A 121,896-nucleotide genomic window follows, 5' to 3' on the forward strand; every position below is an offset into this window, starting at 1 on the left:
CCCAGCCCCATTTACTCAATACACATTTATTAAATGCTTGCTTTATGCCAGGCACCATTTTGAGTACTGGTCATATGCCATGAAGAAAACAAAATCCCCACCTAGCAGAGTTTACTTCTAGTAGGGTGAGACAGATGATAAATAACAACCCACAGCACATATGGCATGTCAGAAGCAACATGTACTAAAGAAGAAAAATGGAACAAAGGAGTTGGGCAGTGAAAAAGTAGAAGTGGAGAGGAACAGTTTACCACTTTACTTGGTGGGAGGTGGTTAGAGACACCAAGAAGTGACCTATAAGCAAGGTGATCCATAAACTAATGGAGTTTACCAGCGGTTGTGTGCAGGAAGGAAGATATGATGGTATGAGTGTGTACTAGAGTGTGAGGTCATGAGAAGCAGTCATATTTTCTCTTTCTCATAGAGCTTCTATCTAAAATTTTCATAGATTTTTACTTATTGTTATGTCCTCTTCCTTTGCCAAATCCAATCATAAAAGAAAATCCTATAATGACAAATACCCTGCCCATCATTTTAATCACTACAACTAAAGCACACAGTGGGTACTAAATGAGTGTCTATGGAATGAGTGAATGGAAGAAGAATAAGTGAGTAAATGAAATGAATTGATATGGGGTGCCTGAGTGGCTCAGTCGGTTAAGCTGCCTTCAGCTCAGGTCATGATACCAGAGTCCTGGGATCGAACCTCCTGGGCTTCCTGCTCAGTGGGGAGTCTGCTTCTCCCTCTTCCTCTGCCACTCTTCCTGCTCATTCTCTCTCTCACTCTCTCTCTTTCAAATAATAAAATCTTAAAAAATAAAGAAATGAATTCATGAGTTAAATCCACTTTCTATTCTGGACAACTACATTATTTCACTTACATGTGGAATCTGAAAAAAAAAAATGAACAAGCAAACCAAAAAGACAGAAACAGACTCATAAATACAGAGAATAAACTGGTGGTTGCCACAGACAGGGTTGGGCAAAATGGGTGAAGGGGAGTGGGAGATACAGGCTTTCAGTTATGGAATGAGTAAGTCATAGGGATAAAAGGCACAGCATAGGGAAATAGTCAATGATACTGTAATAATGTTGTATGATGACTGATGGTAGCTACACATAGCATAACATGCAGACTACTTTAATCACTATGCTGTACACCTGAAACTATGTAGCATTACATGGCAACTATATCTTAATTTTTAAAATCCGCTTTCTATCATTTATGTACTATACATCTGATTTTCATACATAAGTAAGACATTTCAGGTTACTGGAAAGGACTTTGAAAGCTGTTGCTGAGATAGCTAACAATTTAGAATAAAAATTAACTAGATTCTTAGCTTATACTATACACTAAAATAGATGGCAGATGGTTCAAAGAGTTTAATATAAAAAAGAAATCCTCTAAGAACAAAAAGAAAATATAACTTAATTATTTCAAGGTAGAAAAGGACTCTCCAAAAGCAGAAACTACTAAAAAAAAGATTGATAGCTTTGATAACACAAAAAAACCTTAACTTCTGTACAGCAAAATCATTGTAAACAAAATATAAAACCCAGTAACAAACTAAGACAAGCATACAAAAAGTTACTACATATAGGATCATGGGATAGTATCCTTCACACAGAAATGACACACACACACACACACACACACACATATATATGAAAGAATATATATATTCTATATAGAGTTCTCTCTCTCTGTGTCTCTCATGAATAAATGAATAAAATCTTTAAAAAAAAAAGAAAGCAAGAATTCCCCTATGGCTGAATTATAGGAATAAAGAATTTATAAGAAAGATATAGAAATGTTTAATAAGCATGAAAAATATTCAACTTTACTAGGATCACATATATCCAAATTGGTATACAATAAAATAACACTTTCACCTATCAAATAAGTATTTCTTTTCAAAAAAAAATATTTATTTTTCGAGAGAGTGGGCATGCACACAAGCAAGGAGAGGAACAGAGTGAGAGGGATAAGCAGACTCTGCTGGAGCATGGAATGCAACTTGGGGCTCGATTCCATGACCCTGAGATCATGACTTGAGCCAAAATCCAAGTCGGATGCTCAACTGACTGAGCCACTCAGGCACCCCAAGTATTGATTTCTTTTAATGCTAAAACCTATGTTGGCCAAGTCACTGGTTAATGGCCTCATCATTCATTTTGGCTCACATGAGTTTAAACCGATATATTTCAAGAGGTAATTCAGTAGTATGCAGCGAATACTTTTAAAATGTTCATAGCCATTAACTACGCAGTTCTATTTACTATAAAAAATTATCCAAAATGCACACAAATGTGTGTCTATACAATGGAAAACCAGACAGACAAAAATGTTGTCATTATAGGAGAGATATTAATTGTTATGAAAAATATTCTCAGTGTAGTGTGTTGTTAAATGGAGAAAAGAGTTATAAAGTAGATAATACACAATGACCTCAATTTTTAAATATGCATATACAATTTTTATTGTGGTGGTGATTACATGAAAATATACATGTGATAAAATGATAGAACCATACATACACATTTACCAACATCAAATCCCTGGATTTTGATATTGTTTGTTTTCAAGCCCCCCAGTGGAGCAGGACTTGACCTCACAACCCTGAGATCAATACCTGAGCTGAAACCAAGAGACTGATGTTTAACTGAGTGAGCACCCAGGCAACCCCCTATCTAGGTTTTGATATTGTACTATAATTATGTAAGATGTAACCATTGAGTGTAACTGCGTAAGTGTCCATAGGACAGCTCTGCACTATTTTTCTAACTTCTTATAAACCTATTCTCTTAAAACAGAAGGTTTTTTCTGTACATATATATTTTAGAACACAAGGAAATATGAAAAACTGCTAATAGTGGTTTCCACTGTTTATAAGATTTAGGTGATCTTTATTTTCATCATGCTTTTAAACTTGTCTTCAATTAGCAAAGATTATTTTTACAATCAGAAAATGTTATTACTGTATGTTGTTTTAAATAATGTAAAATTTTAAAGATGTCCCAAGACTTAAAAGCTGTTTTTGAATACCAACAGTATTTCTCACAGAATTAGAACAATCCTAAAATTTGTATGGAACCACAAAAGACCTCAAATAGCCAAAGCAACCTTGAAAAAGAAAAAAACAAAGCTGGAAGCATCACACTTCTGGGCTTCAAATTATATTACAAAGCTGTAGTAATCAAAACAGTATGGTACTGGCAAAGAAATAGACACATGGGTCAATAGAACAGAATAGAAAAGCCAGAAATGAACCCATAACTATAAGGTCAATTCATCTTTGGCAGGCAGGAAGGAATATGCAATGGGAAAAAGATAATCTCTTCAGCAAATGATATTGGGAAAACTGGACAATAACATGCAAAAGAATGGAATTGGACCACTTTCTTACACCATACACAGGAATAAATTCAAAATGGATTAAAGACCTAAATGTGAGAGATGAAATCATCAAAATCCTAGAGGAGAACATAGTAACCTCTGTAACATTGGCCATAGCAACTTCTTAATAGATACGTCTCCCGAGGCAAGGAAAACAAAAACAAAAATAAACTACTGGGAAATTCATCAAAATAAAGAGCTTCTACAGAGTAAAGCAATCAACAAAATTAAAAGGCACCCTATGGAGTGGGAGAAGATATTTGCAAATGACACATATGATATAGAGTTAGTATCCAAAATATATAAAGAACTTGTAACAATCAATACCCATATAAATGAATAATCCATTTTATATATGGGCAAAAGATATGAATACACACTTTTCCAAAGAAGACATACAGGTGGCCAACAGACACGTGAAAAGAAGCTCAACATCACTCATCATCAGGGAAGTACAAATCAAAACTACAATGAGATATCACCTCACATCCATCAAAATGACTAAAATCAACACTAGAAACAACAGGTTTTGGTGAGGATGTGGAGAAAGGGGCACGGCACACTCCTGCATTGTTGGTGGGAAGGCAAACTGGTGAGGTCACTCTAAAAAACAGTATGGAGGTTCCTCAAACTGTTAAAAATAGAACTACCCTACTAGTTAGCAATTGCACTACTAGATATTTACCCAAAGAACACAAAAACACCAATTCAAAGGGATACATGACCCCAATGGTTATAGCATCATTATCTATAATAGCCTAACTAGTCCAAATGTCCATCAACTGAAGAATGGATGAAGAAATTATATATATATATATATATATATGATATATGTTATGTATAACATATATATTCAGCCATAAATAAGAATGAAATCTTGCCATTTGCAACAACGTGGATAGAGCTAGAGAGTATTATGCTAAGCAAAATAGAGAAAGACAAATACCATAAGATTTCACTCCTATGTGGAATTTAAGAAACAAAACAGATGAGCAAAGGAAAAAAGAGAGTGGCAAACCAAAAAATAGACTAACTATAGAGAACAAACTGATAGTTGGTGGGGTTGTTGGGTGCAGTAGGTGATGGAGATTAAGGAGTTCATTTGTTGGGGATCCCTGGGTGGCGCAGTGGTTTGGCGCCTGCCTTTGGCCCAGGGGGAGATCCTGGAGACTCGGGATCGAATCCCACGTCGGGCTCTCGGTGCATGGAGCCTGCTTCTCCCTCTGCCTATGTTTCTGCCTCTCTCCCTCTCTCTCTCTCTGTGACTATCATAAATAAATAAAAATTAAAAAAAATACAAATAAAAAAAAAGGAGTTCATTTGTTGTGATGAGCACGTGGTGACTTATGGAAATGTTGAATCACTAGATTGTACACCTGAAACTAATGTTACAACATGTTTACTCACTGGAATTTAAATAAAAACATAAAAAAAGGAAAAAAAACTTTTTTGAGTGTGCACATATGTGGATATATATATATATATATATATATGCTATACAAATGAGGAAAGCTGGATGAATGGATGATTGTTGGATGGATGGATGGATGGCTAGATGGATGGATAGATATGGCCGTTATAAAAATCATCAGATATTAGAACAAATTATCATAAAAAATGTTTCTGATAATGTAAAGAGCACAGACACAGCTTTCCTATTATTAGTTGTTAGTAACCATGCTGTTAAATAAATTCAATTAATAATCAGTTCTTTACATTTGTGTAACTTTACATTAGAGGTTATATTGTGATTAAATACAAATGCAGGTGTGAACTGACCAAATGTCAATTACAAATGTCATAAAACAGTCTTGCATCTTCTCCTCTATCCCCACCAAATGCAATGTCCTTTACCTGTTTCCTTTCGTTGCCCTCAACTGCTATGGTGAAAACAGTTTAAAGGGGAAGAAACCACAATTTGCATTCATGAGCAAATCTTATCCTTGCTGAGTTTCAGTTAACTCTTCTGTAACATAAAAATACTAATACTCACTTATAGAGTGTTTGGGAGAATAAACTGAGAAGTGATGTGCAAAATAAGCGAACTAGTAAGTTCTCAATAGGCATAAGTACCTTATTTTCTCTTTCTCCATTTACTGCTCATTTCTTGCTCCGTATTGCCAACTCTTGGAAGTCCTCAAATGCTGAAAAAAACAGGTAAATTAAAATAAAAAAACTTAAAAAAAAAAGAAAAAGAAATAGAAAAAGAAAACTTCAGAGACTAGGGCACTAATTTTCTCGGCAAGCTTCCATTTTAAGAATTAAACATCACTGGGGACACCTGGCGTGGGACTCTTGGTTTTGCCTCAGGTCATGATCTCAGGCTGCTGAGATGGAGTCTTGTGTTGGGCTCTGCACTAAATGGAGCTTCCGCTTGGGGTTCTCCCTCCCTCTCCTTCTGCCCTCCCACTCATGCTCTCTTGCACTCTCTCTCTCTCAAAATAAGCACTTTTAAAAGAAGAAAGAAAGAAAGAAACATCACTAAAACACTCCTTCTTTTGGGGGGATGGGGTGGAGGAAGGGAATGGAGAAGGACAGCGACTAACATATTTTGTCACCACTAAAAGTCAGTCCAGTGCTATATGGAGGACAACTTCTCCCAGTTAGAACAGTTGTTGGAGATCCAGTTTTACTTAGTCGACCAAGAAAGTATTCTCTGGAAGAACTCCTCAGTACTCTAAAGAAAGCTAAGAGAAATTCTATTCTCGAAACACTATTTCTTCTCCATGTCGTTTCTAATGCTGCCGAATGCCATTATGCAATGATTTCAGTAGAAGACAGCTTTCAAAATGGCATATTTTCTCACCTATCCTCAAGAATTCATCTATATTTCAAATGGCCTAGTTTCAAGCTGTTCTATCAGTCAGACTAACACATGGTCTCAGACTTAGCAATTTAGAGAAGGGGAATGGGGGGAATGAAAGGACTTCATTTGCTACTCTGATATAGCACTGCCTTAAATCTTAAGATTCTTCACATCCTGGCTTCCTCTGCTTTTCCACATGGCCACAACTCCGACTTCCAAGTCATGCAGGCCTGCTTCCAGCTGACTTCCACAAGCATCCCTCAGGGACAGCCCACTGTGGCTATTCCTGTCACCCAAAGAGATAACAATAAGGTGTTCACTTCATAAATAGCAGTAAGTAAGAAATGAAGACCTGCCTGTCTTATGCCTGACTCACAAGGCAGCAGCTGAGGGATCTTTAGTCACCTGGTCTCGTTATATAATAACCCCTCTGGTTCAGAGCTGCAGGAATTATTTCCATTTATGTCAGTGTCTGACTTGTTCCTCTTTTACCATTTTGACAACCAGCTCATATCCATTCTCTTTTGATTCTAACCTAAGAAAATGAATAGATTCTGTAGATTAAGCAGATAGGTACACATATTGAGATAGAAATTTCTAGTGTTTCACCATAGTCATTGGTTTTTCACATTCTGAGCCTGGTTGGCCTATCTTTCCCTCTACCCTGGGAGCTGCCAATGTTTCCAGTAAATTCCTTCTCTGTGAAATTTAGCCAGAATCAGTTTCTGTTGTTTGCAAACAAGAACTCTGAGTGATAGAATCTTCAAGACAGCATGATACATTCTCATAATTATAAGATAATAGTAATAAAAATATCTGGAAAACTTTAGAGAACGTGAATACTAACAAAATGAATACTTGAAAACGTTAATGAAATAATGTTGGGGAAAAAGCTATTTTTAAAACAGTAGGTACAATATGGTTCCATTTGCAAAAGAAAAACATGTATGTACATGTCAGATTTGACTAGAAGGAGATGTACCCAAATGTTAGTAGAGTGATCTTCAAGAGAAGGACGTGCCTGCATTATTTGATTCTTTAAGCATTTCCATATTTACTATAATTTCTACAATGAATACGTATTCCTTTTGTAATGTGAAAAAAATGATAAATGTTATTTTAAGCAAAGCATGCTCAAGGATGAACTTACAGAATAATTAGGGGTTAGTTGCTGATTGAAAACTACGTGGGTAATTAATGAAATGTTATTCCAAAGACTCGCCTTTGTAAGAGCTCTTGAATCTTAATGATACCACTGGAGTATATCACCTATTGTTACCCAATCCTCAAAAACTCAACATGTACAAATAGGTCATGTTGTTAATCATGACTCACAAAGATGAATCATGGCATATAACTCATGCTACCAAAAGATTGTAGTCAAACATACTATCAATCTACATATAAAATTATCTCCTCTATTTTGAGAATCCAATTATCTTTTGTAAATGATTACTACATTGGCTTGGTATCTGAGCAGCTACCTCTTTCTCATAGCAGTTAAAACAACACATTATAACTGTTGGCACATATAATAAAGAAAAATATTAATAAAGAAAATAACAATGTATTAGTTAATGTAGCTAGATTGCAATTTCTAAAATAAAAATAGAACTTTTTTTAGAAGCTTTTAAAGTTCCCTAAACTTAAACTTTTTCCACATTCTTAAAGACTATGCCATTACACAGGCACGAAAATTTATTCACATCACATCAACTCCTCTCCTGCTAGAATTCTTTAGAAACATTTGTCTAGGTTTTTTTTTTTTCCTGTTTGTTCATTATTTCGTATTGTGTCTGGTTTCGCTTAAAAGGTTTGAGGCAAAACTTCTAAGTGCTCTAAAAATTTATTTATTCTCCTTCAAAAGCATTGGAAGCAAGCATCCATAAAGATCCGATATGTTAAATGCTAGTTGACAATTAGAAAGAAATTCAACAAATCTTGGCTGTACCATTTCCTAAGGATTTAGTCCAGTCTTTCTTCTTGTACATTATTGGTTCTCAAACTTTTTGATCTTAGGATCTCTTTACACTTTAAAAATTATCAAGTACTTCTAAAAGCTTTTTGTTCACATGGGTGGTATTTTTCAATGTTTACCATATTTGAACATAAAAGAGAAAAATTTTAAATACTGATTTACTCAGGGGTGCCTGGATGGCTCAATCGGTTAAGTGTCTGACTTCAGCTCAGCTCATGTTCTCAGGTTCTGGGATCATCCCCAGAGTTGGGCTCCCTCTGCCTTTCTCCCAATCGTGCTTTCTCTCTTAAATAAATAGATAAAAATATTTTTTTTTTAAATTACCAATTTGTTCATTTAGAAAAAAGCAATAACAAAAACAGAAAAAGAAGAAATAATAATGAACTTTTATGTACTATATACTCTAAATAGCATATTTTATTTAAAAAACTATATTTTCCCCAAATCAAAACTAAATAGTGAGAGAATAACATTGTTTTACATTTTTGCAAATCTCTTCAATGTTTGGCTTAATAGATGACAACTGTTTTATCCCAACTGCTTCTGCATTTACTCTGTTGCAATATCATATATCATTTAGTCTTTAGAAAAACTCCACTGCATACCTACAAAAAAATAAGAATGAAAAAGGCAAATAACATCTTAATATTATTATGAAAATAGTTTTGAAAAAAAAAAGAAAATAGTTTTGATTTCCTAGACCCTCCGAAAGGATCTCAGAGAGCCCACTCCCCTAGACTCCCCCAGCCACCAGACACATCAATGATTTGATGTCATTTCATGGTTATGCAGGAGCTAAATCAGAATCTAACTCATGGCACTAAATGTTTTCTGGGTCCAGGAATACTTTCCTGATGGCAGCTGTTTGCCTTCTAAGCCATAACAATGGATAAAAGTCCCCTTGGGTCTTTCACTGAGATGCAAAGAAGATTGTCTCATCTCTCCAGTTTCCGGGTAGGACAAGAATCAGGGCTACAAGCAACTTATTCTAGTTTATTCCATTTTTACGAAGGTATTCCCTGCCCTGAATCTACATCCCAGATGTCTGTTAATGTTCTTTTATCAAGCAAAAAGTTCTTTTATCATCGTCTTCTCCTGTTTTTCCCCTGATGCTCAAAGGACTGGCTCTTTCCCTTCCTTTAAACACCAGATTAAATACTGCCTTCTGAGAGAGGCAACCCTCCAGCCTATCTAAGTAACCCCCACCTCTACCCTAGTATTCTGTGCCACACCATTCTGATATGCGTGCTTCCTTCTGAGCACTTATCAATAATGTCTAATTAATTTTATTCATTTATTTGCTAAGTGTTTGTTTTTCCTCTAGAATGAAAGCTGCCATGAAAGCTGGAAGCATTTTTGTTGTTGTTGTTCACAAACATATATCCAGAGCTCTGCACAGTGCCTGACATATACCAGGTGTTTAATGAACATTTATTGAATGATATAATAAATGAACAAATTAATGATTTTGCTGTTAAGAAATAGTCACTTGTAATTCTTCAGTTAATACACTGTCAGAGTTTTTCCTATGTGAGCACATTTATATTTTCCTTTACAAAAAGTAGGATCATACCATGCATACTGGTTTTTTATCTATTTTTTCACCTAAAATGTCTCATAAACATCTTTCTTTGGCATACTCTACTGATCTTCATCTTCATTCAAATGCAACAGAGATTTCCAATATGTGGAAGCTAACAACTTCCTTATATTTGAACATTTGGAATGATTTTTTTTTTTCTGAATGTAAAAGAAGCATTGTCTTTCTCCTTTAAGACTACTCATTCATTAACTAAAGTAATTTTCTCTTTTTATATGTCATCTAAGAACTCTGGTTTTCTGTTCCTTTGTACTTTCAAAAATTATACATTCTATTTTAGCATAGCTCTTCCCTGTCTTATGTTATATCTCATATTATTTCAACACAGAAGAAAACAATGGTCACTTTTCCTCTCAAACTGCAAGAGTTTTCCACTCAAACTGTAACATTTTCTATTCAAATAGCGTCATTTTTGTTGACATTTATTCTACATGCCTCTTTTCATTCTGTATTAATCATTTCATTTTCTTTTGTTGCATTTCAACATTGTTTTATTCTCATAGAGTGTTCTCTCTTGCCTGGCTCATCACAAGTATACTATAAATATTTATAACAATTGTTCTTCTCATTGTTTTAGTCATATTATTATTTTTCCCAGTGTACCCAACTTTTTTTATTTCATGCTCTATCAATTGATCAATTGTCATTTAAGTGAATATCTCCAGGTCCCAGGTAAGTGTTTCACGAATTTTCTTAGATACTCAATTAAACTGCAATGCCTCTTTGCTCTCAACTCTTGTTTGTGACCATGTTCTCTACTTCATAGATACTTTTAGTTTTTCTTATGTTACTTCTATAATTAGAAAGAGTACAAGGGCTACAAACTGTGACCTTAAAACATTCAAAGGGCAAAAGCAGACATTCCACGAGAGCCAAAAAGAAACTGCAGCAGCACCAAAAAAAAAAAAAAAAAAAAAAAAAAAAAAAAAAAAAAGGAGCCATGACTTACCCACATTAGATCCCTCAGGAAATTACCTAAACTACTGTGACTGTGTTTTACAGGAAAATAGGATATCAGTAGAAAGCAAGAAAGAAATAAAGACAGATATTCTGCTATAGTTTTCCTTGTGATTAAATAGGTGGAGAAATATAAACAACCAGATGATATTTATCAATATCAAGAGATGTCATTATCCCCCAAAGGATGAACTGACAAATATTGAAATGTAAAATGCATTTTACATAATGCATGTAAATGCATTTTGACCATAAGGCAATATGAATACTGTCTTATTGGAAAAGAACTTTTTTGAGCTAGGAAAAGGTGAGTGATACCACATACCCAAGGTTGATTGAAAAGTTACCAGCTATGGAACCATGAAAATAGTAAATCCAGCACCATCCAAATGGTGAAGCAAGGACTGCTCACTTCACCGAAACTCTCTATTCAGGGAATAAAGGGGAAAGGAGAGAAAGTGAGTGAAAATATCAGTGAGGGTGACAGAACATGAGAGACATCTAACTCTGGGAAATGAACAAGGGGTAGTGGAAAGGGAGGTGGGTGCGGGATTGGGGTGACTGAGTGATGGGCACTGAGGGGGGCACTTGATGAGATAAGCAATGGGTGTTATGCTATATGTTAGCAAACTGAACTCCAATAAAAAAAAAATTAAAAAAAAGAAAGCCTCATTTTATTTTTTTTTTTAATTTTTATTTATTTATGATAGTCAGAGAGAGAGAGAGAGGCGCAGAGACACAGGCAGAGGGAGAAGCAGGCTCCATGCACCGGGAGCCCGACATGGGATTCGATCCCGGGTCTCCAGGATCAGCCCTGGGCCAAAGGCAGGCGCCAAACCGCTGCGCCACCCAGGGATCCCAAGAAAGCCTCATTTTAAATTACTCAGAGGAAACTCAATCTTTTCTGTAATTTCTCCATTTTGTTTTTTTTTAATTTTTCCATTTTGACCAAACCAAGACATACACCTATTCTCTTGCTCTTTTTTTCCAGCCTATCCTGACTTATTGATTTTCCTTCCAAATATCTAATTTATTGATTTTTAAATTTGTAGTATTATATGTGGGAGGATTTTAGCTATCAAAATAGCTACCATTTTTTCAGCTCTTAGTTTGTACCAGGCAATTGTAAGCATCTATCTACTGTATTTTTCTTGTCCACAGAACAAATATATGAAGCAGGCATTACACTGATTTTACAGAGGAGGAGATTGAGGCATAGGTGAAATAACTGTGCCAAGATCTCCCAGCTAGTAAGAAAAGAGGAAGACTCGGAACTCAGTTCTGACTTCCAGCATATCCATGCTTGCCACATTCTCAGCCTTATCTCAGAGAATAATATGACATCACACAGCAAGGCATTTATTCATCCGTTGACATGGAAAAGTAGGTTTAATTCATTTTGTAATCATTGAACCAGTTCAGAACAATTACACACAGCCTAACTAAATTGCAAGGGAAATATAAAATGTCTTTAAAAAGTGGTTCTACCTTTGAAATGCACAGGATACTGACAACAGTCCACTGTTACTTGCCTTTTAAACTTTACCATTTTTCTGTCTAAAATATTTAAGGACAAACCAATTTGAACTACATTTTATTGAAAAAAAAAAGGCAATAACTTCATGTATGTCCACTAACCCCTAAGGCAGCCAGAATTTTTCTTTCCAATTGATCCACTGCAGATTTTTAAAATCATGTTCTCTACTACCATATGAAACTAAATTGGGCCATGTCCAGTGGTGAAGTGCTCTCTAGCATGTTTGCACATATGCGCCCACGTGGAAGTAAATGGAATTCCCGTTTGTGGTACTTGCAGAGGTACTCCCTCATCTGGAGCTAGTTTAATGTCAAGAGTGCTAGGCCAAATCCTACCCCTAGAATTGTCTCTTTTTCACAATAGGAAAAATCTTTATTAACCAGTCAGATTATTATACCACCCACTGGAAATTCTTCAGTAAAATTGCCCCTCTTGGTGATAACAAGAACTGGAGCTATTTCCGATCTTCCAAAATGGTAGCCACAATAATTCAATTCAAAAATTACTACACAAAATTTGCTTTTATTAAATAATGCAAAAGAAAAAATAATTAAAATTAAGCCATTGGTAATTTCCTATTATAACCATTCACAGAAATATTCACAATGAATATCTTCACACTACTTAAATTTGCAAGATCCTCTTTTCTACTTAGGACAGCTAAAATGTTCTTAAATAAACATTGAACTTATATTAGAAGAGTAAACTATTTAAAAATCAAGTAACAGCCATACTCAGACATACTAAATATGACACTTATGAAAAAAATCAATTGCCTAGTATTTTCTATCCTACTCAAATGAAAACTGGGATTATTATCCTTTTATATTTTACTTTTTTTTTTCAAAGAACACTTAATATGGTTCAGTAAAGGATCATGGGAAGGGGAAATACATTAATGTATATGAAATAGTTGTAAAAAATTCCATTTTGCCCTTCTCTGACATAAAATTAATAGCAGAAACTACAACTTTATTTGTGCATACTTGATTATATCATACTCCAACTATGGCTAATGTCAACATGTACTATGAGTCTTGGCATTAGAAACTACTACTCAGTTTTACAAACTGCTATGTGTGAGAAGTGAACTATGCTAGGCACAGCAAGGCATACAAAGATAAAACATTTTACCTGCCACCAAGGTGTGTATTAAAGAGAACAATTCTTGAAGCATGTGCACCAAAAAATTATTAAGCACGTGAAAGGCACAAAGAAAAAATGAAATATTTAGTTCAGATGAAGAAAATCAACCAAATAATAATGAAAAAGTTCATGTTTGAACCTCCTCCAGGAGTTCAGAAAGGGACTTCAAAGGGGGGAGAGGAGGACAGAAGAACGTGAGTACATAGGAAAACAGGAAAGAAAAAGACAGATCAGCCAAAGCCTTGGGTTACAAAAGACACAGACTTGGGGAGACTGTGTGCAAACCTAAACATGGTCAGCTTACTCAACTCAATAAAAAATGTTGAAGCTTCTCACTTCTCTTTGAAACCTTTGAGTCAGAAGAACACACCCTGACTTGTCCTCAGAGAGGTCAGTGCACAAAGGGCCAAGGTAAATAATTTGGAGAGAAGACAGATTGTCAAGGAGTCACTTGCAATTGAAGAAAACAAAAGTCTAAGAGACAAATTAGGACAGTAAGCAAAGCACTTAATCATATAAGCCATTTAATCTCATGTTTTGGTTTGCCAATAATATCTTCCATCCCACAGCTGTATCCTCAATTGAAACATTAGCAATAAAAAGAAAAGACCATTAAATAGACATCTCAGCAAAGAAGATATACATGTGGTAAATAAGTAGATGAAAGGATGCTCCACAGTGGATGTTGTTAGGAAAATTCAAATTAGAGCAATGAGACACTACTCCACACCTATTAGAATGACCAGAATCTGGAGCACTGACATCACTAAATGCTGGAAGGACGTGGAGCAACCATTCATTGCTGGTGGGAAATGCAAAATGGTACAGTTATTTTGGAAAGCAGTTTGGTAGTTTTTTACAAAACTAAGCATTTTCTTACCATACAATCCTCCAATCCCACTCCTTGGTATTCAAGCAAAGGAGTTTAAAACATAGCCACACAAAAACCTGTACACAGATGTTTACAGCAGCTTCATTCATAGTTGCCAAAACTTGGAAGCAACCAAGATGACCTTCAGTAGGTGAGTGGATAAATAAACCATGGTGAATAAGTTTGTACCAGGCAATAAAAGAAACAAAACAAAAACAAAAAACAAAAAACTGTAGTACATCCAGGCAATGGAATATCATTCAATACCAAAATGAAATGGGCTGTCGAGACATAAAAAGACATGAAAGAACATTAAATGTATATCCCTAATGGCAAGAAGCCCATCTGAAAAGGCTACATATTGTATGACTCCAACTATTTGACATTCTAGAAAAGGCAAAACTATGGAGACAGTAAAAAGATCAGTTGTTGTGGGGGTTAAGGGGAAGGAGAGATGAATAGGCAATGCACAGAGGACTTTTAGGGCAATGATAGGATATGCCCTATGTATGATATTATAGTGGGAAATTTGTCATTATAAGTTTTTCCAAACCCAATGAATGTGCAACACCAACAGTGAACCATAATGTAAAATATGGACTCTGGGTGATTAAGATGTGTCAGTGTAGGTTCATGAATAGTAACAAATGTGCCACTCTGGTGGGGGCTATTGATAATGGGGGAGGCTGTGCATGTGTGGGGGTGAAAGGCATATGGGAACTCTCTGTACCTTCTGCTCAATTTTGCTGTGAATGTAGAAGTGTTCTAAAAACTAAAGTCTGTTAAAAAAAAAACCATTAACTAAATTCAGAAATTCATAACAATGCATACAAAATTTAGGTGTGTTGCAGAAAATGTAACTGCTCAGAAATTTCATTTGAGGTATCTATAAATATTTTGTAACATTAATGATTTCTGCAATGATGCTATGCTCATTTTGAAACTGAATTAGAGGTGCTTTTTTAAAGCTATGTGTTTAGTGTACTTAAATTCTCTAGAGTTAATGTTTAGTATTCATCTTATTGCAGTAAAAATTGTTCACATTTAGCAAGAGCTTTGAAAAATCTAGGGCTATTCAATCTGCACACAGTTTTTATTTAGCATTGGTGTTGCTGTATTGAAAATGTATGTATGTGGAGTTTTTATTTTTATAGATAATTAATTTATATATGTGGATGTCTTTCCTCATAAGGTTATAGTGGGATGCCACTAATGTTTGGTAAGATTTAAAGTATAAATACTAAAGTACTGTATGGTCTTCTTACTTAAGTAAAAGCCCATTATACTTTTATGAATTAACAGCTACGGTATGTGATATCTAACTATAGATTGATGTGAAATCGTTGGTTCAGTTACCATGAGCACAAATATTAGAAGAAAAAATTGAAATGCTTTGCAAAGTAGTTTATAATGAATTTGAGTTTAAATGTGCTAGTGATTCTTCAAAACTTGAATAGGAATAATTCTCTCTCCCTCACTTTTCATAACAAGAATAAAAATTCCATTATAGCAATGACAACTTATTTCTAATATAAAATTTACACAAGATGTGTGAAGATATTTTACCAAGACAGTAAAAGATTTAAGTAAATATATAGTGACCATATATCTAGGATTAGAAGACTCAAAATTGAAAAGACATCAATTCTCTACAAAATAATATGTAAATATAATATAATTCCATATAAAAGCCTAAGACACTTTTGGAATAGAGAAGCCTTGAAAAAAATTCCTAGTTTGCTTAAAAGAATAAACATGAAAATTGAATATCCAGAAATTTTCTGAAAAAGAATACAGAGGAGATGAAACTTATTCTACCATATTTTAAACATATTTAAAGTTACAAAAATTAAGGCTAGACAAAAGAATCAGAATAGACCTACAAATCACTGAAACAGAATAAATAAGTGGCTAATATGACAAAGGAAGACCTTCAAACGAGTGGGGAAATGGTAAGTATTGTTGCGAAAGTGGGAGAAAAATCTGCTTAAAGAAGAAGTGAGGGATGCATGCGTGGCCCGGCGGCTAATCGTCTGCCTTCAACTCAGGGCCGGATCCTGGAGACCAGGGATGGAGTCCCACATCAGGCTTCCTGCATGGAGCCTGCTTCTCCCTCTGCCTGTGTCTCTGTCTCTCTCTGTGTGTCTCTCGTGAATAAATAAATAAAATCTTTAAAAAGAAGAAGAAAAGAAAATTTTATCCCTAAATCATATCTTCAGAATAAAATCCAGATAAACTAAAGATATAAATATTAAAATGTAATTATACACAAAAAAAGAAGGAAATCCAGGTGGGTATTTGCACAATCAGTGTGGGAAAGAATTTTCTAAACACGACATAACAAGGAAAAAGTCAACAAATCTGACTGCATAAAGCTATTTAACACTGAACTGCAAAAAGGCTGCAAAGTTAAATAACAGACTTGAAGGGAAATTGTAACATATGAAGCAAAAAAAAAAAATACCGTAAATATGAGATACTATTGTTCACATCTATTAGGATCCTGGCAAAAAACGGAACACACTCAAGCAGAGTGATTAGGAGACTTAACATCAGGGGGCTTCTTACAAAAGCATGGACAGTGTCAGGGGAAACCAATCAGGGATGGTGAAGCACCCAGGGCTGACAATAGCCCAGACCCTTTCTAGGTCAGAAAGAGTAAGGAAGGAGCCGTTCCTGGCACACAAAATGAGTGGAGACCACCAGACTGGAGCTGTGAGGTTTGGTAAGGAAACAGCCCATCCGCCATCAACCTGACAGAGAGGAAGCAAAAGAACAAATGCCTTGACCTTGCTGTGCTCCCGCCTGCCCACCTCCTGCCCATGGCTTCACTGGCTGACCCAGAGGGAACCAGAGGGCACGGGGCCCACTGATGCTCCAAAGAGCCGAGTGGAAAAGGATAGAGAATGAATCTGGAGGTGGAAATGGAAAGCTTGCCATTGGAAAATATTTTTAAATTATTTAATACTGGTGCTGTAGAGAGTATGGAGAACTGGGGTTCAAATATATGTTTGTTGGGACACCTGGATGGCTCAGCAGTTGAGTGTCTGCCTTTGGCTCAGGGCGTGATCCCAGAATGCCGGGATCGAGTCCCACCACGGGCTCCCTGCATGGAGCCTGCTTCTCCCTCTGCCTGTGTCTCTGCCTCTCTCTCTCTGTGTCTCTCATGAGTAAATAAATAAAATCTAAAAAAACACACACACAGGGCAGCCCCGGTGGCCCAGCGGTTTAGCGCCGCCTGCAGCCCGGGGTGTGATCCCGGAGACCCGGGATCGAGTCCCACGTCGGGTTCCCTGCATGGAGCCTGCTTCTCCCACTGCCTGTGTCTCTGCCTCTCTCTCTCTCTCTCTGTCTCTATGAATAAATAAATAAAATGTTTAAAAACACACACACGCACATATACACACAAATATATGTTTGTTGTTGTGTAATATATGTTTATTGTTGTTTCTGGTGGTCAAGTTGACAATATGAAATGTTTATATCCTGTAACCCAGATATTCTGCTTCAAAGGATCTATCCTTCAGAAAGAATCAAAGAGCCAGTGTGTGTATGTGTCTGTGTGTGTATACACACACACATATATGAAGTCATCATAGCATTATCACAATTAAGATTTTATAGCAACTTTAATTCTATCAATAGGAAATTGGTTAAACATATTACTCTATTCAAAAGATGGAATATATGCATATATTAAAATTGATTATTTAGTCTTATATTTCTTTTTAATTCTTTATTTCAGCTTTATTGATGTATAAAGTATATTGACAAATAACTGGCTTTTATTTTTTGGCTTATATTCTTTAATAAGGGAATATGATCATAAAAAACCATTAAGTTATGCAATTATTACAATAAATAGTGAGCATGTATATATAAACTAAGAGGAAAATGGTGATATTATAAGTGATTTTTATTTATTCTTTTTATTTCTGGTTATGTGTGTTTTCCAATGTTTCAAACAATAAACTTTATATTGTAGTTGGGTTTTTACTTTAAGAAAAAAAGGAGAAATCTGAATGTAAAATTAACTCTAAAATTAGATATTTGGGGCACTTTTCAACTTGGTTTCTTACTGGTTTCAAAAGAACAATGTATGTCCTTTATTAACAACAACAAAAAATAAGATAGAGCAGTGCATCAGGGTAAGTGAAGGCCTCTGTAATAAAAAGCTTAGGGAATGGAGGACTATAAATATTTATGAGAGAATTGTATTTTGGTGAGAGAAGGAGATGTTTTTAATGATACAAAAAGGTATATTATGGAGTTGTTTCAGCCACAAAAGTGACAGTATCACTAGTCATCAAGCTCATCTTTTTCTCTAGCTTCTAAAATACAGTGTCAACTTCACAGTCCATTATAAATTGCAGCCCTAATTTTACATTAATTCCAAAAAATAAGACTACCAAAATTTAACTGTCAAGCAGCATATTACACACAGTATTATTTATGTCTAATAGATAAACCAAAGTTTTTCTTTTAATCCTTCAATTTCAATTAGATTAACTAGTGGTTCTGAGGTATTAGGGAAAGGCAATTTATTCATAATCAGAAAATTAGTTTATGAAAAAATTATGTCCTATTCTGAGAGCTGCATTAAAATTTTTTCTGACTTCAATTTAAAAATGACAGATTGACCAAAGACATTTCTCTCTGTTCCTCCTAAGAATTCATTAATGAGAGTGATGGAATAATATACACCTACTATAAACAGGAGGGAATCTGCTGGCAGATTTCAAGAAAATGCTGAAAGATGAAAAGGATGGGGAGTTGGGGAAAAGGCATAGCATAATGTATACATAGAGGCAGATATGGAAATAAGCACACAGCACACAAAGTTAGCTGACTTCTCCACAGAACCCCAGAGGGACTTCGAACTGGAAACTAATCTACACCACAAAGTAAGAACAAGGGGTCAAACTAAAGACAGGATGATGAATTGGAAGTGAGTTTGATAGCTGTTTCCCAAAAGGCCCTCCAATGACCCTTACCTCTTGATATGCAATTGCTTCGTCCCCTCCCATATTAAATTAAATAATGAATGGCTTTATAAGACTAATAGAATACAGCAAAAGTGACAAGGAATTATTTTGGAAGGTAAGTCTTCAAAGGCTTTCCAGCTTCCACATTGTTCTCTCAAACCGCTCACTCTGGAGAAGCCAGCTGCCATGCTGGGAGGACAATCCTTGGAGAGGTCCATGTTGAGATGCAAGCACTGGCACCAATTCTCCAAACACCTGAATGAGTCACCTTGGAAATGGGTCTTCTAGTTCCAGTCAAGCCTTCAGATGACTGAAGTCCCAATTTATGAGCAATCCCAAATCCAAACCACCAATCAGAATGATCAGCCACTTTCTGAGCTACAGAAATCTTCAGGGTTAAAAAACTATTATTGTTGTTTGAAACCACCATGCTTGGGAGAAATTTGTTATACAGGTGTAATAGCTGGAACAGTCAACATATGGATGAGTCAAGCACCACACAACTTCACACAGAATGTTTCACACGGGGATCAGCTTTTTCCCTTAAACAAGATAATCTCCATATTCTCATATTTGGGATACCCTGAGTCCCAAAGCAGGTTTGCTCCTTGCTTAATCACTCCACAGCCAAAGGTACTGATCAACAAGCCTCAACCTGGCAAGAGAACTTCCAATCAACTTTTAGAAGCTATTTTAAAGTATAAATCAAGGATCACCAGACATTAGTAAAAAGTCTTCCATGTAAAAGAGAAAGGCCAGCATGAACAAAGAGAGGTTCACTAAAAAACAAAACAAAACAAAAAACAAAACTGGAAGAACAGTGCTAGAAATAAAAGAGAGCTTCAAAACTTTGTAAGTGGTAGCATTGGAGAAAATTAACAAAATATTGAATTTATTTTTAAAAATACAAGATGATATAAATAAGTAAAGTTCTCTAAAATTTAAATATGATTGCCAAGAATAAAAACTCAGTAGAAGAATTTGAAAATAGAACTGAGGAAGCTCCCTAAAGAGTAGGATTCAAAGATGAAAAATATCAGAGAAAACAAGTCAACATAGAGGATCAGTCCAAGAGTCCACTGAGGATCAGATCAGTTGAATAGTTAGGATTTGTTTTTTCATAGAGAATGGATATCAGGGAAATTTGTCAAAGAAATGAATCAGGAAATTTCTCTAGAGTTGATAAATTGAAAGGATGTACTGACCAAAATTGTAAAGGAAAAGAGAAAAAGACCTACATCAAGACACATTATGAATGTAGAACACTCACTACAATTTTTTTAAGATCTTTATTTATTTATTCATGAGATACACAGTGAGAGAGAGAGAGAATGAGAAAGAGGCAGAGACACAGGCCAAGGAAGGAGCAGGCTCCCCACAAGGAGCCTGATATGGGACTCAGTCCCAGATCCTGGGATCATGCCCTGGGCCAAAGGCAGACACTCAACCACTGAGCCACTCAGGCATCCCTTGCTACAAATTTAAGAACCAAAAAGCTTCCAGAGAGAGGAAGGGAGAAAAAGAGGGAGGAAGGGAGGGAAGGAGAAAACTAGACAGGACACAAAGCAATAGTAATATGAGACTATAGAATACAGACTGAATTGAATTTTCTCAAGAGCAGCAGTGCTAGATAGTAGACACAATGGAGGAGTGACTGGACAATAAGAGACAGCACAGTGTGGTGGTTATGAGCCTGGACCCTAGTGTCAGATTGCTTGAGTTTGAATTCCTTGTGTGTCCACTTACTAGCTGCCCAACCTTATTGGCTAGAGGCAGTCAGATCCACAATAAACAAAACAGAAAAAAGAATAGGGACTTCTGGGTTGGGTTAGACAATCCAGTTAATGGGAATAAGTCCTGACTTAGTGCTAGGCAACAGCACAAGTGACAGACACCAGGATAAAGAACTAGGTCCTCAATCCACAGCTGATGTAGAGGGCTGACCTCAAGGAAAAGGAACCCAAAGCCTATTTTGTGGGACAGTGACCAAGAGGATTCAAGACATTGGGAGATCTTTAGTCCCCTTCCCACGAGAAAACTAGCAGAGAAATCAGACAACATAGATGGGACAGAACTAGTTTGGCAGAGTGATTCCATGGGGTGAGAGTTAGATTTACAAAGCTGAATCACCACAAGACCCAGACACTGGGGCACCAGACAAAGACCGCATCTACGCCTTGCTTCTTGGAAGGAAAGGCAGGATTGTTACTTCCAGCACAAGGTCAACTTATCCAGGAAGGTCCATAAATAAGCCTTGATGTATTTATTAAACCATAATGAATGTCTCCACCTTAAACTATGAGTGCTCTGGGAATAGAGATTACATCTCATTCCTCTTTATTCCCTGTACTAAGTACTTAGTCAGTACTCAATAAATAAAGGAGAGAATTATGCATGATTCTATGCACGAAAGGTGCTTTTTAGGGGCCACTGAATCCAAAACTACAGGCTTAGAACAGATATCCAGACTCAGAATTAATTTCTTACCCAACTGTAGCCTCTCCTTAAAGGCTATTGACCCTGCCATCCTTGTTTCTGTCCTTGAAATGTGTATACTCCCTCTAGTCATCTCCAGACCACACTCTGAAGCCAGCAGTACCCTAAAAGATGCCTGTCTCCTGGCAAGGGCATAAATGGGTAATCATCCACTCTGATCCAGCTAATCAGGATGGCTAAGCCCACCCAAAGTTCCCCTACCTCCTTTCCTCAGGCATGAGGATCTGTTCTACTTGAGGAGAATCTCCTCAAACTCCAACTTTCTTGATTTTTCCCTGACTGACTGTCCTCTCGGACATCCTTGTCTTTTCCACTTTTAGGGACAAAACTTACCACCCAGTAACTACAGGGAAAAGCTTGCTCAGTCATATACAGACAAGGAAACTAAGTCTCAGACAATGAATAACTTATCCCTAGTCATGGAGTTAACAGATGTTGAGGATAACATTAAAATGATGCTATTTCAGACTTAACAGTTTGTGCACTCCATCGAAACCCTGAAACTCTTTAATCTTCCACAAGCAGGTTCCCTGACCTACTCAGCAGCCCTACCTTATATCCAGGATTGTACCCCTGACCTCCATTTGCCCTTTCCTTCCGGAGGGAGGAAACATTCTGTCAGAATTTTCATGCCCTATAAATCCTGGACTACACTTTGTTTCATAAAGGTCACATCCAAATGCAGGTCTTAGAACAGTTGAGTTTTTTTTTTTTTTAATTTTTTTCAATTTTTAATTTTTATTTATTTATGATAGTCACAGAGAGAGAGAGAAGGAGAGACATAGGCAGAGGGAGAAGCAGGCTCCATGCACCAGGAGCCCGATGTGGGATTCGATCCCGGGTCTCCAGGATCGCGCCGTGGGCCAAAGGCAGGCGCCAAACCGCTGCGCCACCCAGGGATCCCTTCAGTTGAGTTTTTGCATCTATCCTGAAACTATGGCCTCTAGCTTCAAAGGAAAAAAGCAAAATATCATAAATTTGGAATAAATTTAAGAGGCAAGCCTGTCTGAAATAGGGAGAAGTAGTGTAATGATGTACAATTTTCTTTTTTTTTCAGATTTTATTTATTTATTCATGAGAGACACACACACACAGAGAGAGAGAGAGAGAGAGAGGCAGAGACACCGGCAGAGGGAGAAGCAGGCTCCATGCAGGAGCCCGATGTGGGACTCGATCCCGGGACTCTAGAACCACGCCCTGGGCCGAAGGCAGGCACTAAACCACTGAGCCATCCAGGAATCCCCAATTTTCAGGGAAATGAGGCTTTGCCATGGCCATGTTCATGTACTAACTGGAGCTGGACATACTGCTCATACTTGGAAGAAGACCATAATTGAATGAATAGTTAAGAATTATTTGAACTGGCAAATTAGGGCATCAGTCCAAGCAGCTACAAGACCCAGTTTACAGTGCCATTTCACTTTGTCCAGGTAAGTACAATTACTGAAGTTCTTTATTCTCCAGAGTGGATAAATAATTGTTCCTGTACACTATTCCTTACTTAGCAATATCCTTTCTTTCTTGACAAAGAGAAATCGTGGTTAAAACCCTTCCCGAATTATCACAAATTTTAAACTAATAATGCCAAGAGTAAAGAAATTTTAATGCAATACCTGAATTATCTGTAGATTTTAAAAATAAAGTTAATGTAAAATAATATAAATCTTAGAAACTATAATAATAAAGTTATCTTGATTTATAAGTGGTACTTTCCACCACCACGGGACATTAACAACCATATATTTGTTAAAAATTAAAAATACCGGGGTGCCTGCGTGGCTCAATGGTTTAGCGCCTGCCTTTGGCTCAAGGCATGATCCTGGAGTCCCGGGATCCAGTCCCACATCGGGTTCCCTGCATGGAGCTTGCTTCTCCTTCTGCCTGTGTCTCTGCCTCTTTCTCTCTGTGTATCTCTCAGGAATAAATAAATAAAATCTTTTTTTAAAAAAATTTTTAAAGTTAAGAATACCCCAAAATGTTAGTGCTCATTTATTTCTATTCTTCTCAATTAGTATGTGATTTAGAATTTAAAATTATTTTGATCATCTTTCCTAAAGAAGCTGTAATTTTTTCCTGTATTTTATTTTCTAAAGAGGTTATTCTCAATGTTACTTGAGTTCTAATATCTCATTGTTGATCATTTGATTTGTTATCAGTGTCCCTTTTAAAAGTGTTTGATAGCCATAATACTGGTCATGGCCAAGAACTGTAAAATTTATAGCCCAAATGGGAGCATTTCCAAGATCAAAAGGGGCACTATTAATAAATACACCAGGCATAAACTATCTCTGTCCTAGGTAAACCAAGAAGTATGATCATCCCAGCCTAGTGATTCCCACCCTGGAAATGTACCCTGTAGTAGACGTTTTCAAAGGATAAAGCTACATCACAAAGATTGTCTTTGCTATAGAATATATACTAGTGAAAAATGAGAAGCAACCTAAATGGGAAAAATTAAGCTAAGGTATAAGAATGTTAGTTTAATTATAGATAAGATTATTTAAATATTATATACTCATTAAAACTAATCACCAGGAAAATGGTGAAATGGCACAATGTCATGAAAAAATACTTATGAAAAAAAAATACTTATGATATAATTTTGTAAAAAAAAAAAAAAAAGAACAGAACTTCAAATCATCACTGGACTCCAAACTATGTAAAATTATATGCAGATATATATATCTGGAGAAAGAGAGAGAGAGAGAAAGACATGATGAGCTACATAATTTGTAGGGCCTTTCTTAATGTGAGAATCCTCCACCACTGCAAATCACACACTCTTGAAGCCTGGAGACAGACTAAGCTAGAAAAAAAATGAAAACAAGTAAGTTATTTGTAGGGATCATAGGATTTGTTTATTTTATATTCATTATTGCTATTGTAATATCATTTTTTATACATTAAATTAAAATGTTTAAAAATTGGTAACATATCTTTAGGTCAACATATAGTGAAATAAACTTTTGTTTTCATAATGTGACTGCTTTCTGACACCCTAAAAATAAACATATTCAATGGCTCTAGTTCTTTTTTTTTTTTTTTTTAATGGCTCTAGTTCTTAATTCTGCATAAGCACCAGCATTACATGTTCCGGCAGCTTTATACATTCCAAATGTCTACTCTTCACTCAGAGATATTGATATAGCAGGTCTGAAACAGTCAAAACCTAGCTATATAGAACTCTGGGCTGGCTTTTCTAACAGAAGTATTTCAAGTGTTGGTTTTGGCCTTTGGGATCTATTCTCTTTCAAAAATAACAAATTTTTCATAACTTAATCATGACTACAAGTCATGTGGGGAAAGGAGTATTGGTTTGTGGTTTTTACTTTTATGTTCTGTTTTTGGTTTGTTTTGCCTGTTTTTATTCACTAAACCTGGATATTCTCACCCATGGGCTAGCTTTCAAAATAATAAACATACAAGCTACATAATTCTTTGGTTAAATAATATATTTATAAGAAGACTAAGAAGAGATGTTAGATACAAAAAATCTGCTTAGAGAATTGTTGAGATTTTTCTCTATAATGTCTTCACGAAAGGCTCTAGTATAGCTTTATGTGGGGGTTATTGGGACAAACTATAAATCTTATGAATTAGAAAGTATTCCAGACAACAGGTAATCAACCAAAGATACATGGAACAAATCTTCATCCAGGTAAATGGTACATCCACCATATAATCCTCAGCACAAGGCATTATCTCCTAGCAATGTCTCTCATGGATAGTGGCAGGATCAGAATTAGGGCAAGGTAGCAGAGGTGGGGTATGAAATTTAAGGAGGAATCACTCCTTAAAAGAATAAAAAAAAAAAGAACAGAACTTCAAATCATCACTGGACTCCAAACTATGTAAAATTATATGCAGATATATATATCTATATATACCCAAAAGCAGGTGCCTCCTTAAATTTCATGCGTTAGGTATCTGCTTGCAAAACTCTGGGCACAAGAGTAGAGATTTATAACACATGTGTTGTATGTCTGTCTTCTTGACTCTAGAACCAAATAACAATTTTTCCTCCAATAGAATTTTAGAGAAAGTTTAGAGAAAGTTCTCAATCATCAGTAAGTAATTATTCAAATTGAATGTTATCTTCAGAAAATCTGGCTTTCGAGTATCCATTAACAATAAGTCAGATTATGCCTAATTAAATCCTCTGATGACATAAATAGAATCTCTGTACAATTTACTCTGTACCTTTAAGACCTAAAATGACCTTTAGAGAAAATGTGACCCAGAGTTTTCCCATTCTAGAGAAGATAAGAATCAGTAACCCCCTGCAGACAAGCTAGCTCCACCTTAGTAGGCTGATTTTCATTAACCTGAGAAGTAAAAAAGAATGATGAAAAAATAATCCTTATGGGGGGAAAGAAAGATGGGCTTATTATTGTTCACTTCTGGCTGTCCACATCTCAGCTCAAGGCACTAATGTTTTCAACCCATGGCCCACGAAGTTAGGTACTCCGTCTGTTGCTACTCAGAATTTGTGGAGCAAACTGTGCCACAGCAGCAACAGCATCACCTAAAAACTTCTTGGAAATGCAGCGTCTCAGGTCACATCCCAGACCTGCTGCATAAATACCTGACATTTCAGCCCAGGTGGCTCAGCAGTTTAGCACCACTTCAGCCCAGGGCCTGATCCTGGAGACCCAGGATCAAGTCCCATGTCGGGCTCCCTGCTGGGAGCCTGCTTCTCCCTCTGCCTGTGTCTCTGCCTCTTTCTGTGTGTTTCATGAATAAATAAATAAAATCTTAAAAAAAAAAAAAAGAATTCAGCTACTGTGCAGATCAAGGGAAAAGTTGACTTTGTTTTGATCTGAATTTTGCTAAAAATTGTTCATGAATTTCCAAAGATTTACATGAATAATGGCAACACTACTCCTGGCAATTCAATCGCTAATTCAACACACCTCTGTCAGATTATGTGTGTAGCTTTCTCTTTACCCGTGCAACAGTCTTCATTATGTCTTCTTGGACCAAAATGCATTCCATGTACCAACAGCATTGACATCACCAGAAAGCTTGTAAGAAATATGGAATCTCAGAATCCACCCAGCACATAATGAACTGGAATCTGCTTTTTAACAAGATCCCAAGAGATTTATACGCAAAGTCAAGTTTGGGAAGTGCTGTTCTAGTGTATTTGGGGAAGCACAGTTCCAATGTGGTTGTGCACAAGCATTATGTATTAAATAAATATTATTAGTTAACTTTTTTATTTCTTTTCTATTTTATAATTAGAGCACGCAGGTTTTTTTTTTAATTAAGCTTATACAAAAACCTGAAATAGATCCATAAATACAGAGAACAAAAAGATGGTTGCCAACAGGAAGAGTGGTGGCTAGATAGACAAAATGAGTGAAGGGGAGTAGGAGGTACAGACTTCCAATTATGAAATGAGTAAGTCACTGGGATGAGAGGTACGGCATATTATGATATCACCATTGACTGAAATGCCTGTTGCCACCAACCTCTAACCAAATGGATCCCTTTGGATAACCACATCAAACCAAATCAAGGCCAAATCCCAGGGTTCTTTGGGATAGAAACTTTTCCCTAGCAGGCCATCTTTTTTCTCTGATAATCAGAACTGTTGACAAATTAACCCCACCCTGCTATAAAATTTTCCATTACTAATGTAAGTTTTTCAAATTCTAATATGTTCTGCAAGTGATCCCACCAGAGTTATAAAGAAGGTATAGATACGATCTAGTGGCATTCAGTCTTGAGGATTCTATATGAAATTTTCTGAGATTCCAGAATGTTGCATGCTCCCATATCCAGCTGCATTTTAAAAATACATTTCCAAAGCAAAAGTAAATAATTTGGCAGGATGAGAGGGGTTAGTGCTCACACTTGTATTATATGTTGTCTTTCCTTTTTATGACACAAATACTCAAAATAATTGTTCATTTCAATTAAATGATGTGATCTTTGTATTAATTATGGCACTGTAAAGAGAATTAGGAACTGAATCATCCAAGTTTCAGCTTCACAAATTATCTAGGAAATCTAATCATTTTTCAAATATAGGTTTCTCCCACTACCCAAAAATAGAGCATTCCTGTAAAATCTGTCATAAGCCAAAATGGTGTAAAGTGAAGAGTATCCCCTGCTTTCTGAAAGTTCATGTTAGACCACTTTGCTTTTAGGTAAGACTTAACATTAGTAGCTGTTTTCTGTAACTGAAAGGAAATCCAAAGATGATTTTTGCTTTACAAAAACAAACCTGTTACCATACTAGTGTAAGTCTTCTGTAAAAGTGAAGTAGCACAAATTTTGAGAAAGCAGAGGATACATGTTTAGTAATATCTTACGTGTGTATATGAAGCATGCTAGAATTACCACTTGAAAAAAACTTTTTGAGGTTAAGGTATGAATATATTTGTAATATAATAATTACTGTACCTTTTGATGCAGTTCCGAGCAATGAAAACAGAAGTATCCACTTTACCAGTAATATTCCTGGGTAGGGGTTCAGTATAAATCATTTGTACTGATAATATTATGCAAATTTTTCTTCATTATGTACTTGAAATATTTTTTCCCACCATTCTACCCTGAATCATCATCTTCAATCTTGTAGCATAGCTAATAGCATGATTTACTCCATTGCATAGTCTGTAGACCCTTACTTAAGATAGTTCAGAGAGGAAGCAGAAAAGAACACTTTTAAAAGTCAGAAAACTAGGCTTAACTATTGTTTTGCCAGTTATCAGGACTGTGATTTCAGGCAATATATCAAACTCCACGAATCACAGTTTCCACATCTACAAAAGAAGATAGAGAACCAAATGGTCTATAACTTTCTTTCCAGCTTTAATGTGTTGTGATTATATCCAAAGAACAAACATGTAAATGTATTCTTTAAACTCTACAGCAATTTTCTAACATTTCTGAATTCATTCTTGATATTAAGTCACTTGGTGCTCTTTCACAGGGTTTTAACTGACAATACTTGGTTATATATGTTCATGAAAAGAAACAATATCATTCTTGATACAAAAATCAGGTATAATTCACTTATGAAAGTAGTATTTTAACTCTTTTACCCCTCCTAAGTAAATGGAGTTGAAAAAGACGATCAAAAGAAGATGTGAGTCACAAACTCCAGGGCAAAGGAGGGATGCAGATAGCAAGGCATTGAAATCTGGGGGGGCTGGGGAGGCAGGGAACAGTTCATATATATGCAAATAACAACCCTAGTGACTTAAATTTGATCAGTTTGAAGGAATGATTTATGCAGGTTAAAATCTAACTTTTTCATAAAAGCTCTCTCATATTTTTGCTATAATGTAAAACAGATTGTAGGTGTTTACTAAACAGTCTTCACAACTCAGCAAAATCTGCCAAAATGTATAATGCGTATGACCTTTGATTCAACAGCTCTATTTCTTAAACTCTGTTCAACAGAAATATTGGCACACGTAAAGAGAGGTACGTGTACAAGGGTGTTCACTGCAGGACTGCTTGTCCAGCAGAAAAATGGGAGACAACCTACATAAATGACCCACAGCAAGGCAGCAGTCATGTACACTGCACATGCATTGCATCCTGAAATAATTTCAGACTTACAGAAAAGTTATAAAAACAGTAGAATGAATTCCCCAAATGTCAACATTTTATCACAATTGTTTTATCCTCCCTCCCTCCTCCTCACGCCCCCTCCTCCTACACACACACACACACACACACACACACACACTGGTTGTTTACAGCAAAATTTAAAAATCCTAATTCTTTTCGGTTCAAGGCCAGGTATTGCATTTACTTGTCAGGTATTTTGAGTCTCCTTTAATCTGGAATAGTTCTTTGGTCTTCCTTTATCTTTCACAACTTTGACATATTTAAAAAGAATAAGCCAGCTCTTTTGTAGAATATCCTCAATCTGAGTATGACTGATGTATCCATGTGATTAGATTATGTGACCATTTTTTCATTTTAATAAATATATTTTTAATGAAATGGTAGACCTCAGAACATTCTGTTAATGAAAAGGGGACCATGTTGTCATGGTCACAACAGGAAACAGATGGTCCACTCAAAAGATTTAACTAAAAAAATTTTTTTTAAATATTTTATTTATATATTCATGAGAGACACAGAGAGAGAGGCAGAGACACAGGCAGAGGGAGAAGCAGGCTCCATGCAGGGAGTCCAGTGTGGGACTTGATCCCAGAACCCAGGGATCATGACCTGAGCCTAAGGCAGATGCTCAACTGCTGAGCCACTCAGTCTTTCCTTAACTAATTTTTTTTTTTTAATGAAGGGGCTCTTTTCAGAGGTGTTGACAGGGTTCAAGGAACAAGAAAGGGTTAAGGGAAGCAGCACAGGATGGTAATACACTCTGGTATGAGCAAAAGTGGGAAACTTTACCAGCCTTGAGCCAAAGGAGCAAGAGGGCTAAGAAAGAATGGCATCTAGGCAGGCACTTCAGCCACAGAGAAATGTGTTGGGAGAGAGGGCCAAGGTTATAAATATTACAACTTCCTTCTTTACCAGTCTCCAATCTCTTACCAGTGTTTCTTTTAGCCAAAACCAACCAGAAGTAAGAGGACAAGGGAGCCAAAGTAATGTAATCAATAGAAGTTGGTTTTCAGGGCACCTGGGTGGCTCAGTTGGTTAAGTGTTCAGCACAGGTTGTGATTTCAGGGTCCTGGGTTGGAGCCCCGGGTCAGACTCTCTGCTCAGCAGGGAGCCTGCTTTTCCCTCTCCCTCTGCCCCTCCCCCCAGCTTGTCTCTCTCTCTCTCTCTCTCTCTCTCTCTCTCTCAAATAAATAAATCTTAAAAAAAAAAAAAAAAGTCAGCTTTCCAGGGCATACTGCAGGACAGCTAAAGGTGGAGAACAGATTGTGGGCCGAGGGACAAATACAGAACCAACACAGGGAGCAAGGTCTTAGTATATATATAAGGATATGAAACAAGATGTCAACTTGGATTTTTCTCACAGTGCAAAATTGCGCCTAAGGGTCAGGGCTGAAAATAGAAGGCACTAAGCACTTCATGTTTTATGTGCCCAGAGCAGCCAAAACTGGGGTCACCCTCCCTCCCACAGACCTTACAGGGAGAAACAAAAATGTACAACAAGTCCTACCACCACCCACCACCACCACATGACCCTCTTCCAGTCTACATAAAAAGAGAACTGAGAGGGGATAAGGTCACCAGGCTTAGAATAGCAGTTCATGAAAAGAGCATATTCCCTCACCTCCCATTGAGAGAGAGGGAGAGAGAGAGAGAGAGAGAGAGAGAGAGAGAGAGAGAGAGAGAGAGAACATTGCTTCCCCTTCTCCACAACAAGGTAGACAATTTCTAGTAAGGCTCCAGGAGAATTACTTGTAAAGATTGAGGGTGACTGCAAGGAGAAAAGTTTGGCATTTCATTCCTTATCTGCCTATCTGGCTGGCCAGCAGACCTAATGATCTGCTCCGTGCTCCCAGCATAAAAGAGAACTGGAGAGAGATGGCAAGTGGCCAGGGGCAGAGAGCACCAGGTAGAAAGAAAATCAGAACTGCTCCCATCCCCATCAAGTTCTTGATTTCTGATAGAGATGGAAGAGGGGATCCCACATGTGTCTGTCAGCCTTAGAGATAGTTTTGGCAAGCAGTTGAGACTGGAAGAACTCTTCTTAGAACCGCCATAGTTGAGTATTGCATGGGGACAGAGATGTGCCCTATTAAAGAATGAGAAAGGATGCCATCCTTGGCTGGAAGAGATATCCAAATAGGACAAAGGACTACTGACACCCACCAATGCTGAATGGAAGCAAGCCTCTCTTGCAAGGAGCATATTGATACTTAATGCCTTCATTGAGCTCATAAAGACTAGAATAGCAGATACAGCCAACTAAGAAAAGGCCACAGGCAATTTCCCTATCCCCATCCCCACACACCTACAGCTGGAGCCCATATAGATCTGGCCTTCACCGGGGTTCCGGTGAGGAAATTCTCTCTGAATTGCATTTAAGACTAAAGTCTTTAAAAAATATAGAATCATCAATATTGAAATCATTCTACTAACTGAAAGTAACAGGAAAGGTATGAAAAAGGACTGAAATTTCTTTAAGGAGCCTGTATACCACCCAACAGGAAAGAGAAGTTTAAAATAATCACACTTGGGTGAAAGTCATTTTTTAAAAATTAAATCATTTTATATATGTTCAATGATTTCGTGCTCCTCTACAATTATCTTCATATTTAAAAAGTCATATGCATATGTGCAAATAAAAAAAATTGGGCCACACATCAAATTGTTAATGGCAATTACATACATGAAAGAAAGTGAGATCATGGAAAGTGTGAGGAGTGAAGATAATTTATCCTGTCTACCTTCTTTGGTGTTTGAAACTTATAATAAGCATGTATTATATATGGAATTATTACAAGGGGGTAGAAAAGCTTTCTTACATGTTCCCTATGAGGCATTGTCAACTTCTCAAGTGTTAGTAATATATTGTGAGGGTCACAGGGGTCGACACATGCAAAGACTTTATCATAAGGCCTAGCACACGAGATATTCAGTTTCCTCTTCTCGGCCCTCCCACCACACCCTTATCATTAGCAAGTTACACTAAGTGTGATAGCTCAAACGTCATTTTATGTTTAAAAGGAAAATGCTATACCTACTGCAGATACAATTATTAACTTATGCTTCATTTTCTTTTTAAAAAACTAGTATTAAATGTGTCCTTTCTAAGTGAGTTTAGCTTTTTTTTCAGTTTTCAATAGCTTTATATTTAATTCTTCTCAGGTTCCTTTTGCAGTCCTTAAAAATGTGCTTCCACTTACCATGAACACAGTTGTGACTCAACTTACTCACTTTCATCCTATATCCAGGTCCACCTCTCCTTCAGAGGTGCCTCTCAGAAAAACACAAGTGTGGCACTCGGGTGGTTCAGTCAGTTAAGCATCCGACTCTTAACTCAGGTTTCGGCTCAGATTATGATCTCAGGGTCCTGGGATAGAGTCCCATGTCAGACTCCAAGCTCAGTGGGGTATCTGCTTTGAGATTCTCTCTCTCCCTCTGCCATTCCCCTTGTTCATTCTCTCTCTCTCGCTCTCGCTCTCAAATAAATAACTCTTTATTTAAAAAAAGAAAAGAAAAGCTCCTGTGTAACCCTCAAGGTAAGAACGCACCAGAAATCCTAAGCAATGTCTCCCTGTACTACTTTCTCCTATTACCTGTTTGGCTTCCACCTGGTCCTGTCCCTGGCTCTTATCTGGATATCACATCTAGAACTTGCCCGGCTGAGCTGGCAATGTCAATGACAACCCCTAGCTTACCATCGTTTGTTCAGTCTACAAACATTTACAAGGGCTTACTATGTAACAGAGCTATATCTGGGGTTGGAGGATAACAGTGAATAAAATACAGCCCTGCTGGCCACACACCAAAGCCACAACCTTCCCGCTGTTTACCATTCCCAGGTCAGCCAAGTCTTCTATTTCAAGCCTAGCGTGAATATCATCCCTGTAATTCTTTATAATTTCAAAAGTGACTATTATGATGATGTTTGCTGTTAATATTATACTTTAAGTTGATTGACAAAAAAAAAAAATCTAAGCTATAGTTCATTTTCTTTCACATTTTCTGTCTGTGATAACCTACCTCTCTGGGTTATAAAATGTTAACAGAGTAACCTTAATTTTATGCGCAGTGAAAGCTGTTAATAGTGTAATTTTTAAAAGATGTTTATTTAATGTAACAAAACCAGACTGAACAAGACTGTGGTAAGGGCTTAAGTCTACTTTGCAGGTGAACTTCTCCAGGGTAGATAAAGATCCTCATGGGCTGTGAATGCAACACAAGCTTTACCTTTCTATTACTGTACTACTTGTAACTCTAACCTCCCTGGAAGACTGCAAAACAGGTTAGGGACTATAGTTTGGAATTCTTGATTTACTGAGATTGTCCCAATGCTCTGCTTGTTTGTGGTTTTGAATGAAAACTAATTTAGCAATTCAGTTACACGTCATCTTTAATCAACTTTTCATTAATTCTTCTCAAAATGAAGCTTTTGATAGAATTGGTTCTCTACTTTCAGTTTCTTGTATTTGAGAAAAAAAAAGAAAAAAATTTCAATGAAAACATAATTTAGAGGCTAGAAAATAAGGGAAATTAATAAACCTGCAGCATGTGAAACTCATCTCTCAACCTGGCTGTCAGGATCAACTCAAACACTGAGTCTGCCAGGAGAATATTGTAGGTTGTCTTTAGAATCGTGTTGGAATAAATTCAACACTCGAAATCAATATTTCAAAATCTTGAATAGTAGGTTTCCTGGTGTTTTTTTTTAAGAGAAATTAACCACCAAAGATAAAAAGAACATAGTCTGCTATCATGTTGACTTACACTAAAACTGAAAAGCCTATGCTTAGGTAGGATGTTATGGCAAGTGAATTTGATTTGTTGTCTTAAAACCACTGCTTCTTTTGAATCTTCAAAACCTGTTCCCTCCATTCCCTGCTCAGCTTGAAGCTGACTCCTTATCCCCCCTCTTCTCCCTCCCAATCAAGTCACATTCCTTTTAAGTATGAACTCACTCAACTCTTATCCCTCAAGCAACTTCACACCAAACTATTCTTTAACAATATTTCAATCCAACCAGAACTAAATTTCAAGAGAAGGAATGTGACTTCAAGCCAGAACCTTGTCTTTTTATAGAACAGAGTGGAATCCATGGCTATTTGACTGGTACTGTATCTAGTGCGTAGCCAATGTCATGTGCATGAGAGCTTAATAAGACAATTTGATGATGAAATACCCTCCCTGGGCAAGAAAGCCACAAGGAAATTCCAGAGAAAGGAGCAGGGCCAAATCCTGCAACAAATTTAATTTAGCTTGCCAAATCATAACATGTAATTGATGATAGCAGCGAACAAAAAAAAATTTTTAAAAAGCACAAAAGTTAATCCTTAGGCACTATACTCATGATACTCAATTATAGCACAGAAAATACATATAATAAAATATACCAAAAGAGCCTTTTCAACACCTATTGCACTTATGCTAATATGCCTGGTAAGGCATCAAATTAGGACCCTGTTTGTTTATAGTTTAAATTACAAACATAACGTCCTGCAGAATTATGCATTAACAAATACGATGGCCATTTTGATAGTTGAATAGATGAAATACACAAGCTATTGCTTCTTTTGGCCCCTATAAAAATATTCCCTTGGTGTGGAAATACCACTTATTGACTACATCCCTGATTAATAACTTTTGTTTTAAGATTTTATTTATTTACTCATGAGAGACACAGAGAGAAAGGCAGAGACACAGGCAGAGGGAGAAGGAGAAGCAGGCTTCTCACAGGGAGCCCGATGTGGGACTCGATCTTGGGGCCCCAGGATCACACCCTGGGATGATCTGAGCCAAAGGGAGATGCTCAACCACTGAACCACCCAGGCGTCCCCCTGATTAATAGCTTTTAAAGAAATTATAGAAAACAAGAGAAGTCCCAAAAAAACAAAAGGAGATGGGAAACTACCAGGTATGGTTCTAAACTTTCTAATGGGATAAGGATTGGATTCCACAAACTCTAGGCAAGTGCTGTCCAATGGAAATATTATAGCCAGACTTAAAAATGTTAAAAGAACTAGATGAAATTAGTGTTAGCAGTACATTTTATTTAACTCCATACATCAAAAATATTATCATTTCTTTAGGTAATAAATATTACAAAATTATTGAGATATTTTCTCTTTTTTGTATATTTTCAAAATCTGAGTGTGTGTTTCACACTTATATCACATTTTAATTAGGACCAGCCACATTTCAAGTGCTCTATAGCCACATGTGGCTCTTGGCTAATATTGGGTTATGCAGCTACTGACCTATAAGCCACTGACCCCAGCACAATTTGGAAACTGGTTGTACCTTGGCAAAGCCTGGGGCAAAAGCTTATGTACTTTATTAAAAGTGCAATCCCATGAAGTAGAAAGAGGCAAAGGGGGAGTATGGCAAAAAAGGCAGGCCACTGAATTGGCCACTGTTTGAAAACAAGGACAATTGTTCCATTCCACACAATCAACTGTTGAGACACATAACCTAGTGTGTCTCAGCAGGAGAAGGAAGGGTTTATCAGCTAGCTTCCATTTCTCTTTGACTAAAGTTCACTTCATAGGACTTGAACTCCCCCACACTTTCAGGTTATATGTAACGTGATGCCAGTTCAGCATCTCACACCTCACAGGCTTTGGGGGAAAGCCCAGAGGAGCAAGCCAGTAATGCACAGCAGGGGCAGGAAGCAGAACACTGTTGGGTTGTGCCCTTATGAAGCCAACTGCTGCAGCAGCTGGGGAAAACAAGTGGCCAAGGACTCTGGGGACAGCAGCGTTGTGAGGATGTGACATGGTGGATAAGAAATGCCTGACGCAACTAAAAAAATAATGTAGAAATGACTAAGAGTCACCACTGGTGCACCCAGACTGAGTCACATCAAACTACATTTATACTCTGCTTTGTTTAAGACACCAGATGTGTAGATCATGTTATGACTTGCCTGGATCTCCACGTTGTCCATCTAATCTTCAAATCTGATGTAGCTTAATTACTTCCTACAAACCAAACTCTGCTCTGGGCACTCCCCAAAGTTAAGTTTTATAAGGAAGGATTTTAAAGGCCAGCAGCCCAATAACCTATGTGCCAAGAGCCTTGGGACTCTTCTCTGATCCTAGGGGACCAGTTCTGGTGACTGGATCCCTGCCCTGTTACTTAGTTCTGACCCATTTTCCTTCTACTTTCTTCCTCTTTCCCATGGTGCTGGAAACCAGTGTCACCAGGTTCCATCAGCCTAAGGCTGCCTCCTCCCCATCATTGCTTTGTATTTCCAAATCTTTGTTTCCCAGGGCATTGATTTGCCTGGGAAGCCAGATGACTGGCCTTATTGGGTCTTCCTAGCATAGATGCCCCCCCTGGTGGGTCCCTGTCACCCTCATCTCCACGAATTGCCTTCCTCTACCATTGCTGGATTTCCCACACCACCCACAACTTGATATATCCCCCAACTCCACCCTCCCTACATTGTACCTCTCAAATATTCATGTTACATTAAAAGGACATCTGTCCTCCACAGTTCAAAAATTGGTCTTTGATCTTTCCCAGGTAGGGCCTTCTCATGGAGTTTCTGTAATTTGCATACCCCTTCCTCTGGACAGACACTACCCTGTGCCAGGGTTCATGGCATGCTGAGCAGAAACTCCCTTGGGCAAGTTACCAACTGCCCAACTTCACATTTGGCTTCACTTTTGCTGCCTGGAGCACATTTCCCCCAAACTCTTCCAAAAACTTTCTTCTTCTTCTAGTCTCTGCTTAAATGTTCTCCCTCAGAAAGGCTCTCTAGCCATCCATTCTAAAGTAGGCCCTTATTATCATCTCACCTTACCCTCAAAGCACTTGGCAAAATTTATATATGTCCATTTGCTTATTTACTTATTTGTCTTCGTCTTCAGACTATCAGCTTCATTGAAGCTGAAATGACCGATGTGTACCCAGCCCCCCTCACAGAGCCAAAATAAATATTTGTTGAATGAAAGAATAAATGAGTGATCTATTTATCTAGCAATTGAGCTCCTTATATTAAAAATCGAGGAAATGGCACAGACCAGGGATCAGGATCACACAAAAAAAAGACAGACAGGCAACATAATACATAACCCACTGGTTTACAACACTAAAAAGTGGCAGGGTTTGGGACAAACAACAAAAAGTCCATAATCTTCAAAGACACTGAAATTCAACTTTCAAAAATACCCTACCAGCACAACAGAACTCACCCTGGACTCAGCATCTTGTCCATCATTGCTAGACTTCTTTCCAACTCCCACAGCCTGATGGCCAGCTGGTAGACCAAGAATTCAGAACCCAGTGGATACAGTTCTCTCTTTAATCTCTTATAATCACCTGCTTGGCCAATTAATCTGGAGTTTTACTCCCAGGACATAGCGTATAGTCTTCCCTCAATTCCTTTCACATCTCTCTTTTCCACCTGCACTTTGCTAATTCCCATTCACCCCTTCTGCAAGGAGCCTTGCATGACCATGCCCACCCCTCCCTGTCCTGGGTGCTCCCATGATGCCCTGCACTCCTGCACATCTGTTTGTCTCCCCATCAGACTTCCCTTCAGGGAAAGGTCTGAGGCTTGTGCCCTGTTGTGTCCTTGGCCCCTGGCACAGTGCTTGTCACAAATTTGAATTGAAAACATTTTCCAAATGAACACATGACTCTGCCATAGGGATTCCTAGATGGTTGAATCACACTCCTACAAAAAGCTAAAGAATGGATCCAGATATGGATGAAGGCTCCATCCTATTCAAGATCCTTTGTGAATAACTCTGCTCAAGACAAGCTCTGCTCTGACGAAGCATGCAAAGCCGGGAAAGAGATTCAGTGTATTGGGAAATGGCCAAAGGAGAGGAGATAAGAGATTGTGGCTGTAATGAGTGTGGGTTGAGGCCTCAATTTTGTAAACCAACTTGAAATATTTTTGTGAGGGTTGGTGTGTAGGATTTGTGGAAAAGTGTGGGGGAGGAGGTGTGGTTCAAGGTAGGAATGTGCATCTGCTTATTGGATTCACTGACTGGTGGTTTTACAAGCCTGAGGCTGGAGCAGGTCCAGCTGTTTCACTTTTCCTTTGCCAGAGAGCCTGTAAGTGCTATTTTAAAAGTAGCATTGCTGACAGGATTCTATAAATTAATCTGTGTGTACCTTTCTCACCCAAGTTCTCAATTTATAACACCCTCGGTTAGAACACGGCCTCCTCTCTTTCCTCAACATATGCATATAAATACAACTGGTTCATTCTCCTCTTTAAACACTATTTACTTCATTCTTGAATTTGATATCAGAATTGCTAAATGTCTGCTGAAGTTTAGGAAAGTAAAGTGGATAATAAATGGGGTCAAGAAACCCACATATTTTAGATGATGGCCAAACTTCTAATGCAGTTTCTAAAATCTACCCAATCACGTTAGTATTCTTCCCTAGTTTATTGTCTCATGAATGCTTCTCTCCAGGAATCAAACCTGTTAGTCACTAGTAAAATCCCTCATGAATGCTTGCTCTCAGAAATTATAAAATTTGGGGTGCTATATGTGTATAACCTTATTTAATTCTCACAGCAACCTACTGAGATAGGGGTATTGCAGCCTACCATGGAGGTACACCGCATATCTACTATACTCACATTGTCCATTCTCTGGAGAGGAAAGGACACTGGAAATGGAGTTTATCATTGATCTTGCCTACATGATGAAGGCTCCATTAAAATCCCTGAAGGGGGGGTTCAGAGAACTTCCTGGCTGGAAGTTCTACCTACATATCTATCTCCTGGAAAGGGTGACACATCCCAACTCCACAAAGACAAAAGCTCCTGCACTCAGAATCTTTCCACACCTCACCCCATGTATCTCTTCATCTGACTGTTCATAGGTATCCTTTATCATATCCTTCATTATATAATAAACTGGTGAATGTAATTGTTTCCCTGAGTTCTGTGAGCTATTCTGGCAAATGATCAACTCCAAGGAGGGGGCTGTGGGAACTTCTTTTGTAACCAAATCATACAGAAGTTGTGGGTAACCTGGGAACTTACTACTCACTATTGGTATTTGAAGTTGAGAGCAGTCTTGTGGATTTAGCCCTTAACGTACGGGATCTGCACTAACTCTAGCAAGTCAGAATTAAATTGAATTAAAGTGTAGGACATCCAGCTGATGTCACAGAGAATTGCCTTGGTGTGTGGGGGAAACAAGACCCATGTATGTAGTGTCATAAGTATTATGTGTGTGAGTAAAGCAAGAGAGTTTCTCCTGTATACTCCTAATGATTTTCACCTACTAAATTCACACCTTTGTTTAAATTTCTCTTCTTGAGCGTGGGTTAAACTTATGCACTCACTTCTACCACATAGAACACAGCAGAAGTGATGGGATGTCACCTTCAAGATGAGATTAGAAAAGGCTATGGCTTCCATTATGGATGCTTTTCTCACTTGCTCTCTCACTGTCTCCTGTACCTTGTGTCACACACTGAAATGTGTCTCTCCCAAAGTCTGTATGTTGAAGTCCTAACCCTTAATGTGATGGTATTTGGAGATGGGACCTCTAGAGAAGTAATTAAGGTCAAATGAGGACATAAAGGCTGGTGTCCTTATAAAAAGAAGATGAGACATCAGAAATCTCTCTCTCCATACATGCACAGAATAAGGCCATGTAAGGACATGGTGAGAAGGCCACTGTCTAAAAGCCAGGAAGAGCACTCTCACCAGAAGCTAAAATTGTCAAGACCTTGACTATGGACGTCTAGCCTTCATAACTGTGAGAAAATAAGCGTCTGGCATTTAAGCTACCCGGGCTGCAGTATTTTGTTATGGCAGCCCAAGTAGACTAATACACATGTCATGAGGCAGTCCTGTGGAGAGAACTGTATGGCCAGGAACCAAAGCTTTTCAACAACTACATGAGTGAATTTGGAAGCAGATCTCCCTCAATCAAACCTTCAAATGAGACCACACTTCTAGCTGACAGTTTAACTGTCAACTTAAGCCAGAGGCACTCAGCTAAGCTGCACCCAGATTCCTGACCTGCAGAAACTGTAAGATAACAAATGTTTATTATCATAAGCTACTAAGATTTGTAGTAATTTGTTATGCAACAATAGATAACTAATATATGGAAGTAATGCTCAGTGTCAAGAGATTAGGTAGATAAGGTGACTAACCAGAGAGTCAGCCCCAAATGCATTGCCAAAAATCAAAAATTTTTTAAAAAAGGAAGGAAAGAGTCAGAGCAGGGAACTGGGAATTCTAGTCTGCAGTCAAATAAAATATAGATAAGGAGGCAAAAGCAAGGAACAGACAACTGGCCAGGCAAATGAGAAGCCACCTTTGTAAATTCCAGAATGAGAGGGCCCCAACCTGAGATTGGATGCTCCAGGCCATAAGGTTTACTAGGTTTACTTCCAATATCCATAACAAATAGGTAAGGTGGTGTCTTAGTTTGAGTTATCCCAGAAACATATTTTGAAATAAAGATTCAAGGAAAAGTAGTTCATTCGGAGGTGATCCAAAAAAAAAAAAAAATACCACTAATGGAGAAAGGAAGTAAAACAGGAAAGAGAAGAAAGTGAATGGCATATTCTGTTCGGGCTGCTGTAATAAAATACCATAAACTGGGTGGCTCATAAACAACAAATATATTCCTCATAGTTCTGGAGACTAGTCCAAGATCAAGACCCAGGCAAATTCAGTCTGGTGAGAGCACTTTTTCAGGTTCCTAGATAGTGCCTTCTAGCTATTCTTCACATCGCAGAAGGAGCTCTATGGGGTGTCTTTTATAGAGGACTTCACTCTCATGATCTAAGTGCCTTCCAAAAGTCCCACCTCCTAATACCATTACATTGGGCATTGAGTTTCAACATATGGATTTTGGGGTGGGAGGGAAGGTACACATATACATTTGGCATATAGAAGACAATAATGAACACGTCAAGGGAGGGGGAGGGCATGAATTCCCAGTACCTGTTGCCTATAAAGACATACATGTGCTAGTAATGGGAGGTTAGCTGTGTGCCTGGACATAATAAGCGCCAAGGGGATAAGAATGAGACACTGGGAGCATCTGCTACATATAGGCCCTCTGAAGAAGCCTATAATTGTCTAGGTAACAACTACATACAGTCTTTCTAAATGAAACCATTAAAAATTACTATCATGAAAACCTGTCAAAATGAACATGATTGTTATGCTTTTTTAAAGAGATTTGAAAGAGTAAATTCAAATGAACTCAATCTCATTCTTGCACTAAATCTTGACTTGGGTCAGAGACCTTTGAAAAGTTACTAACTTCTCTGAGCCTTAGTTTTCTCGCCTGTAAAATGGACGCAATAATTCCTACTATAGTTGATAATTATGAGATAAAGTATGTCAAATATGGAGAAAATTCAATTTTTTTAAGTTTAAAACTGCTACAATAATTTAGTGATGGCAAATGTGCCAAAGGATTGCTTAAACAAAATTAGTAACACTACATAAAGTCAATATTAGTATATACTATAGATTGGATGTTTGTCCCCCAAAATTCATATGTAAAGTACTAACACCCAATGTGATGGTATTAGAAGGCAGGGCCTCTGGGAATTGACTGGATCATGAGGATGGAGACCTTATATAAAAGAATCCAGAGAGTTCCCTTGTCCCTTTCACCATATGAGAACATGACAAGAAGATAATTGTTTATGAACTAGGAAGTACGTTCTCAACAGGCACCAAATCTGCTAGCACCTTGACCTTAAACTTCCAAGTATCCAGAACTATGAGAAATAAATTTCTATTGTTTATAAGCCACCTGGTGTGTTGCGTTCTGTTAAAGCAGCCCAAACAGACTAAAATAGTGTCCTTGGAATAACAGGGTCAACAATGCTTATCAGTATCAAAATACTTAATCAATGAGCCATTGTACAGACAAGTATTTCTTACCACTTTCTTTCACATTCCAATGCTAAAATAACATAAAAAAGCCTAATGTTGTTTTCAGGCATATCCAATCAAAAATTTGTTATTTCTTTATTAAGGCTATTGTATAAAAAAGAAATATCCTATCAAAATGGTGAAAATTCATCTAAATAAGTTGGCATCCTTAGGGGAAAATGAGCTTTGCATGTGAAAAAACAAAATAACAGAGAAAATGGAGGAATAGCTCTCCAAAATTATAATTTCTTAAATTGTAAAACTGCACTGCATTGACAAAATTTGTCAGTATATAAACTAAAGGAAGGAAGCACCCTTTTTTTTTTTTTTTTTTTTTTTTTTTTTGAGTTTGCTTCTGGAAAACTCAGAGCTGGAGATGAAATTTAAATTCACGAAGAATTGCCAAACAAGTAAAGCAGGGCTAACTGGCCAAAAATAAATAAACTAACTCCATATATGTGAGAAATGAATAGAAACACTATACATTCCTGTAAGTATCCCAGGGTTCATAAAAATAGTTCAAAAACCTCTGAAAATCTCTGATAAATAGACACAAATATTTAAGACACTTTAAAATTGGCAACACTATCACATGGTAGTGTGATACCAATGTGTGACAAACTAAATAGGAGGTTGTTACAAAGAGTTTGGGGTTTTGTGTTTTTTTAAGATTTTATTTATTTATTTGAGAAAGAGAACATGAGCAGTGGGAGAAGCAAAGGGAGAAAGACAAGCAGACTCCCTGCTGAGTGTAGAGCCTGATGTGGGCTCCATCCCAGGACCCTGAGATCAGGTCCTGAGTTGAAATTAGACCGAGCCACCCAAGCCACCCCCATGCGTTGGGGTTTTTTTATGCAAGTAAGAAAGAGGTACATATTGCATCAAATTAATAAGGTATAGGAGGTCCAGAAGCAGTGCTTGGAACAGGCAGACAAAATGGAATGGCTCAGAAGTTCCATCTGTAAATGCTGAGCAACTATTGAGGCATTCATTCTTTTTTTACTAAACCAGGCAAAAACCAGAGATAAATCCTTACTGAGCTCAGAAAAGACTGGCCAAAGTGTGCCAGAGCCTCTGATCTCTAACTCATGTGTAACCCCCTGCAATGGAAAAGGATGACTCCACGGTCCAACACAACTCAGTGAAAATATGCCTTTATGAAAACTCAAGTGCTTTTACATGCATTTTGTATTCACCAGACTTCATTAATTTTTCCCAAAGATTTTATCACTAAGAATGATATACATCGACCAGTGAACATAACATTCTGCTCTTAATGGCCCCAATATCCAAAAATGTACAACCTGCCTTCCAGTTTGCTACCCACTCACTGAGTCTGACCACAGCTGGGAGGGGCACCTTGGTGGCTCAGTGGTTGAGCGGCTGCCTTTGGCTCAGGGCGTGACCCTGGGGCCCTGAGAACGAGTCCTGCATCAGGTTCCCCACAGGGAGCCTGCTTCTCCCTCTGCTTATGTCTCTGCAGCTCTCTGTGTGTCTCTTATGAATAATTAAAATCTTTTTAAAAAGTCACTGAGAATCCATCTTTAAAGATATAAGACACAAATCACTCTGCTTCAAGTGTCCTCCTCCATGGCTCAAACCCCAATCTCAGCCTGAAACAACTTGCCAGCCTCACATTCCTACAAACATACTCTATGCTTGGATGTCAATGGTTACCGCCAAACTCTCTGAATCCATTAATCAAATTCTTTTCACATGGTTAAAGGCAATTCTGTTTGGGGAGTTGCTAGGCAGCTTTGTCTCCTTCCTGGAGCTCCATGATTAGTTGTTAAATGTCTTAGTCTTGTTGGCTCCTCTGTTGCTGGGGTGGTGAGCTAGTCATTGTTAGGCAGTAGGGTGATAGTTCTACCTCAGACAACAGCTGTACCACCTCTATCTGAGAAAGCCTATTGCCAAGGTCTTTGGAGAGACGTAGGGGGAGGGGTACTGTTAATTTGGCTCAGTGTCTCTCTTGGCCAGAATGAGGTTTTTTTTAAAGATTTTACTTATTTATTTGAGAGAGAGAGAGAGAGAGAGAGAGAGAGAGAGACCACGAGTGGGGAGGCAGGGAAAAGGGAGAGGGAGAAGCCGATATCCTGCTGAGCAGAGAGCCCGATGTGGGGCTAAATCTCAGGACCCTGGGATCATGACCTGAGCCCAAGGCAGATGCCCAACTGACTGAGCCTCCCAGGTGACCCAGCCAGAATGATTTTATTTGGAAATCTATGTGATCTAGATTTAGAGAAGGTCTCTGCCTTCGTAAAGAACCAACTATGACTTTATCCCAGGGGCTCCACACCATCAGGTTAGAACTTGTAGAAGAGCACTAAGGGTTTGCCTGTCTTCAAGTAAATAGATTTAACTCTTGGTTGATTCAGATTGTGTTTACCTGATGGAATCCAACAAAGTCAGCAGAATGGCTAGCTGTGATTGTTTTGTTGATGATGAAAAAAAGTTTCTAGTCATAATGCATGACTTGTTGGGGCACCTGGCTGGCTCAGTCAGTTACCCTCTGCCTTCAGGTCAGGTCATGGTCTCGGGGTCCTGGGTCTAGCCGTATGTCAGGCTCCCTGATCAGCAGAGTTTGCTTCTCCCTCTGCTCCTCTCCCCCCCCGCCCATGCTCTCACTCTCTTTCTATCTCTCTCAAATAGATAAAATCTTTTTTAAAAAAAATGTATGACCTGTGACCAAAATATTCCTATGATCTTGGTTCTGACTCAGCATGAATGAATAATCAAAAATATAAAAACGGCCCAAGCCTTCAGGACCAGATCTTACTCTAAAACAGGGTGTTAACCTACCACACCAAACTTCCTTGTACACAATACCATCTTGTATGCATAAAGTCAAATTAACAGGCTGACTCTACACTTCTCACTACACATCCCATGGCTTGGGAATTGGACAGATTCTATTAAGCCCAGATCCACCCCCTACAATCCCTGAGACATTGAGCAAGTCACCAATCCTTCTGAGCTTCAGTTTTCTTTCCTTAAATTTGAGACAATAAAATTAACTAATATAGCGATTGAGTTCCTAATATATACCAGTCATTCTTTTAGGTACTATGGATACATAAGTGAAAAAGAAAATAAATAAAAAGTTCAGCCATTATGAAGTTTAGGTTTTTCTATTCCTGAAGACTGTTCAGAGGAGTAGAAAAGAGAACAAAACAAATATAATGTTATCAACACGTAGTAAGTTCTTAATGTTAGGTCCCCCACAATCCCCTCACTTAGTTTTGTTTCACAATGATAAGTGCTATGGAGAAGGTAGGAGAAAGTATAGTGTGTTATTTCTGAACTGTGTTTAGAAATTTAAGGTACAAACCCCACTTAAGCCAATATTCTTTTTCAAGCTTCAGATTCTGCTATACTAGCATTTTTTCTAAATGAAAAATATGGAATAAAATGGCAAAGAAAGAAATGGAATGGAAATGGAAATAAGGATTAAGTATTGATTCCCAAAGGTTTTGTTCCAAGCATGTGTGCGCGCATGTATGCGTGTGTACTGGCTCAGGATGTGAAATGCGTTTCTGACTATAGGTCAAAAAAAATTTCAAAAAATTTTGAAAATTACTGAACTATATATAATTTTAAAATAAAGAGAAATTTTCTTTTATCTTTTGTTATCATCCTCAACTACCTAACTTAACTCCTTACCTAGTATTTATCGTGGTGACTACTGTAGAAATGTACACCAAGATAAAGTAGTTTTTTGAGAAAAAGGAAAGACCATTCTCTAAAATTAAAATCATTTTGTAAGTCATTTTCTATAGTCCTTTGTATTCTACTTATTTCCCAGGATGTCCAGAAGTGAAACAGACAGAATGGGGACAGAGAATGGGGTATACTTGCTCCCTCTAAGAGTATTTTCCAAAAGTGACACTTTCTCAAAAATATCTAAATTAGTATGTTTACATGGTGTTGTTTAAAATTATCATGAAAAAAATTGAAGGGAAATATAAAAACAAGATTGCACAGCGGGAAAAGAAAGTAGAGGAATGCCATCCTCCTCCTCTCCACCCAATGGGCCAGGTCTTGCACAACCTCTCAGAACTTAGCTATGCCATATCTGCAGAGATATTGCCTCTGATTTTCAAAATTTGCCATGGTGCTGGCCAGCTTAGAATCACCCAAACTGCATGGTGGATAATGGTGTTAATTCCTTACCACATTTTTCCCATTGACTTTATTCTTGCACCACCTGTCCACTTTGTTGGGAACTAACCTAAATCAATTCAGTCGTAAATAACTAGGCTTTTTTTTTTTTTTTTTTTTTTTTTTTTGGTAAATAACAATTGCCTTAAAAAAGCAGAAATTCTGCATCATTGTTGTGTCTCCTCAGAATAACATGTTAAATGTATAAGACAAAAAGCATAGGAATTAAAAAGAAAACAAACTACATTGAAATACAGTTGTTGAAATATTGTTAAATACCTGTGATATAAAAATACATAGAATTCTCTATTAATAAATTAAAAATAGACCTACTAGTGGATCTGCTATCACTATAATTGCAAGGTAAAGGTGAGATGAAATGGCACATTGGGATATCTGCAATAAAAGTTATATGTGATGAAAATAAATGTGATTTCTATTAGTGACAAAGGAAGTTAGTAACACAAGGATGTGTTGCCTACACTTATAACTGAAGGAAAGTCTTATTTCAGTTAGAGTTAGTAAGGAAAAACCCTAATCCATTTTCATATCCAACACCATGGACATCTTGAATTTTACCTATGCAAAGTGTACTACAGGTTGAAAGCTCCTCATTAGAGGCAAAAGATGGTTCCAGATCTCTCTACAATCTTGTTACAAAGTAGCAAAGAAGGCAAATGTCTGATGGAATCCTGCCATTTAATTAGCAGGCAGTCCCAAGACAATCATGTATCCTGTTCTTTAAACAGGATGAAATCCCAACTCTCTGTCTTTTTAGAAAATCTGACAGCACCTTGTGGGAGAGGCTTACCCAAGCCAAATGTGCCAAAAATCAAACACCAGGACTCAACTAACCCTCAAGTAGAGTCAGACAACCAAGAATCTTTCTAATCAATGACTTAATATAAGACTGCCTAGGAATCATAACCTAAAGCCCTTTTCAGGGCTGCTGCATACAGTTGTGTTGATTGACCACTGTGTAACCCTATAACCAAATGCAGTGACTGTGCCATTTCTAAGGGTACTGACTGCTGGGCTCTCTCACTCTATTATTATTATTATTATTTTATTATTATTATTATTATTATTATTATTATTATTATTTTATAAGGATAGAAAGAGAGCATATGAGTGGGAGGGAGGGGCAGAGAGAGAGAAAGCTAATCTTAAATGGGCTCCACTTCCAGCACCCCTGGTGTCTCTCATTCATATCCTTGTTCCAAGAAGCAATGCTCAAACTACTATCTAATATCAAAACAAAACAGGGGAGGGAACCTGGGTGGCTCAGTTGGTTAAAGATTTGACTCTTGGTTCCAGCTCACATCATGATCTCAGGCTGGTGAGATCAAGTCCTGCATCTAGCTCCACACTCAGCCCCAAGTCTACTTGAGATTCTTTCCCCCTCCCTCTCCCTCTTCCTGTGCTTCTTCCTCTGCTCTCTGGCTCTCTCAAGAATAAATAAATAAATAAATAAATAAATAAATAAATAAATAAATAAATAAAATCTTTTAAAAAAATGCTACAGGGTGCTCTCAGTTGAGTGTCATGATCTCAGAGTCTGGGATCAAGCCCTGTGTTGGGCTCCACAGTCAGCAGGGAGTCTGCTTGGGGATTCTCTCTCCCTCTCTCTCTGTCCTTCACCTCCTTACGTCTCTCCTTCTCTCTCTCTCAAATATTTATTTATTTAATCTTTAAAAAATAAGCATTTACCCCATCAGAATGGGTGTTGATTAAAAACAACTAGCACAGGCATAACAGTATGTCTTACATGAATTTTAGCCTTGCCCTATTCATGCATGGATAGAGAGTATCTTCTAGATAATCCCTACATCTTGACCACTAAGTTTACCAATGAAAGTCCATTTCTAACTTATACTCATTAACAAAGCCTGTTGTATTGATCAGAAATCTGCATAGTAAAATACTTAGAGTAACCATTTCTGCAGTGTGGCCTCTGGATTAAATGCTGGCTAACCATTTCTGGAGGGTGTGATCCAGCAACTATCTTTGGTGAATGGATTAAAATGAACACAAATATGTATATATAATATATTATGCTGAAATTATTTCCGAAGTATCATAGGCCAATTACCCAATTATCACTATTTTGGTAAAAAATAACCTGTTAATTTATTAACCTGCCAAACTGTTTTGGAAACAAGAAATATCTCTTGTACCTACCAGTGAAAAGAAGTTTTTAAAACTTTATCTTTGAGTCAAGATGCTTCAGTTATCCTCTATTAAATGATACTTTGCAAGGTTTGGGATTTCCCAAAGCATCATGTAGTTTTAAGGAAACTAAATCCAGCAGAGAGATTCTGTGGTGCATGAAGGGATGCAGTTAAACAAACCTATCTAGAGACTAAAAGGGATCAGAGATCAGAACATAGAAAAATCATGACAAAAACAGAGCTATAGAAAAGAATGAAGCTGCTGCTCTTTAAAAGCAATGAGTTGAAACTGTATGTGAGAGAAGACATTAGTACAGGACAATTGAAGAAGCATTGAGGAAGTCTTAAAAGGAAGGCATTTGAGGTAGACAGAAGGGCAGATTTCTACCTTCCTGCTCTGATCAAAACAATCTCAAGTGCTCAGACAGCAGTGCACTTTCTACTAGGCTACCCCTAATGGAATATAGGTAAAACAAACAAAAAAAGTCAGGATCATGTGAAGAAAATTAGGAAGTTAAATACTCATCTAACCCAGGAGTCAAAAAAAATCACCTGAACAAAATTCAGTGTAAAAGCTAGAAAGACAAAATGGCAACTATAAAAAAGGAGAACTGTAAACTAAACTAGTTCTGATCCAAAAATAATTTCAAGTAAAGAATGATATTTCTTTTTTTAAGATTTTATTTATTCTTGAGAGACACACAGAGAGAGTGGCAGAGACATAGGCAGAGGGAGAAGCAGGCTCCATGCAGGGACCCCAATGCAGGACTTGATCCCTGGACCCTGGGACCACGACCTGAGCCAAAGACAGACGCTTAACCACTGAGCCACCCAGATGCCCCAAGAATGATATTTCTAATAGCAGATACACTGAATCATAATCAAAACAAAGCCAACTAGAGTAACCAGGTCTCAAAAGAGAGTTGTGATTATACAAGAAACACCATTCTCTTTTCTTCTGGGACAAAGCTACATCATATTTCCCAGCATCCTTGATAGTACTGTGAACCCTAAAATTAGTTCTGACCAGTCAGTCAACTGTGGATGGAAGTGAAAAACCTCACTTCAGATTTGGCCCACATAAGCCATTCATGCACACTTTCACACTTTCTTTGGATTCTGGAAATTTTGCATGGAGTAAAAGTAGTGTGCAAAAATGTGGTTATCCGTGAATAGGGTAACCACGAAGAAAATTTTTTTGGCTTCTTTCCAATTTCTTGTACTGCTCAAAATTTGCACAATAACTAAATATCTTAAAGTATTTCTGTTTTATGATAGAATACATTATCAAATAAATATATGTATTAGCTTTTTAAAACTAAACTATCCTCACTTTCTTTGACTACTCCAGATGGCATGGATTTTGGTGTGCTTATTCACTACATCCAGGAATAATATCTGCCCTTAATAAATGTAGTTTGAAAGAACCCAGCATTTCTGATGTCCTCAGCATTTTGCCTGTTTGTCAATGCTCCTCTTAAAATGGGACAACCTCAACTAAGTAAAAAACTTGAGATTAAAGACAAAACATTTTACCCATCCTCTCCATAATGTGAAGTACCCTGTGACTATTATGTAGCTTACTATACATCCAGGCCTATGTTTCTACAAATGTAGCCCAAGATTACATTTGAGAAGTTTTGGTTTTGTTTTTAGGACATCACACTGTTGGCTCATATTGATCTTATAATCAACTAAAACCCTTAAGTCTTTTTCACATAATTTGCTGTCAAGCCTCATTTCCTTCATTCTGCACTTGCACAATTGATTTTTTTTTACCCCCAAATGCTGGACTTTAGATTGATCTTTGTTAAGTTTTATCTTATTTGTTTTAGTCCATTATTGGAGTCCACTGAAATGTCCTTAATCCTTGATTCTACAATCTTGTATATTACCTCTCTCGGTATATGTCTCTGATAACTTTATTAAGTTCTAAGTCTCTAAAGTTGAAGATAAAACTATTAAATGGATAAGGAGCAAGAGGAGAATTTTCCCGAACACCATTAGAAATCTCATCCAGGCATCCATACTCTTGGGAGTATTCAAGTATTGTATAATGTTAAATTTGGAAGGAGTCATCAATCTCATTTAGTCCAACTTCTAAGATTTGCCCCAAGCCCCATAACCTACTGGTTATTCAACACTTTCATGATCCTATCTTTACAGATGTGCTCATTATTTCCCTTCTACCTTTATTCTACTTTCTTAGAGAAAAGTTTCTTCTTAGAGAACCTACTTTACCCCATCTCTGGAGGAAATAATCCTGTTTATTTACATTTGACTTCATCCCCTTCACCTTGGCTGATTGGAAAAAGAAGGGACACCTAACAAAGTAAGACACATCTAGAAATTAGGATTCATTTATTTATTCAACAGATACTTACTGAGCAACTATTATGTACCAAGAACTGTTCTAGGCCCTTGCAATATATCAATGATCAAGATAGACAAAGATTTCTGCCCTTTGGAACTTATATTATAGCAGGGGAGAAAAACCAAGATATTAAATATAATACATAAGTAAATTACATACTATGACAGAAGATAAATCCTATGAAAAAAAAAGGAAAAGTAGAATGGGATAAGGGTTTTGGGAGTGAGAAGTGAAATTTTAAGTAGATTCACTAGGTCCTTTTGAAAAGATGACATTTGAGCAGAGACTTGGAGGTCAGCCATGCAAATTTCTGAGAAAGGGACATTTGTGCAGAAAACAGAACCCATGCAAAAACACTAAGACAAAAGGCAAATGGCTTGTTCGAGAAACAAGAAAATCAATGTGGCTGCAGTAGAGTAAATGATTTGAAGAAAAGACTGAGAAATGAGATCAGAGATGTAAGTGGGTCATCATGAGGATTTTAATTCATATGTTGAATGAATTACTGCATGGCTTTAAAAAGAGTGACATGATCTGATTTACATTTTAAGAGGATAACTTTGGCTGCTGTATCTAAAAGGAATAAGTAATATCTGTTAGGATGTTATTGTGGTAATCTCAGTGAAAGATGGTGACGCAGACCTAGGCAGTCAGTAGTAGTGAGAAATGGCAGTGGTAAAACTGGTCAAATTCCACATTTATTTTGAAAATGAAGTCCACGATATTTGCTGATAAATTGCACATGGTTAAGAAAAAGAGAAAAGAGTTATGCCAAGGTTTTTGGCCTGAGACACAGGATACTTGGAGTTGTTGTCATCAACTGTGATCAGGGAAGGCCAGAGATGGAGGAAGTTTGGGATGCGGGAGGAAAATCAGAAAGTCTATTTTAGACAGATTGGAAATACAAGTCTGCAGTTTGGGAGAAAGGTCCAATCTAGAAATATATTGGAACTTGTTGGTATATAAATAGTTTTTAAATCCATGAGACTCAATGAGCTCAAAAAGGATGAAAGTAAATCAAGGGACTTAGCCCTGGGGCCCTGTAACATTAAAAAGAGAAAGAGAAAGAACCAGAGAAGAGGATTAAAATAAAGCAATTGCTAAGGTAGAGAAAAAGGCAAGATAATGTAGAGGCCTGGAAACCAAATGAACAAAGTGCTAGAAAGAGCTTTCAACTAGGTCAGATGACACTATTGGATCAAATAAAATAGATACTGAGAATTGACCATTCAATGTAGCCATGTAGAAGTCATTGCTTATATCGACAAGAGTGGCTTCAGTGATGTCATGAGGCCAAAAACCTGACTAGAGTGGTTTAAGGAAATGTAAGAAGAATTGGAGTCAATAAGCTCAAATCATATTAGAGGACCTTTGCTCCAAAGGGAAGCAAAGAAGTGGGGTACCAAGTGTTGGTGAATGTGTCATCAAGAAGAGAGTTTTGTTTTGTTTATAATATAGTTGACACACAATGTTACAATGGTTTTGGGTATATAACATAGTGATTCAACTTCTGTATACATTATGCTCTGCTCACCACAAGTGTAGCTCCCATCTGTCACCACACAACACTATGACAATACCATTGACTATATACACTGTGCTATGCCCTTTATTCCCATGACTTACTCATCCTATAACTGGATGCCTGTATCTCCGACTCCCCTTCACCCATTTTTCCCACCCTTCCACCCTCCAAGAAGAGGGTTTTTATAATTGAGAAACAACAAATGAGAACAATCCCATAGAGAGAGGAAATATTGATGATATTGGCAAGAGAAGAAGGAACTGCTGAGTGATGCTGGAGCAAAAGGATATGGAATCACGTACTCAAGTGGAGAGAAGAGCTGAGATAGGCAAAGGGAAAGTATAGGACATGAATTCAGATGTTGGTAAGTAGATAGAGGTGGTGGTAGAGTCAGTGGCAGTTCTCTTCTGAGTGCTTTCACGTTTTTAGTGAGGCCAAAAGCAAAATCATCACCATAGACCAAAAATGGAGGAGGAGATGTTGGAGCTTTAAGGAGACAGAGATGGTGACATAATCATCTAGAAGAGTAGGAGAATAATGGATAAGGAATTTATGTTTGCCTGAAAGCATTAAAGGCCTATTTGTGATTTCTAATCATGAATTTATAATGAGGCTAGCCAATGTGGTTGTGAATTTTTTTTCTAGCCATGTTCAGCTAGACATGGGCATAAGTTTGGAGTAATGAAAAAGACAAAATTCACCAGGGTTATATTTTTTTTACCAAGATACAGGCAAAGGAGATGAAGATGTATGCAAAGGAGTGATTATAAAGAATGTATAATTTTTACCCTGATAAGGAGGAGAAAAAGGACATCAAGGAATTGAGCAAGAGAAGAAAAATAATATGTTCAATGCATTGGAGTTTTGTGGTAGAGTGGGAGGTCTTGGAAACCCTTTTAAATTGGGCTATTAGAGGAAATGAACTGGAAAATTTTCAAGATGGTAGTGAGAGAGGAAAGGCATGAAGTTGAGAGTATGAAAGACTTATGGTTATTAATTAAAACAAGGTCTAGAATATGATAATGAGAAATAATGGCTGAGGTAGAATGGAAGACAAGATTTTTTGGAAGAGATAAAATCAAGGAAATAAAAGATCAGAAAGTTGAAAGAATCAGCTATATATTAAATATATATGAATCATTAGGGCATAAGAATCATATTAGAGGGCAGCCCGGGTGGCTCAGCGGTTTAGTGCCACCTTCAGCCCAGGGCCTGATCTGGAGACCTGGGATTGAGTCCCACGTCAGGTTCCCTGCATGGAGCCTGCTTCTCCCTCTGCCTGTGTCTCTGCCTCTCTCTCTGCCTCTCTCTCTCCCTGTGTCTCTCATGAATGAATAAATAAATAAAAATCTTATAAAAAAAGAATCATATTAGAGAGAGGGATAGTTGACAAGAATCTAAAATCATAAAGAAATTTGGAGAACTACCTCATGATCTAAACTCAGTGAATGAGAGATAGTGGTTGATATAGTTTGATGATATTGGATTCAGAGTGGAAGAAAAAGGAGAGGAGGAGGAAAATGGTCTAAAAGCATCAATAAAAGGCAAAGAGGACACCTATCCAATCCCTCAGGCCTAGAAGTGAGAAAGTAGTAGGACAAAAGCAGCCATTACTTGAGAAGGCTACAGTAAACACAGCATCCTCAGAGACAACCAAATTTCCATTAAGATAAAATGGCAAAAAATGAAAAGATAAAAGATATATGGGATTTTACTGATGATAGATCATTAAATCCAGAGTATGTGGTAAAGGGTTTCAAGATATGTGGAAGCATAGTAGAGGAAAACAGATTAGAGGATGTTCATGGTCCTTGGAGCATTAGAGTGGGGGAGATGAGAGTTGCCCTGTATGTCAAAAGGTTTTTGAAGTGATGTGTATAAGCACAGATAAATACAAAATAAGATTGGTCCTTATGGATTCAAGGAACCAGTGGCAAGTCTGTGAATGTTCAGTGGTAGAAAGAGGGGTATTTCAGGAGCTCCTTTTTCATCCTTGATGATGACGGTTAAGAAGGTTTGGAAAGGCAAGGTCTTAACCCCAGCGAATGAGTCTCCTTTGATTCTGAAAGGTGGGAATAGAAGCTTTAGAAAAGGTGTGGTCTTAGTCCCACTTGATAGATTAATTCTTGATCAATAAGAATACAAGTACTCCCATCTTAACCCCTCTTATGAGTTAAATATGGATGTTTTGTCAATGGGCCATAAAATGTGTGCTCTAGAATTTTTACTAGGGACAGGTACTTGACATGTGAAGGAATGTAGACTCAGAATCTGAGGATACCCCCCCTTCACTTGGTGACAGCTATGATGTGTCATGCAGGAAGAGCAGAGGGAACAGCAGCTGTTCTTTGCAAAAGAAAGATAGAGGAACAAATCAGAGCAGAGAGAGAAGTAGATAGAGGAGTAAATGGAAAGAGGTTGAAAGAGTGATAAAGCTCCTTTGGTTTCTAAGGACTTACTTGCCATTTATTGCCCTTGGATTATACCAACACATTTCTTTCTAAGCACTAAGAACCATCTGATTAAAAATGTATTCTCAATTTTTTCTGTGAAAAGCCTTTAATTTCATATGTCTTTAATTATTGAAATCTGGATTTTGCCCTTTTGGAAAATGATATGATTGACTATCTCCTGCATCTCTCAGGTTCATCAAAGATTATCCATCAAGATTAAATAATCCCATTTGAGAAGTCTGCCAGAATCCTAGAGTGATTTACCTGAACCTCAGAGAATTTTCATTTAAATACTTAGGTGCCCTCTTATTACTACTCATCACCCATCCCAGGCATCAATTCCCTCTTAACCACATTTGACGATTATTTGACTTAATAGGGAAGCCAGAAGTATACATGGAATTGAGCAGTCCTGCTTTCTCTCTATCATCTGTGAATATTGCTCCATATGCCCTGGCAGCTGTCCTCTTTATCCTTTGTTTGGTAGTCACATAGTTGATCGTCATCCTTTGTGTTTTATAAGGCCCAGCTGTCATCACTGGAGTAAGCTTGGTCAAGAGGTATCCTATGAACTCAGAGTGAGAAAGAAAGGAAACCAGTTCCATGACAGGAGACCTGGCCTGGCAGCAGGGCTGGCCCTTGAATGGGAGTATGTAGTAATACAACACTGAATATCCAAAGGGTTGTGTCAAAGGCATACTTAACTAGAGTATTCAAGAATTTCTGGAGATCCCTGGGTGGTGCAGCAGTTTGGCGCCTGCCTTTGGCCCAGGGCACGATCCTGGTAGACCCGGGATCGAATCCCACGTCAGGCTCCGGGTGCATGGAGCCTGCTTCTCCCTCTGCCTATGTCTCTGCGCCTCTCTCTCTCTCTGTGACTATCATAAATAAATAAATAAATAAATAAATAAATAAATAAATAAATAAATAATAAAGAATTTCTGAGCCCAGGGTGTTTGCTTAGCAGCTGAATACTCAAAGCCAGATGGAGCTCCCTCTTCATTGGTACTGATGAGGGAAGACCATTAAGGGGAGGCAAGGTCTCGGGGAAGCCCGGGTGGCTCAGCGGTTTAGTGCTGCCTTCAGCCCAGGGCATGATCCTGGAGACCCAGGATCAGGTCCCATGTCGGGCTCCCTGCATGGAGCCTGCTTCTCCGTGTGTGTGTGTGTGTGTGTGTGTGACAAATTAATTAAAAAGAAAAGGGGGAGGCAAGGTCTCAGTCTCAGGGAGTGAAATTCCTAGATGATGGTGATATAGGTTAAATACAGGTGTGGTCCTAGTTTTAGGACACAGATTCACCCTTGATTCTTGAGAGAAGGCTGCTGAGATCATAGTTCGGATGATCCTTTCAGGCAGATATCCAGAACTGCACAGTATTTAGGAGACATCTGGTGCCAAAGAAGACAGTCCCTAAGGCAACAGTGAGAATACGGCCCAAGGGAAAGTAGAAATGTTACATTAAAAAGCCAAGATGGCGGCCCTTTTGTGAGGACTGGATCTGTATGGCAGAATTAAGGATTCAGATGGCACCCTGGACTGAAGCACATTAGCTAATTAGCCATCAGCCACACAGTCCACACTGTATGCCACCACCCGCTGGTGGGATGGAAGCTCTAAATCCACTTCCTGCATAAATAGGAAAGACTCAAGAATGAGCTTCCTACGTGAAAAGTTTATGTTTGCATCAACAAGTGCTTTCCCCATTTCCCCTCCAAATCATTATTAAGATTTTTTTAAGCTACTCCACCCTTGATCTGGATATCCTTTTATGTTTTCTGGTTGTGGAATCATCACAATCAACTCTCTAAAAAGTTGAAATCGATATTCATGTGGGGAGGGGAGATCACGGGTCCCTCCCATCATGTTCTATCCTGCTCTTCTGTGCGCTCTAAGCTGAAACAGCCATGTCTTCTTGAAGCTATTGACACTCTGTGCTCCCTGCCAGCTCTTCCCTATGGACTAGGGTAGAGTAGTTTCCTTTCATGCTTTCTCTTCCCCATGGCAAAATAAAGTCAGCAAAGTCAAGAATTTGTGAGAAATTCCACATTGCAGGAAAAAATTCCAAGGTCTGTCTGAATAATTAACATCTCATTTTATTTCCATCTCTTATTTCTTTATCATTTTGGAAATTTCTTCCAATAGGGCTCACTCAAATCCCCCTATTTTGTCTGGGCATCTATATCATACTCCAATATCCCAGGAATGGAGGACCTCACCAGATGAGCTGGTAGCAAAGTGGAAGAAGATGTTTACTGCACATGTACCACCAGTATAACATAAAATACTATTTACAGTATAAAACGGAGGGTGACCAACCACTCCGGTTTGCCTGGGACTTGAAGGGACTTTCAGGATGTGGGACTTCAGCGTTAGAAGTGGGAAAGTCCCAGGCAAACCAAGATGAATCAATCACTCTGAAATAGTAAACAAGCATTTCACCTACATCGAAAATTACCAAAAGTTTCCTCTAAGTTCCTCTTTGCTGGGTTTCAAACAGAATTGTATTCCTGTGATTTTTCCTTAAAACTGCTACCACCAGCAGCATGCAGGCCCCATATAAATGAAGCAAGATGAGCATCTTTGAATGCTTCCTTTAAATCTGCCTAGTACTCTTCCACCCCTCTCCCTCAATCTCTGCTAAGATGTTTGCAATTAAGACTGACTAATTCTTAAAATTTTTATCAAATCCACCTACTTTCTGTCTCCGCAAGCATCACCCTTGTTCAAGGTATTACCAATAAACACTTACCTGGATTATCGCACTAATCTACACAGCGTTTTCTCAAGCTGTTTGTGACGAAGGGAGAGTTGTTTGCATTTTTTGTTTTATTTTGTGCTTCATTTCCAATCCATTATGAACCAACACTTTCATAACATACAGTAAAAATGAATTACTAGGATAGTGATCACACACTTTGGTCTGGAAATAACATCAAGTTCTCTGTAAGAGCTTCTAAACGCTTCCTCTCAATTTCTGTGCTTACTTTGTCATGGGCCGGTAACAAAGTCATAATAGCAGGCTCTAGGTAACACTTTGAGAAACATTGTTCTAATAGACCTTACCATTTCCATGATTTTGCCCATTCTTTCTTCCAGAAAATCTAGAATGACTTTTCAAAATGTAAATTAGGGCAGCCCTGGTGGCTCATGCCACCTTCAGCCCAGGGCCTGATCCTGGAGACCCCGGATTGAGTCCCACTCACTGCATGGAGCCTGCTTGTGTCTCTGCCTCTCTCTCTCTCTCTCGCTCTCTCAGGAATAAATAAATAAAATATTTTCAAAAAATGTAAATTAGATCATGTCAGCCCTCCACCCATAAAATGGCTGAAGAAGCAGGGAGAACATGGACTCTGGGCATCTATCTCTGCTCATCATTTACTAGACTTATTTGATGCTGGGAAAACCACCTAAATTCTGTGTGCCCCCAATTCCTCACCTAAAAATTAAGGTAATAATAGCATCTACTTTATAGGGTTGCTGTGAGAATTATATACATTAATTTTTGTAAAGTGCTCAGAACAATGTCTAAAGTATAAGTGCATATGCAGCTTCTACTGTTATTATTTATTATTAGCCTGATACAACATCCTGCCTTTGTAAATGTTATATGCTATTATCAGTAATGTTAGTATTATTACTATTATTAATGTGGCCAAGTCCCTTATCATCTCTCCAGCCCCATCAAACTACCAGATCACCAAGCCAACCTCCTACCACACAATAAAAGAGCAATACATTGAAGATTTTACGCAGACCATTTATGATATTAGATCATCATTCGGCAAATATTCAGTACTTTCTCTCTAAGGGAGAACTATACACCTACTCCCTCTCCCCCCTTGACTTTGCACATGAATTGATTTGGCTAACAGGATATTAGCAAACATGATGTAAGCAGAGGCTAGTGCAGTTAGTTGAGTTATGCCTTTGGGTTTCTGGCATCACTATAAGAAGAATGGGTCCTGAGCAGCCAGCAGGCCCCAGAAATTTGACCACTACAAGGGTGAAACCTGAATGGAAACTGCAGCCTGGAGCCAAACCCATGCCACCCCCGCTGAGCTCAGCAGAGCATCCCTGGCCAATCACTGTGTCACCAGAAATTTCATCTTTATTAGACAGCAAAATCTACTATTCACACTATCCCACCTCTTTTTTCTTTATTTTAAATTCTGCTTCTCAGGATTTTGTCCCATTTCATGGCCAGGTGGCCCTGCTCCTTCCTGTACACTATGGTGCATTCTGGAGAAATAATACCTTAGTAAAACAGCACAACACATATAGGCCCTAGCCCATTCCATGGTCTCAGAATTTGGTCTCATGAAGTTTTATTTTCATGTGTTGGGCACTCAAAATGACCATTTGTTAGAAATTATATATGTAAATGTGTATATTATGTATATGTGTGTGTAATTTTATACACAGCTCTCTTGACTAAGCACAGAATTTAGAGGTGGTTTCCCGTCATCTGAATATAACAAGCTCAGACTTATAACCTGAGTATAAGATAAGTGAAAAATACAAGAAATAGAAGGCCTATGCCAGGAGACCACTCATTCACAAGTGCAAAAGGAAGAACTAAAGTTATTTTTGTTCCTTTCCTCCTGGACAATAGAAAATAGAAGCTAAATGACCCCAGAGATCTTAGATCAAATTTAAAATTCATTCTCACACAATGCCACTGATATTCTAAAGACGCCCACTAATTTGCAATCAAATTAATGTTTGCTGTGATATTCAAACATTTATTTTATTTTTGATGTTTAAGAATTTTTCTTATAAATATGTGCTCTGGACCATATCTCAGACCTGGGGCACATTTTGGTCTTCCTTTTCCAAAAAGGATATAGGAAAATGGTGACAGTAATGGTTTCCCAGGCCCCTACAGACTATTCCCTTGGATGTATGCAAACTTGGGTCTGGTCTATTGCAGTGTATTGTTAGTTAGCCAGTTAACATCTCTCATGAATGTTATTTTACATTAACTTACTGCTGTGATAGATTTGGCTTACTCTAAAACTTAGGCTACCACTTCAAATTTTACTCCCATGTGCCAAATACATAACCATTTGAGAAAACATTTTGAAGTTATGAACTGATGGAGAAGCTAATGATGGAACAGGTCAATACAGACCTTGTTATTATTTTTTAACATAGAAATATCCTGTTACTTTATCCCTTCCTTTCTACCTTGTGAAAATAATGGCATTTTACCAAGCACTTGCCTTTTGTGTGTGTGGATGAGGGGGAGAGCGGGGATATTTGAAGTTAATACCCCTCACTTTTATAATTCATTGACCTATATGAAATAAATTTTGTGATGGGTTTTTAATCTAGATTTCAAAGGTGTTCTCAGTTTGGCTTTGGCCATGACTAAAGTTCATTGCATTTATATTTGCTTTGCAAAATCTACAAAAATTCCTACATGAAGGTCAACACCAGGCTAGTGTCATAACAACTATATTGCAACCTGTTCAACAATCCAGAGCTAAAAGACAGAACTCAATTTACCTTCCCTCTGAATGAGCATGTCAATTCTCCCCCTCCAAATCCGCATAAACAACAGAGCGGAGGCTTGGCTTCAAAACCCACTGGTGAAAGTACATTAAATTTAGAAGCCACTGGTGACCCTACATGAAAGGTTACCCCCCAAATAAAGCTCTGGGGATCCAAACATCACAGATCTTTTAGTCTAGCAAACAATCCAATTGATTCTGCAGATCAGCTTCTACAGCAAGTGAGTTTCCTTGAGTTTTGATGCCTGTATTAGCTGAAAAAGAAGAGCTGAGAGAAACAGTTTCCAAGAAGTCTGCATCTAACTCTCCATAAAACATTGAAAAGCTTGTATCATCCATCTTGCCTCCTCTAAGCATAATTTAGAGATGAATAAGGCAATTATGGAGGAGTTATATAGCTACAATGGAATTTATGTATTCTTAAAGACAAATTCTGTCAGAAAAAAAATGTGATGGAAGTCTCCTTTTCACAAATAAAACACATAAGGTCAAAATGGCTGATTTAAGACACATGTGACAAGGCTTGCTAGCATGTAGTATAAAATTATCAATCAAACTGAAAGCTGCAATAGCTGTTAAGATCAACTCTTACCAAAATATATATATTATATATATACACAAATTCTATATATCTATATACACATATATACTTATATACAATGATTCATCCTTAGGAAAATCATCCTTATATCTGGCACAGGGACTATGGTGATTGACAGTTCTAAAACAGATGTTTTGTGGGGCACCTGGGTGGCTCAGTGGTTGAGTGTCTGTCTTTGGCTCAGGCCATGATCCTGAGGTCCTGGGATCAAGTCCTGCATCAGGCTCCCTGTGAGGAGCCTGCTTCTCCCTCTACCTATGTCTCTGCCTCCCTCTGTGTCTCTCATGAATAAATAAATAAAATCTTAATAAGTTAATTAATAAGACGTTTTATTAAGCACTAATGTGGTAAGAAAGATGAGCCACAGGTCCATCATTAGTAGCTGGTAGACTGTCAACAGATCAAGACAACTTGTATTCATTGGTGTTCCACTCTTCACTAAGCACTTTTACCCACATCACTGTGATGAACTGTACTCTTGTTCAAAATACTTGCTGCCCCTCTCTGAAGGCAACCCCTTCCCTCAGAAAAGATCCATAGTTTCTGCTCTTTGGACATCAGACCTAGCCTGTGACTTCCAAGCTGAAGCTTTAAGAGCCAGACTTTGCCAGGCCATGATCTCTTTACCCTACATCAACCCACAATGTCCCAAGTGGGCCGCTCCATTCTCCCTGGTCCTACAGTGAAACTTCCTCAAGGGGAGCCATGCCTGACCCAGCATGGACATAGAGCATAAGCAAGAAATAAATCCCAGTGGTAAATCACTAACATTTGGGGATAATTTGTTACAATTTAAGATTTAACTGAAACCTATAGAAGTTATATTTTACATGTTTAAGGTGACCCAGTTGAAAAAGATTATTCTTTTCCCCTTCCTGAACTGTCAGTGATTTTACATACTGGGACCTACAGTTCCTCATCTACATATTGAAACTGTTGGAATAAATAATCTCTCAAGTTCTTTCCAACTCTAACATTCTATGTTCATTGGACTCCTCTTTTCATAGACTCTGGAGCCTTGTAAGAGTTGCTTGGATGATGTTTGCTACTGTGAGTAGTTAGGTTTTGGATGAGATCCAAAATATTTGCATATTATAAAAATTCCACAGCTATAACTGCAAAGTTCTAGGACATATTGACTTGTACTCCTTGATACTTTACTCTGTAAATATGTTACTCAGGTTTATATATATTTTCATACCACCTTTCTGATTAAATTGCAAGCTTCATTGTAAGTTTTTTCTTTTTCCATACTACTTATCATGCCTCAGCATGTTTTAATAAGTACTTAATAAACTTGCCCCTTAACAGATGAACCTTTTTTTTTATTCAAAAAGTTGGGAGGAGGGGGTGCTTGGGTGGCTCAGTTGGTTAAGCATCCAACTCTTGGTTTCTACTTGGGTCATGGTCTCGGGGTCCTGGGATCCTGCCCACAATAAGCTCCCTGCTCAGCAGGGAGTCAGCTTGTCTCCCTCTCTCTGCCCTTCCCCCACCAAATGAGTGGATAAATCTTTTTTAAAAAGCAGAGGGACAGGGGAGGCACCTAGGTGGTTCAGTTGGTTAAGTGTCTGCCTTTGGCTCAGGTCTTAATCCCCAGCCTGCTTCTCCCTCATCCTCTGTCCTTCCCCCTCCATGCTCGCTGGCTCTCTCTCTCTCTCTCTCTCTCTCTCTCATGCATACATTCAGGTGCTTTCTCTCAAATAAATAAATAAAATTTTTTTGATTTTTTAAAAAGATGAAAACCAGACTTGACAAAAAAGGTAAAGCACTTATTGTAAAGATTTTAAAGACAACAAGTTTTTTGTTAGCCTTCTCATCAAGAAATGGGGTCTAGTTACTCTCTGGTTGAATGTGAACCAATCTTAGTCGCTCACTTGTAGCCAAGATAATGTCATAGAAGTAAAAATGCATGACTTCTGAGCTAGGTTAGAAAAAGTCATGCAGCTTTCATCTTGTTGACTGGAACACTCCCTCATGGAGCCCAGAATGTAAGAAGCACAGCAACACTAAGGCTGCCATGCTCTGAGGAAGCCCACACCACATGGCAGGCATTCCAGGAGGCAGACTCAGCAGAGCCCAATTTTCAACTCACCCTAGCCCATTAATCAGACCTGTGATTGAAGAAGCATCCAGATAGTTCCAGTCCCCAGCTAATAATGTGACTTCCGGATGTTTGAATATTTCTAGCAGAAGCCCCAGACCTCACAGAGTAGAGACATGCAAACTTCATTCTTCCCTGTTTAAATCCCTGACCTGTAAAATCCACGAGTGTAATGAAATAGTTGTTGTTTTATGCCATTAAATTTGGGGGTGGTTTGTTATGCAGCAATAGATAACTGGAACATATGGTATCTGTGAAAGTCAGCCTGAGCCAGTGTCAGCCCAGACAAGTGTCACACAAAGAAGTATATGCAACTACATGTTTTCCTGCTTTGTTTATTTTTATTAGGGTGTAGCAACTCTCTGGAGTAAATATCTCCCCAGTAAGAGCAATCTGAAAGACAGGAGTATTAAAACATCAGGCAGAGATACAATCGAATTATTATCAAGCATTTGCAACATGAAAAGAGTAAGCACTGATAGAATCTCAAAGCCTATTACTTTACTGTGCAATTGCAACATAACAAAAACACCAGTCAGAGATGTAATCACAAAGACAAGTGGAATCAATACTGACTCTAAAATACATTACAGGCCATTTTTAAATAAATATGTAAAATCTGCTTTAAATTGATTCTAGCTCAGCATGAAGCAAACTGCTGTAACAATTTTTGCATACAAAGCCCAGAGGAAAGAACAGGGAGGAACCACCTGGAGCATTCACAGCTTGGGGTGAGGAGATGTTCTTCCACTTTGGCTTTGTGACATGTGGCCATCCTGTGTACTCACAACAGATCTCGCCTTATGGATCTCAAAAGCTCTGCTCTGAAAAGAAAAACCAAAGGGTTCAAACTATAATGGCTAGAGAGTTAAAAAGAAAGCCAAGTGTCTTTATTGTCAGTTCAGCTTCCCAAAGAATCTGTCAGAGAGGCAATAAAAAGCGTTAGGTTTCTTTTTTTGTTGCATTGCTTGGGTTGGTTTGTTTGCTTGTTAGAGCCAGATACTCTATTAGTTTATATGCGCTTAACATAGGTTTAATGACATCTCTGCACGTGGCACCATTTTAGGCACAGTGAACATAAAAGATAAGAAAGGCATAATCAAAAAAAAAAAAAAAGCATAATCCCTGACCTCAGAGAGTTTATAGATTAGTCAGGAAGAGAGAGGTGTGTCTAAAGGTAACAATTATACAACATGATAAGTCCTAAGAGCGGAAAACAAGAACTATTTGCTGAATACAGGCCTGTATTAAAAAGTTTTAATTTAATCTAATTAGGACATTAAATAGTCCAGATCATACCCTGATATTTTATTTTATTTTATTTTTTTAATATTGTATGCTAACTTTATTTATTCATGAGAAAACACAGAGAGGAGAGAAAAAGAGAGGCAGAGACACAGGCAGAGGGAGAAGCAGGCCCCATGCAGGGAGCCTGATGTGGGACTCCATCCCGGGTCTCCAGGTCACGCCCTGAGCTGTAGGCAGCGCTAAACCGCTGAGCCACCGGGGCTGCCCTACCCTGATATTTTAAATCCATGACTGTAAATTCATCCTCAACCTTCATCCTACTCTTCCATGATGGCAGCCTCCTAAGACAAAAGAACTTGGATTACATACTTTTTAAGTCTCTCATCGTATCCTTCAGGTATTGCTACATAGCAGTGCTTACTAAATATCTAAGAGATTAGTGAGTACAGTATAGGTGCCCAAAAGAATTTGGTTTTGGGTGTCCTACCTAGGCTCCCTTGCTTCCTTCTTTGGTGTCTATAGCTCTTATTCTCATCTTTTCACTTTAAAAAGCTGCCAATATGGCTCCAGTGAAGCTTGAAGTACTACCTGAAGGATTTTTTGTATTTTGAGCTTTATCATTAATTGTGCAGTAAAAGACTTGGTCCCCTGGATAAGAAAACAGCCCTTCTCTGTATAATTGAAATCACACCATGGTTAGATGACCATTTATATTTCAACTATAAATGACAAAATCCCTGGCAGCCCAGGTGGCTCAGTGGTTTAGCGTAGTCTTCAGCCCAGGGCGTGATCCTGGAGACCCAGGATCGAGACCCATGTCGGGCTCTCTGCGTGGAGCCTGCTTCTCCCTCTGCCTGTGTCTCTGTGCCTATCCCTCTCTCTCCCTCTCTCTTTCTGTGTGTCTCTTATGAATAAATAAATAAAATCTTAAGAAAAAAAAAAAAACAAAATCCCATTTTGTTCATTATCTTCATTATCTTCATTATCCTACCTCCAGCTAGAAAATAGCCCCATTTTCAAGCAGCCCAGGGTCTACCAGCTTCACAAGGGATTTTGAAATGTTTGAAACCTGACAGAAGATTTATTTATTCCAAAATATGAAAGCAACCTGTAAAATCAAAGTGAAAAACTGGTTAACACAATGTCTTCAAAACATAAGTTTGTATTACCAATATGACTGCACTTCTAGGGATCCCTGGGTGGCGCAGTGGTTTAGCGCCTGCCTTTGGCCCAGGGCGCGATCCTGGAGACCCGGGATCGAATCCCACGTCAGGCTCCCGGTGCATGGAGCCTGCTTCTCCCTCTGCCTGTGTCTCTGCCTCTCTCTCTCTCTCTGTGACTATCATAAATAAATAAAAATTAAAAAAAAAAATGACTGCACTTCTATTTTTACATAGTTATAGAGAAATTATATTTAATGCAGCTATGAATACCTTTTAACGTATTTGAAAGGACATGGACTGTCAGAATACAGTGGAAACTATTATTGGCCTCAAGTCTTGCTTCTCTCCATCCTGTTTTTCCTAACAAGGCTCTGATTTTGTTCAGATACACACCCAGCAACCCTGTGCCTCGAGGAAACTGACCCCAGTTCCAGAAATAAACCTTCTTGGTCTAATGGTGATATCATTCCCTTTGGCAGGGGTTGGCTCAGAAGTTGGCCCACAACCCAGCTCTGACCAGAAAGATATGAAAAGAATGCCCCTGGGAAAGGGGTGTTCTGGAGAAAGTTTCTTCCCTTCTAAGAGAGGCAGTTGGTCCCTTACGTCTAAAGCTTTTCTGCCTGAACCTGATACCTGGAACTACTCCAGGCATGTTACTGGAACCTAAGGAAAAATCTATGCCGAGGGTGGCAGAGTGAAGGGATAAAAGTTCTTGGTTCCTACAGAACATAGTCAAACTGCCGAATTACCCTATCCTGCAGCCACCCTACCTCTGAACTTCTTGCTATATGAGATTAAAATGCCTTCTCTGGGATGCCTGGGTGGCTCAGAGGTTGAACGTCTGCCTTCAGCCCAGGGCGTGATCCCAGGGTCCTGGGATCGAGTCCCACATCGGGCTCCCCACAAGGAGTCTGCTTCTCCCTCTGCCTGCGTCTCTACCTCTCTCTGTGTGTGTCTCTCATGAATAAGTAAATAAAATCTTTAAAAATAAAATAATCTTCTCCGTTTAATCCAGTTTCAGACAGTGTATCCTCACTGATTGGTAGGCACCCTGTCATCCTCACCAAAGAGAAGACATCCCATTTCCTGCTTCTCTGTTATTGTCTGCTTCAGTCATAGTCAAAGAACAACAAAATGCTTTTTCTATCACTAGCTATAAGCTACCCAGGACAAGGATCATATTACACTGGTTCCAAGTCAGTTAGTGGTACCATTTGAATAGGAGATCTTCTTCCTCACATCCATACAACACACTCATTCATGACAATGGCTAAATACAGCCGTATGGCTGGGTTCAATAAATAGTTGCCCACTGAATATAACCTGAAGACCATTGGGAAGTCCCATGGACAAAAATATCTCTACTAGATTTCTATCATTAAAGACAAAGCCTTGTAACATAGTAACCAAGATATTGATCGCTCTTATCTCAGTAATCCTTTGTGAGCCCACATGGATTTTTGATCTACAGAACTGTGTGATAATAAGTGAGTGTTCTTGTAGGTCATTAAATCCATAATAATTTGTTGTACAGTGTCAGGAAAGAATTAGAGTGTAAGATAAATGATGCCAAAATTTTTTAAACACACGAAATTGTTAATATACAGTAAAGGTCAGCAAACTGCAGCCCACAGACTAAATCAAGCTCGTAACCTGTCTTTGTATAACCCATAAGCTGAGAATAATTTTTACATTTTTAAAGCCTTGTAAAAATTGAGAAGAATATATGACAGAGGCTGTATGAGGCCCACAAAACCTAAAATGCTTCCTATCTGATCTTTTACAGAAAAAGTTTGCTGACCCTTACTATATACTATTCATTATATTGTTATATACAGGGACAAGTATAAATAATAGTTTCAGGATACATACTGAGCTAGATGTCTTATATTTGCCCTTCTGGGTCCATATTCCAATTCTTTCCTTGCCATGAGAGACTGGTCTGTATGGACCCCACTGGGGCCTCTTGCTCCTGGATGGCTGTGACTAATAAGGGCACTGGCTAGCAATCAGAGGGCAGAAGGAAAATGAGATTAGGGTGTTCATTTGCTCCTCCATCCCTACAGGGCTGCCTTAGGCAGGTCTTGTCCCTCAACCAAAGGGCAAAACACCTATCAAGATTGTGTGGAATTGGAATGTGGAAACACAATTCTCTCCTCCAGAATCGAATAAATGTCCCCCCCCCTCCCCATTCTTTAGACCTACAGGTTTTGGCACCCTGATATCCATTTTGATTTCCCTACATTATTCTGCCTAGACCTGCATAGATGGTTTCGTCATCAAACATATGACAGATTATTCATCTTGAATGTGATGTCTGTTTCTCACCAGGACCCTGACAAATGCGCCCACAAATTATAGTGATGACCTTATAGGTGAGCAAGGGAAAAAGGAACAAGGGATGAGAAACAGAATACTTCAACTTTGATCTTTAGTATTATCTCCTTTTATTTATAAAAGGACTTGAAACAAATATGACAAACTCTTAATAATGGCTGATTCTGCGTGACAAAAGCACAAACCCATATAAATTTTTTTCTAGTATTGGCATACCGTTTAATATCTTGAAATTAAAAAACTTTACCAGCCACACTGATTGTTTATTAAAACTGTCAAAATCAGGGGCAGCTGGGTGGTTCAGTCCATTAGGCATCTGCATTTGGCTCAAGTCCTGATCCCAGTGTCCAGGGATCAAGTCCCTGTTCAGCGGGGAGTCTGCTTCTCCCTCCCCCTCCTCCTTTCCTCACCCTGCTGGTGCTCTCTCTCCTACTCCACCCCAAATAAATAAATAAAATCTAAAAAAAAAAAAAAAGACTGTCAAAATCATCTATCTGAATTCAAATCATCATCTTCATGACTGGTCCCAGCCTCCAGCCTTTCCTGATTGACAGCTGTATCGCCTAACTAGTTACTTCAACACTACTGGCAGCACCAAAATCCCCACTGCCTACTCTGCTCATCACCACCCAAGGCACGAAGCCGAAGCCACGAAGGCAGCACAGCCTGGGACTGACTCAGCACCAGGACAGTCAACACTTCCAGATTCCCGCAGCTCTTCTCCCGAGACCTCCGCAGTGGCTCTCTGTGCTGTTTGGGAAATGAAGTAATAAACCCTCACTGCCAGTACTTATAAAATGTTCTGGCTTTATAGGACAGCATCTCCTGCTGCTTTGGGCACAAGTCCAGCTTATGCAAAGAATCTAAAAGAAGAGCAAAATGACAATTTTATAACCATTGCACTGAGGAGAGAGGAAAAGAAAAATTAGATTCATGGTGAAAAATCTCATCTCTGAGCAACCACACACAAAAAATAGGACTACTAGTTTGGATCGGTCTAGATGAAGTTATAAACATGAAATTCTTTGATTAATCATGAAAGAAAGCTTCACTTCTATTGGAAGACACTGTCCCTGGCACAAACACCCACAAAAGGATTTGCCATCGCCCACCACTCAGTGCTATGAAATACTTGATCATCACTTCCCAGTCATCTTACTTCATATAGTCTAGCCCCCTCATCTGAATTCTGAGTTTTAGGGAAGTGCCTTGTGTGAGTTGTGGATGCCCGGTGGTTTCCTGTGCACTTCATTTTTTACCGGCTGTGACAAGATTTTTAATCTTTATACAAGAGAAACCAAACCTGTGCAAGAACAACCTGTCAGGAATACTTACAGCCTTGCAGTTAAGTCTCTCTCTCGAGTGTGATTTAATCAGCAAGGTGTTGCTGACAATGTGTAATAGAACATTGTAAAAGCAACAGGTTAACACCTCTGGGGGTGCCCAAGGAGACACCATAAAGGGTATGGTGGTGAGATGAAAAATGATTATTATTTAGCATTTATTAATCCTAGGTGGTATGCTAAGTTCTAAAGAACATAGCACAGACAAAAGCAGATTACCTCTAAATGTCCAAGCTTTCCTTAACAAAAATGGAAAAGCCTTTTACAACACTGTCTCTGAGTGAGATTATGAAGTGGAAATACCTTGACTCCATGAACAAAGGCAGAAAAATACTGAAATAAAAGCCAAAGGGACTTTTGATGCTTGCATCCTTCATCGCTCATCTGCTTTCATATGCACAATGTTGTACAGCTAGGTCGTGGGTTAGCAAATGACAGCCTATGGGTCTCTTGCCTGTTTTTGTAAATAAAGTTTCATTGGAACTCAGCCACATCCAATTGTTTACATCTTGTCTATGGCTGCTATTGTACAACAACATCAGAGATGAGTGCTTATGGCAGAGACTGTATGGCCAGAGCCAGAGAGTCCTTTAGAGAAAAGTTTATTCACCCCTGATCTAGATTGACTTGGGGAAAACATGATCCAGATTTATGATAGTCTTAACACTTATTTATTAATGTGTGGTTTCATATGTATTCATGCAAGATAAAATTCAATTTAACTTATTTATCCATTAAGCATGTATAAAATTCCTATTTTGGGCAGCCCGGGTGGCTCAGCAGTTTAGCATCACCTTCAGCCCAGGGCATGATCCTGGAGAACCAGGATCGAGTCCCATGTCAGGCTCCCTGATGGAGACTGCTTCTCCCTCTGCCTGTGTCTCTGCCTTTCTCTGTGTGTGTGTGTGTGTGTGTGTGTGTCTCACAAATGAATAAATTAAAATCTTAACAAAAAATAAAAATAAAAATAAATAAAATAAAATTCCTATTTTTTGGCCTCAGAGAAGAATATACACACCATTAGGAAGGCTAATGCATCATTCCTCTAGAGCAAACGCACTCTGCCCTGATGCAACTGTAGGATTTTCCTATAGAGAAAAACTAGTTTCTCTCAATAAAGGCTTAGAAAGGGCCCAAGATCCAGATAGATAGTTGAATGGAATCAAAGTTGAACAGAAAATTGAATATAAATAAGATTATATAAGACTTCATCTACATAGGACAATGGTTCATTGTTTGACTTCTAGAAATACTCTAAATAAGATTTGAAAACTATTTGGAGCATCAAGGGATTTATTGGTTTTATTTCAAAGCCCAAGAGCTCTTGGGGGAAAAAAAAAACACTCAAAATCCACTGCCTGATTCTGTAGTTACGGTACATTCGAGCCACACTGTCAACAGTATGATAAAATCAAATGGCACTTGTTTATTTGGAGACCACAAATGGCTTTCTTGATATGAAAGTAAACAGTGTATGAGAAGTTCTAGCCTGAAGGACTGCTTTTGAAGTCTTCCTGGAAGAATCACTTTTCGGGCTCCAACAAAAGCTGCTGCCATTCTTTCATCTGAATAAACTAATAAGGGTGTTTAAATCTCCCAGCCACACAGAAAGAACATAACTAGAAGTTTCTTAGCACAGAGGTACTGTTTCAAATGAATACTATATTTTCTTCTACAAGAATTGTATTCTGTGCCTTAAACTCACCTGCTTAACCTCCAAGATCTGTTTTAGGTTTTTGGCAGCTAACATGCTTTCCCATGGCAACTGCATAATAACATCATATAGTTTGAAGATAGAAAGAACTCAAAATATTTCAGACTCAATTACTTCATGAAACTGCTTTACAAGTGCCTTTTTATTTCACAACAATTTTAAAGAATATATTTGACCAGTGTATATTTCTCCACCTGTAATTCTGAACAAAAACACATTTTTCACAAAGAAATACACAGAAAACAGCCAGCCTTATTCAAGGAAGTGATAATGGGTATTCTTAAGCAAAGCAAAACTAGCACTAAACGGACATGTCAGGTTTTAAGTTCTCACTTTGGCTGGGTTGGCTAACCAGAAGAATGACCTTGACAAGCTACTTTCTTCTCTGAGTTTTAGTTTCAGCATCTGTAAAAGCAGGTGATTTAAATCAACCTCCCAGAGTATTTCCAGCCCTAAATACAATGATGACTAAAGCTTGGCATTTATTGTAGTTCTCAATATAATTACTTCTAACCTTCTTCTAACCTCATTCTTATGCATGACAGAATGCCAGAGGAAAAAAAAAAAAAACCCCACAGTAAACCAAACATGAATTTGATTCTCCCCTTCTATCTGGAAGGGGTCATTGCTGAGGCACAGAGAAATAATATTTCTCCTGCCTCTCTTCTAGCACTTCATGCAAAATTAGATAGAAGTTCATTCTTACTTTCTCTGACTATATTATTTAAAAGAGTAGAAACAAAGAATTATCTTTTTTTTTTTTTTTTTTTTTTTCAGAAAAGAACTTAGGACCGTGTAAAGTCTTAGGGGTTCAACATATTGACACAATGTAGAAAGAGCTTTACCCAAAGCAGGATGCCCAGGCAGCTTTATAACCAGTCCTTGAAAAAACGTGTGAAGTTACTAGAACATTCAGGCATTGCTGATGGAAGGAATATATGGTCCTACTTTGGAAAGATGTTTGGCAGTTTCTTACAAAGTTAAATAAAAACATAGCTATCCTATGATCCAGATAGAATATAACTATCAGAATCACAATGTTTTGCAAAAACATAGTATGATAGAAAATTACAGTATAGCTCTTCAAATAAAATGCCTAGCACAAAGATTCTGAAAGTTTTTTTGAAGTAGTATTAAGTGTCAAATGATGATAGGGTCACAAACTGAAATATGTAGACTCTTTGAAAAAGAACACAGTGAAAAAATAATCTTTTGGAACCATAATTAGGAATACTTAATAATAGGAGAAAAGGGACTTATAAACTAAATTTTTAATAGAACCAGGTTGGTAAATTTGAGATGACTTAAAACATTCAACATTTTCTCATATCAGTAAAGACTACCCAAGCAAAAAGAAAACAATTAAGCAGACCTATCTTTTATATGATGAAAAACCCTCCAGGAGGGAAAGAGTCCCAGAGAGGAGCCAATGGTATAAGAAATAATTAAAAGCAACCAAGTACAAACTGCATACCAGCTATTATCTAGGAACTTTTTTCCTTTACCTTAGAGCATTAAAGGAAACATAAAATGGTAATATCCCTGAGCAACAGCCAGTCCTTACTTTTCAGTCATCTTATGCAAAATAACAAATCCAGGGAGAGGGGAAGCTTCAGTCAGAGTTTAAAAAGAGGAAGTTGTTTGACAACTTCTTAGATCTGCCAACAACAGCAATGAAATGTGAAAAACCGAAGCAACATGCTTACAACACCCATCACTACCTGGTTTTGGTTCACTTCTTGGCCTCACCCTTGTGCCAGACTCCTCCCCTCTACTATGTCCCAGCATGTTCCTACAATTCTCTCCTCCAGGTTTCGCCTTGTTCTCCACCTGCACTGTCCTTCCCCACATCACATCTCGGAGTGATGCTTGGCCTTTCAGCTCCCATCTTCACAGTCTTCTTCCTGGGATGGCCCTCTCTGGTCATCCAATCTAAAGAAGTCCTCTCTATACCTATGAGGGAGTCTTAACATATTTATTTTTTCGCGTTTGTCTTTGTGTTCTTCTGGGTGGAATTGTGAAGTTTTTTGGCTTCTTTTCTCTCTATACCAAGTAAAAGTTGAACTCCATGATAGCTACTAACTTACCTGTTTTATGCCTGACACTGTAAAGAAAAAACTAATTTGACGCTTGTTAAAATGGTAAGGAAGCCTTTTTATTCAAGACCATTATGGGGCACCTGTCTGGTGCAGTCAGTAGAGCATGTGACTCTTGATCTCAGGGTTAAGAGTTCAAGTTCTATATGGGGTGTCTCCCATGTAATAAATTTTTTTAAAAAGACTATTACAATAGGAGTAATACAATAGGGAAGATAGATGGAGCTTAACTCTGAATATAGCAAAGGCAGCTGGGGATTTATGGCCAAAGAGCCTGTTAAAGGTGAAGAACGGTAGAAAAATTACTAAGAGGAGATGTCAAGGATGGGAGGGGTGGATTCTTGCTAAACTGACCTAACAGGATCCTTGCTGTGGGCAGGCCAGGGTGATCAGGTATCAAGGGAATAAGTGTTGACTTAGCAGGATTCTCGGCTAAGTTTGGGCTGTGTACACCAAAGACAGAAATGGGGACCAAGATTGAGGCCTAGTCCTTAGTCAAGGATAGAGTTTTTGTCAGCACATAGTAGCTATCAAAAATTATTGACTGACCAGATGGATGAATGAATGAATGAATTCTCATCCTCAAAATTAAGTGATAGATTTGCTGTTTAAATTTCTTAACTGCTTCACTTTTCCATTTCACCTCATTAGCATAAACACTGGTAATAATAGGTATAAACAAGGAAATAAAGCCTAAGAATAAAATTCCTACTCCCTTGCAAAGGAAAAAGAATAAATCTTCATAATTAATGGTTCCTTTTGTTCATTTATTCTGCAAATATTTATTGAGAGCTAACCACAATGTACTAGTTACTTTTCCAGGCATAGACAGACAAATCCAAAGAAAACACCCCAGACTTCAAGTTCATTGTCACTATCTACTGAGTGACAAATATGTGAATAGAATGAGGTATGGCAAAGGGAATAGCTGAGATGGGTAAAGGGCAAAAAGGGACCCCTGGTGGGCAATGAGGCAGTCAGAGAACGACTCAGGAGAAGAAAGTGTGATGACAATTTCTCAAATGAAATGCCCTGTAATATAACTTCTGCAAGAAATCCTGCCCATCTTCCACAAATTACAAAACACAGGATATGCTTGGTGTGATTCAGTTTCTCATGGAAGTCAGCAAAGAGGCCATATTGAGTCAAAAAATTGTGTGGGACTCAGACTCAGCCAAGCAAACAAAGGGACAGCTGCACTTCTGGGTTATGTTAATAAATTGGAAACGCACAATTATAAGTAAGAAAAACATATTGCCTATTCCAGGGCTGATATCAAAAGGGGAAAGATGGCATGGATATTCCACGAGGATATCATTGCTATTCCTGATTAATTTAGAGGGGTGAGGAAGAAAAATATGCCCCATATGAGTGAACTTCTGCTACACAAAGGCCAATGCTGTGCATTGCAATCTCAGTGGCTCTCTGCAAGAGGACAAGCCAAGAGAAGAGACGCTAAAACTTGCAGTGCTCTTGCCGGACACTTTTTCTGAGCACACTCCCAACATCACTTGCTCTTTCAGTGGTATGCAGGGTTAACTATGAAACTGAAAATGTTTGATAATACCTGCATATTGTTAAATTTTAACATAACCAATATCTGAAGTTACCACAATATTTCCCAATAAATAAGAAAAAAAGATTTTCCAGTTTTAAAATTTTATCTCAGGAGTATCATAACCCAAAGCTAAGTAGGTGATCCAAATAGTAGAAGCAGAGAGGTTGATAAAGAGAAGACTAGATCAGTGTAAGAGAGGTGATATATGTTGGCAATGATTTCCAACACATGTTCATTAAAAAATTGTGCTAATTGGAAGCTTTCCTTCTTCCATGTGAAAACAACTAATAAGAAGTTGATGACAGCACAATCAGGCACTAGAACCCCACAAGGAAATTACAGATGTAATAGATACCTCTGGGTGCATACAAGACTTTTAAATCTAAATTGAATCTTTATTTAGAAATCAATTTATGTGGGTAGACTCTCTGCCCAAGGGTATTTGTTTGCTCTTTTATGAATGTTTCAAGCTAGCAATTTTTTTTCTTAGGGTTATAAATGACTCTAACTAAATAAAATATGAGGATAGATTTGTGTAATAAATACATCTCTGACATTATTTATTTGTTCATTGAAATGTGCAGACTTAATCTAAAACAGTTATCTAACTATCATATTTTTTGTTTTATGACATAGAATTGTCCATAAATGACCTATTTCCCCTAATGTTCTCCAAAGGAGCTAAAATAGTGACACTTGAACTTGTTCCAAAGATTATAAGGTCAATCTGACCCCAGTTCCAAATAAGTAAAGGCAACTTAGATTTATTTAACCTCTATTACACATAGTAAAATATCACATAATTTATTTTAAAGAAGAAGTTCTCTCTAAACTTTACCAGTTGTTTCATATCCCAGGGGAGAAAAGGGGGTTATGACTCAGGCAGAATCAGCTCTAGACATAGGTTGGTGGGGAAAGCAATGCTCCCTGAGTCAGAGGGAACAAGACAGGAATTGTCTCAGCTAGGGGTGAGCGCTAATACTGATGATCAGCAGGTCTATACTACATCTCATAAGAATAGAATGATTTTGACGTGGCTGGCATGGATTCACAAGGAGCCTACAGGCAATATCACTTCTCAGTGACTTGGGAAGTCAAAGAGTGACAATAACATGGACCTCTGTGGTCCATTTGCCTTGTGAAAATATTCCAGCTAACCACAGGGAGCATGGAGAACAAGGTTCACATATCAACAAAAATGATTTGTCAATGGCTGGGATTTAGGGCAAGATTAAGTTCTAATAGGGACACCTGAGTGGCTCGGCAGTTGAGCGTCTGCCTTCAGCTAAGGGCGTGATCCTGGTATCCAGATCGGGTTCCCCAGCATGGAGCCTGCTTCTCCATCTGCCTGTGTCTCTGCCTCTATGTGTCTCTCATGAATATATAAATAAATCTTAAAAAAAAAAAAAAAGATTAAATCCTAATAATTTTCTGGGTATGCATAAGCTCCACAACCTCTCAATTGTGCACAGCCAGTGCTGAGGCCTGGGCCCTAACTCTAGTCCCTATGCAACTGCAAAGGATTATTTAATCATGCCTCGTAGATACCTGGAGATAGAGCAACAGGTAGACCTTGCAAAATAAGTTGAGAAAAATGCAATTCTCCAAGGTAAAAATAATATGGAAATAAGCAAGGCAATGGCTACATCAAGTAATAAGAAAAATATCTTTTACTAAAATCACCACAGATTTGAAGTGATGTGATGCTTTCTTCCTCTCCTCCTGTGTCAGGGTTTGCAAGCCACTTACAAGTCCTAGTTTCTCATGATCGTTGAGTTTCATATTCAACATTTTCTTTTCCAGCAAAATCTCCTGCTGTGCTTGAGAATTTCTTAATTATATTTCCAAGTTTTCTGCTCTCATAGCAGAATTACTACACAAAATAATCATGGAGCTAATAAAGATGATGTAAACCTTTTCTCCCCCGAAAAGCACACAACAATGCAAAATTATAAACACAGACGTAAATGATTTGCTCCAATTTGTCTCAGCAAATTAAAATACCATTGACCCTTTATGAAGAAAATGTAGATGGTAAAAATAGGGCATGGTGAAGTAAAGAAGCCTGGAGACTGAATTTCAATCCAAAATCTCCATGGGATTAATTAAAAGCTAAAATTTGACAAATCTAAGTAATTTCCAAAACTCCTTGTTTTTTTATGAATAGAACTATGAATAAACAAATGCTTTGTTTATGGTTGAAATTTTGGAAAACATAGAGAGATACTAAGAGGAATGAAAAAGAAACACCCAAAAACCTAATATTCAAAATTAGACAAAATAAACATCTGAGTATACATTCCAGTCTTTTTTTCTAGGCATATATATGCATTTTTTTTAATTTAGGAATTGTAGTATACTTAATACTTTTACAAATTGTTTTTTTTCTTGAACATAAGTTGTAAAAATTTATGTCATTGAATATTCTTTTTCTTAAAGATTTTTTTTTATTTATTTGACAGCACAAGTAGGCAGAGTGGCGGGTAGAGGGAGAGGGAGAAGCAGGCTCTCTGCTGAGCAAGGGCCCAAAACGGGGCTTTATCCCAGGACCCTGAGATCATGACCTGAGCCAAAGGTAGACACTTAACCCCCTGAGCCACCCAAGTGCCCCTGAATATTCTTTTATAGTATTGTTTTTATTGATCACAGGGTATTTCATTATAAAAATATATTGTACTAATATACTTATTAGTATTATATTTGTAGTAATATATTACTAATATATATTAGTATTATAAATTTATTTCATTTCTTGTTTATTAAGAATCTATTTTACTAATCTCCCATTTTTAGATACACAGTTTCCATCGTTTCCTTACTGTGCACAACATTTTAATAAATTTCCTTTTACTTATATCAATTCCTTAATTATATTCTTGAAAATAACAACATTGCATTAAAGGATATACAAATTTAAACCTTTTGCTACATGTTGCCAAATTACTTTCAACTTACACTTGTCTTCTTCCTCTTTAACACAAATAAGAGTTTGTGTCCCAGTGCCACTGATAACGGTGGCCTTATTACTTCTAATTATTGCCAGATTGATAAAGAGAAGAAACGGTATCCGTTTTATTTTCACTTTTCCAACTACTAGTCATTATATTTCTTCATACTTGCTGACCATAATGAATTTTTTGTCTTGCAAACTGCTTATCTATTTTTATACTGGAATGTTCAAATTTTTTTATTTTTTATTTTTTTTATTTTTTTTTTAATTTTTTATTTATTTATGATAGTCACACAGAGAGACAGAGAGAGAGAGAGAGGCAGAGACAAAGGCAGAGGGAGAAGCAGGCTCCATGCACCGGGAGCCCGACGTGGGATTCGATCCCAGGTCTCCAGGATCGCGCCCTGGGCCAAAGGCAGGCGCCAAACCGCTGCGCCACCCAGGGATCCCTCAAATTTTTTTATTATAAGAACATCTATATTATTAAGCCTTTTGAAATAATTACAGATGCATTTAGTCACTTTATCACTTTTAATTATCTTTCTGGTGCTTTTTGACATGCAGATTTTCTCCTTTTTTAGATAGTTAAATCTATAAATATTTTCTTTTTATAATTTTTTACTTTATGTGCTCAGGTGCTTTTTCTACCCCAAAGAGTATATAAATGCTTACCTACATTCTCTTCTTTAAGTTCTTTAATGAGTTCATTTTTTACATTTAGTTCATAACCCATTTGGAGTATATGATAGCATTATAAAATCTTAACTTCATTCCTTTTCATATAACTGGCCATTTGATCAAATATCTTCCATTTCTGCAGTTTTTAGAACTCCAATTTAAGATAGTGGAAAGCTTTTCCCAAATAAACTCTTATATGAGAAGCCATTGCATGTATCACAAATAAAAGTGGAGCTGTGTTATTTGCCAGAGGTGGGGAGAGACGAGGAAGGGATTTTCTTCACCAGCCAGCAAGATCTCACAGAGCACCATTTGCTAATCATTTTGCCCAACAGATTTGAAATGTCACTATTATGTTGTATTATTCACCTGATTTGAGACTGTCCTAATCTTTCTGTTCTATTCCAGTCATCTGGTCATGTAGGCTTCACCAGCAACTTGCTATTTTAAGTATTAGAACTCAAAATGTACTTTCATATCTACACTTAACTTCACACACACACACTCACAATCATATCCACTCTCATTATTTCTCAAAATTTTCTTGAATACTTGGGTCTATTTATTTTTTCCACATGAACTTTTTAATGAATCTGTTAGTTCTATTCCCCCCTGGAGCCCAATAATATTTCAAGAAGATTATATCAAAATTGTAAATTCATCTGGAGCTGACATCCTAATACTGAGCCTTTTTAAAATATTTTTATTTATTTATGAGAGACAGAGAGAGAGAGAGAGGTAGAGACAGAGGCAGAGGGAGAAGCAGGCTCCATGCAGGGAGCCCAACGTGGGACTCCATCCCAGGTCCCCAGGATCATGCCTCGGGCCAAAAGCAGACGCTAAACCTCTGAGCCACCCGGGCTGTCCAATACTGAGTCTTTTGATCAAAACTCATACTTGCCCATATTCCAACTTGATTTTTTCCTTTAACAAAGTTTACATGAGTTTTACACATTCCTTTTTTTTTTTTTTTAATTTTATTTATTTGAGAGACAAAAAGAGAGAACATGAGCAGGGGGGAGGGCAGAGGGAAAGGCACAAGCAGACTCTGCTGACCCCTGCTGAGATCATGACCTGAGCTGAAGGCAGACACTTAACCAAATAAGCCACCTAGGTGCCCCTCTTATTATATTTTTAATTAACTATTTTATAGATTTTAATATTGTAATTAGAGTCATTACATTTTTTTATCTGGTTATTATCAATTTGTGGGAAAACTATTGATATTTTTATGATTCTCTTGATTTTTAAAAAATTGTTGGTTGATTCTTTGGGGTTAGTAATCAAATCATTGTCAAAGAATAATCTGACCTATGCTTCTTATTTCTTTTTCAAATCTAACAGCATTGGCTAAATATTCTAGAAGAATGTTAAAAGAAGTGTTAGTGAGGATCCTTTTTTTTTTTTTTTAATTACTCATTCATGAGAGACACAGAGAAAGAGGCAGAGATACAGGCAAAGGGAGAAGCAGGCTCCCTGCAGGGGGCCTGATGCAAGACTCAATCCCAGGTCCCTGGGATCACACCCTGAGCCAAAGGCAGACGATCAACCATGGAGCCACTCAGGATCCTTCTTTTTACTCTGACTTTGACAGCAATGCCTCATGTGGTAGCCATTAAATATCATACAAGCCAATAGTTTAAAATAAGCATTCTGAGATGTGAATATATACACAGCGTTCTATCCCAAATTTGATAAAAAGTCTTTAAAAAAAATGAACGTTGAGTTTTATCAAGTCCTTTTCAGCATCTGATTGTTTTTCTTCTTCCAACTACTAATATGATTAATTCCATTGATATACTTTCTCATATCAAGTAATCTCTGAATTTCTGGAAATTATTGACTAGTGATATATTGTTATTTTAATATAATGCTGTATTTGATTTGCTACTATTTTATTTAAAAATTCTACATCTTGTTTATAGGAGAAATTAGCCCATGGTGTTTGAGTTTTAATACTTTATTAGGTTTTGGTATTACTGTTACATTAGTTTCATAAAATGATTTAGGAAGTTAAATCTAATATCATGATTTTAATAAAGCACATGCTCCCAGGGTAAATTGCAAACACAGTTCATAATCAGCAAATGATGAAATATTCCATTTACATCAATGAAACACAGTTTCCCCAGGAAGGTTAAGCAATAAGAGCTCTTACAAATGTTGGTAAAGACTTTGAGTATAACCCATATAGCAACCAACAGGTGAATTCTATCACTAAAAATGAGTATTGAGGGGCACCTGGGTGGCTCAGTGGTTGAGTGTGTCTGCCTTCGGCTCAGGGCATGATCCTGGGGTCCTGGGATCAAGTCCTGTACCAGGCTCCTCATAGGGAGCCTGCTTCTCCCTCTGCCTAGGTCTCTGCCTCTCTCTCTGTGTCTCTCATGAATAAATAAAATCGTTTTAAAAAGAGTATTGAATTCCAGTATTCAATGCTCAAGTTGATACAGTTTTCAGGGCTAGCATGCTTAAAAGAGTCATAGTGGTATGACCCTTTAAAACAGGGGCACGTGGGTGGCTCAGTCAGTTAAGCATCTGCCTTCAGCTCAAGTCATGATCCTAGAGTCTGGGGATCAAGCCCGGAGTCAGGCTCCCTACTCAGCTGGAAGCCTGCTTCTCCCTCTCTCACTCCCTCTGCTTGTGTGCTTTCTCTGTCAAATAAAAAAATAAAATCTTTAAAACAGACAAATAGAGTTCACTGAAAATATAAAAGCACAAGTCACCATAAAGCAAAATAACAAAAAGGAAATAAGCAAGTTAAATTCCACTCAGCAAATATTTATTGAGTACAGTTGTTTTACTAGACACTCTCCTAAATGCTATAGGATATTCTCAAAATCCCACTTAGGATGTTTGTTAAAAGTATAATTCCTGAGCCCCACCCCCAGACTTACTGAACCAAAATTATAGAAGAGGCATAAAACCCGTTTGTTTTTTAATAAGCATCCAGGTCATTCTTATTAGGAAAGCTTAGGAAACCCTTGCTGTAGGAGATGCAGAAATCAGCAGATGTTTCCAGTGGCCCCATTAATTGTGCTGCTAAGCCTCAGTCCCTGGGATGTGCAGTGAGCACCTAAAATATAGAGACTAGAAAGTCTCAGCCTCCATATAGACCTGAGGGGACATCCCTAACCACACACAGGTCAGTAGCAGCTCCCAAATTTCTAAAAGAACTTAGGGATGCAATCTAGTTATTAGTTGGGACGAAAGAGTATGTCTTCAGGGCACCTGGGTGGCTCAGTCAGGAAAGCGTCAACCTTCCGATCAGGTCATGATCCCAGGGTTAAAAAGAGTATTGAATTCCAGTATTCAATCGAGCCCCAAGTCCAGCTCCCTGCTCAGAAGGGAGTCTGTTTCTTACTCTCCCCTTTTTGTGCTCTCTTGCACTCTCTCTCTCTCTCTCAAATAAAAAATCTTTTTAAAAAAGAATGTCTTCAAACCTAATTACATAGCAAACTATGTACTTGACTGTATTTTTAAATGGGCAACTTTAGGAGACTGATGGAAATTAACAAAAAAGCTAAAGCCATCCTAAGCCATCATTTGGCACCCTCACTGCTAGAGGAATTGGACTTGTCTCCCGAAATAGATTTAGACGAAAATAGTCAAATTCTTTGCTGTCATGAAAAAAAAAGAAAAGAAAAAGTAAGCCTTCCCCCATGGGACAATTTTGATGGAAACAGGAAGATGCAAATGAAAGCACTAGCTTGAGAGGTTCACAAGGAACCTGGTTGTTTTGGGTGGGAGGGTTGAATGTGTGCCTAGGTAGAGGAGGGGGTAAGAGAGGCAAGTCTAGAGAGAGCAAATGTTTGAAGCTATGAGGGGGGAGAAGGAATATAAGGTTGAGAAGAGGAACCAGGAAAACGGTGAAAGTAGCCATTGTTAGGAGCAGGGGTAGGTGAGACCTAGCAAGACAGTAGGCTGGAGACGTGAAGATGGTCAAGCTGCTCTGACCCTTCTCAGCAACTTGCTGACTTTTCTTTTTCTTCTCTTGCTCACTTTTCTGCCAACCACCTGAACTAATCCCAACTGAGAGTGGAGGAGTATTAACAACCTTAGATCCAATCCGATTGCCTAGAGCTGCTCCTCTGGATGTGTCCTGCTCGGCAGTATGACCAGTGTGAATACCAGATATCCAAATGACCACCAGGCTGTAACCTGCCATTAACAAGACTCACTAATCGGTTTCACTAACCAGACTCAGTAACACAGTTTGAGGCTGAGAATTTTGAGGGAGGAATCTTGCCAGGAATATACAGGGTCCAGGGGAACTGAACTGACCCTGCTGATGAAGGCATGAGACAGGTAAGGGTATTCTTGCTTTACTGTGGAGAGTGAGAGCACTACTTCCTTCAGAGGAGGGAACAGAGCCAGGGAATAGGAATGGGGTGATCAGGGCCAAGTGAGTCAGTGGGATACAGGAGTGATTACCTCAAGATGATACCCCAAAAGGCCAGAGAAAGGACGACCCAGGAACAGTCTGGCCTTCCTATAGGACAGTGGTTCTCAAACTTCAGTGTACATCAAAATCACCTGAAGGCTTTGTTAACACCACATTGCTCTGACTCCCCTCCTCCAGCAGATTTCCTAATTTGGTATTTCTGGGATAAGGTCAAATATTTGCATTTCTAACAAGTCCGCAGGTATGTTGGTGCTACCGATGCCCACATGCCCATGGACAAAACCCTGGGAAGCACTTCCCAGTTCTAAGTCTGTTCTTGAGGATGAGGCCACATGGAGAGCAGCTGAAACCTCCAGAAAAGGTGGTTGGTTATCCCTCTCCTCCCCCAATCAAGTTCACTGCCCTCAAGGGCAGAGCACCTGAAAGCAATTGCCAACCCTGATCTGGTGGAGCTGTGGCTCTAGCCCCTTGCTTGGCCAGATCTATAGTTTCCTAGGAGAGAGAAAAGATGTAAACAGCTGCTTACTCATTTGGAGGAGCCAGGATGAGTATGAAACCAGTTGGCGATTGGATCTAAGGTTGTTAAAAAATTTTCACTGTAACTAGCAATGTTAATTTTATTATGCCTTTATTCTTTCATCCCGAAGACTCTAGTGCCCATATAGACCGACAAACCCCATTTTCTGACACTACTTTCCATCACTCCCAACTCCTGACAACACCTCTGTGAGACCCTCTGGAATGCATGATTTATCCATAGCAAAATCCCCTGAAACCCCAGTCTCCTTCTCAACATTTGCTTCACCTTATTGTGCAATTGAAGGCTCTAACCGTAGGATTCTTAGGTGGTGACACACATACCACCAGCCGGAAACTGAAGTAGGTGTCTGTCATGCTCCTCATTGCCACTTCCAGCCCATTCTCCCGCCTTCCTCTTGAAAACTCCCAGCTTTGGGTCTCCTCGCACAACAGCGTTCACTTCCTCTCCATGTCATAGTCACCTACCGCCTCCAAGTTACTCCTACCCACTCCTTGAAGATTGTAGCTTTTTTTTTCGCAGCCCACTGTTCTAGTTCTTCAGGACTGCCATATATGTGTGATCTTTTCAATAACCTCATCTCTCGGTTCCTTGACCTCTTTTCCTCCAATGCTCTTTTCACCCACCTTACACTGACCACTCACTTCATATCCTAGATCTTGTTATTAGCAACAACTTCTCCCCACTGTGATCTCAGCTCCATGTATCCCACTCTGCTCACCTTTAGTCTATCTTTCCAAAGCTCACTTTTAGTCCAGTTCAAACAGTGCTTTGATCCCATCAGCACACCATCTACCTCATAATGTCACTCCTTAACCAGTCCAAGAGTCATGGTCTATCATCTTAATCACTCCCTTGAACTCATCACCTTAGCTCTCTGGTCCCTCTCACCTTGGGCTTGTGGCAGGGGGTGAGGAAAACTGCAATACTGTTTAAATCCAGCTCTCTGTACTCATGCTAACTAATCTCACAAGAAATACCTGGTCTCTCAATGCTCCCCGTAAATTATATTGTATGTCTCCTGTCTCTTCTCTCTCCCACCGTCCTGTGAAACTTTCACACTTTATTATCACTCTTCAAAGCCCCAGCACTGTTGCCCTCATCTTCACTCTCAATAACATTGCTTCCCATTTCATTGAAAAACAGAAGCAGTCAGAAGAGAATCCCCCCTTTTTAAAGATTTTATTTATTTACTTGACAGAATGAGAGAAAGCAAGAAAACATAAGCAGGGGAAGCGAGAGCAAGAGGGAGAAGCAGGCTCCCCACTGAGCAAAGAATTCAATGCAGGGCTTGATCCCAGGACCCAGGGATCATGACTTAGAACCAAAGGCAGATGCTTAACCTACTAAGCCACTCATGTGCCCCAGAAGAGAATTTCTATAGGCCGCCCCACCACCACCACCACCACCACCACATCTGCTTGCCTTCTTGCATCTGCACTTTCATGTTCTACATTCTCTCACATTGTGACAGACAGGAATTCCTGGTGCTCCCAGGGAAGGTTCATCCCACCACATGCACAGTAGATCCTATCTCCTCTCACTAATCAAGCACAATTTCTTCTCTCTATCCACATTATCAGTTTTTCTCTGTCTCCTGGATTTTTCCCATTAGCATTCCAAAACACTCTCATTTTTTCAAAACTTTCTCTTTACTCACGCTTCTAGCCACTGCTCTATTTCTCTCCTGCTCTTTACAATTAAACTGCTTAGAAGAGTTATCCATACTCATTGTGTCTGATTCTTCTATTCTCTTTTCAACTCAATGGTAGCCATGCTTCTGCCTTGATTGCTCTACTAACACTGCTTTTGTCAAGATCCACATTGATCTATCTACCCTCCTTTTATCCAGCTGGTCAGGCTTTCCTCATTCAAACACTTTCTTCCCTTGGCTCTAGGACATTCTCTCTCTTCAATTTCATTCTACCTCACTGGCATTTCTTTTTTGCCTCTGTTACTAGTTCCCCCCAAGACTCAGTCCATGGCCTGATCTACAAATTCACCCCTAGGTATTTGTCAAATGCCTAGCTAAAGCAGGTCTTTTTCCCACACCATGTCCTTTGATTTTTCAAGTGCAGGCAACCTTCCTCAGTAGATTCTGCATGCAAGTGGTTCCTACAAACTCAGCCCAACCTAATAGGTTAGTCTTTCTCTGGTTTTTTCAGATCCTAAACTACAGAGGTCCCAGAATGCCTGGAGGCTCTTTCACCCATGATATGACAAGAAGAGAGAGGGAATACTGTGCAAGTGTAAAGTGAGGATGTTAACTAAATGTCAAAAAGCCAAGGAAGGTAGAAAACCCACCAACCGCTTACTTGGTTTTTGTAATTATACAGGCAAATTGGCATGTTTCTGGCTTCTTCCATACCTACAGATGAGCCAAAGACACTATCAAACAGTATGCCTACCTCTATATTTCACTGTTCCCGCGATGAGACTGCCAGAACCAGCCTCTCCTCTTCCTCACACCCAGACACAGACCCTAGGAGTTCCCCTCTCTCCTGATACCACCTCTCTCTCTCTCTCTCTCTTTCTCTCCCCCTCTCTCTCTCTCTCAAATAAATAAATACATCTTAAAAAAAATAAAGTGTATCTTCTTTTTAGTAGTGTATGTTCATTAAGGATTAAGGTTCCAGAGAATTGTTTAAATGCTGTTTGAATTAAGAATCACAGGACCATTTGCCTGGAGGCCAGACTGGAGGACAGGAGTCAGAAAAGGAAGCAAAATGACTGAGGAAATGTCTATCTATAAATATATTTTAAAACTATGTAGCAGTGTAATAGCTATGAAATTGAATCTTCTTCCTTAGGGTAAGTAGGTAACGCAGTATCAGAGGCCTTGGCGGCAGAGTAACCCCCTTTTCCAAAGCAGAAGATATCATGCTTTGATCAAAAAACGTAAGATCCTTTCATTTTCCCCACTACAGTCAGTGTTTCCATTTCAAAGGCCACTTGCTGTTTCTGATCTGTTATCAGTCAGGCAGACTCAACATGCAGAGAAAAAGCCACTTTCGTGTAAGCTGCTGTCTCTTTTATCACAAATGCGACTTAAGGATCCTGTTCTGCTAAAACTGTACGGCTCAAGACGAAAAGTGGAAGTAAGGGCACAGGAAAGCCAGCTTCATGATGGGAAGTTGTAGACTTGAGAGAAGTAGAGGTGTCAAATATAGGTGAAATCTGGCAAGTTACCTATGTGGCTAGATAAATCCCTTCGTTTCTGAGCACTCCTCTAAGATCAGAATTTGCCAAAAGAAAAATACCAGGATGTTGCCAAACAGGTATAAATATGACAGTGCAACTAGAAAAGAAGGTACATTAACCTGTTCAAGTACCTGATACGCACCAGGCACTGCGCTGTCTTTTTAAATACAGCAAACCGCACAGTCTCCTCTGATGAGGAAAGACTCAGAGAAGTTAGACACTTGTCCATCGGTATGCTGGAGTGAAGGAACCATTCTTCAAATCCCTGCCTCTCCTACCATAAAGCCTGAGCTCTTTTCTTTTCTTTTTCTTTTCTTTCTTTCTCCCTTTTCTAAAATTCTCTTTCTGCTATGGCACACTGCCTCCATAGAAACAGAGAGAGGCTCAGATGTGTCGGTCTGTGGACTGGTTTAGCCAGAAGGACAAGCCTGACCACACAAACATTTGTTTTCATTTTGTCCATTCTGTGTACATCATAATTGTGCATCCCTCAAAGAAATTTTTGGTCAAATAAATACAAGACATGTGAAAACATCTCTGCCTCATTCCCACAACATAAATCGTATTTGCCAAAAGTTGTCAAATTTGCTAACTTGGTGGTTCACCATTCCAACCAGTCCGCTGATTCACTCACATGCTTAACTTCAATGAGAACACAATGTAATGTTCTCTGATTTCTTTTATAGGAGCTCTTTATATCACTTATTCATATTATTCATTCAACAATGTTATGTAACAAAAGACAATTGGACAAAGGACAAAAAGGCAAATGACAGCTGGAATGGAATGACAATTGGAATTGAGCCAAATATGAACTACGTCTTCAGCTCCAACTAGTTTTATTTTTTATATATCCACTTCTCTATTTCCTTGCATGTATTTTTTTGTTTCCATCATTACAATATTTTTTTAATTTATTTTTTATTGGTGTTCAATTTACCAACATACAGAATAACACCCAGTGCTCATCCCGTCAAGTGCCCCCCTCAGTGCCCGTCACCCATTCACCCCCACCCCCCACCCTCCTCCCCTTCCACCACCCCTAGCTCGTTTCCCAGAGTTAGGAGTCTTTATGTTCTGTCTCCCTTTCTGATATTTCCCACACATTTCTTCTCCCTTCCCTTATATTCCCTTTCACTATTACTTATATTCCCCAAATGAATGAGACCATATAATGTTTGTCCTTCTCCGATTGACTTACTTCACTCAGCATAATACCCTCCAGTTCCATCCATGTCGAAGCAAATGGTGGGTATTTGTCATTTCTAATGGCTGAGTAATATTCCATTGTATACATAAACCACAGCTTCTTTATCCATTCATCTTTCGATGGACACCGAGGCTCCTTCCACAGTTTGGCTATTGTGGACATTGCTGCTAGAAACATCGGGGTGCAGGTGTCCCGGTGTTTCATTGCATCTGTATCTTTGGGGTAAATCCTCAGCAGTGCAATTGCTGGGTCGTAGGGCAGATCTATTTTTAACTCTTTGAGGAACCTCCACACAGTTTTCCAGAGTGGCTGCACCAGTTCACATTCCCACCAACAGTGTATGAGGGGTCCCTTTTCTCCGCATCCTCTCCAACATTTGTGGTTTCCTGCCTTGTTAATTTTCCCCATTCTCACTGGTGTGAGGTGGTATCTCATTGTGGTTTTGATTTGTATTTCCCTGATGGCCAGTGATGCAGAGCATTTTCTCATGTGCATGTTGGCCATGTCTATGTCTTCCTCTGTGAGATTTCTGTTCATGTCTTTTGCCCATTTCATGATTGGATGGTTTGTTTCTTTGGTGTTGAGTTTAATAAGGTCTTTATAGATCTTGGAAACTAGCCCTTTATCTGATAGGTCATTTGCAAATATCTTCTCCCATTCTGTAGGTTGTCTTTGAGTTTTGTTGACTGTATCCTTTGCTGTGCAAAAGCTTCTTATCTTGATGAAGTCCCAATAGTTCATTTTTGCTTTTGTTTCTTTTGCCTTCGTGGATGTATCTTACAAGAAGTTCCTGTGGCTGAGTTCAAAAAGGGTGTTGCCTGTGTTCTCCTCTAGGATTTTGATGGAATCTTGTCTCACATTTAGATCTTTCATCCATTTTGAGTTTATCTTTGTGTATGGTGCAAGAGAGTGGTCTAGCTTCATCCTTCTGCATGTGGATGTCCAATTTTCCCAGCACCATTTATTGAAGAGACTGTCTTTTATCCAGTGGATAATCTTTCCTCCTTTGTCAAATATTAGTTGACCATAAAGTTGAGGGTCTACTTCTGGATTCTCTATTCTGTTCCATTGATCTATGTGTCTGTTTTTGTGCCAGTACCACACTGTCTTGATGACCACAGCTTTGTAGTACAACCTGAAATCTGGCATTGTGATGCCCCCAGATATGGTTTTCTTTTTTAAAATTCCCCTGGCTATTCGGGGTCTTTTCTGATTCCACACAAATCTTAAAATAATTTGTTCTAACTCTCTGAAGAAAGTCCATGGTATTTTGATAGGGATCCTTGCATGTATTTTTGTGACTGAATTCACTTTGGTTTTTTTTTTTTTTTAGTCGTAAAAATACAAACTGCAGAAATATATACTAGATTCTCTGTGTTAAATTTGGTGTTCTTTAATACCTTTCTCCATATGCTATATACACATTTATAATTATATAAAAGTTGTTCCTACTTTTTATAAAAATAATATACTATACTCTATAGTTCTATTCAATAGTTTCTATTTTGTAAAAAAATATATATTATACACATCCCTCTAAATTAGTACATTTAGATAGTACTTATTCTTTTAAGTAGTTACATCATTTTTGTTTATACCTATATCAAAATATTATTCTTTTAGAGACAAACATTTAGGATGTTTCCAAGTTTTTGGTTGTTTTTGTTGTTTTCCTATAATAAATAGTTACAACAAACTTCCTTGTGAACATATCCTTATATCTATGTGCTTCTTTTGCAATAAGATGTAGCCTCAAAGAAGAGCAATTAGCTCCAGGGCTATGCACATTTTTTTTTAATCAACAATATAATTGAGATACCGACCTTAAGCGTACAGGTCAATAAATTTTTACAAGTGTGTATATCCATGGAACTGACACCCCATCAAGATACAGAACATTTCCATCATCCTACAAAGCTTCCTTGTGCCCCTTCCTAGTCAAACCTGCCCTCTCTGTGCCAGTAAACCATGATATGATTTCACCTGTTTCATAATTTCCTATAATCAAATCCAAAAGTTTGTACCCTATTGCGTTTGCTTTTTCTTGTTCAGCATAGTAGCTATGCCTTCATTCCATTTACCACATGAATGTACCAAAATGTTCATTTCTTTTCAATTGCCTGATTGTTCCGTAATCAACTATTCTTCTGCTAATGAACATTTAAATTGTTTCTGGTATTTTTTTAAATTACAATAAATGATGTGACAATAAACTTCCTTGCACTCATGACTTTATGAACTGGTCCTTGTTTCATCATAAGATGTAGCCCCCAAATGGAATTTCGTTTAAACTTAAATTTAAAATTTTGTTAGATACTGCCAGATTACCTTCCCATTAGGTAAAAGCAATTCGCACTCCATGTCCTAACACTTCCATCCATCCAAGGAGCTCTCTGGGTATCAGGGCTACTGATCCCTAAATGTTAAACACTCATTCATGGGAGCATGCCCATTAAAATATTTTAAATACACATACTGAGCACAAACTTTATGTTGAGTACTTTGCTGGCCACTGTGACAAAAAGTTAAAGCCTTATTCTTATCCTTGAGTGGCTTACAAATCAAATAAGAGAAGCAGTATGATTAGTGCAAGAATGAGGGTTTTTCCTAAAGTGTAGCAAGAGATTTGGAGAAATCAGATTGGGAGGTCATGTAAAACATGTCTGAGCAAGTGCTTGTAAGTGCTAGTTTAATGAACTAAGAGTCTGTTGAGTAACAAGAGAAAGAGTATTCCAGAAAGACAGACAAGACTGGGAGCAGCTGTAGATGCATAAAAAACTGTCCACATTAAGGAAGACTACAGGGATGTAGCAGTTATATGCAAAGAGTGGTCACAGAGAACAAAACAAAAAGTGCTATAAAAATTGGTGAGATTGTATGTTGTATACTTGAAACTAATGTGACATTGAGTGCCAACTCTACTTCAATAATTTTTTTTAATTGGTGAAATTTGAATGAGGCCTATAGATTAGGTAATAATTTTATTGATGTTAAATTTCTTGAATTTGATAATTGGCCCTATGTTTCTGCAAATGAATGCCTTTGTACTTAGGAAATACATACTTGGATAAAAGGATCATAATCTACAATTTACTCTCAGGAGATTCAGAAAACAACACCATGTAGATAGGTAGATTAGGGAAAGAGAGAGAGAGATGATAGAATGCTAGAAAGCAAATGTGTTAAAATGGTAACAGTTGGTGAATCTAGGTAAAGAATATATGGGAGGTTTTTGTCCTAGTCTTGCAATTTTTCTTTTTGAAGCTACTTCAAAATAAAGAGTTTTTTTGTATTAATATTTAAAATACAATAATGCCTCAGTGACCTTCAGTTGGTTCTATGTGACTTGAGTGAATGATATAAAATGTAAAGTGGTGAGCTCTGAGGGCAGAGAGGAAAGCAAAAGCAAATTCTTAAAAGGCTTGGTTCTTGGCCTAGAAATTTTCATTTTATTCTGAAAGCCATATGAAGTAAAGCCATGAAATCCAATTTGCATTTTAAGAGAGTACTCCAGCAGCTTTAGGGAGATGGGGCCACGGTGCGACCAAATGAGGCAGGAAGACCAGCTGTGAGGCCACCATGAATGACTCAGATGAGTCAGAGCCTAGCCGAGACCATGGCTGATGGAATAGAGAGGAGTCACAGCAACCAAACCCATTCAGATTCTGCATGACCTAGAACATGAAGGATGCGGGAAATTCCAGCTTGGGAAACTGGCTAGATAGCGCTAGTCACCAAAATAGAGAATAGAAATATAGAAGAGAGCTTGGGAAGAAAGATGAGGGGTTCTGGGTTGACTATGGCAAGCCTGAAATATGCACGAAAGATTCCAGGGGAGACCTCTTGAGAAATTTGGACACGAGATACCAACTTCAAAGTCATCTTCATGTAGGTAGTTTGGGCTCTTATAAAAGGACTGGTTCATAAAGCCTTTGCCTATTTCACCACTACAAAATTAACATCTTCTGAGGGCATGTTATTTTTAAAAGGAAGCTAAAAGTGTAAGTTGTTATCCTAAAACACCCAGAATGTCTTCTTCCAAATACCTATGAAACAGACCCACTCAAAAAACATATTAACAACTGCTCTAGATTGAAAGATTATGTGTCATCATCTAGAGATACTCCCATTAAATGCGGCAGTGATGAGCTGTTATGCAAAAGACAGTTCTTGGTCGTTGCACCATGCCACGAGAGCATGGTAGCTCTGAAGAAGGGGAAAGATCTGACTCACCTCTACTCTTACCTGTCAGCTCACTCAGGGGTTTCACAGACACAAAATGCAACCAGCCATGCCACCAACAACCTTCACCGCCACCACCAGGCAAAACTGCTTTGGAAAGCAGCCTGTGTTACACTATAGTCTCTGCTGGCAATTAGGAGGGAAAGGGAGAACCTGGGAACTTCCTAGAAAATCAAATTACTGGGCCCCACATCAACCCCACTGAACCAGAAATTGCAGGTGAGCCCAGCATCTGGATTTTAACAAGCCTTCCAGGTGATTCTGGTGCCCAGCAAAGAATGAGAAATCCCCTAACGCCGGGAAGTGAGGAAGATGAGCCCATTATCATGTCAATCCAGTGAGTAATATCCCCTCAAAATTTGGAAATTATGAGCTTCTCAAGGATGCAAGCCCTGTCTTTTGATCTTTTAAGTCCCCGTAGGCCCAACATTGAATGTATTAATTTAATAAACATTTACTGAGTACTAAGTGAGTCTGGCTCCTAATTAATGTTAGGGAAGGAAGGAAGAAAGGAAGGCAGGCAAGGAGGGAGTTTGGTTATACAACATCTGTGATTTCAAAGTTATGCCAAACTTTTAAAAGTCCGCATTTTTCTCTCATTCTTCCAACAGCAGCCAAGGTAAACTACATACATGGGAGTGCACGAAAGCGAGCCAAGATTCTGTGGGTGGTAAAGGAAAAAAGAAAGCGGGCGGGGGTGGGGGGAGTACAAAAAAAGTATTTCTCTGTATTCTCAAGTACATCTCTTTCTTCATATACTTAATTCCTTGTTTTTCTCCCCTCTCATGATCTTCTGTTTCCTGACACATGGAGAAATTTCACTTAAACTGACATGCATTCTCACACTCCCAGAGGTGCACACACACCAACACCCAGACTGAATCCTATTAGATTTTTCTTCCCCCTCCTTTCCCTCGCCAAGGGCAGCCATGGATCTCCATCCACGTGGCTGTCTCTCTCTGCAGCTTCTCCCCATGGGTACTTTCCATTGCTTACCATTTGTGGTTCAAGGCTCTGTTAAGACGATGGAGCCTGGCACCAGGTATATCACAGGCCAGATAAAATCCCATGATTCAGCCTCTAATTTAGGATTCACTCTCTTTCCTTCAAAATCAGCATTTCGAGAAGAAACCAGGTGGCCAGGGCAGCCCTGTTGGCTCAGCGGTTTAGCGCTGCCTTCAGCCCGGAGTGTGATCCTGGAGACCCGGGATCGAGTCCCACGTCAGGCTCCCTGCACGGGGCCTGCTTCTCCCTCTGCCTGTGTCTCTGCCTCTCTCTTTCTATCTGTCTCTAGTCTCTCATGAATAAATAAATAAATAAAAACAAAAGGATGAAAGAAAGAAACCAGGTGGCCAAAGAGAAAATAATAGTTAACATTTATTGAGTAATAACTATTTGCTGGTCTCTGTGTTAAGTGCTTTCATAACATCATCACACTTTTTTTTACAAAAACTCTAGGAAGTAACTGTACCCACTAACTGTGAAATTATGTGCCACATAACTGTGCTTATTTCATAGAGAAATTAAGATTAAAGAAATATTTAAGAAAGCTTAAAGAGATTCAGTGCTTTATCTAAGATCCAACTGTTGTAAGGAAAAAAGCAGTTAATTTCAGAGTTTGTACTCTTAACTAGTATAGAATAAGAAATCTCAATATCGGGCAGCCCCGGTGGTGCAGCGGTTTAGCGCCGCTTGCAGCCCAGGGTGTGATCCTGGAGTCCTGGGATTGAGTCCCATGTTGGGCTCCCTGCATAGAGCCTGCTTCTCCCTCTGCCTGTGTCTCTGCCTCTCTCTCTGAATAAATAAAAAATAAAATCTTGAAAAAAAAAAGAAATCTCAATATCACAGAATATTAAGATTTACGTAATTTATTTATTTATTTAGAGAGAGCAAATGAGTGGGCAGGGGAGGGGCAGAGGGAGAGGGAGAGAATCTCAAGCAGACTCCACTCTGAGCACAGAGCCAACAGGCGGCTCCCTCTCAAAACCCTGAGATCATGACCTGAGCCAAAATCAAGAGTCAGACACTCAGCTAACTGAGCCATCCAGGCACCCCTCAATATACAATATTGAGGGGTGCCTGGGTGGCTCAGTGGTTGAGCATCTTCCCTCTGCTCAGGGCTTGATCCCAGAGTTCTGAGATCCAGTTCCACATCTGGCTCTCTGCATGGAACCTGCTTCTCCCTCTGCCTATGTCTCTGCCTTCTCTGTATCTCTCATGAATAAATAAATAAAATCTTTTAAAATTATTGTGTATATACATAATACACAATATTAAGATAGAGGTATCTTAAAAATCATTTAGGCCAGTGGTTTTCAACCTTGAGTACACATTAGCATCATGGGTAATTTTTTTAAATCCTGAAGACCAGGTCACTCTCTGGACCAATTAAATAATAATCTCTGGGGGATAACCCAGATAGCTGTAGTTTTTTAAGCTTCATGGTGATTCTAGTGTACAGAAAATACTGAGATCCACTGATTCAAGTTCAGTTCTTATATTTTGTTGGTAAGACAGCTAGCAGCAAGAGGATCAGAAATGACAGTAATAGGGAAAGTGCCTGCTACCCTCTGACTCACAGTGAACAAAGGAAGTCTTCCACCCACCATGAGGCAAGTACGGAGTGCATTGCTATTCTCCTACAAAGAATTCATTTTCAAATCATCCATGTCTAAGATTGATAAGAAGAGGTATAATTATTTTCCTTTGAATTTTTAGGCTGGGTGTGATATCTTTAAAAGAACAGGATTCGTGGTCACATGCTCTAGAACCAGCTCTGACACTTATTAATAACAATCTTGGGACACTTACCCTCACTTGAGCCTCAATTCCTCCTCTGCAAAATTAGTGTAATAATACTCCATGCCTTACTGATGTCACAGGTACTTCTAAAAATCAAGGGAGACAATGTATACAATGTTTACCTTTGATGCGGTAAGAGTGATGCAATGTTGTTTTTTAACAGGTAGTGAACTTAAAGTGTACATTGATGGCACACAGAACAGGCTCTGAATCTGCTCTTGTTCATTAACTACTCTTAGGGAAGTAAGATAGGCTCTTTGGAAGACTACTCCCCTATATGATATGTAAAAAGCAAAATCAGTAACATCATGATTGTTTTGAGACTTAATACTTTGTGAAGTATGTGGCACCCAGAAGGTATTCTAGGTGTTACTTTCCCTTTCCCAAAGCCATTTAAATTTCTTATTTATTCTAGCATATATTTTAGATTGAAGCCTACCAGAACAGATTAGAGAGTGCCTAACATCATTATTCAGTTTTATTAGGGAATAGGCTGTCCAACTATGGAAATTAGGGTACAAACAGGATGATAAGATGTCCATAGGTTTTTAGAAACAAAAAGTTGGAGGTTTTTCTTTAAGATTTTATTTATGCATTCATGAGAGACACAGAGAGAAACAGAGACATAGGCAGAGGGAGAAGCATGCTTCCTGTAGAGAGTTCTGATGAGGGACTAGATCCCAAGACCCTGGTATCAGGACCTAAGTTGAAGGCAGATGCTCAATGGTTGAGCCACCCAGGCGCCCCTAGAGACTGTTAACTGAAAAAAGCAATTAACAGGGGCACCTGGGTGGCTCAGTCAGCTAAGCATATGCCATTGGCTCTGGTCATGATCTAAGGTCCTGGGATCAAGCCCCACCCCCACCCCAGCCCCTCTCTCAGCAAGGAGTCTGCTTCTCTCCCTCCCTCTGTCTCTCCCCCCCAGCTCATGCTCACTCCCTTCTTTCTCTCAAATAAATAAATAAAATCTTTGTAAATAAATAAATAGTGTTAGATAACTGGATAACCATTTGGAAAAGAAAGATAAAATTAGATTAATTCCTCAAACTAAACACAAGTATACACTCCAAATATATCTAAGAACTTTTTTTTAAAATTTATTTATGATAGTCACACAGAGAGAGAGGGAGAGGCAGAGACACAGGCAGAGGGAAAAGCAGGCTCCATGCACCAGGAGCCCGATGTGGGATTCGATTCTGGGTCTCCAGGATCGCGCCCTGGGCCAAAGGCAGGTGCTAAACCGCTGCGCCACCCAGGGATCCCCTATATCTAAGAACTTAATATAAGAAATAAAATTACACAAATACTAAAATGAAACAAGTGAATTCCTCTTTAACTTGGGCAGAGGGAGAGGCTCCTATGACTAAAAACAGTAAGTAAATACAGTAAGAGAAGCCTGATAAATTGGACTATATAAAAATAAAGAATGTTTGCATGAATGGCCAGTAAAAAGACAACCATTAATAAAGCCAAAAGACAAATGATAAACTGGGAGAAGACAATTGCCACATATTACATTGATAAGAAGCTAATAAACCTACTATATAAAGAAGGCTTTAAAACTGAGAGGAAAAAGACCATAAATCCTAAAGAAAAATAAAGACACACCTTGAATAAAATTTAAAAAAAAAAAAAAAGAAAAGGAGAGGTCTTGAATAAAATTTAAAAAAAAAAAAAGAAAAATAAAGACACAGACAAAAATGTTTAGGATATCAAAGTGGCCTTTATATAAATAAAAGATATGCAATACTACTCAAAACAAGAAAAATGCAAATTAAAACCATAGTGAGATACTATTTCTCATCTATTAGATTGGCAAACATTAAAAAGCTTGATAACAGACTCCATTGGCTGGTGAGGCTGTGAGGAAGCAAGCATGTTCCTACACAGCTGGTAGAAATGCAAGATGAAAGAGAATTCCCATTTGGAAGTGACTGGCAATATTTCACAAAATTATATATGCACTTCTGGAAATGTATCCTGAAGATTTTACCTCCAATAATATGAAAATATACATGCACAAGTTTAATCATTGCAACATTATTTGTAATTGCAAAATACAAAATATCAGAAACTACATAAATGCCCAAGAATAGAAGATTGGTTTATTATCACAAATGAGTACTATGAAGCTGTAAAAAGAAAGAAAATGATATCTACAAACTGATACAAATTTAGTTCTGGAAGATGGTTAAGTAAAGAAAAAAAATTTCAGTAAGATGAAATAAAGTAGATAGATAGAAAAAGAAAAAAGAAGAGGAAATAAGATAGCATATTGATCTGTTATCTTCACCAAAGAAACACAGGAAGAGTTAAGAGCACAAACAAGGGGAGGAAGGGATGTAGGAGAGTGATGCTTCTTGCTCTATCTTTTCATATAGTTTTGAATTTAGGAAGCATGTTACTGTTTTAGACATTCAAAAAATAAATAAAATTCAATCAACAAAGATGGAAAGGGAAAAATTTTTAAATCTAAAACTGAAAGCAAACTAAAATAATGAATCCAATTATATTTCAAGTGAATACCATATTCATAGTAAATAGGGAAAGAAAAAAATTTAATCTCAGAAACATATGAGCAGAATGTTCGACTTCAATCTATATATTATGCAGTCTGTGGAGCAGGAGCAGAAGTAAAACTGCACACACAACCTAAGTTCTTTTTTTTTTTTTTTTTTTTGTAGCTTTTGTCTTTGTACTGGTATGGGCTATGTACTTCTGAAACAATCTTGGATAAATTATAGTAATGAAATAATAAATGTATCAATATTGTTGGGAGCCAGGTTCTCACTATGAAAGGAGAAACAGAGAATGGAGGAAGGTGAGAAAACACATTTAATGATAGATTGGACTTGAAGGAATGGGTGAACCCATGATTTTTAAAATATGTATGTGCTGGGGCATGTGGGTGGCCAGTTGGTTAAGTGTCTGATTCTTGGTTTGTGATCTCAGGGTCATGAGGTCAAGCCTTGCATCAGGTTCTGCACTCAGCACAGAGTGTGCTTGAGATTCTCTCTCTCTCTCTCCCTCTTCCTTTCCCTCTGCCTCTACTCACTGCCCTCTCCCCACTTGTGCACTCTCTCTCTCTCTCTAAAATAAAATAAATAAAATCTTCTTTAAAAATAAAATCAAATATGTATATGTCTATGCATATATAGATGCATGCTTGTACACATACGTATACACATGTGTGTGCGTATATACACATGTGTTTGTACATGTATACACACATGCAAGTATTTATTAGCATTGTCTACTGAAAAGTCATGAAAACAAAGATACCTCAGCAGCAATGAATACACTAACACCCAGATTTTCCATTTTAAATACCATTCCCCACTACCAGGAAATAAGATTTCTCAGGGTGGGGGAAAAGGCCAATTCTAGGACTGGAAGTATAAACAGAAGATGGGCTTGGAACATAAAATAGGAAATTCTTACAAAAATAAGCCAAGTCATACAGACATGGGAGTCAGTTTGAAGGGGTTCCATTGGCCAAATCTGGGACAATTTAAGCACAAAATGCTTAGTGGCAGTAATGAATTATAAACCATTGAGAGAAAAAAGGAATCCATTAAGTCCTCACCACTAATAAATACTTAAAGAGGGAGAAAGGAGGGATCTTATTTACAGTAGAATGTCAAGTGCCAACTGGTAAATGCGGAATACAGGAGTTTTGCCTATCTTACAACCACCACAGAGAAAATTAATTCAGGCAAGAATTGTCAATGGATGCTAAATCTAGGAGAAAGTTTGATGAATTGTGGAATATGAGCATGGTCTTAATGTTTCCCACAGATTGCTGATTAGTTGTAAGAGAAAAAAAACAGTAGCCATGCAGTGGAGACATAGAGCAACACTCGACTGGGTGTTCAAAATTAACATCACCAATGTGGAGCTGACTAGTATTGTCTGCCTCCAGCTGATAATACCCTAAGAAGATATCCAGTATCACTTACATAATATTCCAGCCAAGAATCCATAACCTGACTCTAAGCCCTAGGAAACATCAAGCAAGCCAAAATGAGCAACTTTTATCATAAAAGACAAAGAACAGCTATAAAAATGTTCAAGATTAAAGGAGACTTAAGAGATATAACCCACAAGATGTCCTATCCTATCCTCGACAGGATTCTGTACTCAGAGCCAGATACTACTGTATAGAAGCCAGTGAGGCAGGGACATTACTAAGTCTATACACAATATAAGAATACAGATTAAATAAAAGTGTATCAAGGGGCACCTGGGTGGCTCAGTCAGTCCTGGGATCAAGCCCCACATTGAGCTCTCTGCTCAGCAGGGAGCCAGCTTCTCCCTCTCCCTCTGCCTGCCACTTCGCCTGCTTGTGCTCTCTCTCTGTCAAACAAAACAATAAAATATTTTTTTAAAGTGTATTAACACATGTACTGAAATTTTAACTGTACTGTGGTTAGGTATTTTTTCTTATTCTTAGAAAATAAACATCGTGTACTTAGGGATAAAGGGGCCATGGTTCAGAAAAAATGTATGTACTTATATTGATATACATACATATACATATACACAGAGAGAAAGAGAGTATGCAAAAACAACAACACAAACTGGATAAAATGTTAACAATAGATGAGCCTGGATAGCAGACATACAGATCTTCCCTGTACCAGTCTTATTCTTTTTTCTAAAGATTTTATTTATTTATTTATTTATTTATTTATTTATTTATTTATTTATTTATTTATGAGAGACACAGAGAGAGAGGCAGAGACATAGGCAGAGGGAGAAGCGGGCTCCCAGCAGGGAGCCTGATACAGGACTCCATCCCAGGATCCCCGGATCATGACCCGAGTCAAAGGCAGATGCTCAACCACTGAGCCACCCAGGTGCCCTGGACCATTCTTTTTCTTAAAGCTTTTAAGTACCCTTTAAATTATTTCCAGATTTAAAAATGTATTTTTTTAGAAGTGTGCTATCAACTTGATTTAAGAAAGTCAGGAAAAAATGGTTTAGGTTAGCACAAAGTAGTATAGGTTAATATAAAAAAACTCAATATTTATTTTAATCCAGATTTGTTTTAATCCAGATCTGAAAAATGTTACAAAAGAATTTTGAGTAAACAACTTCATTATTTATATTTAATATTTATAAGGCCATTTACTGCAATAGTTTTAATGCAATAGCTCAAAAACTACACTACAAACAATACATTTAATGAATAGCAATGAGTTAGCAATCTGCCATTGATTAGCTGGGTATCCTCCTAAGAGCCTTACAAGGGAGACCTACTTAGTGATTAGAAAGATTGGGGGATGTCTTTCTCAGCAGCCTTCATAGTTTTAAAATAAATGGTTGTGTTACTATTAAAATTATATCACATTTTTTTCTTGTTTCAAAATTATGCCTCAAGACTAAACAGTAGTATTTTGTTAATTTCACATTTTTAGTGTTTACCCTTACTTAGGTATCAATATTGTGATTCTGAGGCAAAAGAGTACCAAGTTAAATATTTCGTGACCTGTAAAAATTTAGTGTCCTTTAGCTCACATGGAGATAAAGAGGCTGATATCAAAATATTTTTATTTTAGTATTTGCTTCCTAAGGACTAATGTAAGCAGAATATAATCTATTGCTTTTTCAATCTTCAAACAGCTTATATTTGCAGGCCAGCTATCCCTTTTCTCAATGAGATAAGGCTATTAGACCAGATGGATCCCAGGGGCTGGTTTGTATAGCATGACCTCCTGCCTTGTTTTTCTGCACTTGTTTTGTTTTAAAGGAGACAATTGTGTTATAGATATGAGGTGTTACCACTTTAAAAGCTTCCTGCTAATATACCATAGCAAGAAAGTATAATTTATTTATTCATGATTTATCTCCTACTTATACTGAGATGAGTTCATCGTTTGCTTGTTTACTTAATAGGGTAAATCTAAGCCATTAGTAAACATTAGTAAATAAAATAACTTTTTTTAAGTTTTTTAATTCCACTCTGCATTTCACATGTAGTGGTTTCCTATAAATACTCCTCTGGTTAAGGCACAACTTTAAGAAGTGAACACTGAAGTTCTTGTAATTGCCAGTATAAACAAAAAATTCACAAATATAAATTTTCTGTGGCTGGGAGGGAGGAGGGAGGGAGGGGTCTAGTAGATGTTATTTATTTGGCTCTATTAGCCTGTTTCCCTATTTCAACCGGGAAGGGAGACAAAGGTAAATTCAAAGTACAGAGGGAAGAAAGTAAATCCATGGAGGGAGAAAGAGAATAAAGAGAAAAGAGAGAAGAGGAACCAACAGAGGAAGGAGAAGTAGGAAGTCAGTGAAAAAGCAAATAAAACATATATTAAGGTAAGAAAGTGAAAATGAGAATAAGGCACAAAGGAAAAGCAGGAGATGAAAATCCTTCTCACCTGGAGGGTCATAGAAAAGACTGAATTGGAGCCACCCAATTCACATTTTGGTCAAAGAGAATGCTAAGTCTTCATCAGAGAGAGCAACACTTTCTATTTCACATTGTTTCTGTTTAAATATAAATTCATTTTATGTAAGGTAAAAGCTGGCTTGCACAAGAGTATTCCTTAATATTTATAATATGAGCATGGTCTTAATGTTTCCCACAGAAAATGTAAGCAGTTGTTTTAGAGGTGGATGCTAGCTCTAACTGATCACTGGGCTGAGCAGAGGCTATGCAACATGCCTGGAATTGGTAGGAATTGCCAACTATTAATAAAGCAGTTTTCTTCCAGTTGTCACTGTGTGCCATTCTTTGAAACATTCCCTGAGGAATATTTTTAAACCAGCTTAGATAGAACTTGTCATGGTATCATATAACTGCTATTGAACTGTTCTAAGCTTTGAATCAGCCATGTATCCTTTGTGCGAAAAAGAAAAACAATCTGTCATAAAAGTACATAAAAGTTGACAAGACTTTCTCTGATAGCTATATCCTAGAAATACATATTTATGAAGGTTTTTTCTTTAACACTAGCCTGGTAAACACATACCACAGACTCAAATTGTTTAAAATTGAACCACTGACCTTAGCAATCACTACAACTGACTTTGGAGATAAACCTGCAGTTTTCTGATCATCAAGAGGCCTGTAATGTTTTACATTAAAGAAAGAACCCATGTTTACATTTCTTTTCAGTATTTTAATTTACAATTAAGTGTAGACATCATTCAAAATAACTGTCTGAACTTGTCTTAATGTTTATATGATTTCCTTTCAGTGTTTTAATTTATGATTAGATACAGACATTAGTCAAAATAACTGTCTCAACTTGTCTTAATGTTTATAAAATTTTTCAAACTATATTAATTATTCTCTAATATCCTGTCATTTTATAATGAAATCAATGGGGTTTTTCTTTAAGGCAATAATGGAGCAAAAAAGTCAAGTAATGAGATCATTTTCCCTCTCGTCTAAAAATTATTTTTCTCTTTCAAATCTTACAATTAATCCATATAATTTTTTAAATGAAAATTTGTTCTGGTTTTAAAGACACTGAAGAGTTGAATGACAATACTGCCACAGAGTGACTTATGAATATTCTCAGGATGCATAAACATTTTTAAAGATATTTTATTTATTTATTTATTTACAAGAGACACAAAGAGGCAGAGACATAGGCAGAGGGAGAACCAGGCTCTGTGGGGAGCCTGACGTGGGACTCGATCCTAGGACCCCAAAATCATGACCTGAGCCAAAGGCAGATGCTCCACCACTGAGCCACCCAGGCATCCCAGGATTCATAAAATTTTAAATGAGACAAAATGATGATTCTATCTAGGTTTACAAAGAGCCCTAGAATAAATGGTACTCTTGCTTTTAATTTATGATAGAGTTTGTTTCAGCATTCCACTACAAGCACATACAGGCTTCTAGTAAAACCCCTCCACTATGTTTTACCCTTAGCAAGAGGCAATACAATTCCAAAAATGGTTTTCATTTCAATCATACATGTTGCCATTGCCCTTGTATTATTTCTTTGCATAGCATTCATAACTACATACCCCAGTATTCGTTCTTGGATCTCCAAGTAATATTAACTTCCCCCTATTTTAAAAAAGATTTTTATAAAAAAAATTTATTTATTTATTTATTTATTTATTTATTTATTTATTTGAGTGTTTGATAAGACAGCAACGAAGACAGCATGAGTGGGGAGGAGAGGGAGAAGCAGGCTTTCAAGCAGGGAGCCCAATGCCAGGCTCAATCCCAGGACCCTGGGATCATGACCTGAGCCAAAGGCAGATGCTTAGCTGACTAAGCACCCAGGCACCCCTCTTATCTGCCTTTTATACAGGAGTCATCTGAGGCAAAATGAAACAAAGGTAAGTATCACCACATAAGATTCACTGTAATTCATGAGCTTCTAATTCCTGTACTTAAGACACCAAGATACTATTTCTTCCCTTCTCTGCTTGTGACATTTATCTCAAATGAGAGCTAAATACCAAGATTAGCTTTAAAATTAAGACCAGAGTCAAATGCACTAAAACATAAAGTCCTAGAAAAGAAACTACAGACTTTCGGAGCTGATGAAGATTTTAAAGATAATGTACCCATAATTTTAAAACAAAATGAAATCCAAGGATAAGAAAAGACCTTCCAAATCTTGCAAATCTTCAAGGGGGCATTAAGCTGATGTGGGAACACACAGAAAAGAAGTAAAGTACATTTGGTACATAAGAAAGGGAAAGAGAATAAACAAACTCTTGGCAACATAGGTAACAATATTCCCAAGGGGCCATATGGTTTGGGGAACTCTGCCCAGGAAATACCCTCTCACGTGGCTTTGGGCTGTGAAGCTCATCTGCTGAGGTTATCTGTGAAGCTAATCTCCTTCACCACAAGCAAAAGCCAACAGGCTTTTTACCATCATTTTGTACCTACAGATCTCCTAAAAATACTCCATAAGCAGAACCTGCACTGGACAACTACAGTCCTAAATGTTTTTATTAACAGAAGATACCAGTCCTTAAGTAAATGCATGAAGAACATGTTTTAAATAATGGAGTATATTCTCTGGTATTTTTTCATGAGTCAGGAAGCAGACTGGAGAGGAAGGATGTGTCAGGAACAGCACAACCTATGACTAAGGATAAGAAGGGAAAACCTTCTTGCCCTCAAAGTGAAAATCCCCTCCTAGTTTAAGAAACACTTACTCTAATCTCTCAAATGAGTAATTAGGGTTAGATAATATTCTCTTGGGGCATCTACTTTCCAAAAAATAAGCTTTTAATGCAGCAGTAAGAAAGGAATAAGTATAATCTGACAACTAAGATGGAAAATCAACCATCTCCAAATGCCCAGTCTCTTCTGTTCTCATCAGTGTACAGAACCCGACCCACTATGGCAGGCAACAAAGATCTCAACTTTGTGGAGGTAAAAAGACTCAAACATGAGTTCTTTAGTCCCAGAACTTTATAGGCTGCTTTTCTGTACTATTGGCCTCACAAAGTTTCTATTTCATTTTAACACGTTTCTCAGGAGCAGAGAAGTGGACAATATGATGCCTTGAAAACTTTATCAGCTTCCAGGGTGAAATCATAACTGTGCACTTTAAGTCAGGCTGAGTAGAGAGATATATGAATAGCTGCTGTTTTATTGCTCACCCATTTAAAATGCAAATGATAATACCAAAATTACCAAAGTCTACACTCCAGATGTTCTTATTATTCACTACAGCTTTTTTTTTTTGGCTACACTTAGCCTCTCCTACATATCTCTGAATATATTCTATCACATAACCCTCCTTACAAAAACTCCTACTCATTTCTTAAATAATTTTGTTTTATATATTTAAAGAGTTGGAATCAAAAAATAAACTCTCATTTTCCCAAGTAATGAGAAAACAGATCTTCATTTCCATATCCCAAAAGTCAACTGTATAGAAACAAACTAACAATAACATAAAGTGGCAGACTACCTATTTATGAAGCTCCTTTGATGGCTCCGTGGAAACAAAAGTGACCTAGTTTCCTCCAGCGCAGGAGAGAAGAGGTCTATGGTAAGACCCTGGAGAGAGGGGCGCCTGGGTGGCTCCGTGGTTGAGCGTCTGCCTTTGGTCAGGGAGTGATCCCGCGCTCCTTTCAGGGAGTCTGCTTTTCCCCCTCTCTCTCTCCTTCCCTCCCTCTCTCTCTCTCTCTCTCTCTCTGTGTGTGTGTGTGTGTGTGTGTGTGTGTGTGTGTGTATCTCATGAATAAATTTTTTAAAAAGACCCTGAAGAGAGGAATGAAAGTTGCTTCACTGGTACCCAGTCCCCTTGTAACGAGATTGCTTAATTCAGTTGAACCTGGGGAAAATGCATGCGTGCAAGGGCATAGACACACACACACCCCTGCTCAAGAAAGCCCACTCTCATTCTGCATGAAGGAAAAGCTCTGTTGCAACCACAAATCATAGAATGTGATTCCAAGCAGAGCAGGAGAGAACAAGTCCCTTCTTTCCCCTCCAGCCTCATAGTCTCCCTCTGGTGCCCCTGACTGGCACCACCTGTGTACTCCTGAGTCAGCTATTTAATTTCCTTAATCCTCAATTTCCTTGTCAGCTAAGTGGAACTTCACATTAGTCCTACTTTATGGAGTTTTAGGGAGAAGTCAGTGAAATGATACGTGCAACATAGCAGAGGCGGTAAGCATTTCCCTAGTATTAAAATAAGGAACCTAGGAAAAGAGAGGGAAGTTGGAGTTCTTTATCTTACAGGGAGTTTTTGGTTTTGAATCCTTTTTTCTTTTGAAGGGACAGGATATCTTGCCCCTTGAGTTTGAGTGTCTCCCAGAACAGCTTTATTTAATGTAGAGAAAATTGGAGGTGTAAGTTTGGACTCAGCTGAGAGATCAGAGCTAAAGGAGCAATAGAAAGGTATAGTAAAGCCATTTAATTTGGTCAATATAAGTGTTCCCGGGGCAGCCCCAGTGGCGCAGCGGTTTAGCGCCGCCTGCAGCCCGGGGTGTGATCCTGGAGACCCGGGATCGAATCCCACATCAGGCTCCCTGCATAGTGCCTGCTTCTCCCTCTGCCTGTGTCTCTGCCTCTCTCTCTCTAGCTGTGTCTCTATGAATAAATAAATAAAATCTTTAAAAAAAAATTAAGTGTTCCCAACAGCAGTGATGCAGGGCCATGAGCAAAGACAGGTGTACTCACATAGAAGCTTGTAAATGGACACTAAAGCTGTGGTTCTGAAATTCCAGACTTTACCAGAATCACCTGGAAGGCTTGTTCAAACACAGATTGCTGGGTCCCACCCCAGAACTTTGTTTCAGTAGGCTGGGATGATGGGGCTTGAGAATTTGCTTTTCTACCAAGCTCCCAAGTAATGCTGATGCTACTACTATTCAGTGACCCCACTTTGGGTACAGCTGGTCCAAGAAAGTAAGAACAGGGCTGCAATCACCAGTAAGCATCCATACTAGATTTTTAAAAGAAAAAAATGGTGGGTAGGAACTTAATTCTTGAGTACCTATCATGTGCCAGGAGTTTCACAGGCATAATTTAATTTCGTGGGTCTCAACTATCCTAAAAATAGATGTTATCATTCAATTTTTCAGGTAAGTAAATTGTAACTGAGAGAGATAAGGAGCTTGCCCAAGCAGCACTAGTATCCTGATCTAGATCTGTCCTACTCCAAAACCTATATATTTTTCCCAATGTGTCATGCTCTCAACTCTCACTGCAAGTCAGATCAGGCAGGTAATGGGAGGCTAAACATGAAGGACCTACAGTTCACAATGAGGTTCTAAGTATCATCTCAATGGTAAAAATTCCCGAGTTTATCTTTCTGTGCCAGACCTACCTCCTGAAACCCAGTACTCAGCTGCCTACCCAGCATCTCTAATTTCCTCCTCAGTTGTCCTGCATTGAACTGTTACTATCCCCACAAAACTGAAGGGGTTCAGTTTCCCCTTCCCAGCTGATGATAATTCTATCCTTGCAAAGGCTCAAGGCGAATACTTTCCTCTGTTCTTCTCACAAGCTCCCCCATCAGATCTGTCAGCAAGTACTCATGGCTTGGTCTTTAGAACAAACCCAGCCACTCTCAACACCTCTCCTGCCCCGACCATCATCCCTGGCATTGATTACATACTCAGTGCTCCACTCTTGCTCCTCTGAAGCTCATTTTCAACTCTGTAGCCAGAGTAATTGCTTTAAAATCAGTCAGATCATGTCCCTTTCTATTGAAACCCTCCAATAAGTCCTCATCTTATTCAGAGTAAAAGCCCAAGTCCCCCATGATACTGATCCCATTACCTTCCCCTTCCACTGCTCACCTTGCCTTACCTCCTACCACTCTCACTTCTTCTGTCTCCACCCTAGCAACAGAGACCTTGGCCATTCCATGAACACTGCCAGGCACACTGTTGCAGAGGGACTTGGTATGGGCTTTTCTCTTTCCTTGGAAGCTTCTCCCCCAAATCTAACAGCTAACTCCCTCCCTCCAGGTCTCTACTCACATTTTACCTTCTCAGTATGATCTATGGAATGCTGCAACCATTCTCACTCCCAGGAAACCTGAACCCCTTACTCTCTTTTTTTCTGCTTTTTCATCTTTTTTCCTCAGGACCCTTTTATGACTATATAATTTACCTGCTTGTAATATTTATTATTCATTGTCTACACACACATGCACACACTATAATATGCAAGCTCTGTGAGAATAGTTTTGTTCACTGATATATCTGAAATGCCCAAAACTGTGCTTATCATATAGTAGGTGCCAATAAATATTTGTGGAATAAATACAGAACTGAGTCCAATGCAAATAAGAAAGAGAGAGGAAAAAAAAAAGAGAGAGAGAGAAGGTAAAGTTAGAACAATGATGTCAGAACTATTTCTGAATTGGAGCTATTGGCATTGGTATGGGCCCTGTGGCAAGGCTGTCCCAGGCACCACATTGGGAGACTGGCAGGAGGGCTGTGGGAAAGAGGGATAGGAAGCAAGGACAAACAGAAAACTCAAGATTCAAAGTAGAAGAGCTTTTCTTATCACTGTCCTTAGAAAAAAAAAATAGAGGGGCCCCTGGGTGGCTCAGTGGTTGAACATCTGCCTTTGGTTCAAGTCATGATCCTGGGTCCTGGGATCAAGTCCCACATCAGGCACCCTGCAGGAAGCCTGCTTCTCCCTCTGCCTATGTCTCAGCCTCTCTCTCTCTCTCTCTGTCTCTCATGAATAAATAAATAAAATCTTTAAAAAGAAGAAGAAGAAAAAGAAGAAGAAGAAATGGAGGGTGAGGGAAAAGTGGAAAATTATTTTCTCTTTTGAAAGTATTCAAAATGTCATAGTAACCTTAAAAATACATATCATGTCTCAAGTCAATATTTCTTTACCTTACGTATCTACCTAAGAAAAAGAGTAAGTGGGATGAGCTTCTGTCCTAATAACTCCTGTCATTTTCCATAGTGTGAGCCTCTATCATGTTCCTGTGTGAACCAGAGGGCATATACAAGAAGTATCTCCTAGACAGCAGTAGGTAAGACTCCATCCACTCCTAGCAGAATTCCAGGGTCTTAGAATGTGAGAAATTTGGGGATAGACAATAACAGAAAATCCATTAAAACTGACTTAATTAAACAAAAGAAATTTATTGACTTTTGGAATATAACAAATCCAGGGTTAAGTTGGTTACAGGTCTGGCTTGATCTAGGCATACATACAATGTTATCAGGAATCTGATTTTCTCCATCATTATGCTCTGCTTTCCTCTGACTTGGCATAATTTCCAGGTAGGCTTTTCCCAAACACAGCTTCCAGCATTTCTAGGCTTACATTTTCTCATAGCAACCTCTTTGGGGCACCTGGGTGGCTTAGTCGGTTAAGCATCCAACTCTTGATTTTGGCTCAGGTGATGAACTCAGGATTATGAGATCAAGCCCCATGTCAGGCTCCATGCTTAGTCCAAAATGCTTAAGATTTCCTCTCTCTAATGAAGAAAGAAAGGAAAAAAGAAAGAAAAGAAAGAAAGCCAGCTTTTTTTGACAATCATTCCAAGATAAGAGCCAAGCCTGTATCTTCAAGGCCTGACTTTTGTCCTCTCCCCTAGACACATCACTGTGGCCAGGAGTTGCTATCCTTTTATTGCCTAGTCTCGGGTCTTAGACATGTCCATTTCTGAAAACAAGAGGACAGATCTCACATGGATTAACTACAGAGAAGGATAATTCCCCAAAAGAAAAGGTGGGGCTCTTTTATCAGAAAAAGGGGAGATGGATACTGAGCAGGCTGCAAAAGCATATTGGTGTTTCTTCAGAGTTTTACAGGAAAGATCTTACTGCTTATATAACAATGATCTTAGGCATATGCAAGAACTGAAGGCCAAAACCATTTCTCTTAATTTAGAAAGTCCATACTTTTGCAAGACTAAGTTATTTTCAGTGGCTGCCATGGTTTAGGACAAGTTTATTTGTTTTTTTGAAATAATCCTAGACATTGCTAAGTCCTGTGTCACCTTCTCCCTTAGCAGATGTCTGCTATTTCCCAGATTCAGTGCTAGACACTAGGTAAATACAGACAGAGGCAAAATGTGCCATAGGGCCCACCATGTTCCTGCCTTTCTCTACCTCCCCAACCCTGCTATTTAGGAGCCTCATCAAATGGCAGCTTCTTGAATACTGTTTCTAGGTCTTCCAGCCATCCTGGTCCCAGATTCTCATGGCTGCCTATCATCCTGCCTATTCCTAGTCTACCTTCCCATTGGCAACTGCAGTCATGAAAAGTCTGAAAATGCTTTGTAAGAATTGGGACTATCAGACAACCTTGGAAACCTAGAAGCATTTCAGAAATACCTCTCTATGATTACTCACACCCACCACACGTCTGGAATCCAATGAGAAAACCCACAGGCACCAGTTCCATTGTTTGTTTTGTTTCCTAAAACCAGGCAAACTGTCACGATCCTCTTAGGCAAGAAATCTTTGTGCTACAAGTCAAAGGAATGACCATCTCTACTCTGGCCATGTATTTTCTTAAGTGGGAAAAAAAGACATGCAGACAGGTGGTGGGAGCACAGATGGCTTCCCCACTGCTGTTGAGAAAGCCCACTTGGTGGTGACTCAGAATTGCAGCAGAAACAATAAAGGGGAAAGAAGGAGTCAAATCATCTTTTCCAACCTCATCTCCTGCCCTCTGTTATCTTAAAGCCTTATTTTATTCTTCCATTTCTTCACTTATTCCTTCAGCAAATATTTTAGTGCCTATCATGTGCCAGCACAAGGAAAGTCAAATCAAAAAGACCCTGTTCTTCCTCCCAGATGCTCAGTCTAATGGACACATACATACTGGAACATACACTGTAAGTGCAGTAATAGAACCAACAGTGACAAAAAGAGCCTAAAGAGGGATGAGGAGGGGCTCCTAACCCAGCTCAGGGCCAATGGGAGTGTAGGTGGAGGTGAGGTCTCAGGGGAAGGCCCCTGGAGGAGACTAAAATGAGCTGAGTCTTAACCAATGAGTTAGCTGTGGGGAGGACAGCATGATGGCTAGAAAACATTTCCAATGGAAGGATAGTAAAAATCAAGGCAGCCAGGATGTACCTTGGCATGTGTTTATGGTGACCAGGAATCAGATCATGGAGAAGCTTTTAGGCCAAGTTAAACTTGGGACTGATCCTGTAGGCAATGCCCAAGGAGAAACATCAATGTTCATTATGCAGAATAGTGATGGGATTCAATTTTCATTTTTGATAATCATTCCAGCAGTTACATGGAGGGTAGGTTTCAAGAGGACAAGATAAGTTAGAAAGAAAAATAGATGAAAGATCGAACTCAAAAAATGGCAGTAAGAAAAGAGAGGGAAAAAATCCATTTGAGAAATATTTAAGAGGTAAAATCAGAATAACTTGGGGACTGATTGAATGAAGGCAAGGGTGAACATGAAGATTGGGATCTATTTACCAGCTAGTGACAACAGAGAGCAGGAGGGTAGGTAGAGCCTTCAGCCATCAAAGGCAAGAGGAGAGCAGACCTGAATGCTCTCTTTTGGGTGGCGAGAATGTAGGTGGTTCCCATGGGCACATAGATGCATGTCCAAACTGTCTTGATGGGGCCTGCCCAAGAAAACAACCCATGAGGACAAGGGTGAGGAGTTAGAGTCTGTAGGGTAGACTGCCGAAGGTAAGAGCTGAAGGGGCTGGACCCAGGAGTCGGTAGTAGAATGTATCACCCACATCACTTCCCACAGGAGGACATTCCAAACAACACACAAATGTCCCATGGAAGAGCCAGACAGTGTTAATCAAGATAGAACAATAGTGGCACCAGTGACAAAAGGCTCTTGCTTCTCTTCATCTACCTGAGAAAGGTTGAGACACCTCTGACACTGTAAGTCCCCTGGGTGTGAGAGTGCTGTTTCAGTGTTAGGCTGAGTTGAATCCTCTAACACCTGAAGATGGCTTATATTTACCTACATGAGGCTTTTTACATAGCTGCAAGTGACTAAAATAATATTAATCCAATAACTTGTTCAACAATGGGGTGGGGTGGGGGATATCATTGCTATGTTTTGAATGTGGCCACCTCAAAATTCATATGTTAAAATTTTAATATCCAATGTGAATTATTAGGAGGTGGGGTCTATGTGAGGTGATTAGATCACGAGGCTGGAGCTCTCATGAACGGAGTTAATGCTCTTATTAAAGAAACCGCAGAGAGCTCCCCTAGACCCTTTCACCTGATGGGAAGATGCCAGCTATGAACCAGGAAGAGGGCCCTTAGGAGCCAATGCAAACATGCAGGCACCATGATCTCAGATTTCCCAGCCTCCAGACTGTGAAAAAGAAATTTCTGGTTTTTTATAAGCCACTCATTATGGTATTTTGTTATAATAGCCTGAATGGACTAAGACAATCATGATTAAGAATGATGTTTAGAGAAAAATAAAGCCAACTCCTTATTGTCCTGTTCCTCCTTTGTTCTACCAAGTTCATCCTGTGCTTAAAAACACATACACTGAGGGATCCCTGGGTGGCGCAGCGGTTTGGCACCTGCCTTTGGCCCAGGGCGCGATCCTGGAGACCCGGGATCGAATCCCATATCAGGCTCCCGGTGCATGGAGCCTGCTTCTCCCTCTGCCTGTGTCTCTGCCTCTCTCTCTCTCTGTGACTATCATAAGTAAATAAATAAAAATTAAAAAAAAAAAAACACATACACTGATATCTTAGTGCTCCATATTCACAAAAGGTAAGGACCATCATTATGAAAATCAATGTAGATCTACATCATAAAGTCATTGTGCTAACGACAATTTACTCTGGCTAACTTTGTCAGATCTAGTGGGACCAACATCATTTTTACCTCTTCAGTGACTGATGAGTCTATCTAGGAATAAAAGTGACACCAGCTCTGTTGCTTTCTTGTTGTTTGCTTATACTTACATTTAGTTTAGTCTTCAGTCTCTTTGTAGGAATCTGCTTAACCCTCTTGTTCATTTTGCAAGGGTTAGTTTGAGTAGATAGAAATATTTATAAACACAATTAATATGGCACAAGTAGCCCAGAACACATCAATCACAGCACTTAGTAACATTCAAGTAAGTGAAGATGCCAAGGTCAACCCCACCCACTGCACACCACACACCACACATAGTGGAGCGCCCATCTTTGCCTTAAGATGCCTCAAAGACCATAATATGCACCATCTCACAATCATAAAAGGTACCAATGTCCACATGCATATTCAATATTACTAAGGCTTAATGTTAGATAAGGGGAAAAAAACCCAGGAACTCTGACATTTTTTGCCCACCTCCCAGGGAATCATCTCTTACACTACCCTGGGAATGTACTCACACCTGGAAACCACTTTTGGGGTCCACTGTCTGCTGGGAAGACCCGCCCCTACATCAGTCGTGTTAGGGTCTGGAGGCCCACTGGTACTGAGACTGCCTTCTCTTCACTGTGCCCCTTCAAGGTCCTGCCACCAATCTTTAGGTCTTCAGAAACCCTTGGATGTCCTCAAGGAGGCAACATTGCATGACAGTGCCCTTTTTTTAGTCTCAGAACAAAAAATTCTGATGACTTTCCCAGGCAGTAGCAGTGAAGAGTAAGGGAGGGATACAAAGGATCTCTCGATGAAGTCAGGACCAGAGAGAAAGGCCAGCCCTGAGCGGGCCTATGTGACATGCAAAGGAAGCCTTCTGGAAGGACTGGTCTTAGTGAGGGCCCAGGGCACTAAACCGGGTCAAGACTCCAGTTCTGGGAAAGGATTGTTATTTATCATGCAAGCAACAAGGCAGCACATGGGTGGCTTAGTCGGTTAAGTATCTGACTCTTGATTTTGGCACAGGTCATGATCTCAGGGTTGTGAGATGAAACCCCATGCAGGACTCTGTGCTGAGTATGGAGCCTGCTAAAGATTCTCTCTCTCTCTCTCTCTCTCTCCCTCTCTCTCTCTCTGTCCCTCGGGGCACCTGGGTGGCTCAGTGGTTGAGCATCTGCTTAGACTTAGGTTGTGATCCAGGGTTCCTGGGATGGAGTCCCCCATCGGGGTCTGGGCGGGGAGCCTGCTCCTCCCTCTACCTATGTCTCTGCTTTTCTCTGTGTGTCTCTCACGAATAAATAAATAAAATCTTAAAAAAAAAAAAAAACAGCAACAAGGATTAAGGTTAGGTTGTAAATTATAGGATGTTGTGCAGTGGCAACAGGGGTTTATCCTGAACCTGGCTCAAACTCTGTCCCCTTCGAAGTTTCTGAACTCTTTCCTACCTGAGTCTCCTTCAGGCCCTAGGCTTCTAGCTTTCCTATTGACACTCCCTTTCGATTCTGGCACTTTGCTAATTCCCCAATGTTGTCTCACATCATTCTGATAACTCATAAAAAACCCCAACATCTTTCTGACCTTTACTAAATTACTTTTATGCTGGGACTTATACACATTTATACACATTTTATACACATTTTATACAGCCAACTGACCTTCAAAGTCTCCCAATTTCCTTCTTCCCCATCCTTGTGGTTGTTTTTGTAGTGCTCACAGGGAAAGTATCTGGGTCCAGATATAGGCCCATATGTCTTTTTCTATGAGTACACAGTATTTTAGATTATAGTACACATACTTCATGATCTTTTGTTTGCTTGTTTATTATAATTCTCTCATACCTTTTTGTGCACATGTATCAAAAAAGAATCATAGGGGGCACCTGACTGGCTCAGTTGGTAGAACATATGACTCTTGATCTCAGGTTGAGTTGGACCTCTACTTTGGGGGTACTTTACTTAAATAAATTTAATTATAAAAAGGAATTATAGAATAAAAATAATCAGTGAAAGAATGAGAAGTCTTTAAAAAGCAATAAATAACACCTTTAGAGACAGTATATTTTTTAAGGTTTTATTTATTTACTCATGAAAGACACACAGAGAGAGGCAGAGACATAGGCAAAGGGGAAGCCTGATGCGGAACTCGATCCCAGGACCCCGGAATCACAACGTGAGGCAAAAGCAGATGTTCAACCACTAAGCCACCCAGGTGCCCTGAGATAGTATAAATTATTGACCCATTTTTACAAAGTAGAAAGGAGTAAGAAGGGAAGAGACAATGAGTAATTTTGACAAATTTCATCACATTATCATATGCAAAATGTTGTATGAATTTTAATCTATTTCTCTCTTAACCCAATTTAGGTAGCAAATGCTATTTCCATTTTGGTGCTAACAGTGAAATGGATATGAAATGACATTCTATGGGGAAATATATATTCCCATAGAATATATATATTCTCTGTTTAGCTATACATTTACTATATATATGTAAAATATATATAGAGAGAATATATATAGAATATGTATATATACATACTCTGTATTTAGCTTTAGAAAAATCTACCAAATCTTCACCATCGTTCTTACAATCCTATCTCATTCTCGCTAACATCTCTCCTTCCACACACATACTGAAATAATCGTCACCAACTGTATTCAAGTAAGAAGTTTCATGTAACACTTAGTCTACTCAGGGTGGTAGAATTTCCTAATTAGACACTTAATACTATTTGTCTTACTGATGTTGGCAAAAATTTTCTCTATATGCATCTTGTGAGCTGCTACTTGTCGTCCTTTACATAACAATTAAACCAAGGATTATTTTTAAATTTGAAAGTCTTATTTTTTAAATATGAACTAAAAGATTGAATTAACAAATTCAAAATTGCCATATCTATCTATGTACACATCATAAGTGCTATTAATTTCTACAATTTCTTTCCAGAATAGTATTTCAAGCAATAATCTTTAGTCAATTCTTCCACATTCATCAATTTCTTTGTTAAAAAAAAAAAAAGGTAAAGCATGAGAGGTTAAAAACATTATTTCTGGATTAATTTAACCAAAGAAAATGCATGAAGAACAGAAATTCTTTTAGGGACAGGAAATGCTGTTACCTGAGCTTCCAGGATCTTTTCTCCTTCATATGATTTTTCATTAGTCAAGTAAAATGACTACAAAATTCACTGAGCTTTCAAACTCCTTTTACCTTTGAAAAGGAGCCATGTAGTGATACTATCAGCACCCCACGGGGTCAGGCTGAAGCCAGTCTCCAGCTGATACCACATCCGTGCTTAGCTCCCTTCCTTACTCTCTCCTGCTTCCGTGCTCCTGTTCTCCTGGGAACACTTCCCCAATAAATCATTCAAGCAAGAATCCCCATCCCAGGCTCTGATTCTAACCAAACTGACTTAAGGCAAGTCCTAAGCAATAAATTTCTCAAAAAGAGCCAGTACTGTCTGGGTCACCTGCATTAAACGTCAGAAACAAATGCTATCCCAAATGCTCAGTATTTTTTTTTGCATATTCATACTGTAATTCAATATGAATATTCAACCTTGTCAAATTATTTTCTTATTGAGGTATAACTGGCATATAACATTATAATAGTTTCAGGTATACAAATAATGATTCAATATTCATATTTATGGGAAATCATCACAATAAGTCTAGTTAACATCCATCACCATAGCTGTAAGATGTTACTTGCAATGAGAATTTTTATATCTACCCTCTTGGCAACTTTCAAATATGGAATACAGAATTATTAACTATAGTCACCATGTTGTACATTATATCCTCATGATCCAGTCAGTATTGTGTATAAAATATACACATTTATTTAATAGCTATATCATTTAATACCTATAATATTATTCAATATCTAAGATATCGAAGAATCTTAGTGCAATGATGACCTTCTCAAGAAACTCTTACTCTTTTTTTTTTAAGCAGCAAACATGTTTATTCATATATTTAGAAGTGGGCAAGGTAGAAAGGATGCACCAATTAAAAATATTCTGCTCTGAGTGGCAATTAGACTAAATACAAAAGCAAGAATTCAGTTGCTAACAGAGAATAAAAAATACATCTCTGCAAAATGTTTAGATAATAGTAGTTTCCAAGACTGTCAGTGGCTTCTAGCTGTATCCTAGCTGTACAGAACCTTTGAAAGTAGTTATGATATCTGGCCAAGCCAGAGAAAACAGGATGGTAATTAACCACGTCAAACCTGAACTGAATTCTCAATGTTGTTTGAATGGCTCAGCCCTTCTCTAAGCTATCAAAGTCCTGTTACGAAAGGAAAGGAATATGTGTAGCCAACTCTCAATTTTCAGCCTTAACGGAAATATTCACTCCACAAATATTTACTGAGTTCTTGCTATGTGCATTACACTTTGTCAGATACTGTTTAGAACCAAAGGAAGTAAATAGGCTGGGAAGATGCCAGAGTTACACATAAAACCAGGAAACTGCATTTAGTTTTGGAATGTCATGCTATAGGTGACTGCAAACCATGTGTATCTGAAAGTACATCTACCATCTCTGTGTTCCTCACTCCTCCCTTCTCAGTTCTGTTTGCTTTTTTTTTTTTTTTTTTTTATTCATTCATGAGAGACAGAGAGAGAGAGAGGCAGAGACACAGGCAGAGGGAGAAGCAGGCTCCATGCAGGGAGCCCGATGTGGGACTCGATCCCAGGACTCCAGGATCACACTCTGAGCTCAAGGCAGACACTCAACCGCTTAGCCACCCAGGCATCCCCTCAGTTCTGTTTTCTTTTTTCTTTTTTTTTTCAGTTCTGTTTTCTATCACACATTACTTTGTATTCGTTTTACCTTCTCTCTGCCAAATTATAGAGGGATACTGCTTCTAAAAGAAGTGTATGGCTGCCTCAACTCCTGCATCTCTTTTCATTCTATGCTTCTTCTCCATGACACATCCAGCTCCCTTCCTAGAGACAAGAGAATAAATGGAAAGTAAGCTATTTAGTCTAAAAAGACAGCATGCAACAGCTTAGATTCAGTGTAAATCACCCATCTGCAAGAAAGCCAAATGCTTCTTTTAACGTTCCTGAACTTGGCAACCACCAAAGATGGCTTTAGTTCATTGGCAAAATGAATGAGCCTAAGTAATGAGAACTTCTATTTACCTAGTGTTATAGAGTTTACAAAATTCTTTCAGATACATTACTCCATTTAATCTTCACAACAACCTTGTGAAGTTAGCCTGCTACATCAGAGGCAACTGCAATTCATAAAGGTTAAGGGGCTTTTTCTAAGTCACCTTGTCATAAGAAAAAAGCCAGGACTTGAACCAAGTCTTTCAGCTTCAAGCTTTTCTGCTACTCCAGCATTACTTCCTTTAGCCTTGTGAGAGCCCAAGTTTCCTTAGAGTTTTTCCCAACCATTCCTTTCCCACTTCTCAACTTTGACCACTACTAAATCAGCAATATATTAGTCCTTCAGAGAAGCTAGTATTGGAATATTATAATACTCCACCCTCTGCACCACCCAATTCTTTAGAAGATTAGACAGATAATATATGGGCCATCACTATAGGGGCAGGTATTACATAACTATCTTCCTTTCTCTCTCCACTTGGCAGGTAATGGTGCTACAGGACACAATATTTTACTGACCGATATGGTTTATAGGAACTACCAGAATTGAGATAGAGAAAACTGATACAAAGCATATCTTGCTAGGATTCATATACCATTTTGTTTTGTTTTAAACACTCTAGTACACCGTGAGAGGGCAGGAAGAACTCACATGATGAAACATGTCTGGGTCTCTGGGTGGGTACTCCCTTTTGGTATCTGTTCTGTGACTTAACTTTTCACATATGAATAATAAAGAGAAAGGAGGTTAATGTTCTCAACTTGGTACAGTCATTGGAATCACCTAGGCTTATATATATATTTTAGAACAATAGCTTAAACCATTCATCATTCATAGTATTGCACATTATTACATCAATATTATTATGTATTACTCTTTGATGACCAATGCCTAGACCTACTCCTATTGATAACCATTGCCTACAACTGGTGACTCATCAGGAGTTACAAAATGATGATATTTGAATTCTAATATTCCTTCTAACATTATTTAAAAAGCTGAAAAAAATTAGAAACATACACATGAGAAATGGTATGTATAACAATAACCAAACAAAAAATTAGTAGTTAATTCTTTTCTCAGTTTGTAACTTCTTCTAAGTTAGGAGTTGGCAAACATTTTCTGTAAAGGGCCAGATAGCAAATATTTTAGGCTTTATGGACCACATAGTCTCTGCAGCAACTGCTCAACTCTGTCATTGTAGACAACAGGCAGGCAAATAAATAGGTACAGTTTATTGTATTCTAATAAAATTGTATTAACAAAAACAGGCAGCAGACTGGATTCAGCCTGAGAGTTGTAGTTTTCTGTAAGCCACAGCCTTTGCATTTTGGGACACAGTTTTATTATCAACTTTTTCTGATTGGCAATTTCAATCATATACATAACTTGCAAAAATGGTATGATGACTGCTTACTGTCCATCACCTAGCTTCAACTGTTGTCAACTTAGGACTATTCTTGTTTCATATAATCCTTTACCTACCTCCCTTCTCTGACATAATTTAAAGTAAATCTTCTTATTTTATTCATAAATATTTATTTCATCCATAAACATTACAGTAACTCTAAAAGTACCTACAACGTAATTATCACACCTAACAAAATTAACAATATATAATTTTAAGTGTAGGATCAAGTCAAGAGCTTTATCAAGATCCGTTTTCCAGGGATTTCCCCCTCATCTTTTTCCCCCTTTCAATGTATTTGAGGATGAAACAGGATTATTTGACCTATAGATGTTGTCATAGTCTGGATTTTGATTACTGAATACTGGTAGGGTTGTTTAGCATGTTCCTCTGTCCTCTATATCTCTTATAAATTGAAAGTGAGATATAGAGACTTGATGAGATTCTATTTTAAGTTTTTGGTGAGAACACTTTATACGTGGTGTTGTGTACCTTCATCAGGATGACCATTTTGTGTTATTTACAGCTATTGATGATCATTGCCTTGATCCATTGATTCATTAGGATTTAAGAATGATGATATTTTACCTCTTTTTTTACATACTAGCTGCAATCTTCTGTAATGAGAAATTTTCCCTAAATAGCTATTCAAGTTTCCTGTTAGCATTGGTAAGTGAAAAGAAGGATGAGTGCATGCTTTCCCCTTAATTTGGCAGATTTTAAATTAATTAGTTATTTCTCTAACATCTTCCAAATGTGACCAATGAATTTCTGTTTAGTGGACATCTTCTTAAAGTACAGATGTCCAGATCCTACCCACAGATCTATGGAATCAGAGTCCCCAGGGGTAGGACCTGGCTTCCACATATTTAAAAGTCTTCCTTGTCTACAACCCAGCCATTGAAAACGTCTGGACCAGATGATACCTAAAGTCCATCCCATCACGACCATTCTACAGGAGTATAATATGCAATTAATTATAGATTGCTTATATCTCTACTGCTTGTTCTCCTGTAATATGGCTGGTGAAATTATGACAACTAGGTATTCAGTGAACATCCAGAAATTCTCAATAGCTTGGCAGCTAGTTCCTTCAGAGAGCTGCACAGTTGGGCAGGGAAACTTTTATTTTCCACCCAAAGGGTAGAGGTTGGCTCCTTCACAATTACAAAGTGTTCAGGGTGTCCCTGATGTTCTTCAGTGTTTCAATTCCATACTCCCAGAAATGATGGGCATGTGAATTAATGTATTCAATTCACTTGCAGAGCTGACTCTTCTTGCAGCGAGGTATCCATGAAGGCAACACACAAGGGCAAGATTCAGGAGCCAGGCCAACAAACCATAAGACACTGGTTACCTGCCTATTGAAACCCAAGAAAGACATTGTGTTGGCCTCTGAGGAAAAATTCATTCAAATCCTGCCTCTCTCACTATGGGACTCATGACAAGTTACCTAGTCTCTTGTGCCTTGGATTCATTGCCTTTAAAATGAGGAGAACACTATTTCCTTGAGTTACTCTGAGGAACAAATGAGTTTAATATGTATAAAATGCTTAAAACAGTGTTTTGTACTTAGATTGCTAACCATTATTATTAATTAGAGCCAGGAATGTCTCCTGTGTGGTGACTTAAAATCAGTAGCAGGATGGATAAATACAAACTTACTACAAATTGCAGCTTTCAAGAAAACTTGACAAATGTTTTAAAGATTATGAGATCAAGAATAAGAGTAGAACATAATTCCCTCTTTCACATTATAAGAATGGTCATATGAATACTGCCAGCTGGAGGAGAGAGGGTCACAGTATCCACAAATCTTAGTGAAAATTAGTTTGAACCACCATCACTCCCCTAATTCCACAGTTTATGGGAGTTTAAGCTCCAATCCTACCCTAAGAACACCTTTTACAACTTATGTGACCACCTGAGACTTCAGCCTCTTGCTTTTGAAGCTCATCCCATATACCATGTCATATTGACCTAGGCAAGAAATATAACCCTTTCTTCAATTTATATTTACTCCTATAGGCCATTCATGAAATTAATGGGCTTTGCTGGTAATTTGGGGGGAAGATGAAAGAGAGATTTACTTTACATCAGTGAAAACCACCTCCCTGGTCAATAGATACAGTCATCCTGAACTGTCCTATGACTCAGTCCTGTCCAATAGAACTTTCTATGATAATGGAAATGCCCTACTTCTGCACCATATCTACAGTCATTATTAGGCACATGTGGCTTTTGAACTCTTGAAATGTGGCCAGTATAACTGAGAAATTGAATTTTAGACTTATTTAATTTTAATGTCTTTAAATTTAAATAAGCATATGTGGCTAGTGGTTACCATGTTTATAACATAACCCAAGTCCCCTCCCCACAGCCTCATGAGCTTTTCACCCCATAGAGTCTCAGTCTCAGACTCTCTCCATTTTTCTCACTCATCTCATCATCCCTTAATTCATGCCAAGCAATTCGTCCTTCTGCCATGATGCTGCAGCATCTGCTGTATCCACTGACAGACACATCTTTGGATCTATACTTATTATGTGACTCTTGGCAAGTAACTTAATCTCTTTTAACCTCAGATTCATTGCCTCTAAAATGGGAATAATAATAATTACTATCTCATTGAGTTAAACTGGGAATTAAATAAGCTAATACATATAAAGTGGAATATATATCCCAAATGGGCTTAGCACCAGTCATCCTAAGGAAAGTCATTTTTATACCTAAAAGGAATCCTAATGATAAATGTTAAGAACTAAAATTTTCACCTTATTACATAATTGTAGGTTGCACCATCCAATGCACTAGCCACTGGCCACATACAGCGATTTAAATTTAACTTTTAATTAAAGAAAATTACCATTCAGCTCTGCAGTTGCACTTACATTTCAAGTATTAGATAACCCCACATGGCTACTGACTATCATATTGGGCATGGAAGATGTAGGAAAATTCTACTGGACAGCAGCAGCAGAACATCATGATTATCTCCTTGTTCATAAACTCAAGAGAGAAATATCCATGACAGGTCAGAAAAAAACAGTGAAATTGAGGATACCAATCAACCGCAGACATATCCTGTTTATCAGGCTCACTCTGTCATTCTTACCAGCCAACCTGTATTCCCACATTTCATTTTTCCCTTTTACTCCTTGCTTTCCCATCTCAACAGTGCTAATGAAATGTATTTAATAAATATCAATAAACTATTATAGACTTAATTTCCAATGTTATCAAGAATATTTTCTTCAGAATTTATTTTTCTTCTAAAGCTTCACAGCAGATGAGATTATGTCTCTCTTTTTATTAATACTAGGCCATATCTGGCAAAACACCAGGCATAATCCTATTCATTTTCTGCAGCCATAGCCCAGCTAGGCACAATAAATAATTTAATGAACACTTTTTATAGTCCTATTTGCTCACAGGTTGACAGACCCCAACATAAGATGGTGAAGGAAAGGGAGGATCCAGTATGTGTGAGTGTGTACATATGTGT

At 38.3% G+C, this 121,896-nt stretch overlaps 1 long non-coding RNA gene across 1 annotated transcript; it reads left to right on the top strand.

Annotated features, from left to right (window-relative positions):
- The first annotated feature begins 40,288 nt into the window (after nucleotides 1-40,288).
- LOC140629202 (uncharacterized) lies at nucleotides 40,289-121,608 on the top strand. Its single transcript, XR_012027046.1, has 3 exons — nucleotides 40,289-40,376; nucleotides 108,010-108,079; nucleotides 119,657-121,608. It is a non-coding gene; the product is annotated as an uncharacterized lncRNA (long non-coding RNA).
- The last annotated feature ends 288 nt before the right edge of the window (nucleotides 121,609-121,896 follow it).

Source organism: Canis lupus (genome assembly GCF_048164855.1).
Source record: "Canis lupus baileyi chromosome 3 unlocalized genomic scaffold, mCanLup2.hap1 SUPER_3_unloc_1, whole genome shotgun sequence".
NCBI classification, from domain to species: Eukaryota; Metazoa; Chordata; class Mammalia; order Carnivora; family Canidae; genus Canis; species Canis lupus.